The sequence below is a fragment of the Letharia columbiana genome (assembly GCF_014066305.1).
Source record: "Letharia columbiana isolate WasteWater2 chromosome Unknown Sc0000042_s0, whole genome shotgun sequence".
Classification (NCBI taxonomy): Eukaryota; Fungi; Ascomycota; class Lecanoromycetes; order Lecanorales; family Parmeliaceae; genus Letharia; species Letharia columbiana.
Genome location: NW_023501086.1, coordinates 114,189 through 258,367, shown reverse-complemented (window position 1 = coordinate 258,367; position 144,179 = coordinate 114,189). Strand labels below are relative to the sequence as shown.

General features: G+C 26.6%; 18 protein-coding genes across 18 annotated transcripts; 5 read left to right on the top strand and 13 right to left on the bottom strand.

Moving 5' to 3' along the window:
• Positions 1–27,886: 27,886 nt before the first annotated feature.
• Positions 27,887–28,390, bottom strand: HO173_009697 (uncharacterized protein; the record flags this gene model as incomplete). The annotated part of the gene is made up of 1 exon (XM_037311586.1): positions 27,887–28,390. The coding sequence occupies one exon, from the start codon at positions 28,388–28,390 to the stop codon at positions 27,887–27,889; it is 504 nt and encodes a 167-aa protein (XP_037161533.1).
• A 28,788-nt stretch (positions 28,391–57,178) lies between these two features.
• HO173_009696 (uncharacterized protein) lies at positions 57,179–57,405 on the top strand (the record flags this gene model as incomplete). The annotated part of the gene is made up of 2 exons (XM_037311585.1): positions 57,179–57,197; positions 57,239–57,405. 2 exons carry the CDS (start codon positions 57,179–57,181, stop codon positions 57,403–57,405), a joined length of 186 nt encoding a protein of 61 aa, XP_037161532.1.
• A 17,970-nt stretch (positions 57,406–75,375) lies between these two features.
• Positions 75,376–76,683, bottom strand: HO173_009695 (uncharacterized protein; the record flags this gene model as incomplete). Its single annotated transcript, XM_037311584.1, has 1 exon — positions 75,376–76,683. One exon carries the CDS (start codon positions 76,681–76,683, stop codon positions 75,376–75,378), a length of 1,308 nt encoding a protein of 435 aa, XP_037161531.1.
• A 2,644-nt stretch (positions 76,684–79,327) lies between these two features.
• HO173_009694 (uncharacterized protein) lies at positions 79,328–81,626 on the bottom strand (the record flags this gene model as incomplete). The annotated part of the gene is made up of 4 exons (XM_037311583.1): positions 79,328–80,161; positions 80,210–80,374; positions 80,876–81,490; positions 81,567–81,626. 4 exons carry the CDS (start codon positions 81,624–81,626, stop codon positions 79,328–79,330), a joined length of 1,674 nt encoding a protein of 557 aa, XP_037161530.1.
• Positions 81,627–83,398: 1,772 nt separating this feature from the next.
• On the bottom strand, positions 83,399–83,803 carry HO173_009693 (uncharacterized protein; the record flags this gene model as incomplete). Its single annotated transcript, XM_037311582.1, has 1 exon — positions 83,399–83,803. One exon carries the CDS (start codon positions 83,801–83,803, stop codon positions 83,399–83,401), a length of 405 nt encoding a protein of 134 aa, XP_037161529.1.
• A 50-nt stretch (positions 83,804–83,853) lies between these two features.
• HO173_009692 (uncharacterized protein) lies at positions 83,854–84,442 on the bottom strand (the record flags this gene model as incomplete). Its single annotated transcript, XM_037311581.1, has 2 exons — positions 83,854–84,143; positions 84,196–84,442. 2 exons carry the CDS (start codon positions 84,440–84,442, stop codon positions 83,854–83,856), a joined length of 537 nt encoding a protein of 178 aa, XP_037161528.1.
• A 3,490-nt stretch (positions 84,443–87,932) lies between these two features.
• Positions 87,933–88,826, bottom strand: HO173_009691 (uncharacterized protein; the record flags this gene model as incomplete). The annotated part of the gene is made up of 3 exons (XM_037311580.1): positions 87,933–88,089; positions 88,381–88,646; positions 88,728–88,826. The coding sequence occupies 3 exons, from the start codon at positions 88,824–88,826 to the stop codon at positions 87,933–87,935; spliced, it is 522 nt and encodes a 173-aa protein (XP_037161527.1).
• A 261-nt stretch (positions 88,827–89,087) lies between these two features.
• HO173_009690 (uncharacterized protein) lies at positions 89,088–91,064 on the top strand (the record flags this gene model as incomplete). The annotated part of the gene is made up of 6 exons (XM_037311579.1): positions 89,088–89,230; positions 89,283–89,499; positions 89,551–89,587; positions 89,635–89,730; positions 89,785–90,961; positions 91,034–91,064. The coding sequence occupies 6 exons, from the start codon at positions 89,088–89,090 to the stop codon at positions 91,062–91,064; spliced, it is 1,701 nt and encodes a 566-aa protein (XP_037161526.1).
• A 1,184-nt stretch (positions 91,065–92,248) lies between these two features.
• HO173_009689 (uncharacterized protein) lies at positions 92,249–93,255 on the top strand (the record flags this gene model as incomplete). Its single annotated transcript, XM_037311578.1, has 2 exons — positions 92,249–93,176; positions 93,227–93,255. 2 exons carry the CDS (start codon positions 92,249–92,251, stop codon positions 93,253–93,255), a joined length of 957 nt encoding a protein of 318 aa, XP_037161525.1.
• Positions 93,256–93,353: 98 nt separating this feature from the next.
• Positions 93,354–94,477, bottom strand: HO173_009688 (uncharacterized protein; the record flags this gene model as incomplete). Its single annotated transcript, XM_037311577.1, has 2 exons — positions 93,354–94,397; positions 94,463–94,477. 2 exons carry the CDS (start codon positions 94,475–94,477, stop codon positions 93,354–93,356), a joined length of 1,059 nt encoding a protein of 352 aa, XP_037161524.1.
• Positions 94,478–95,134: 657 nt separating this feature from the next.
• HO173_009687 (uncharacterized protein) lies at positions 95,135–95,932 on the bottom strand (the record flags this gene model as incomplete). Its single annotated transcript, XM_037311576.1, has 2 exons — positions 95,135–95,660; positions 95,733–95,932. 2 exons carry the CDS (start codon positions 95,930–95,932, stop codon positions 95,135–95,137), a joined length of 726 nt encoding a protein of 241 aa, XP_037161523.1.
• Positions 95,933–95,953: 21 nt separating this feature from the next.
• HO173_009686 (uncharacterized protein) lies at positions 95,954–96,722 on the bottom strand (the record flags this gene model as incomplete). Its single annotated transcript, XM_037311575.1, has 2 exons — positions 95,954–96,223; positions 96,342–96,722. The coding sequence occupies 2 exons, from the start codon at positions 96,720–96,722 to the stop codon at positions 95,954–95,956; spliced, it is 651 nt and encodes a 216-aa protein (XP_037161522.1).
• A 15-nt stretch (positions 96,723–96,737) lies between these two features.
• On the bottom strand, positions 96,738–96,968 carry HO173_009685 (uncharacterized protein; the record flags this gene model as incomplete). The annotated part of the gene is made up of 1 exon (XM_037311574.1): positions 96,738–96,968. The coding sequence occupies one exon, from the start codon at positions 96,966–96,968 to the stop codon at positions 96,738–96,740; it is 231 nt and encodes a 76-aa protein (XP_037161521.1).
• An 858-nt stretch (positions 96,969–97,826) lies between these two features.
• On the bottom strand, positions 97,827–98,681 carry HO173_009684 (uncharacterized protein; the record flags this gene model as incomplete). The annotated part of the gene is made up of 1 exon (XM_037311573.1): positions 97,827–98,681. One exon carries the CDS (start codon positions 98,679–98,681, stop codon positions 97,827–97,829), a length of 855 nt encoding a protein of 284 aa, XP_037161520.1.
• Positions 98,682–99,475: 794 nt separating this feature from the next.
• Positions 99,476–100,871, top strand: HO173_009683 (uncharacterized protein; the record flags this gene model as incomplete). Its single annotated transcript, XM_037311572.1, has 2 exons — positions 99,476–99,718; positions 99,777–100,871. The coding sequence occupies 2 exons, from the start codon at positions 99,476–99,478 to the stop codon at positions 100,869–100,871; spliced, it is 1,338 nt and encodes a 445-aa protein (XP_037161519.1).
• Positions 100,872–101,995: 1,124 nt separating this feature from the next.
• On the top strand, positions 101,996–103,164 carry HO173_009682 (uncharacterized protein; the record flags this gene model as incomplete). The annotated part of the gene is given in 3 exon segments (XM_037311571.1): positions 101,996–102,291; positions 102,431–102,720; positions 102,737–103,164. The coding sequence occupies 3 exon segments, from the start codon at positions 101,996–101,998 to the stop codon at positions 103,162–103,164; spliced, it is 1,014 nt and encodes a 337-aa protein (XP_037161518.1).
• Positions 103,165–103,435: 271 nt separating this feature from the next.
• On the bottom strand, positions 103,436–104,197 carry HO173_009681 (uncharacterized protein; the record flags this gene model as incomplete). The annotated part of the gene is made up of 3 exons (XM_037311570.1): positions 103,436–103,660; positions 103,789–103,875; positions 104,093–104,197. 3 exons carry the CDS (start codon positions 104,195–104,197, stop codon positions 103,436–103,438), a joined length of 417 nt encoding a protein of 138 aa, XP_037161517.1.
• A 550-nt stretch (positions 104,198–104,747) lies between these two features.
• Positions 104,748–105,813, bottom strand: HO173_009680 (uncharacterized protein; the record flags this gene model as incomplete). Its single annotated transcript, XM_037311569.1, has 3 exons — positions 104,748–105,364; positions 105,411–105,654; positions 105,706–105,813. The coding sequence occupies 3 exons, from the start codon at positions 105,811–105,813 to the stop codon at positions 104,748–104,750; spliced, it is 969 nt and encodes a 322-aa protein (XP_037161516.1).
• Between the last annotated feature and the right edge of the window lie 38,366 nt (positions 105,814–144,179).

Below are 144,179 nucleotides of genomic sequence, written 5' to 3'. Positions count from 1 at the left end.
TCTATTATATATTTTCGATATCGCTATTTAATATAAAATTATATATATTATAATTATAATCTTTCTATTAAATCGTCGATTTAGAAAAGTTAATATATTTTTTAATATTCTCTTAAAAGTATCGTAGCTTAATATAATAAGCTATATTTCTTTAAACTATCTTCTCGCGATATAAAAAAAAGATTAAATATAAAAAGTATATAAAAGTATATTTAATAATTCTAAAATATATTAATAATATTTATAATAATAATTAAAATTAAAAATTAGATATATTTAAATAAGAGATAGCTTTACGCTACTTATATAATAGCGATAATAAGAATTAAGATTAAAATATTAACTTAAATAGCGTAGTTTTTATAATAAACTTTTTATTATTATATATTAAATTAATTATATATAAATAAAGATTTATAATTATATTTAATATTCTAAGAATTTTATAATAATTTAATATTTATTAGCTAGCGCGTTAATATTATTATATCTAAATTACGATAGCGCTTATTATTAATTTTATATTATAATTTTAAATAGCTTAAAAGATAAGATTTATTTAATTATTAACGCGTATAATAAAATTATTTTTAATACTTATATCTTATTTAATTTTAATATTATTTATATTCTCTTAATTTAAGCTTTTATCTTTATTTATATATATAATAATTTACGCGATAAATAAAACTTTAAACTTCTTTATAATTACGCTCGCGTATTTTTTATATATAATATTATTAGAATAATAATTTATTAGAATAACAATTAGAATTAGAAGCTATTTATTACTTATCTATTATATCTTATTTAATCTATTTAAAAATTTACTTCTATTATAATAATAATATATTAATATATTTAATTTTATACTTTTTAATAATTATAACGTAATTAATAATTAAGATATCGACTTTCTTTATTTTTTTAACTAGTTTCTTCTTAAATATAAATATATTTATCTACTATCGCGATCTCTTAATATTTTTATTATAATTAAATTTATTTTTTATTTTTTATTTTAATTAAAAATCTAATTATTAATTAATTAATTTATATTAAAACTCTTTAATATCGCTATTATTATTAATATTTAATATTTATTATAATAAATTATTAAACTTAATCTCTTCTATTTTAATTATTATAAAAAAATAAATTAATAAATATATATAAAGAAATTAAAGAGTTTATATAAATATTTATAAATATTAAGCTATTCTTAATTTTAATTTTAATTTATTTTATTAAAAAATATATTAATTCTAGTAAATATCGATATTAGAAATAAAAAAAATATATATTATATATTATTTTAAATATATTATTATAAAGTTTAATTTAAATAATTATTATTTTTATAAAGATAATAAGACTTAAAGATAAGAAAGTAAAAATAAAATATATGAAAATTTTAATAAGTTATAATAATTTAGCGTTATTTCAATTAGATAAAAATAATTACTTACTAATTTACTCTCTTAAATCTTTTATTTTTTAATCTATATAAATTATAATTATAATTATAATTATTATAGAAATAGCTAAAATTATATTAGATAATAATACTTAATAAATATAATTTATTTAAATTTAAATTCTTAAAATTAAAGAGAAAGTATTTTATTAATATTTAATTTAAGTTAGATAATATAAAGTAATTTAAAAATTAAATATATATAATAGATATCTAAGCTTTTCTTTCTTTCTAAGACTTTTTTTTTATATTTATTATATATAATTAATCTAAGTTATAGCTTAAACTTTATATAAAATATATCGCTATTAAAAATTAATTAATTTTATAATTTTTTTTTTTAATATTTAATTTATTAAATTATATTTAATTTATTAGAATTAATATAGATATAATACTAGTATAAGTAAAATAGAATTAGAATAATAAGACTATTAAACTATATAGATAGAAAGAAGATATAATATAATAAGAAATATCTTCGTTAAGGCTCGCTAGCTATAGAATTAAAAAGTATATTAAGAATACGCTTATAATACTATCTCTCTCTCTTAAATAATTATAGCTCTTATAATTAATAAATCGAAGATATAGATTTATTACTTATCTTATATCTTTAAATATTTATAATCGATATAAATCTTAGTTAAAGATAATTAAGATCTCGAAGATATAGTTATATCTTATCTACGTATCGATAAGATTCTCTAAATTCTTCTCTCATTTAGTCTATCTACTATAGACCTTCGAAAGAAGTAAATAATTTCATCGTATATATATATTTTATACTCGCTAAAAATTTATAAAAATAAAGAACTTTTTAATATTAATATACTAGATTAAATTAATATCTTTCTTCGATAGCGATAATAATAGTAATATCGCGTCCCGGAGATTTCGCTAGCGCGTTATCTTATACTTTATTATAGCGTTAAAAGACTTTTAATTTAATAAGAATCTATAAAGAATTAAATAGATAATAATTAAAAAATAATTTACTATATGATAATTATATAAGAGTAAAAGTACTCGAAGCGAATTAATAAACTCGCTTACGTCGCTTATTAGATTATAAGCTACGTAGCTAGAGCGAGTATTTAATATACTTAATAAAATCTTAAATACTTACGAGTTCTCTTTCTTCTTTTTTTTTTTTAGTTATTAATTTATCTAATAATTAATCTATTTATTCTATTAACTATATATCTAGATCTTATAATTATATAACTATTACGTAGTTCTATATCTATAAATCTAAAAAGTTTCTATAAAATTTAAAATTACTAATCGCGCGTTTATCGCGGAAATTATAAAATCTATCGAATTAGTAAATCTAATTAGATCTCGTCTAAATTCTATCGATTTAGTAAATCTAATTAGAATTCATCTAAATTCCGCCGATTCAATAACTATTTTAATCTTTTTCGCTAGTTCTATTAATTTAATAGTAATATATACGAAAAAAAAAGTTCTAATAATTAACGTTACGATAGTAAGATTTTATAATAACGAGTATTAACGTTAACTTGAATTTAACTATGAAATTAAACGATTTAATAAAATTAATCGCGTAAATAATACTTTAATATAGCGTATAATAATGCGTATATTAATAATAATATATATTAATACTATATATATATAGAATAGTACTTAGAGTATATTAGAGTATATTATATAAAATTTTTAAAATTACTAAAAATTTTTAAAGTTATTAAACTAATAGAACTAGCGGAAAGAATTAAAATAGTTATTAAATTGACGAAAAGAGTTAAATATAGATAAAGTCTACTAAATAAACTAAATCGTACTTATAATGCGAACCCGGCGGAAATCGTACGAAAAGAAACTTTTCAAATTTATAGAAGTATTAAAAGAAATCTTATTATCTTATAATTTTAATAACTTTATTTATACGAAGTTATTTAATTTAATTATAATAAGTAACTTATAAGTTAATTCTATTAACTTATAAAGTAAAAACGTTTTATTATAATTAATTAATAACGTTTTTAATTTAATAAGCGACTCTTATTAGAATATACTTATTATATAATTAAGCGATTATAATATTAATTTTAATATCGATAAAAATTCTAATAATATTATTAATGAAAATAATAATCGTCGAAGCGTTATATTTAATAACTCTTTACTTATAGATAAAGATTCTTATTTTATAAATTTAATTTATATTTAACGCTATCGATTTTTAGAGCTTAATATTAAAAAATAATTAGTTATCGAAAAATTTAAGCTAATTAAAATATAGAATATATAAGAATATTATCGCGAGTATAGCGATAATTATTATCGTAATTTAAGTTATAAGAAGATAAGTATTATTAAAATATCTAATACGTAATATCTTAATAACTATAACTCGATAATTATATTTCTTTAAAACTATAACGATTTTATTATTTTAGTATTTTATATTAATTTTCGTATAAACGAAGAAAAGATTTATTAATTTTCTATTTTATTAGTAAATATTAAGAAGTAAATTTAAAGAAATATAAAAAATATAATATTACGCGATATTAAGAAATTTATCTAAAAGAAATATAAAGAGTAATACTTAAATTAAGTTTATAATTTAGTTATTAAGTCTTATAATATAAGACGCTAATTAATTAAAGTAGTTATAAGAAATATATAATTAATAACTAGCTTTAATAATTATTTTATTATATTCTAATTATAGCGAGATTATTATATAATTAATCTAGAATATATAAAAGTCTTATAAGATAGAGTAATAGAGAAAATTTCTCTAAAAGCTATAAAGAAGATTATCTAATCTATTATCTATATTATATTATTATAATAATATTAAGATATAGAATAAAGATTATAAAAAATAAAAAAGCTTTCTACTCTAAATAAGATTCGCTTTAGCGATAAAATAAGTAATTAAAAAAGTAATAGTTAATAATATACTAAGTCTAAAAGATAATATATAAAAAATTAATAAGATTAAAAGAAGAGTTTATTCTTATTAACGCTATAAGATTAAAAGTTTAAACGAATTAAATTCAAAAATAATAATTTTTATATTAAGTTTAAGATATTTTTTATTAAAATATAATATTATAATTACGAGTAGCTAAAATATTATAAGAATTCTTTTAAATATTTAAATTATATTATAAATAACGAAGTATATAATTATAGATTAAATAAGAGAAAAGATAAAGTCTAATACTTATTATTATAGTATTAAATACGCTATTAATTAAGTAATAATCTCGCTCTTTATTATTAAAAGATAAAATTATTATATTAAATAAAAAATATAAGATAATTATCTTAGTAGATATCGATAATAAGAAAATCTTTATATTATAATCTTTTATTAAAGAAATATAAATTCTTAAATCTAAATACGCGTTAATAATAATATATACTATCGATGATTATTAAATATTTTTATATAAAAAGTATAATCTAGTTTTTAATTTTATAGATAGTTAAGAAAGAAAGTAAGAGTAAATCTTAAAGACGTATATTGTAAATATATAAGAATATAATTTTATTTTTAATTTTTCTTAAATCTATAATATTAATTCGAATATTTATTAACGCGAGTAGTTTTAGATTTATCGCGATTTTTTTATAAGTAATAAAAAGTAAGTAGATATCGTAATAATAAATATAAAGTAGTTTACGTTATTAATTAATATAGTAATTATATATAATTTAAGATAAGCGTTTATTATATTCTTATATTAGATTTTATTTAAAAGTAATAAGAATAATTATAATAAAGCTATATAATATAATATTATATAGCTAGATAATTTTAACGTATTTAAATAATTTAAGAATCTATTAGAAGTCTTTTTAGAAGAGTTATTTAATAATTTTAATATATATAATTAAGTTAAATACTTAATTAATCTACTATCTAATAAATTATTTAGAAATAATTTAATTTATAATATATCGTATAATAAGCTTATAGTAATTAGAAATTATTTAAATATTATACTTAAGAGAAAGTAGATTTAATCTTTAATTAATTAGATTAACTCGCTAATACTATTTATTAAGAAATTAAATAACTCGCTATAATTATATATTAATTATCGAAAACTTAACGAGATAATAATTAAAAATAATTACTTATTATTACTACTCTTAGAGATTTTAAAGAGATTCGTATATACGAAGTACTTTATTAAAATTAATATTTATAATATATATTATAGAATATAAGTACGAAAGAAAGATAAGTAAAAAATTACTTTTCGAACTCGCTACGATTATATTAGAGACTTAATAATATATATAATAACTCTATATTATAGTATAAAGAGAATACTATCTATATAGAATTATTATAAATATAGATTTTATAGTAAGATAGAAAGATCGAAAGGCCTTAATACGCTAAGCTTAATTGAGTTATAATATAAGTAAGATTATTAAAATCGTAATATTATCTTCTTCTTTAATTTAAAGCTTCGGCGATAACTACTATATAGTAGATATCGCTCTTATAAAAAGTATATCTAGACGTATACGAAGTAATATTCTTAGATATATTAATTTAATATTTTATAACGAGTTTAGAGTCTTTTTATAAATTAATATAATTATTATAAATTAGTAGCGCTAATAATAAAGATTATTTCGAAGGTTTTTTAAATAATAAATAAAGGCTAACGGTCTTAAAGTAGTAATAATAAAAGTTTACTATTAGATCTAGATATCTTATTATATTTATAAATAGTTATTAGAATAATTTTTTCTTAATCTTAGAGTCTCTATATCTAATTTTATATATTAGATATCTCCTCTTATTAATTAAAAGATTATTTTTTTATTTTTTTAGTTTAAATTAAATTATTTCTTTAATATCGTAAATTTTTTTTATTATTAATATCGATAGAGGATAGTAGAGATTTAATCTATTTTAATAATAGATTATTATTATTAAGATATAGTAGCTATAAATAGAAGATAAAGTAAGTATTATTTATAAAAATAGAAAGTTCTAACTCGTAAGCGAAATTATTTAAGACTTTAATAATTTTAAATAATTTAAAATTTTTATAATTTAGTAATTTATTAGAATATATAATTTTAGTATTTCTTTTATTAAATATAATTATATTTTTAACTTTAAATTTTAATATTAAAAGTTAATAATAATTAGTATACTTCTTTTATAAAGCTTATAATTATTTAAATTAACTTTTTAAATAATTTTTTATAATATTTATCTTTTTAATAAATTTATTAATTAATTTAATATCTCTCTTCGCTCTTTAATTAGTAAATTAATCTTAAAGAGTAAAGAATTCTATTTTTAAATAGAGAATATATTTTTTAATAAAAAGAAATAATAATATATTTAATAAGATATTCTTATCGAAGTTAGCTTCGAATTTTATTATTAATAATAGATTTACTTAGTTATTTTAATTATAATTAATATAAACTTTAAGATATTACTTTAAAATAGCGTTAGCGTTCTTTATTTATTTATTAATTTTAAAATAAAACGTAATAAAGAGTTTAAGTTTAATCTTAATTCTTTTATATAGTTTTTTTTAAAAATATATTATAAATTAGATATCTCGATTTAAGATAATAATAAATAAATATTCTTTCTCTCGCTATATAAATTCGATAAAAACTTAAATTACTATCTTTACTTCTAAGAAGTTTAAAAAAATAAATTTCTTCTTTTTATTAAGTTTATTTATAATTATTATAATATATTAATAAAAGTATTTATATCTAAGATAAATAGATAATAATATAATAAAGTTAATAGAAATATCTTATTAATATTATTCGAAAATAAGAAGAAGTTTAAAAAGATTTTATTTATCTTTTTTATAAGTTTTAAATCTCTTATAAATATAATAACTCTTAATATAGTAGATAATAAAATTTATTATTCTAAATTAATAATAGTATTTATTTAATTTATTATAGATTAATAATTTATTAATATAGTCTTTAAATAAAGAGTTATAAATATCTCTAATAATCTTAATTTATAATTCGAGAATATTTAATATATATAATCTATTATTAATATATAATAATTTATCGTAAAGATAATAATTATCTAATTCTAATTTAAGATTATTCTTAATTATTTTAAATAATAACTTTCTTTATCTAAATATCTTTAATTAAATAATTTCTTAAACGATATTATTATAATTATAAATATTTTTTATTTAATATAATAATTTAGAAATATTAGTAATAGAGATTTCTCTTAATTCTTCTAAAGATTTCTCTTAAAAAGTCTCTATTAAAACTCTTAATAGTAATTCTTTATTAGACTTCTTATTATTAATATTATCTTATTTACTAAATTTATATAATATTATAATTAAAGAAATAATTTTTTTTTTATATTATCTAGAAGTATAGTAATAAGATATATAATATTCTTAATATCTTTATTAAGATTATTATTTTTAAAAATTATACGATATTAATAGCGAGTATAATTATTATTTTTATTTTTAAATAAATCTCTTACTTATTAGATAAGATTATTAAATTTAATATTTTATTTTTTTAAATAATAAATAATATAAAAGTTAAATTTAAAGAAAAACTTCGTTTATCTCGCTTAATAAGAGTTAAATTATTTAAAAAATATAAAATATTATAAGTTCTTATAATTTAAAATAATTTTAATAAAATTCTTAATAAGAGTATTATCTAATTTAGAATATTATTTCTCGAAGACTTATATTATAATTATACTCTATAGAAGATATCTTCTTAAAGAAAAATCTTATAAATTTAAATATTTTATCTTTATCTTTTTATAATAGAATAATAATAATTATAAAATTAAACGCGTTCGTTTTTAGTTAAGTCTTTTTATTTAAATTAAAATAAATAAATATAGAAATAATAATAAAAGCTTTTTTAAGTATTTTAAAAGCGAGTTATTTAGAGTATTCTTAAATTTATAAATAAATAAAATCTTTTTTCTATTAAGTATAAGTAAGATTCGTTAAAAATATAGCGATTTTAGAGTATTTAATAATAAACTTTCGATAGAAATTAGTAAATTTTAGAAATATTTATATATCTTTAATATATCTAAATTTCTTTTATTAAGTAATAATCTTAATTTTCTTTATATCTATTTTTACTTCTTTCGTTATAATAATTAATTTTAAATAATTAATTTTAATAATATAAAAATTATATTTATTAATATTAAGATAGAGATTAGCTTATCGAATTTTTTTAATATCTTTTCTATATATTAAATATATTTATTTTTAATATTATTATAAATAAGAATATTATTTAAATAGATAATATAGAATATATCTAGATATTCGCGTAAGATATTATTAATAAATATTTAAAAAGTAATAAGAATATTATATAATTTAAAAGATATTATTATATATTTAAATAGATTATATCGAATAAAGAATATAATTTTTTTTATAACTCTTTTTTACTCTAATTTCGTTAAAAGTAATTATAATATTAAATTTATTATATATTCTTACCGCGTATAATTTAGCGAGAATCTTTTTAATTAATAAAGAAGTATTTTAGTTAAAAATAATAAGTATATTAAAAACTCTATAATTTATATATAATTTAAATTCTCTATCGAATTTCTTTATAATTAGAATAGATATTATATAGAGAAAAGTACTTAATCTAATATAATCTTTCTCTAATATCTTATTAATATATTTCTTTATAATTAATATCTAGTCTCTAAAGAGTCTATAAATTCTTTTCGATAATAATTTTTTTTTTAAGATATATTTTATAATTAATAAAGCGATAAGAGAAAAGTTTATTAGTTTTAATAGAATTCTAAATATCTAATTATTCGTAATATATTATAAAAATTTATTCTTATAGCTATTTTATAATTAAAGATTTCTTTTTTAGTTTATAAAAGAATTTCTTATAATTTTTTATTATAATAGCGACGACGTTAATAGTAAACTTTATTTTCTTATTAACAAAATTAAAAATTTATTTAAAATCTTAAAATTATATAATAATAACTTAATTCTCTAATTTTTTAATTATCTTAATAAAGATATAAATAAAGATTTCTACTATATTCTTTTTTTAAATATAATCTTTACTATATAATTTAAATTCTTTTTTAAAGATTTATTATTATTTTAAATAATAATAGATTTATTATATAATAAATAGTTAAATATATAATAATCTAAATTAAATATAATAATTTTAAATTTAAAAAATATATAAAAGTTATATTATTCTAGCTATAATATTTCTAAAATAATATTAAATTATTTTAATAAGATAATTAAGTATTAAAATTCTTCTATATAATCTTTTAAAATAAGTTTTATTAAGATTATATATATAATATTAGAAATAAAAATAAATTATTATTAATTAATCGTAATTTATAAAATTATATTAATATTATTTTAAGTAACTTATTTATTTTAATAAGAAATATATTTATAAAGCTTAATATTAAAGCTTCGATATTTAAGAGATAATTAATCTTAATCTATTTTATTAATATAATAATTTTTCTATAAAAATCTAATTAATATTTATTTTATAAAGAGACTTTAATAATAATAATATACGCGAATAGAGGGATAAAAGCGAGTATTCTTTCTATTTCTAACTCTTTAATTCTTATATATAAAACTTTTAGATCTTTAGCGATAACTTAATTAAAGATATTTAATTTTTTAATTCTTATAATAATTCGATAAGAATATTCTTCTCTATATTAACGACTTTTAGAACTATATCGATCTATTCTTTTATTAATAAATCTATATTTTTATATAGAGTATTATTATCGCTAGAATAATATCTAGTTTTTAAATACTTAAAATATCTATCTTTTTTTGGAATTCTATTTATTAATAGTTTAAGATACTTATATTTTTATATACTAAAATTTTCGATAATAATATTATTATTTCTTTTAGTAAAGGAAGAATTACGCTAATTATTTAAGGGGTAAAGTTTTTATAATTATTATTAATTTTATTTATCTTTTTCTTACTTTTTAGATTTAATATATTATTAATAGTCTAAAGATCTATATTTAATACTTATAGAAAAATAATTAATTCTCGAAAAGTATTAAATAGCTATTTTAAAATTTGATATCTTAGATATATAGAGATTAATTATTTTAAGTTAAATATCTTATAAATATTAATAAATCTTAAAAAAGTAATAGTTATAGAGAATCGTATATAGAAATTCTTAAACGATTTCTTCTTATCTATTACTCTTATATTAAATTTAGAATTAAATATCTTAATATTCGATTTAATAATTTTATTATATATTTCGAATATATTATCTAATTTATTAATTATTTCTTAGACGATCTAATATAAGTCTAAGATATTTTTATTTACTTTTATTTTAATAATATTATATATAGTAAACTTATAATAGTCTTATATATAATCGATTTTCTTAAATTTAATAAAAAAGATTATAATACTTTATTTAAATTTCGCTTTAAGATATTAACGCTAATTATCTTATTTTTCTCGATTATTAATATCGTAAAAGTTCGAGACGTCGAGATATCGTTTATTTAATTCTATACTCTCTACGCGATTTATAATAGAAGTATAATATAAATTTCGATAAATGCTATTAATGAGAATACTCGGCCAATAAGATATAATATCTATATCTTTTTTATTAAAGTTTTTTAAATTAGCTAAAGTATAAGATTATTACTTCTTCTAATTCTTTAACTATTACTCTCTATATTTTAAGTCTTATTTAAGTTTCTTATTTTCTTTAATAAGTTCTATAATATTAATACGATATCTATTATATAAACCTCGAAGTCTATTATTAATTTCTCGCTTATAAGATAATTAACTATTACTATTACTTAGCTAAGTAATAATTATTAATATCTCTATCTTAATTTAAGCGATATCGTAATTAAGTTCTTTATTTTATTATTAAAATATCTTAATATTACGATTAGCAGTTCGAAAGCTTTCTATTAAAATCTTTAATTTATTATATTAAGTATTAAGAGTTTTAATAGCGCTTTTTATAAAGTTTTATAAGTTAATAATAGAGATAAAGATTATAATTAACTCTTCTTTAATAATATTTATAAGTTATACTTCGATATAACTTAAATTAGATTTAATAATATATCTTCTAGAGATAGAATACTTTTCTTTATATCGTGCGAATAATCCAGCTCTAGAGGTATTTAAGACTTTTTTATCGAAGTTCTTAAGTTCTTCTAAATAATAACGTATCTATAACTTATCTATAATAATTTAACTTTAAATATTATTTAGATTTAAAGTTAAGGAATTTATAGTTAATATTAAATTAATAAGAGTTTAAAGAAGATTTAGTTTAAGATCTATTTCTTTTAATATATTAAAGATATCTATTTTTTTTAGATTCTTATTTAATCTAGTTAGATTAACTTTTATATAAATAAAAGACTTTCTTTTAAATAATCTTTTAAGTAATAAGCTTCTTTAGCTATAACTATTAACTTCTTAATAATATACTCTCTTCTTAATTATATATTTAGTATAACTAGTAAATAGATTACTATCGCTTTAGAAGAAGAATAAATAGTATTATATTAGAAATTAAATAATATATATAATAACTCTATATTATAGTATAAAGAGAATACTATCTATATAGAATTATTATAAATATAGATTTTATAGTAAGATAGAAAGGCTAAAAGATCTTAGTACGCTAAGCTTAATTAAGTTATAATATAAGTAAGATTATTAAAATCGTAATAGATTAATTCGAGTATTAAGTAATATTTTTTAATCTCGTAAATATCTCTATAATCTTTTAAGCTTATATAAATAAAGTATTTAAGCTATATATCGATATCTTCTATATAATATACTTAAATAATATATTAATCTATTTAAAAATAAAAGAGTTATATTAAAAGTATATATATAAAATACTACGCGTATTATTAAAATATCGCCTTTATATAAAGCTATCGAAATATATTTTTAATTGTAATAAAGTTATTTTTCTAGAATTTTTAATAAACTAGCGTGATATTTAAATAAAGTTATTATATATTAAGATTATTATTAAATAACTAGAATTAAAGTCTATTAAGAATATCTTAATCTTTCTAAAATTTATAAACTTTTATTAATAATTCGTGCGAGGCTTTTTATAAATAATTACGTTTTTAATAAACTTAATTTAAGAAATAAAGAAAGACGAGATTAAATTACTTTTTATATTTAATAAGAAAGTATATAAGACTTTTAAGATATTTAAGCGAGTATTTATTATTATATCTATACTAAAATACTATAATTAAGAAATATCGCTTATTATAAAAATTAATACTTCTAATATAAATATAAATAATATATTTAATTAATTAAGCGAAAATAAATAATAATATTCTATAACTTTTTTTTAGCTATAAATTTAAAGATATTAAGTCTTACTAGAATATATATAATAAGAAACTCTATATAATTATATTAGATTTTAAAAATTAAAGATATTACTTATAAGATAATAAGTACTCTATTTATATAATCTTAGATTATAATAATTTACGTTATTTTATAATAATAAAAGAGTTTAATATTAAGTAGATTCGCTAAGCTAAAAAATTAGCTATATTTAACTTTATAATTAAATATTATAAAAAAAACTTAACTCTATAAATATATTATTAAGAAGATTTAATATTATTAAATTAAATAGTAGCGAGAATAATAATAATAATTTTCTCTCTATCTTATAAAATAAGCTTTATAATTAGAAATATTAATCTAATTTATAAAAATATAATAGTATATCTACTATAGTTAAATTTATAACGTTAATAAAGTAATTAAATAATACTATTATTATAAATATTTAAGTTATTAATTTAGATAAGAGAGTACTTAATAAATAAATATATATTCTAAATATTACGATATTATTTTAACTTCTAATTTATTAAATTTTAAAATTAAAGAGATTTTATTTAAAATTATAAGAATTAATAATAATATAGCTATTTAAATTATAACGTAAAAATACTTTCGTTATAAATAAAAAGTAATATTAGAAATACGCTATTAAATAGAATAAGCTTTCGAAATAAAGAGTTAATAAGAATAAACTACTACGTTATAGTCTCGTAGTTTATATTTTTAACGATTCTATTATAAAGAAAAAGATTTTTTATATAAATTATAATAATTTTAATATTAGATACTTTATCTATAAGTATATTAAAAAGAATATTAGATTTAAATACTATTAAATAGATATAATAAGCGATATAATAGAGTATATTCGTATTTATCTCGATTATTAAAGAATATAAATTTATTATTATAAGTTATATAGCGAGCTAGCGTCGATCTCTTTAGATAATATAAATTTATTTTATACTATAATACTAGATTTTATTATAAATCTATTATCTATAAGAAATTTATATATTAATAAAATTTATAATATTATTTTAATCTTAATAGATAAGTTAATTAAATATATAATATATATAATAATAATAAAAAATCTAAAGACTAATAGCTTTATTAATATCTTATAATAAAAATTTATATTATTACGCGATATAATATATAACTTAATTTTAAATCGAGATTTTCTATTTATAAATAAGTTTTAAATAACGCTATATTAGTATTTAGATATAAAATATAAATTAAGTATTATATTTTATTCTTAAATTAATAATTAGATTAAGAGATAAAATTAGATATTAAAATATTATCTATAAATATATTATAATTATAAATAAAATAATTAATCTAAAATCTTATTAATAATTATATTTATATATAATAATAGCGTATATATAAATATTAATAAAATCTTATAAGATCTATTAATAAAATATATAGTAGACTTAGAAAATACTTTTAAAAGTAAGATCTTAAGAGAGAAAGTATTACTTACTATAAAGCGAGTAGAATAATTATAAGAAATAAGATTATATTTAAAAGAATTATAAGAGCGAGTATTAAAGTAGTAAGTAAAGTATTATAATAGTAATTATAAAGTTATAATCTTTAAAAAAAAGATAAAGTACTACTATAAAGCTTAAATATATATATTTTATAATTAAAAAAAAAACTTAATTATAGATAGCTTAGATCTTTTAAAGTATTAGAGAAAATAGATATATAGACTTATAAGCTAGATCTCTCTATTAAATATAAAAAAAATATTCTATATTTTATATATCGCTATTAGAATTATAATATTTATATAATAATAATTTAAAGTTATAAGTAATCTTAATTAATAAAAAAAAGAGTAAAAAGTCGATAAGATATTAGATAAAAGAATTTATAAGAATAAGATTAAGTATCTTATTAACTAAAAAAACTTCTTATCTTATAAAACTTTATAAAAATTAATAAAATATCTCGAAAATATTAAAAATATAATTAAGAACTTCGAGTAAGTAAAGAAATTATATAAATTAATATTTAAGATAAAGTTAAAGATATAATTATTAAGAGAAATTAAAAAGTAAGATAAATTAAGAAAGTAATAGTAGTAGAGAAATCTTATAAAGTAAATAAGTTATAATTAAAAGGTCTAGCGAAAATAGCTAAGATATCTATAAATTAATCTTAAAGCGTTAAAACGCTACGTATAGTAAGAAAAATAACTACTAAAATTATATATAAGACTATTACTATTTAATATTAATTTATCTATTATTTTATATTAAAAAGTAATTATTTATTTAGAAGATTTATTAGATAATAAGAAGATTTAATATAAAGAATAATAAGAGAAGTAGTCGAAGAAGAGACGAAGATAATAGCGTTACGCTAAAGTTTTTTAGCGTAATAAGTTATTATATATATTAGCTACGTATCTTAATATATATTAATAAAATTTATATTAATTTAGTAGCGAAGAATAATATAAATATTCTTATTAATACGAGCTATAGCGAGAATATTTATTTAATAAATAAAGATCGAATCTACGATATATATATAACTCTCGGAGTATTATTAATATTTATACTAGCGCGAACTAGTAGAAAGCGCGATATAAATTATATAAAAAGTTATATATAAGAGTATATATATAATAATAGTAAAAGAGAACTAGTATACGTTAACGTAATCTTCTAATTATTTAATATCTCTTTTATTTATAAATAGTATTTAAAGTAGTAATAGAGAAAATAGTAATAAGAGAAATAGCGATAGAGGGGGCTAATAGTCTTCTTAGCTAAGTATATCTTTAAGATAGATATAAATATTTATTAATAATAGCGCGAGACGTAGAAATTACGATAACTATAAGTATTTAATAATTCGTAAGACTATAAGAGTAGAGATTTAATATTACTATTAATATATTAATATACTTCTTATACTATTTATAAAGTATTATAAAATATTCTTCGAGATACTTATTATATATAAAGTTAATTTAAATAACTATAATCTTATTTAACTATTATCTTAATTAATATATATATTATATTATTACGATAATATATAACTCGCTATCGCGATATTATAATAAAAATAAATAAAGATAAAATAGTAGATATAAAGAAGAATTAGATATTTACTTAAATAATATTAACGTTAATATTATTACTAAAAAGAATAAAAGTTAAATTAAAAATAAGGCTTTTATATATCTTAGCGCGATTTTCATAATTATAATAATAGAATTACTACGATTATTAAAGTAATAATAATAATAATAACGTATAATAATAGTAATAATAGTACGTCGTAATAAGATAGTAGTATATTTATATTTTATTAATTAAGGTAATAATATATATAGCGATTCTATCGCGATTTAGTATATAAATATATTAATATATCTAAAGAGATCTTAGAGTAAAAAGTTTAAATACGCTATTATAGTATATATTAATTTAAGTTATATTTAAGCTAATAATAAATAATATATAAGAGACTAATAAGTTTATAAGTATTTAATTATAAAATGTAATAATAATAAGATTTAAGAGTTAAACTTTCTAAGGGAAAATATAGTTATAAAGATAAAAGTACTTAAAGCGAATTAATAGACTTACTTATATCGCTTATTAGACTATAAGCTATATAGCTAAAGCGAGTATCTAATATACTTAATAAAGTCTTAAATACTTACGAGTTCTCTTTTTCTTCTTCTTTCTTTAGTTATTAGTTTATCTAGTAATTAATCTATCTATTCTATTAATTACGTATCTAGATCTCGTAATTATATAGCTACTACGTAGTTTTATTAAAAGAGATCTTACTATCTTATAGATTATCTAATTTCATATTTATAATAGAGAAGAAATCGATAAAATAATATAATTTAATTAATTAAAAGGCCTCTTAAATCGAACCAAGTTATAGACGTTAAAACTCTAAATTAATATTATATATAAGTAAGATTTTCTTTATAGAATATTATATAATTAATATCGATAAAGACTATTAACGACGATAGTAAGATTTATAGATAACGTATTATAGCTTCAAAAGATCTTTAGATATATAATAATAAGAGGAGTCTACTTAATAGACTTAATATAAGACTAGTTAATAAGCAATATAGGCCTAGAGAAATCAATTTCTTAATATAAAAAATAAGGCTATTCTAAAATATCGAATGATTTTAATTTATTTAAAAATACGATATTCGAAGTATTATCGAGTCGCTTACTAGACTAAGCTCTAGTAATTCTATAGTTTCTTAATTATACATTCTATCAAAATTCTATATTAAATTTAAACGAAGTATTTATTATACTTTTATATATAAGTCTAATTCTTATTTGTAAGATTCTCTATCTTAATAAAATCTTAAACTCTTCTATATTAAAAGTAAGACGAGTTATAATTAAGTATTTATTCTTCTTTATATTAGTCTCGGTCTTTACTTTTATATATTACTTCGTGAATCTTTTAATCTTCTTTTTAATAAATTTCTTAATAGATTATTAATATTAAAGCTATATTTTTATAATATATTTCTTTAACTTAAGACGTAGTCTAATCTTTTATTATTAAATAAATTAAGTTATAGAAATAGAGTTTCGATTTCTTTTATATATCGTTTATTAGACTATTATTTCTAAGATCGTTAAGATTATTATTTCTAAAATTATATTTAATATACTTAATAAGATTATTATAGAATTTAAGAAATAATTAATTTTCTTAACTTATTTTATTATAAGTATATTAATAGGTTTCTCTTAAGAACAAATAAAGATAATTCTTATATACGTTATTTAAATAATTTAAAAGATTATCGACTATAAAATATAAGCGATATTATCGTCTAATAGATATATACTAACTAGCTTTCTCTTTAAGTCTCACTATAACGTAAATAATTTTAAAAGTATCGATAAGAAAATAATTATTATTATAAATAAGCTTATCTTAAATTCTTATTTTCTAATTATCGAATAATATTAAATTAATATCTATAAAAATAGATAGATCTAATAGTCTTAGACTAAGTAACTATCTAATTTGCATCGAATTAATTAGCGATATTAATCGATATAGTTAGCTCTAAATATCTTATAAAGAGTAAGATAATAATAGAGACAAGAGCGGAAATAGAGATTCTAGGCGAGTTTTAGTTCTACGTCTCCTATTATTATGTCTAATATCTTCTCTAGCTAATTAATATTTACAAATCGATAATAAAGATTCTTAATAGATAGAGAGCGCTATATATATAGTATATAAAATCGTAACGAATTTAGAGATAAGTATCTTCTATATAAATTATTATATATAAAATAAAGACTAATTATAATATATAGATAATCGACGATATAAAGAGATGTATTTTAATATTAATATAGATAAATTTAAGTAAGAATTTAAGAAATTTATAATATATTAAATATAGATAAGAATAAAGCGGAGAAGATAGACGTAAAAATAATAATTTTAACTGAGTTTTCTTATCGAGTATTATTATAAATATCGAATATTATCTCTATCGAGTAAAATAGAGAGATCTCTAGTAGCTTTAATACTATAAAGATATATAAAAGTTAAGAAAGATAATAGATCTTCGTATTAAGTGTTAGAGTTTAATTATAATTTTTATATTTCTTTATAAGAGTTTATAACACTTATTCTTTAATTAATTAGAATCGTTATAAAGATTATAAATACTTCGAGTATAACTCTTTCTAGTAATATTATTTCGCTTAAGAGATAAATTAAGATCTTTATAGTAAGATTATTTTATAAAAGCGAGAGCGAAGAAAAATATCTTATTTTTAATATAGAGTACTCGTTTTTTAAGTAAATTAGATTATTATTAATAATATAGATTATCTAATATAGATTCTTTCGAATAGTATATATAAGAATTTCTATATAATAGAAATATCTAGCGTTTTCTTTATTAAGCTTAATCGCTTACTTCGAAGTAGAAAATAAAAACTCTATTAATTCTCTTCGTTAAGGAATATATAAAGAAGTCTTATTATAATATTAGAACTAGTATAGATATAATACTAGTATAGATAAGATAGAATTAGAATAATAAAGCTATCGAATTATATAAATAGAAAGAAGATATAATATAATAGAGAATATCTCCGTTAAGGCTCGCTAGTCTATAGAGCTAAGAAATAAATTAAAAATACGCTCGTAATATAATTAGAATCTATTAAAATATTATTATATTTAAAAATTTATTTTTAAAGTATTATATAAGATAATAGAAGTCTTTCTAATTCGTTAATTTAGAAATAAATCTTTTATTATTACGTTTTATAATTAGCTTTAATAATCTCTACTTAAATAAATATTTATTTTTATATAATATATGAAAAGCGAGTTATATTATAAAAAAAGAATTTAAATCTTATAATTATTTTAATTAAGTCGTTTAAATTAAAGATAAAAATATATTTATCTTTATATAATTTAATTATTAAATTAATTAACTATTATATATATAATTATAAAATATAATTATATATTATTAATTATTTTAATAATTATAAAAAGTATAGAAGAAATAAAATTATATAATTAAATATTTATAAACTTTTCTCGTCTAAGTATTTATTTTAATTTAAAATTTAATCGCTATTTAATTAGAAAAAAGATAAAGTATAGAAAGTATATAAAAGTATATTTAATAATTCTAAAATAAATTAATAATATCTATAATAATAATTAGAATTAAGAATTAGATATACTTAAATAAGATATAATTTTATATTATTTATATAAAAATAAAAATAATAATTAAGATTAAAATATTAATTTAGATAGCGTAGTTTTTATAATAGACTTTTTATTATTATATATTAAATTAATTATATATTAATAAAGATTTATAATTTTATCTTTTAGATATAATTATATTTAATATTTTAAGATCTTTATAATAGCTTAATACTTATTAGCTAGCGTGTTAATATTATTATATTTAAATTATAATAAAATTTATTATTAAATTTTATATCGCGCTTTTAAATAATTTAAAAAATAAAGTTTATTTAGCTATTAGCGCGTATAATAAAATTATTTTTAATATTTATATTTTATTTAACTTTAATATTATCTATATTCTTATAATCTAAACTCTTATCTTTATTTATATATATAATAATTTATATAAAAAACGAAACTCTAAACTTTCTCTAAATTATATTTATATATATTTTTTTATATAATATTATTAAAATATAAGTTTATTAGAATAATAATTAGAATTAGAAATTATTTATTACTTATTTATTATATTTTATCTAATCTATTTAAAAGTTTATTTTTATTTTAATTATAATATATTAATATAAGTTTAAGTTTATAAATTAAATTCATAATCTATTTTTTTAATTAGAATTATTATTAAAGAAATAATTCTTAATATTATATAATATTAATATAGTATAAAGTTATTTTATTAATCTATATAATCTATAGATATATATATACGAAGAGACGCGCTAAGATTTAATTAGAAAGATATATCGAGTATAGAGAATTAATTTATAATAATTATCTATAAAAAATAGAGAAAGGTTATATTCTTATAGTAAGAAGTATCGAACTATCGAAAAGAAATAGAGATAATATATTAGTTAATAGTATAAACTTTATAATATCTTCTATCGTAGTAAAATCTTTTAAATAATGAAATAGCTATAAATATCGAACGATTTTAATTTATCTAAATATATATCGTTCGATATTTCTTCTATAGAGATCGTAGTAATATATTATATTAATATAATAAGAATAATAAATTAAGTTATAGTAGTATTCTTCGCTTACTAAGTAATAATTTAATATAAAATCGTAGAGAGTATATAACGTAGAATCTTAAAGAGCTAAGCCGTATTCTTAATACTAGAAGTCTTATTATCGCTTAGTTTCTTCGTAATATTCTTCGTATTTATCTATTATAATAACTTCTCTTATACTAATTAAGTAAATTAATATAAGATTATAAAGAGTAGATCTATTATATTATTACTGCTAATAACTATCTTCGTAATATTCTCCGTAGTATTCTTCGTATTCGCCTATTATAGATTCTTCTCTTATTTAATTAAGTACGAGAATATCGAGGGTAAATATATTTATATTAATAGAATTAATAGAATTAATAGAATAGTAAAAGAAGAATAATTATATAAATAGATAAAAGAATTATTATTCGATCTCGGACGCGTCTAATATAATTATTATATTTGAATATTAATTTAATTTATTAATAGTAGATTAAACTTTATAATTTTTATATCGTTAGAAAGCGTATATTAAACTCTATAATTTACGAAATTATAAAATAATAGTATTCTTAGAAAGCTAGTTATTTTAGAGTATAAGATTTCTATATATAGATTTTTATAGATTTTTAATAATTATAAACGCTAATTTATTTACTCGCGATATCTAATTAAAAAGCGTAGATCTAATAAATTTATAATTAACTATATATATAAATTTAAGATTTTCTAATTTAGCTCTATCTTATTCTTTTATATATATTAATATCTAGCTTTATATTTATTATAAATTATAATATAATTAATAATTAAAAAATCGATTTTTTTTATTTTTTTTATTAATTTCTTTTTAAATATAAATATATTTATTCGCTATCGCGATCTCTTAATATTTTTATTTTTATTAAATTTATTCTTTATTTTTTATTTTAATTAAAAACTTAATTATTATCTAATTAATTTATATTAATATTTTTTAATATCGTTATTATTATTAATATTTATTATTTATTATAATAAATTATTAAACTTAATATTTTCTACTTTAATCGCTATAAAAAGATAAATTAATAGATATATATAAAGAAATTAAAGAGTTTATATAAATATTTATAAATATTAAACTATATTTAATTTTAATTAATATTTATTTTATTAAAAAGTATATTAATTCTAGTAAGTATCGAAGTTAGAAATAAAGAGAATATATATTATATACTATTTTAATTATAAAGTTTAAATTAAAAAATAATTATTTATATAAAAAAAAAAAAATAAAAATAAAATATATAAAAAATTTAATAAGTTATAATAATTTCATTTTAATTAAATTAGATAAAGATAATTATTTACTAACTCGCTCTTTTAAATATTTTATCTTTTAATCTATATAAATTATAATAATTAGTATATATAAAAGAATAAGATAAGACTAAACTAGAAAATCTTAAATTTATATATATAGTTAATTATAAATTTATTAAATCTACGCTTTTTAGTTAGATATCGCGGGTAAATAAATTAGCGTTTATAATTATTAAAAATCTATAAAAATCTATATATAGAAGTCTTACCCTCTAAAATAATTAGCTCTCTAAGATTACTATTACTTTATAATTTCGTTAATTATAGAGCTTAGTTTACGCTTTCTAACGATATAAAAATTATGAAATTTGATCTACTATTGGTGAGTTAAACTGACATTCAAATATTGTAATCACATTAAACGCGTCCGGGATCGGATAATAATCCTTCCACCTATTTGTGTAACTATTCTTCTTCCACCATTCTACCAATTCTACCAATTCTACCAATTCTACCAATTCCACCAATATGAACACATTTACCCTCGGTACCCTCGCACTCAGTTAAACAAGAGGAGGATCTACAACAGGCGAATGCGGAGAACATTGCGGAGACAGTCATCAGCAGCAGTAACACAACAGGCCTACTCTCCACGATCTCACACCAATCCACTCAGCCAGTGCAAGAGAAGTCAATACAACAGGCGAATACGGAGAACACTGCGGAGAACATTGCGGAGACAGTCATCAGCAGCAGTGACACAACAGGCCTACTCTCCACGATCTCACACCAATCCACTCAGCCAGTGCAAGAGAAGTCAATACAGCAGGCGAATGCGGAGAACACTGCGGAGAAACCAAGCGGCAATAAAGCCACCATCGTCAAGAACACGGCTCAGCTCTCCAAGATCCCAAGTTATATCAGTCATCCACTCAGTCAGCCACTCAGCTAGCTACTCAGTCTGATACTCTACAAGACGAGGAGTAAGAGGAGGAACTACAATAGGCAAATGCGGAGAACACTGCGGAGAAACCAAGCGGCAACAAGGCCACCATCGTTAAGAACACGGCTCAGCTCTCCAAGATCCCACGTCATATCATTCATCCACTCAGTCAGCCACTCAGCTAGCCACTCAGTCTGATACTCTACAAGACGAGGAGCAAGAGGAGGAACTACAACAGGCAAATGCGGAGAACACTGCGGAGAACACTACGGAGAACACTGCGGAGAAACCAAGCGGCAACAAGGCTACCATCGTCAAGAACACGGCTCAGCTCTCCAAGATCCCACGTCATATACTCTCCACGGTTCCATATCAAATCATCACTCAGCAAGCGGAGAACACCACTACAACTTGGCCTGTTATCCCCACTGCATTAAGGAGTAAGAGGAGGAACTACAACAGGCAAATGCGGAGAACACTGCGGAGAAACCAAGCGGCAATAAGGCCACCATCGTCAAGAACACGGCTCAGCTCTCCAAGATCCCACGTCATATGCTCTCCACGGTTCCACATCAAATCATCACTCAGTAAGCGGAGAACACCACTGCAATTTGGCCTGTCATCCCCACTGCATTAATATGGTACATTACTGCGGCCTCTGCAGGAGAAACATCGGACGATGCATATTTGGACGAATTGAAACCGTTCGATGTCTTGCTCTGACAGCTATTTCATTATTCGAAAGATTTCACTGCGGCAGGAGATAATGTGGGATTCACACCACTAATTGGCATATTGTCTCCATTTCTTTCCGGTATTTCGATACTTCTTACCATAAGGACATGGCCTTTCTCTGTTTTTTATGGGCAATTATTACGGATCAATCCTACATACTCGATACAGCTTCCTAATTAGGCCTTAGCGCGCCTCTCTCCGCACATATATATCTGTATGTAGGTCAAAAACGCACAGCAAGCGATCAGAGTTCGATTTGACTTAGGGCTAGGGCTAAAATTCGATTTAACTTAGAAAAATCCAACTCCATAAATTTAATTCATAGGCCTTTACTTATAATTATAAATATAATAAAAATAGATAAGATTATATTAAATAATAACGCTTAATAAATATAATTTATTTAAATTTATATCTTTAAAATTAAAAAGAAAACGCGTTATTTATTAATATTTAAATTAAATTAAATAATATAAAATAATTTAAATATTTAATATACGCGATAGATATCTAAGCTTTTTCTTCTTTTTAAGACTTTTTTTTTATATTAACTTTTCTTATTATAAAACTATCTTCTTTATATATTAGACTTTTATTTAAATAATCTAATATTATTATAATAATATTTAAAATATAATATAAATATTAAGTTATATATTTATTTTTTATTTATTAATAATTTTAAATTAATATATAGATAGATCGCGCGAAGAGCTTAATTTATATATATTTAATCTATTATTAATAGCTCTTCGAAAAAATTAATATTATTTTAAATTATACGCGATAATAATCTATTTAAAAGCGTTATAATAAAGCGTTTATTAGATATTATTATTATTTTAATAAATATTATTATTACTTTAATAGATATTACTTTTATTTTAATAATATTAAAATATTAATAAAAACTAAATAATATATTTTTTTAATTATTATTATATTTATTATATATAATTAATACGAGCTATAGCTTAAACTTTACGCGAGATTTATCGCTATTAAATTTTAATTAATTTTATAATTTTAAAATTTCTCTTTTAGCGTATAGTTTATAAAATCTTATATTATATATATATATTATATTATTTAATTATTATCTTTAAAAATTCGCTTTTAAAAAATAACTCTATATTTTTATTATAAATAAGATATTAAATAGAATAATTAATAATATTTAAATCTCTTATTTACTAGCTAGTAATAAGTCTTATAATTTAAATATCTAATTATAATTAAAATTATAATTATAATTATCTTTATAATTATAATTAATATAAATTAAGACTTTTTATTAATATATAACTTTTTTTAAAAGATTTATATAAGTATAATTAAAGATTAATATTTTTTTAAATATTAAATATTTAGCGAGAAATATTAGAAGATTTATATCTAAATATTTAATAATTATATATTAAAATTTATTTATTTTAAATTCTAGATCTAAATATCTTTATTTTTAAATAAGATAAAGAAACTATAGATTTAAAATTAAATATTATTAAGAGTTATCTATTATTTTCTATCGTATTTTAACTATTTATAATTATTAATATATTCGCTAATTAGAAAGACGTATTATTATTATATAAATTTAATCGCGATATAAATAATAATAATAATAATTAAAGTTATTAAATATAGAGATATTTATTAATAAGAAAGATATATTATTATTATATAGATTTAATCGTAATATTAATAATAGTTATAAGAATTAAAACTATCGAATATAGAGATATCTATTAATAAGAAAGATATATTATTATTATATAAATTTAATCGTAATATTAATAATAGTTATAAGAATTAAAACTATCGAATATAGAGATATCTATTAATAAGAAAGATATATTATTACTATACGAATTTAATTAAAATATTAATAATAATTATAAGAACTAAAGCTATCGAATATAAAAATACTTATTAATAAGAAAGACGTACTAGTACTTTACGAATTTAATGGCGATATTAATAATAATTTTAAAAATTAAAGCTATCGAATATAGAAATATAATCTTTAATTTAATATAGATTTTAAAATAAAAAATCTCTTTTATTAAAGTAGAAGTATCTTTATAAATATATATCTATATTTAAATCGATTTAAAAAGTTTTATTCTATAAATATAAAATATATAAAGTTATTAAATTAAGTATAATAGCTAAATATTATTAATTAAGCGTAATAAATAGAATAATAATTAGAATATCTTATTCTTAACTTAGAATAATTCTTCTTTTATTTATTATATATTTTTTTTTATAAAAACTACGTCTAGACTTTAATAATATTATATTATTATTTATAAATTTATATCTTATTATAATTATTTAAAAAGCTATATATCTTTTAATTATAAAGTAATTCTTTTTATATAAAATATATATAATTAAGCCGCTAGATATTAATTAATAATTTTCTTTATTTCTAATTATTAGAGAGTAAGTTATATTATTAAAATTACTCGCTAATTTTATCTTTATAACTTTTTAAAGTATAATTAATATAAAAATTTAAATTCGAAGCGAATTAATCGAATTTAATATTATATAAATTAAGATCTTCTTTATTATTTAAATAAATATAATTTAAAAAATAATTAAATTTATTAATTTTTATAATTCGCGGATTTTTTTTTAATATATAAGTTTTAAAATCTAATTAATAATAATATAATTAGCGCGTATAATTAACTTACTACTTAACTTAGATATATATAATTAATATAATTATATACTTTTCTTATTTATAATTATACTTCTTAAACTTTATATATAATTTTCTAATTTTTATCTTTATAAAGTCTTATCTTTATTTCGCTTTAATAATTTAGATAAGTCTAGATTAGTAATTAATAATTAAGAATTTTATAAAATTTTATAATTATTAAATTAATAGCTTTAATAGATAATAATATTATATATTAACGAATTATAATTAATATTATAATTAATTATTATATTAAAAAATATATCGCTATTAAATATATACTTACTTTATAAAAATAATATTATTAATCTAATTTAACTATAGAATATAGAGAAAATAATTTTATTTTCTCTAAATATAGATAATATTATAATAAATAAATATATTATAATATAAATACTATAATAATAAAAAGAATTTTTAAAAAAGAAGAGAATAAATTAGAAAAGAATAATATTAAATATCTATTATCGAGTTAACTAATATTATATAATTAAAATCTTATTAAAATAAAATATTATTTAAAGATAGATTAGGTTTAAATATTAATTAGAAAGCTAATTAGAAAAAGAGATTAACTTTTTTTTATTAATATATATCGTAAAGCTATATATAAACGCTTCTTTTTATAATTTAAAATATATTTTAAATATTTATAATTATATATATACGCTCTCTCTTATATTATATATATTTCGATATTCTTTATATACGCGATATATTTATTAAAGATAATCTTATTAATTTAACTAATTTCTATTTAATCTTATATTTACTAATTATAAAAAAACTCTTTATTTTAATATTATAACTTTATTAATTCGTTATTTTTAGATATTAGATTATTTATAGCTTATAATTAATTTATTTACTCTCTTCTCTTTTTCTATTATAAAGATAAAAGAAGATATTATTTCTTTTTCGCCTTCGTTTATAATAAATCTATTATTATTTTTATAAGATTAAAAATATTAATTTAAAGATAAGATCTCTTAATTAAAAGTAAAGAATATAATACTTTAATAGTTTAATATCTAAGTAAAAAATATTATAATATTATTTAAATAAGAGAGAGATATATTAATAAGAAAGATCTCGAGATTTAAAAATAATCTTAATATAATAAAAGATTTAATTTTTATATATAGAAGATTTAGATAGTAATTAATCTAGCTAATTAAATTATTAAAGCGTCTAAATTAAATTTTAATTCTATATTAATATTAAGAAAATGTTCTAAGTGAAATTATATGCATGAATAATATATGTGTGTAGTGTGATAATAATGAACTATGTAGGCCTGCAGTGGAAGAAGTCTCTGCAGTGCCAAGGCACTAAGCTCAATCGGGACGCCTAGTGGAGGAATCCGTAACAAATGCCACCGAAGAAGAAAAATGATAGCGTCCTCGCTGCAGACATGAAGATACCAGAGATACATCATATACCGTGGGCCTACTTCTCCTGGATCTTCTCTGAAACACCTATCCTTGGCCTATAGCCTCCATACCTCCCGCGTAGTGAATGTAGCCGGGTAGAGAGGCGAGAAGAGAGACGAGGAAGAGAGGCGAGAAGAGAGGCGAGAAGAGAGGCGAGAAGTGGAGCGTTACTGAGGCGAATGGGAGACTCTCCGCAATAATGCATAGTAGCCTGGTGTGGAATAGTGGAGAGTGTGCCGGCTTGAATAGGACTGCTGGCGATGCTTTTCTCCTCCGTAGTCTTCTCCGTAGATTTCTCCGTAGATTTCTCCGCAGTTTTCTCCGCAGTTTTCTCCGCAGTTTTCTTCACAATTGACTGTTCCTGAGTAACAATCTGTCTGGTCTCGAAGGCTGTTATAGCCTGACTGATAGCCTGTTTAATTGCTGCTTTGACGGATGCATTGATTATGGCCTGTAAGGATGTGGTCTGCTTGACTGTGAAACCCGGCATAGGGCTAGAAATGTGGCTATTGTATGCCATGGTGGTAGAACGAATGGCCTAGTGAAAGGATCGCTGTAGACGAGTGTTTGTAGGATTTGATTAGGTGCTGGATAAAGGCGAGGTAGGCGTCTAAGAGATATTGGAGATACTACACTCGGTGGGAGTGGTATTCTCTATAGATTTCTCCGGTTGATGAGTGTTATAGGGGCCTCTTGATATTATAGACACTGAATAGGTGAGGATGTAACGAGGACAGTTAGTGCTAGGCCTGAATTGATCGAGGTATTACTATTATTATTAAGGAAATATTCTAAGTGAAATCATATATATGAATAATATATGTGTGTAATATAATAATAATAAAGTATATAGATCTATAGTAGAAGAAGTCTTTATAGTATCAAGGTACTAAGCTTAATCGAGACGTCTAGTAAAGAAATTCGTAATAATTAATATCTAATAAAATTAATTTAATAATTTTAAAATATTAATATATACTCTTATTAATATAACTAATAATTAAAATACTAATTAAAAAATATAATTTTTAATTTTAATATTTAAAATAGTATAGCGATAAATAAGTAATATTAAAGTAAATTAAATATATATTATATTAAGTAGAGAAGCGTTAATAGCTAGACTAATTAGAGTTTTAAATTAATTAAATTAAATATTAATTCTATATTAGCGTTATTATATACTTTTAAATATATAATTATTAATTATAATATTAATTAGAAAGAATTAATCTTTAATTTAAAATATTAAAAATAATATAGCGATATATTATTAAAGCGATATAAAATTCTATTATAATAAGAAGATAGAATTTATATATTAAATATTAATTTCATTTTATTTTTAATATTTTATTTATTTATATATTTCTTTTAATTTCTCTTTAAATATCTTAATTTTAAGATATTATTTAATCTTTATTTAGTATAAATCTAGCTTTTTAATTAATAATACTTAATATAAGATATTAATAAATATATTTCAATATAAAAATAATAATAAATCTTACTTTCTTTTTAATATTAATAAAAAATAAATATAAATATAATAGTAAATAAAGATAGTATAAGTTATATAAAATTAGTTTAAACTTAATAATAATTATTAATTTATTTATTAAGACTTAGATATTAGAAAATTCTAGAAGTAAATATAATTTAATAAATATATATTTACTAATTTTAAAGAGTTATATATTATTTATTATTACTATAATAAGATTTTAATTTATTTATTTATAGATTATAAAATAAGTAATATAATAATATATATTAAGTTTAAAAGATATATTAAGAAATCTAATTTAAGTAATTTATAATTAACGAATTTAATCGATAATTATAGAAATTAGATATATTTTTAAATTAGACGATATAGATTATTAATAAATAAAATAAAAAATAAAAAATCTAGCTTACTATTTACTTTAGAAAAAATTATATTAAAAAAAAATTATAATACTAGAAAATTAAAAGCTTATATATAAAAATTTCTTTAAATAATTTTATCGCTAGATTATAAATATTAATATTTATTTATAATCGCTAATAATTTTAAAATATTACGATTTTTACGCTATCTTAATCTTAATATATAATTAAAATTAATATTTATTATAAAGAATTAATTAATAAAAAAAACTATAAAGTTAGAGTTAGAATTATTAAAGAATTTACTAATCGATAATACTAAAGTCTTTTTAATTTTAAATTATTAATTACTTTATAATCGTTAATTATTTATAATAATTCTAATTTTTTTTATTAATATTAATTAGTAATAATATAAGATTCTTATAGATTTTAAATATATCGAAGATAAATATATTAGCTAAAAACTTATAAGTATTATTAATCTAATTCTTAAGAAATATAAGATTAAAATTTATATATTTAAACTTATAATTAATAACGCTAATAATAATAATATACTCTTTAAAGATTTAATTATTTATCTTTTTATTTTTATAATAAATAACTCGCTTAATATTAAAGAATTTAAGTTCTTAAATTATTTATAATATATTTTCTATATAATATATATTATTTAATTAATCTTAAAAGAACTTCTAGATAATATTAAAGTTATTTTAATAAATAAATTTTTTTAAAAAAGTTAAAATAATAAAGAAAATAAAAATTAAGTTTAGATAAATATAATTAATCTATTAATAACTCTAATAAAAATATAATATTTCTTATTATTATTTTAATTATTATATTATTAATTATATTTAAATTTAAAAAATTATTATATATATTAATATTAGCGATTAATATAAAGAGATTTTTTTATATTATAAATTAAACGATTTTAAAATAAAGATATTTTAATATTAAATAAACGTTAATCTTTTAAAGAGAAATAATATTATTAAAAATATTCTTTTAAACTCTTTTAGAATATTAAGACTCGTAGATTTAACTTATTAGATATTAATTCGCGTTTTACTTCTTTATATCAATACTATACACTTTTTAAAAAATAGATTAACTATTTATTTAAGATTAAAAATTAAAAATTAATTATAAATAGAAACTATAGTCTAGACGTTTAAATAATTTTTAATTAATTCTTAATAGATTTAATGTTTAATTTAGCTTATTTAATTTTTTTATAAATTTATAAAATTAATAAGTAGAGAAAAGAAGACTATAATTTATTATATATTTAATATTTATAATTATTTATTTAATTATATAAATAAAGAACTCGAAAAATTAAGAAGAAAGAGAATTTTTTTAGAAAAAAGAACTTTTTAAAGCTTTTAAAGCGATTTATAAAAAATTAATTATTTATTATAATCGAGTTTAATTAGATTTAGATTATCTATATAAATAAGCTCTACTTTTATATCTAAATTATAATAATATAAAATTAAAAAAATTAAATTAAAAGATTAATATTAAGAAGAAATTATAGATAAAAATCTATTAAAAAGCGTTTAAAAGAATATTTTAAAGTTATTAAGATATTAATATAAGTAGTTAATTATAAAGAGCTAAGCGAATAAATTAATTAAATAAAAATATATTTAATTAAGTAATAAAATTTAAGATTAAGAATTTAGATAATAAGAATAAATATAAATAGTTTTAGTAATATAGAAAAAATAATAAATCTTCTAATTATTATTCGAATTATAATCTTATTTTAATTTTTATAAAGCTTCTTTTAATAATTTAGCGAATCTTTTAATTTTAGAGTAATAGAAGAAATTAAAATTTAAATATACTATAATTATTACGAGCGTATTTTATATTCTTAATATATTACTTAGCTCTCTAATCTATTCGAGCCTAGCGTATCTTAATAAAGATATTTATCTATTATTTAATATCTCTCTTCTATCTATATAATTCGATATCTTAGTTATTTTATTTAAAATATCTATATTAATATTATATTTATATTAGTTCTAATATTATAATTAAGATTAACTTATTTATTTTATTTATATTAGTAAATAAATTTAAAGAAACGCGCTAATAGAGACTTTAATAAAATATTAAGTTAAGTTATTATATTTTTAAATAAGCTTATTAAATAAATAATTTAATTTTAAAGCGAATCGAATTCGATAAATAGTAGTTAAGAGATAAATAAGATATTAGATTATTTATATAGCTAGCGAATTAAAAGAAATAGCTAATATTATTAAAATATTATCTATAAGCTTCTCTATATATAACTTCTTTATAAGATAAAAGACTCTCTAAGCGAAGTAAGTATATTCGAAAGAGTACTATTTAAAGTATTTATAGTCTTTTTAATACTTTAAATAATTAAGAAATAAGTATATTAAGTCTACTAATCGAAAAGATATAATATATTCTATAGAATATTTTATATTAAGTAATATTATATCGTATTCGAGTATAATATAAATAGAGTCGAATATTATTTTATTTTTCTAATATAAATTCGAAATCTTAATAAAATATCTTACGATATAATATATCTATAATATTATATTATAAAATAGTATATATATAAGATATCTCGTTAAGATTTCTATATTTAAAAGTATAAAGTAGCTATTTTAATTATTATTCTAGTTAACGATTAATTATATCTACTCTTATTCGATATACTTACTAGTCGAAAAGATATAAAATATTTTATAGAATATTCTATATTAAGTAATACTATATCGTACTCGAGTATAGTATAAATAAAATCGAATATTATATTATTTTTCTAATATAGATTCGAGATCTTAACGAAATATTTTATAATATAATATATCTATAATATTATACTATGAAATAATATATATATAAAAGATTTCTATTAAGATTTCTATATTTAGAAGTATAAGTAGCTATTTTAATTATTATTCTAGTTAATTATAACTATTATTATTATCTATTATAACTATTACTATTATAACTATTACTATTATAGCTACTATTATTATAGCTATTACTATTATAACTATTACTATTATAACTATCTCTATTATAATTATCTCTATTATAACTACTTTTATTATAATTACTTCTATTATAGCTATTACTATTATAGCTATTACTATTATAACTATTATTATTATAGCTATTATATAATAGTAAACTATTTTAATAATAAATAGTAGTAGCTATAATAGTAGTAGATATTAATAATAGTAGCTATAATAAAAGTAGTTATAATAGATAGTTATAATAGTAATAACTATAATAGTAATAGCTATTATATCGAATTTATCGAATAAATATATCTAAATATAGAAATTTTAGTCGAGATATCTTATATATATATTATTTTATAGTATAATATTATAGATATACTATATCGTAAAATATTCTATTAAGATTTTATATTATATTATATATAAAATTATATAAATCTTAATAACTTATATTATATTAGAGTATAATATAATAGATTAATATCTTATTTTATATTATATCTTTTCGACTAGTAGATATACTATTATAATTATTATTATTATAACTATTATTATTATAACTATTATTATTATAATTATTATTATTATAACTATTATTATTATAACTACTATTATTATAATTATTACTTACTATTTATTATAAAATATCTTAGAAATACTTATAAAGCTACTAGCGTAAACTTAACGTCGTATATATATATATTTATAAACTATATAGATTAATAAATATCTTTTATATTATATATATATAAGTTAAATTATAATAATTTCTTAATAATTATATAAACGTCTAATATATTATTATAAGATATTTTAAAGATACTTATAAAGTTACTAGCGTAGACTTAGCGTCGTATATATATATATTTATAAATTATATAAATTAATAAATATTTTTTATATTATATATATATATAAGTTAAATTATAATAATTTCTTAATATTATTATAACTATTATTATTATAACTATTATTATTATAGCTATTACTATTATAACTATTATTATTATAATTATTACTTACTATTATAACTATTACTATTATAACTATTATCGAAATATAGTCTTTACGTATTTTAGTTATCGTATTCTTTAATTATTTAATTTTATACTATATTTAAAATCTAATCTCGAAGAGATTTTAAAGAATTAATTTATTCGTTCTATATATTATATATCTAATATTTTAATTACTATTACTATTATAATTATTATTATTTATTATTTAAATAATTTACTATTATATAATAGCTATAATAGAAATAGTTATAATAGTAATAGTTATAATAATAATAGTTATAATAATAATAGCTATAATAGTAATAGTTATAATAGTAATAGCTATAATAGTAATAGTTATAATTAACTAGAATAATAATTAGAATAGCTACTTATACTTTTAAATATAGAAATTCTAATAGAATATCTTATATATATATTATTCTATAATATAATATTATAGATATATTATATCGTAGAATATTTCGCTAAGATCTTATATTATATTAGATATGAAATTATATAAATATTAATATTTTATACTATATTAGAGTATAATATAATAGATTAATATTCTATATTATATTTTATCTTTTCGATTAATAATTAAGTCTTTATAAAGAAATAATCTTATTTTAAACTTTATAGTAAAAAAATTTATTCTTAATATCGAATAATTACGAAATATTTTAGAGAGATTTTATTATTTTTTAATCGATCTAATATCTCTAATATCTATTTTTTTAGAGTATTTAAACTCTTCTTAATTCTCTTTTTTTCTTTTCTATAATAAAGTTTAATATTAAAAAAATAGATTAAATTAAGACTTTATTAGAATAAATTAAATTTCGATAAATATTAATTTTATTAGATAATATCTCTAACGAGATAGACTTAGTAGATATATTTTAAAATATTATTAATAGTTTATAATTATAATATTAGATTAAGAATTAATTTAATAAATTTATATCTATATTAAATAAAATTTATTAGAAGCGAGATAATTTCTAAGAGATTATTATTTAATATTACGTCGTTATAATAGAAAAGAATTAGATTATAAACGATTTATATTAAATTTATAAATTAATTAAAGAGATAAATTAGTTAGCTTAAGACTTTTAGAAAAATATAATTTTTTTATAGTAAAAAGTTAATAACCTTAATCTATAATTAATAAAGAATTTACGATTATTCTTAATTAAGAAAAAATGTATATCTAGATATTTAAAAGAGAAATTAATTAAGATTTTAAATTTACCTCTATTTATTAATAATAGTAATTTTATTTAAGATAATTAATTCTTTAGAATAGAATAGAAATTTAGAGTTAATAGCGATTATTATCTTATTAAAGACTTTAAAATAATCTATATAGTCTTATAACTTAATAATAAGACTATATAGTATATTATATATAGAAGATTTCGAAATTCTATTAACTTATATTAGTTTATTAGTAAAATTATAAATAAGTTAATTAATATCTATAAGAACTTAAATTAATATAATAATATATAACGTAATATATATATTTTATAGTAAGAAATTTAACTCTTTATTAACTTCTATTTAGACTTTATTTAATTAGATATTATTTTTAATATTAATAAAACTTTTATATTAAAGTATTATCTTCTAAAGAAATTAAAAAAGAAATTAAGAAATTTATAAAATATTATAAAAGAATTTATTATCTTAAAGTTTATAAAGAAATATCTTCGAAAATTAGATAATTTATATTATATTAAATATAAAGATATAAAGTTTATAAAGGTTACTATTAAGTTAATTATTATATAAACTATAATTAATATACGTCTTATATCTATTATTAAGACTTTAATCGCTACGTCTTTAAATATTAAGATTAATTTAAAATTAAGAAAATTAATATACTATAATTATAATAAGAAAGATTATTATTAAAATAACTATATAATAACTATTTAAATTGAGACTAATAAAAAGATATTTAAAAAAGTATAACTTTACGTAATAAATATAAATAAAGAATTTAAAATTAATAACGTCGATATTATAGATAGTAATAATTCTTTATCGAATTTAGAAAATAAATAGTCTCTTTTAAAGTTATAATAAGAGATATTTATAAAGTATATTTAATAGATACTTCTAATAACGTCTTAATACGTTATTCTTTTTATATATAAGTTACGCTATTTTTATAAAAGAGAATTTATTTACTTAATAACTTTCTTATAGATAGTAAATATATTAATATTTATATAGTTATAAATAAGTTTTTAATTTTAGCGATATATAAAGTCTTATATTTAAAATTACTTTTATTATTATAATTTAAATTATTAAGAGATTATAATAATTAGATTATAAAATAATTAATTATATATTATTTATTTCTAATAATAATAATAAAAGATTATTAAGAAGAAATATATTTAATATTAATTATATTATTAAAAAATAATATAATAATTAAGAAATCTTAGATAAATAAATATAAGATAGTTTTTAATATATTATAAAATAAGATACTTTTTTTATCTAGTCGATATAATTATAATAGTAATTAGATATTAATAATAAATAAACTTCTCTTTCTATTAACTTCGAAGCTTCGATTATCTATATTATCTATTTTTTTATTAATATATATAAAAGAATAAGATAGAGCTAAGCTTAAAAATCTTAAATTTATATATATAGTTAATTATAAATTTAGAATTACTACGCTCTTTAATTAGATTAGCTAAGTTATCGTAGATAAATAAATTAGCGTTCGTAATTATCAAAATCTCGCCCTCCCGCGTCTATCTTATTAAAAAATAGGTATATATTATTTATAATAGTAATAACTTTTTTATTTTCTATTAAAATTTTGAAATTTTTTCTTTTAAATTTTGAAACGCTATTTGCGCTTTTCGAATTTTTAAGAATTTTGAAAATTTGTCTGATAATTATTAAAGCGCAAGGAATTTAAATATCGCTTACCAAAGTTCGCTCGATAGCCGGACAGCCCGCTCACCAAAGTTCGCTTATTAAAGATCGCTTATCTATTTACTCGATAGCCCTAATCAAAAAAAAAATTATAAATTTAATTTATAGGCCTTTACTCGTCTATTATATTAAAATAATAAAATTCTTCTTTACTTATTTACGATAATAAAATTAATTTAAATATTTTTTTATTAAATAAGGATAAGAATAGTAAGAAGTTTAAGTTTATTAATATCGCTAAGATTAATATAGCGATTTATTATTAATTAACTTATAAAAAAGATAATAAACTATTTATATTAATAATAAATAAGATTTATAATAACTCGTTAATATTATATATATCTTCTATTATTTATATATCTCGTAATTCTTATATATTAATTAATAAATTTTATTCGTATAACTTAAAAAAGAAATATAAAAGATATTATAATTTTAATTACTTTATTTAGATTAATAGTATTAATAAGATTAATTTAAAGAAGATAAAATATAAATATAAGAGCGTAGTTTACTAACGATTAGCTAGCGAATATACGCTATAAAAGACGTAGAGTTATTATAGAGTTTAGTAATATATTTAATAGTAGAATTAATCTCTAAGAAATATTAAAACTTCGAGATATACGAAGTAAATCTATATTCGTTAAGTTTCTAGATATATAAGATATATTATTAAAACTAAACTCTAAAAGAGACTCTAATATAATATATACGATATCGCGCTTTAATATAGATAGCGCTAAGATCTATAATAATATTAGATCTAATAATTATTTTCTCTTCTAAACTCTAATTCCTAAACGTCTAAATAAAAATAAAATATTTATTAAAAAATCTTTAAACTCTAATAGAGAAATAAAGAAAAAGAGTTAATCTATTATAATATCGTTTTAATAAGATAATAGAATTAATTATTACGCGCTATAGACGCGTTACTAATATATTATATAATAATATTAATATTATCTTCGAGAATAATATTACTTTCGCGATATTAATTAATAATAATCTATAATAAATTAACGCGCTTAGCGTTAGCGTTTTTATAGCGCTAATTAATAATCTCTATAACGAATAATATTAGATTTAAAAATTTGTAATAAAATTTTAAAAACTTAATAGATAAAAGAAGAGAGAAGAGTTTCTCTATAGATAATATTATTCTTATAGCGTATTATATTTATAGCGAAATAATATAATAATAATCTTTATTATAAGAATTTAAAAATAATAATTAATAGAGCGACGCGTTTATAATAATACTCTCGATTATTAATTAATAATAATAATAAAAATAATAAAAATAATTAGACGACGCGGCTCTATAGATAATAGCGAAATATTATTATATCGCTATTATTTATATTATTTAATACTATTTACTAATAATAGCGCTATAATAAAGAGTATAAAAACTTCTTCTAGATTATTTATTTTTATTCTTTATAACTTCTAATATCTCTCTTATAAGTAATTATTCTAACGCTATAACGTTAATATTAATATTAATATAAATATAATATATCTTATTATATTAATAATCTACTTCTCTTTATTATAAGTATCTTATTATTATTAATTATATTAATATATAAACTAATAATTTTATAATATTCTTTTTTAATAATAATAATAACTTTAATAGTAAATATATAATCGTCTTATAGACGCGACTACTAACTCTTAATTATTTCTACTATTATCGCTTTATATATATATTTATTAATAAGTTCTAATATCTAATTTATTATATAAAACTTATTTTTATCGAGATAACGATTTATATATTCGAGATAAGTCTCTTTTTTATAATAACTATAAGATTAAAAGACGCGATATTAATTACTATATTAGAATTTCTCTATATCTTTAAACGTAAATAAGAAAATTAATATAATATTATCGTTATATTAGATAATCTTAAAAGCTATCTTATCTACGAGCTAAGCTTAATAAGAAGATTATTTAATAATATAAATTATAGAGATATATAGTAACGACGATTTTAGTTATCTTTATTATAATTATAAATTTTTAAAATTAGCTTATAATAATAAATAAGCGTATAGCGAAATTAAAAGAAAATAAGTTATTAAAGAAAAAGCTTAAAAGCCTTTATCGATATATAGCGAATATCGATAAATATTAATTTAATAATTATATTTTAACTATCTTTTTATTAAAGTAATAGATTAATAAACTCGACTTAGAATTTAATAATAAGATAATAAAGAATATTTAAATAATAATCTTTTTTTAATAATTACGCTAATATAGAGTCTCTAGATAATTCTTTAATAACTATTTTAAGTAAAAATATATCTATATTAATAATATATACTCTAATACGATATACTCTTTTTATAATAGAGTTTAATAGATAGCTAAATAATATAATTATTTAATTAATCTATATTTTAATAATAGTAAATATAAAGAAATACGCGCGTAGTATAAATATTATCTAGATATATATTTAATCTAATCGATATTTATATCTTATTTTATTATATTTACTTACTTATTATTAATTTATATAATTAAATAAACTCTTTAATAATAAGAGACTTATTATTATCTATTACTTAATATTTATATTTATTATTTATCTATTTATAGACTTAACTTAGCTTATTAATATTAATAAATTTATTATTTAATAATTATTAATTATACTCTTTATCTTAATTAATCTATTTAACTTTATATTAAATATCTTTCTTATATTTAATTTTATTAATAATTTCTTTAATCTCTTAAAGTTTATTATTATTAATAAACTTAAGAATCTATATAAAGATATTCGCTATATTATTATAATCGCGATTATAATAAGATTTAAATAATAATATATAAAAGATATTATAGATTTTATATATTTTATATATTAAAAATAAAAGTAGACGATATATTTATACTTCTATCTTATCTATAATCTAAAATAATCTTATAAATTTATAAAATAACTTCTTATTTAAACGTTTCTACTTTAAATTCTTAATTATTAATATTATTAAATTACTTATCTTATAACTTTAAAGTTAATATATTTTATTATAATATTTAAATTAAATTATAATAGCGCTATAAAGGCGCTTTATTATCTTATCTCTTAATATTTATAACTTCTTTACTCTATTATTTATAGCGAATATCTCTTCCTTAACGAAGTTATTCTTAATCTCTTAATAAATTTTAGAATAATATCTATATATTAGAAAAAACGATATTATTTTAAAAAAGAAATATTAATTATTTATATAAGCGAATTCTATTATTAGTAGTTATTTTTCTAAACATTTTACTTATTATTAGTAAATACGCGTAAGAAATATTTTAATATCTAATTTTAACGCTTAGTTTATTTATTAATTTATAAATAAAAGACGATATTTAAATATTATTTAATTTTAAAATAAAAGTAAATAGCGAATTAGAAGCTATTAATAAATATAGAGTCTCTATCGCTAATAATATTATTTAATATACTATAATAATATACTATTTTAGAATAAAATACATCTATTAGCTAAGTAATATCGATTATAATAAATATAAAAATATATTTTATTATTTTTATAAATTAATTTTTTATAACTAGAATAGTATTATAAATAATATTCTTATATTTACTTATTAATAAGCTAATAATAAAGTTTATAAAAAAAATCTATAGCTTAATAACGATAAAAAGCGAACTTAATTTATCGTAAAGACGATATCGCGAAGCTTTAATCTATTAATAAATATTATATATCTTAATATAATTAATAACTTACTTTAAGCTCTTATTCTAATAATATTTATAAATAAATAGTTTATATATCTTTATAGCGTTAAAGTATTTAAATAATAAATTATTATAATATTTATTAATAAGCTCTTCTTTTAAGATCTTATCTTTAGAGATATAAAGACGATTATTATATTTTAATAATTTCTCGAAATTTAAAATCTATATTTAGCTATAAACGCGATACTTAATTATTAATTTATTAATATTAATTTAAAAAGAGCTTACTTAATTATTATAAATTTATAAATCTTAAATTAATCTTTTTATTAATCTTTAAAATATATTATAAGTAATCTCTTATATAGTCTTAAACTCTCTTTTAGAAATAATTATTTAGATATCGATAATATAAAATATAAACGCTATCGCCGCTATAATTTCTTTATCTCTTTATAATTACTCGCTATTAATTTAAAATATAAATTTATTTTATAATATTAATAATAATTTAATATTTAATAGCGAAGTTCTTTTATAATTAAGACGCTATAATAATAAATTAATAGAGTTTAGTTTATTTATTTAATAAAAAAATTTAAAGTTATAAATAGCTAATTTTAGCGCTTAATAAGTTTATTTAGAATTTAATCTCTTCTATTTTATAAAGTCTTTAAAATTATTATAATTTATTAAAATCTTAATATAAAATATATTATCTTCTAGATAATAATACTATTATTTTATAAACGCTATAATAATAAATAGCTCTTAATTATAAGTCTTATAATTTTACTTTATAAAAATTATTTTTTTAAATTAGAATATTATTAATTACTAATAACTATTCTTATTTAATTATAAAAATATAATCTCTATATCGAAGTTAAAAGCGTTAATCTTAAAATATAATTTTAAATTTAAATTATAATAGCGTAGAAATAGCGCGATTATAAAAATATTTTAAAGCTATTAAAATATTAATTTAGCGCTATTTATTTATTCTAACGATTTAAATTTCTTATTATTCTTATTATTAGAACTAGTATAGATATAATATTAATATAGATAAGATAGAACTAGAATAATAAGGCTATCGAACTATATATATGAGAAGAAGATATAATATAATAGAGGATACCTTCGTTAAGGCCCGCTAGTTATAGAACTAAGAAATATATTAAGAATACGCTCGTAATAACTCTCTTTAAATAAATTAATAAGTAATACTACTATATTAAAATACTTATAAATAAATTACTAATAAAAATTAATAAAGTCTAAAAAGATTTATATATTTTAATAACTTTTTAATTTTAATTACTTTTTAATAATAGTAATATATTTCTAATTTATCGCGATATTTTAAATTAATATAATAAACTCTAGAAACTTAATTTATTTAATATAGAATTAATATTTTTTAAGATTAATATATACTTAAAACTAATATAAACGCTTAAATACTTATTTAATATATTATTAATACTTTATTAAATTAATACTATAAATTAAAATATTATTTAAATATACTACGTATATTATATCTATTAGATTTATAAGAGCTTTATTAATATATACTTAAAAAGTTATTAATATATTAATAAGTTTAAAAGATATAATTAGATATTTAAAGTAATTATAATAATTATAAAACGCTATTTTTTACTTATTATCTTCTTTAATTTAAATTTAATAAAAAATATTTTTAAGATCTAACTTTATAAAGATTTTAAATTTATATAAGCGATTTAAAATCTTAATAATTAGAGATAGCGAGTATTGATTTTTAATAGTTATCGCGTTTAGATCTCGATAATTAATATAAAAATAAAGCTTCTTATTCTTTTTAGAAATAAAAAGAATTAATATTTTAATTAAAGAAGTTAAATAGTAAATCTAATTTTTCTAAAGAGAGTTTTTTAGATAGCGTTATAGCTTTATTAATTTTATTTAAAATAAATTATATAAAAGACTATATAGCGACTTCTTATCGCTCTTAATCTTAATAATATAATCTCTTTATTTAAATATAAATAAGATTTTTATTTTTTTATTAGAAAAAATATTATTAAACTCTAATAACTTTTAAAAAAGTATTAAATTATATTTATTTTTTAATTTACTTCGCGCTATTATAACGTATATAATCGCGAATATATTTAGCTTTTATTCGATAATTTAAATAAATTTAATTAATTTTTTAATTTATAATTTACTAGCGTTAACTTTAAATCGCTATTACTCTATCGCTAAATTTAATAATACTTATAATTAGCTTAGCTTAGATATACTTAATACGATATTAAGATCTTTTTAATTAATAATATAAAAGAGTATATTATACTCTCTATTTTAATTTTAATTATTTATTAATTAATAGTTTAATTAATACGCGCTATAGTAATATATACTTTAATCGCTTAATACTTTTAATTATAATAAAATAATATTATAAGATTTTAAATTTTATTAAATTATAAACTTTTATAAAATTAAATTAATATATATTTTAATATTAAATAGAGTAACGAGTTATCTCTATTTACTTTAAAGCTTTATTTATCTCTTTATAAAAATAAAAGAAATTATCTCTATTAATTATTATTCTTATCTTACTTCTAAGACGATTATAAAATCTAATCTTTTTTTATTAATATTATATCGATATTAATAATAGATAATTTATTAAAGTTTAAATATTTAGATATCTAATAACTCTATTTATTATAATAAAAATAATTATTCTTTTTATAATTAGAGTTAAAAAATTTAGCTTTATATTTTATATTACTCTCTTAAATATATATTACTTTAACGCCGCTATTTAAAGCTAATTTAAATTTCGAAATTCGCTTCTTTAAGAGCTTATTTTTAGTAAACTCTTTTAAAAACTTCGAATAGAAATTATCGCTAAAGCGTATATATTTTAAAATCTTTTTCTATATAATAATCTAGATAAGAATTTCTTTTTATTATCTCGATATATTATTAATATTTAAAATCTTATTTTTAAACTTTAATCTAAATTTAGCTAAAAAGAAATTAATTTAATACTTTTTAAAAAATAGAGATAAATAGATCTTTAACTCTTTTAAATAGATTTTAAAAATAAATATTTTCTAATTAAAGTGATATTTAATCTTCTTTTATTTTTTATAAATAAGAAAATAGCGATTTATTAAATTTGCAATTAAATTAAATAGAAATTATTTAAAAAATTTAAAGATTATATTTTCTAGATTATAAATTTAATAATATCTATATTATTAGATATTAAAGTTATCTTTTAAAAACTATATATAATAAATAATTCTAGCTTAATCGATAGTAAAATATTTAGAATTTATAAAAAACTTAATTTCGATTTCGCGAAATTAGCGTAAATGCTTTCTCTTATTAATATTTTTATAAAAATATATTCTTTTAAAGCGAAATATTTTTATCTTAATTAATATATTTATTAAAAGCGCGATAATAATTAATATAGATAGATTCTCGCTAATTATAAACGATAAGCTAATATTATAAAGCTCGCGATTATAAATCTTTAATATAGTTAACTCTTATTTTTATTCTAGATAATAGTTTTTAGTCTTAATAATTATAATATATTATTTTATAATAAGATTTTTTATTAATAAGAAATTTTCGAATTAATTATCGACGCTATAATAGCTATTAATATTATCTTCGTTATTTATTATATAATCTAAGAATAAACTTAATATTATAATAATAATAAATCTTTTCCTTTAAAAGATAAAGAGATTAAAATTATAAGAGCGTAGTCTATTAATAATTAACTAGCGAATATAAATTATAAAAGATATAAAGTCGTTATAGAGTTTAATAATATATTTAATAATAGAATTAATCTCTAAAAAATATTAAAACTTTAAGATATATAAAGTAGATCTATATTCGTTAAGTCTCTAGATATATAAGATATATTATTAAAATTAAACTCTAAAAGAAACTCTAACGTAATATATATAATATTAACGTCTTAGCGTAAGTAGCGTTAAGATCTATAATAGTATTAGACTTAATAGTAAACTATCTACGAAGTATTATAATTATCTTAATATTTTTAATAGAATTAAGATAAATATACTTTTCTTATACTATTTTTATAATTATAAGTTAAAATTTAACGATAATTTTAATAAAATAAAATTTTTAAAAAGTAGAATTTATTTAATATTAAAATATAAGTTTAGATAAATAAAGAAGTATCTAAATAAATATTTAAAGAAAGAATTTATAATATTAAATTATATATTATTCATCTTACTTATTTTATTCGCGAAAAAGTTAAATAGAGAATTACGCTTTTATATAAATTATTAAAAGTTAAACGCTATTATTAAAAGAAAATAATACTTAATTCTATTAATAGATAAGATTTTAATAAGAATCTAGAGATATAAATATCTTATATAATTAGATATTATAGTCGCGTTTAATAAACTATATATATATCTCGATAGCGAGAATTTTATTATTTTTATTATCTTTTTTAAAGTATATAAATATTAGATTCTTCTCTTCGATCTAATTAACGGTCTAGTTATATATTAATAATATATAAATAATATTCTTTTTAAGTATTTAGATAACTTCTATTAAATTTATCTCGATAATATATTTATTTATAATAAGATAAAAAAGAAATACGTTTAATATATTAGATATATTCTCTTAAAATTAAGAAATATTAATCTTTAGATAAATATTCTTAAATGCGAATTCTACGTCTAGAAAATTAAATTTTTAGATTTATTAGTATTTATAGATAAGTTATAAATAAATCTTATTAAAATCTAGATTATTATCGAGTAAACTATATCTATTAATCTTAAAGAGATATAGATCTTTATTAGATTTTATAATTTTTATTAATAATTTATTAGAGATTTCTCTAAAATAGTAAAATCTATAATAAAGTTTATTATAAAAGAAATTATATTTAATTAATCTCTAGTATATTAAGAGATTTTTTATTTTTTAAAAGTCGTTATTATTAAAGTCTTAGTTCTATATTATTTTAATAAAAAAAAACCCTATCTTAAAAATTAACTTTTTAATTACGTTAATAAAGATATTATTTTTTAATATAATAATAAGAAAGTATTTTATTTAATAGTCTTTTATAGTAAGAATCTTACTTTAGCTAAGTATAATTATTAAATCTATAATAAGAAGTTATTAACTATTATTCGTTATTTTAAATATTAATATTTTAAATATTAATATATTAATATCTCTATTAAGATCTTTACGAATTATAAAAATTTAATATATTTTATTAAAGAAAGAGATCTTAGTTATCGCTAAACTCGCTATTTAAATATATTATTTAAATTTAATATAAAGATTATTTATCGATTTAAATTTTAGAATATTAAAATTAATATATTTATATAAATAATTAAATATAAATTAATTAATTTTAATAATAAATAATTACGCTAATAGTATTAAATAATCTTTATTTTTAATTAATTAAAGTTAGATAATAAAAATATTAATATATATATAATTAATAATCTTATTTATTATAAGATAGTAAGAGCTAATAAAGAGAATAACTATTATATAAAAATCTATAACGCTATTATTAAAGATAAAGATAAATTTTAAGAGATTACTTTAAATAAGTATTTCGTATAAAATAAGATACTTTATTATAAATATCGTTTATAGATATTTAATAATATATATATCGATGTTATTTAAGAGATATATAATTAATTATCTTACGACTATCTCGAGATAATATATATCTATAGATTATTTAAGAGAGAATATTATTAATAAGAAATAAGAATAATAATAACTATTTATATTTAAAATTACTATATTTATTAGAGAGCTAAAATATCTCGCGATTAAAAATATAATTTATTTTAATTTTTATTAATCTTATAAAAATAATAATAAGATATATTAATTAACTTTATTATAGACTTATTTATATTTAATAACTATAACGCTATTTAAGTAGCAATTAATTAATTTATTAAAGAACGCTATTATATAGTTTATTTCGATATTAATAATAGTATTATCGCTAAAAAGATTATTAACTTATTATTAAAAAAAGTATTTCGTTTATATAACTTATTAATCTTAATAATATTAAATTAAAACTCTTAATTTATAATTATTATATAGAAATCTTTTATAAGCGATTAAATATTATAGTTAAGTTATTAATAATCTTTTACTTTAAAATTAATAGATAGATCGAGCGAGTAAATTAAAATATAAAGTATTATCTTTAAATATATTATAATTATATATAAGACGATTAGATAAGATAATTATTTATTATCGAGTTTATCGATAATAATACTATCTTAATAATTATTAATATTTTATCTTTTTTTATAAATAAGAGATTTTATTTTTAAATAAGTTTTAATTTAAATATTATTAATTATAAGATTATTTATAAATATCTTAATATTATTTAAATAGAAAATATTATAAATTATATAAAATGAATTTTTAAATATATTAGAAGTAATATAAATTATATTTAAAAGATTATAATTATATAAATTAACGAGTAAAGATCTATAAATTAAATTTATAATTATTTTTTTAATTAGAGCTATCGAGTAAATAGATAAGCGTATTAGAAAATAATATAATTATATTATAATTTGATATATAATATATCTATAGAATAGATATATATAGTGTTAAGTTTACGCTAGGTAGCCCTAGCCCTAAGTCGAGATAAGGCCTTAACGTATTATGATAGAGCGATCTTTGGTAAGCGAACTTTGGTAAGCGATATTTGAATCCCTTGCGCTTTAATAATTATAAGATTAAATTTAGAAATTCTTTTTTTATCTGAAAGCCCAGATTTCGTTCTATAATTTAAAAAAAAATCTCAAAAAGTTAATAATAAATAAAAAAGTTATTCTATATGTTAATAATATATATCTATTTTTTTAATAATTACGAACGCTAATTTATTTACCCGCGATATCTAATTAAAAAGCGTAGACCTAACGAGTTTATAATTAACTATATATATAAATTCAAGATTTTCTAATTTAGCTCTATCTTATTCTTTTATATATATTAATAAGTATTAATAAAAGATTATCTTTTAAATAGATAATAAGATTCTTTTAAATAGTAAGAATATTATCTTTAATTATCTTTTTCGCAAATTAAATTATAAGAGATTTAATTTATTTAAGATTATAGATTTTATAAAAAATTTATATCGTCTAGAATTTCTATTAAGTATAAAAATCTATAATATCTTTTATCTTAATTTATTAAGTTTTATAATAAATAATCTCTTATTAAAATAGATAAATTTATTATTAAAGTATATAATTATTAATAATCGAATTAAATGAGTTATTAAAGAAATATTTATTTCTAAATTAATTAATAGTTATTTTAAGTATAAAGTTAAGTAAAAAAGTCTTAATAATAATTTTCTCTAGTATAATATAAATAGTAATAAATTTAAAAATTACTAAGATTTAGTAAATAATTTCTATAAATAATATTTCGAAGAGTTTTATCTATAAGATTTAATTTATAAAATATTAAAATTATCTTAAATATATAAACTTTAAAACGTGTTAGTCTTAATCTAGTTATACTTAAGATGCGATATGAAAATCATAGAATCGTAACGTTATAGAAACCGTGATAATATCGTATATTTAAAAAATTAGATCTTATACTTCTATCGTAATAGTATCTATTAAATCCTAAAATCGTAATATTATTAACGCTATATTAGAATTATACTTTAAAGAGATTAAATCTTATACTTCTATCGTAGTAGTATCTATTAGATTTAGCTATCGTAGTACTATTAATACTATATTAGAACTATAGCTTTATAAAGTCGTATTTTATAGATTACTATATTAAAATTATAAGACTATTAGATACGTATAAGAAACTTGAAATCTACTAAAAGTCTCTAAGAAATTATAAATTCTCGCGAGTTACGGACTTACGATAGCGTATTTTATTTAAGCTAACTTTACTCTAACTTTACCTCGCTAATTTATCTCCACCTATATTACTCTATAAATATTATATATTCTATAAAATCATTAATAACTCTTACCCGCTTCGTCTCTAATCTTCTCTTATTATTATTTTATCATAATCGTAGTTCGTAGCCTAGATCTAATTTAATAATAGAGATTAAGTATAGTCGAGAAAAGTCGATATCTAAAAGATCGACGATGTAATTATATAAAGATATCTTATATATAGAAATCTCTAGAATAGAGTCGAAGGTACTTCTCTCTTAGATTATCGCAAGCTTAAGAAATAGTTATATATCCGCGATTTCTAAAAGTCGTATAGTAAATAGATCGTTAATGCGTTTAATATAATTAATATAAAATCTAATAAAGTCGCCTAGAGTAAAAGAGAAGCGTTATTTTATAAGTCTAGAAATTATTAGTAATATTATATCTTTAGCTATCGTAACTACAATTTTCATTATAAAGTAAAGCTAATTTTCTTATATTACTAAAAGTTAAAAGTCTCTAAAATATATAATATTCGAGATTTTGTAATTCTTTATAAAAGTAGATCTTAGCTTATGACTTAAAATACGTACTTATTAAGAGGTTAAAAGCGCGGATTAATATTTAAAGAGTTTCTTTATAATATCTTAAGCTTAGGCGTTTAGTTACGATAATATACTTATATATATTATTCGACTATAAGATAATCTTATTATTCTCTTCGTTATACTTTATTAATAATAAGCGAAGCGATTCTTAATCTAATTTTAAGAGTAGTATATTAAAGAGAGTAGGGTACTTACGATAGAGGGCTTTAATAACGACTATAATTTAAGACTTATTAACTTTTCATATATTTATAAGAATTAGTTATATACTTTATCGAAGACGTTTATACTTTAATAATAGTCTTTCGAATGTTAATATAATTAATTTAATAGATAATCTTCTTAAATTATCTAAGTATTACGATAATATTAGCTAAGAGAGAGAGAGAGAGAGAGAGAGAGAGAGAGAGAGATAGAGAGCTATGAGAATAGCGTTACTAAATATCTATCTATACTTATCCTCGCCGATAAGAATATTAATATTACTAGATATATTATACTTCGTTATTATAGCCTTATAATAAAGCGTAGTATATATATTTAATCGCTTTTAGTCGTTTAGATACTTCTAGACTCTTTATAAGATCTATAGATTTACTAAAACTAGTTATAAGTAACTCTTAAAGTTATCTTCTACTAATTAAAGTACTAAGCCTACTCGCCATATTAGCGTTATTACTAAATAAGATCTTAGATTCGTATTTACAATAATAGTCGCTATACTTTAAAAGTACTTAAAACTCGCTTTTAGCTTTTCTAATAATCTCGAGTAGATAAGCTCTTTTCTTAAGCTTATTCGTTATAAAAAGAGAAGTACTTCTTATAACGAAGCTAAATGTTTAAATAATAGTCTTCATTACGATAAATCTATCTCTTTTAACTTCTAAATAAGCTTATATAGCGGTAAGATAGAATAGCTATAGGTATTAGCTCTATAATTAATATCGTAGTAGCGCTAATATTATAATAATTTATTTTATATATTCTAATAGACTATAGCTCTTTAGATAGTAGATTAGAAATTAAATTCGCGTAAAGCTCGATATAAACGATTATTATCTAATTGCGATAGCGTATAACTAAGTTATTATAGACGTTAGAATAATATCTAGAAGTAGATAATAAAGCTACTTATATAGATTAGCGTATTTAAAATATATAAGAATCGCTAGACCTCGTAAGTATAATATTAAGAGCTAAAAATAATCTTAAGAGGGCTAGCTTCTCTAAAGAAAGACTCTTATCGAGTAGCGAAGGTCTCCCTCTTTGCGATAATATGTATTTTATTTATTTCGCGTCGTTATTATATAGTCTAATAGTAAAATCTATTATTCTTAATAATATTATACTTAAGATTATTATAACTCTTACTTCGAGATAAGATAAAATCGATAATTAAGATTTACGCGCTACGACTTAAATTTTATATTAGCTTATTATTAAGATATATTCTTAATTATATATAACGTAAAGATATAAACTCTAATAAGATTACGATAAGTCGAGAATAACTTCTTTATTAATATCGCGTAAGGAGAGTAAAGTATCTAGAATATTATTAAGGTTACTATTATACGATTTAAATATTAAAGAAAAAACGTTAACGCGCCGTATTTGCTCGTTAAAGTAGAAAGATATAAGTATAAGATATACTTTTATAAGACTTCTATAGAAGTTATAATAAAGATTAAATCTATTAAGAAAGAGAAGATATAATAATAAAAGATATTTACTTTTTTAGGCGTTAAAATATTTATTAAAGTATTTATAACTATATATTTTAAGTTTTAATTCGCCTCTATATAGCGCTAAGTATATTAGAGACTATAGCTATTCTTTATCATTTATTAGAGAATAATAAAGAAGTATTCTTCTTTATCGAGGTTAATTACGATAAAGATTTATTCTTATAATATATTAGAATATTAGATTATTAACGAAGAATAGCGCGCTTCTTAAAAAGAAATATTAAGCTTATAATATTACTTTATAATAGCCGAAGCTCTATACGATAAAGAAAGACTTCGAAATCTTATAATTTTATTAAGTATACTATATCTTAAGCTTTAATACTTCGCGCTCTAACTTCGATATTTTATCTCGATAATCTAGATCTTATTTTAATTACTTAATTAAGATACTAAGTATAATAAATAGCGAAGATATAGCTATAAATAATCTAATCTAATAAAAATATAAGCTCGTTATTATAATAGCGTATAAACTTTCTTAATGTAGTTCTTACTAATATAGTCTATATTGAGAGATTATTAAAGCTTTATAAGATAAGTCTTTAAATTCGCTAAAGTTAAAGTATATCTTCTCGATAAGCTTAGATTAAAGAATTCGCTTAAAGAGATTAACGGGGTTAAAGAAGTAAAGATACTCTTTCGCGATAGCTTCTATTATACGCTTTTTCTACTACTCTACTAAAGATAATATCTTACTAATATTTAGTAATAGTAAAGCTCTTTATAGTTATAATTACGATAATTAGCTCTTAATTCTATATTATAAAGAAGTATAGTTAAATAATAGATAATTAAGAATTAAATAAGACTTTAATATTTATAGAATCTCTCTTAGACTTAAATATTATATATAAAATATTCTAGCTTCTTTGTATTATAAGCTAAGCGTTAATATAAAAAAGTCTAAATCTTTATCTTTAATTTAAGAATACGATAACGCCTCTAATAGATCTTAAGATAAATAATATACTTAAGAGAAGTAATATAAGATTAGAGACTTTGATAGTCGAACTCGTCTTCTAGCTAGCGTTATTAAATTTAATTATAAAGAGAATAATATCGTTATCTTACGATAGTAGTCTTAAGTCTTAATACTAGTCTACTAGCTATATATTCTTAAGATCGATATTTAGAGATAGCTTCGTTTTAATATCTTCTTCTTACTCGAGATTGACGAGTTTATTAACTTTACGAATTTAAGCTTTAAGGTTATTTATATTCTTTATAATAGCGATTAATTAGATACTTCTTATCTATAAAAAGAATAAACTTATTATAATACTATCTCTATTATCTAGCTTAATTAAGATTTAGCGATAATTCTAATTTATAATCTCTATCGCTATCTAAGAGCTTTAAATATCTAAAGCGTTTATTCTAGAGATTAACTTTTTATAGTAGCTAATAAGAGCTATATAGTACGCTTAAATATATAACTACTATAATATAATCGTAGCTTTAATATAATATCTATCTCTTACGATAACTAAGAAGCGAGAGAGATTAATTATATGTATCTTTAAATTTTCTTAATATTATGAGAGAGCTTATTTCTAATCTACGCGATTCTTATAAATTCTATTAATTATTACCCTCTTTAATATCGCTATTTTATTTATAACGACTACGATAATATAATAGCGCGTAATAATATTACGGTCTACGATAACGTAACGATATACGCGATATAGTATTAAAGAATTCATCTTAATCTATAGCTATCGTATAAGCTAATTTCTTTAATATTATCTTATCTAATATAACTACCTCTAAATAGTTAACGACTCTCTTCTATCAAAATCGCTAATATAATAAATACTAAATCTATAACTTCTTTCTCTTCCTCTTTAATAATTAATACTATATCTTTAGTTAATTCTATATATTTACTTGATACTATTAATAACGCTTTAGTATTCTTAGTCGCCTAGATATTATAATAAAGGCTTATAGATACTATATATAGTTTAAAGCTTAGAAAGTATAAAAGGCTGTTACTCGATAATAGCGAAGATCGAGAAGATAATAGAAATAAGAAGAGTTTTCTATAAAGGAAGCTAGATCGTCTTATACGATAAAATTACTTTCTTTATTTTATAAATACTTTATAAGAGAGAGCGTAGCTAGAGAATATTACGATAACGCGTTTAATATTAATTCTAAGACTAATTAAGAGACTCGTTTAAAAATCTTTAATTACGTTAAGAGGTTTAAGAGTAAGACGCTAAATTATATAAGAGTATATACTTTACTTCGAGAGTCTCGCTCTCTATAGCTTACGATAATAGGATTATATTAATAATATTCTAGATACTTCTAAGTATACTCTCGCTAGAATACTATATACTATATATTCGCTTCTTATAAACTTCTTTATAAAGATCTTTACTTCTAATAACTTCTTCGCTATATAAAGATATATAAAAGGCTATATATAATATAAGAGTAGTATTAATTTAGATTAATACTATATAAGATATTAATAATTCTTTATTGTAATAGCTTTTACTTACTATATTCTAACTATCTAGTAATCTATATAAATCTTACTATTAAGATAAAGCTCTATTTTAATATCTACGATACTACTATAAATACGCTAAATACTAGAGATTATCTACTAAAATTCTATAATTAAATTTCTATATACTCGAATTTCGAAGAGATAAATAAAAGCGATTTTAAGGAAATTAAGAAGCGCTATTGTAATTAGCATTATATATTAACTAAGAGAAGCGATCGAATTCTTAAGAAGTGCTTTACTTCTCTTAAAGTATCGTCTTTAAAGAAGTAGATGTTATAGATAAATAAGTCTTTAATCGAAGATACTTATAGAGTAGATATATAATATAAAGTTCTATAATAATTATCGTAGCTATAAATAATAGACTTAATCGATATTATTTAATATTCTCGAAGTCTCTATAATTATACTATTCTAGCTAATATCTCTTAAAATAATATCTTTATATAATTCTAGCTAATACCCTTAAGGCGACTTTCTTTATATTATCATATCTTACTTATATTACTATCTATCTTTATTATATAAGCTTATTAAGCTTCTAAGTATATAGTAGTAATTCGATAAACTCTTTACTTCGTTATTCGCTTATTTACTCTTATTAAGACTTTATTAAGTTTTCTTAATTATCTTACTTTTAACTTCTTTCTTTCTTTTTAATATGATTTTTATATATTAGATTTAACCTATAGCCTCTTAACTTACTTATCTCTTATTACTATATTCTCGCTACTTAAGATAATTAAATATTCTTTACTTTTAGATAGCGCTATCGTAATTACTTCGAAGAAGAAGATAAAGTAGAATACTACTAATAATAGCGAGAGTAACTCTACTCATCGCGAGGGTCGTAGTAAGAATTTTAATATCCCTAATTCTATCGTATTACTTCGAGAAATATAGTCTATAAAAGCGTAAGAGAAGAAGATCTCGACGTAGAAGATTATTATAGAATACTTGATTTTAATAAAGAATTAGCGCGACTTATAGTATAAACGAGTAATATTTATAAATAACGATATCGAAGAGTCTAAGTTCGCTCTTTATTATAAGACTAAGAAAGTAGAGTCTATATCGTATCTATAGATAGAGTTTCTTTAAGAATCTTAATCTATTAGAGATTATATTAATATAGCTACTCTAGATAATATACTCTTAAAAAAAGAGTCCGCTACTATTAGTCTTAAAAATAATATTTATATCTTTTCTATCCTTATTATTAATAAGAGAGGGCTTCGATTAAAAGATAATTTAAAGATTTTAATTAATAATATATAACGTAATATAGAAGAGATATTTATCTCGAGCTAACGCTATCGTAATTAATAGTAATATTCTTTAAAGCCATATATTTAATCTAAGAAAGAAAGCTATTATACTTTAGAAGTAGGCGAAGATATATAAGAAGACGACTAATAAGATAAAGTTATAGAGTCTAAGCGTATCTAATAAAATATTACTTACTTAATATAGTATAGTATATATTAAAGATATTCTTACGCTAAGTAGAAAAGAATTTAATAAGTATATTATCGATTATAAGAAGTATCTTATTATAATAGTTAAGAAGTTAAGAAGTAAGATAATAGATCTTATAGCCTATATATATCGGGTAGAGAAGCGTCTTCGCGATTTAATTTAGTTAAAGATTATCGTAGATCTAAAGCTTTATCGCGATATTAAGAACTTTAAGAGTTTCGAAATATAAGTATAATAGATGAAAGCACTATCTATTAAGGCGTATATTTGCTAATATAATATATATACTAGTATTACTAATAAAGATGGAGAAGTTAATATAAATACGTCTACTCGAGATTGTCTTAAGTATTTAAGAACCTCTTAGCTACCGCAACTTCGCCGCGAGGATATACTTTCTACTATTAAGATAAAGAAGAATAAGAGAGAGAAAGAAGAGGGGTTATAGGCACGTCGATACCTACGAATCCCGCCGTCGAAATTAGTAATACTATCGAGATAATATAGAACGATAATAGTAATATTTAGACTATCGCAACTATCTTAGCGATAGTCAAGGGTACTCTCTCTCGTAGATGAACGCGATCCTTATATAAGGCTATAAACACGCCGATATCTACGAATCTCGTCCGTTAAAATTAGTATTACTATCCGAGACGATATAGAACGATAATAGTAATATTTAGACTATCGTAACTACCTTAGTGATAGTCGAAGAGTACTTTAATTATAAACGACGCGGGCTTAAATAAGACTATAAAGGCCTTCTAGAACGCTATTTAAGACGACGATAACGACGACGATAATAATTTTTACTTAAGAGAGGGTAATTTCATTAACTCGAGATAAATATATTAATGGGATATTACTATCGTAACTACTTTACACTATAGCGATTTAGATTAAGATTAAGAATAACCTATCTCTCCTTATACTACTTTGCTTTTAAAATAAATATAAGAATATAGGCTTTAAATAAACGATTAATAATTTATATCTTTAATTCGCCTTTAAGATAATAGCGATAATAGATACTATCGCAACTACGATATCTATCTTATCTTATTTTATCTTAAGATATATTATATAATAGCACTTTCTTCTTTTAGCGAGCGCTATATATTACTAGATTACTTTAAATCAAGAGGGCGGTAGTAATAAATGAGATTGCGAACTTTAAGGGATAGCGCTATCGTAATTAGTCTAATTATTTTATAACGACGTACTTTAGATATTTATCTACCTTATCTTATTAAGATATCTTATCTTTAGATAGCTACTAGTATAGAATTCTATCTTATCTTAGATTCTCTATAATATTATACTTTAGTCGCTTATATACTATCGTAATTAGCGGATATATTATTACTAACGTATAATTATAACTACGTATTTATAGTAATACTATTATATTTCTATTTATTTTCTAGCTATTATAATATACTAAATCTATTACTATAAGCGTAAAGCTATAATTATATATTCGTAGTAATACTATTATATTATTGATTTTTTTTATACTATCGTAGTATACTAGATTCTTAGATTTAACGTATAAGCGTAAATACGTTTCTACATTAATGCTGTTATGCTACTATTCTTTTAATACTATCGTAATAAACTAGATCCCCTAATTTAACGTATTAAAATTTGATACGATTATTAAGAGAAATCAATTTGCTATCGTTTCAAAAAAAGCACCACTAAAAATATATGACGTATTTGATCCTTTTCGAAATCATGGTTGCATTATAAAGCTACCGCCTTTTGGCGGTAAATCTTACTAATTTAGTTAAGGTACGGTTAGCGCAACTCATAGCCCCCTTTTTTTTTTTTTTTTTTTTTTTTTTTTTTTTATATAATATTGGGTTTTGTTAAAATATTTTTTTTTTTTTTTTTTTTTTCTCCTTTTTTTTTTTTTTTTTTTTTTTTTTTTTTTTTTACCCCCCGGGTAAAAATTTTTTTTCCCCCCAACCAAAAAATTTTAAAAAATTTTTTTTTATATTTTTTCCCCTTTTTAAAAACCCCCTCTCTTTGGGTTTTTTTTTTTTTTTTTTTTTTAAATTATAGGGCTTTGTGTGCGCTTTCTAACGCTGTAAAAATAATGAAGTTTGGCCTACTATTGGTGGATTAAATGGACATTCAAATATGGTAGTCATGGTAGTCACACCAGACGCGTCCGGGATCGGATAATAATCCTTCCACCTGTTTGTTATTCTTCCACCATTCTACCAATTCTATCAATTCTACCAATTCTACCAATTCTACCAATTCCACCAATATGAACACAATCGTCTTCGGTACCCCTCGCCCAATTAGAGCCCCTTACTGACGCCCCCAGGCCACCCCTCGGCGAATCCGCTACTGCTGGCAATCGAGGCCGCAAGCGAGCCCAACAGCTACCTACTACTGCTCATAAACGCGTTGAAAGACCCTCAAAAAGAGCCCGAACGGATACGTCCTCCCCTACATACTCCTCTCAAGCCAGCGGTAGGTGGGTTAAACTGACATTCAAATATTGTAATCACACCAAACGCGTCCGGTTCAGTCACTCAGTTGAACAAGAGGAGGATCTACAACAGGCGAATGCGGAGAACACTACGGAGAACATTACGGAGACAGTCATCAGCAGCAGTAACACAACAGGCTTACTCTCCACGGTCTCACACCAATCCAATCAGCCAGTGCAAGAGAAGTCACTACAGCAGGCGAATACGGAGAACACTGCGGAGAAACCAAGCGACAACAAGGCCCCCAGCACCAAGAACAGGCTCAGCTCTCCAAGATCCCACGTCATATGCTCTCCACGGTTCCACATCAAATTATCACTCAGCAAGCGGAGAACACCACTATAACTTGGCCTGTCATCCCCACTGCATTGAGGAGTAAGAGGAGGAACTACAACAGGCAAATGCGGAGAACACTGCGGAGAAACCAAGCGGCAACAAGGCCACCATCGTCAAGAACACGGCTCAGCTCTCCAAGATCCCACGTCATATGTTCTCCACGGTTCCACATCAAATTATCACTCAGCAAGCGGAGAACACCACTGTAACTTGGCCTGTCATCCCCACTGCATTGAGGAGTAAGAGGAGGAACTACAACAGGCAAATGCGGAGAACACTGCGGAGAAACCAAGCGGCAACAAGGCCACCATCGTCAAGAACACGGCTCAGCTCTCCAAGATCCCACGTCATATGTTCTCCACGGTTCCACATCAAATTATCACTCAGCAAGCGGAGAACACCACTGTAACTTGGCCTGTCATCCCCACTGCATTGAGGAGTAAGAGGAGGAACTACAACAGGCAAATGCGGAGAACACTGCGGAGAAACCAAGCGGCAACAAGGCCACCATCGTCAAGAACACGGCTCAGCTCTCCAAGATCCCACGTCATATCAGTCATCCACTCAGTCAGCCACTCAGCTAGCCACTCAGTCTAATACTCTACAAGAGGAGGAGCAAGAGAAGGAACTACAACAGGCAAATGCGGAGAACACTGCGGAGAAACCAAGCGGTAACAAGGCCACCATCGTCAAGAACACGGCTCAGCTCTCCAAGATCCCACGTCATATGCTCTCCACGGTTCCATATCAAATCATCACTCAGCAAGCGGAGAACACCACTGCAACTTGGCCTATCATCCCCACTGTATTAATATAGTACATCACTGCGGCCTCTGCAGGAGAAACATCGGACGATGCATATTTGGACAAATTGAAACCGTCCGATGTCTACAGCTATTTCATTATTCGAAAAATTTCACTGCGGCAGAAGATATTGTGGGATTCACACCACTAATTGGCACGTTGTCTCCATTTCTTTCCGGTATTTCGATACTTCTTGCCATAAGGATATGGCCTTTCTCTGTTTTTTATAGGCAATTATTACGGATTAATCCTCTACACTTAATATACCTTCCTAATTAGGCCTTAGCGCGCCTCTCTCCGTACATATATATCTATATATTATATAGATTAAATTAATTTTATAGTAGTGAAAGTAGGTCAAAAACGCACAGTAAGCGATTACAGTTCGATTTGACTTAGAAAAATTTAACTTCATGAATTTAATTCATGGGCCTTTACTTGTTAATTATATCGTATTATTCTATTAATATTTTATTCGCTTAGATATAGATTTAATAATTATTACTATTTATTTCTATATTAATAAATATTATTTTCGCTATATTATATTAATTTTCTCTCGACTAGATTTTTTATATATATTTATATCTTAGTTAGCGATATTACTATAGCGTAAATATAATAAGCTATTATTATTCTTAATATCTCTTATTAAAAAAAGTATAATACTAGAATTCCCGAGTATAATTATTTCTTTATTATTTTTATTATCTTTTTAGACGTTAAGCGTATATATATATCTATTTTTCTATTTTTTTACTTACTAATTATAAGATATAATTTTATAAAGAAGAGAAATAATATTATAAGCGTATTTTATATTCTTAATATATTACTTAGCTCTTTAACTTATTCGAGTCTAGCGTATCTTAATAGAGATATTTATCTATTATTTAATATCTTTCTTTTATCTATATAGTTCGATATCTTAGTTATCTTATTTAATATATCTATATTAATATTATATCTATATTTAATTCTAATAATAATTACTTAAATAGCTTATAATATTCTTTATCTTCTCGCGAAGACTATTATATATAAATAATATTTCTTAATAGTTAAAAGATATTATAATACTTAGAAGTATTATTTACTAGCGATATTTTATACTCTAATAATAATCTTTTATATTAGTATATATAATAGAATAAGATAGAGCTAAGCTTAAAAATCTTAAATTTATATATATAGTTAATTATTAATTCGAGTTCTATACGCTTTTTAATTAGATCGACTAAGTTAGCCCGATAGCTCTCTCGCGTCTCTCTTATTAAAAATTTATATATAGAAGTTTTATACTTTAAAGTACTTAGCTTACGATATATATAGTTATTTTATAATTCCTTAAATTATAGAGCTCGCTTTACGTTTTCTAACGCTATAAAAATTATAAAGTTTAGTTAAATAAATATTTAAATATAATAGTTATAATAGTTATATTAAACGCGTTCGAAATCGAATAATAATTATTTATATAATTATTCTTCTTTTATTATTCTATTAATTTTATTAATTCTATTAATTCTATTAATTCTATTAATTCTATTAATATAAATATATTTATTCTCGATATTCTCGTACTTAGTTAAATAAGAGAAGAATCTATAATAAACGAATATAAAGAATATTACGAAGAATATTACGAAGATAGTTATTAGTAGTAGTAATATAATAAACTTACTCTCTACGATTTTATATTAATTTATTTAATTAATATAAGAGAAGTTAATATAATAGATAAATATAAAGAATATTACGAAGAAACTAAGTAATAATAAAACTTCTAGTACTAAGAATACGACTTAGCTCTTTAAAATTCTACGTTATATACTCTTTATAATTCTATATTAAATAATTACTTAATAAGCGAAGAATATTATTATAACTTAATTTATTATTTCTACTATATTAAGAAATAAGAGAAGAAACTATAATAGATAAATGCGAAGAATATTACGGAGAAATTAAGCGATAATAATTTTTTTTTTTTAAAAAAATAAATTTTTTTTTTAAAATCCCATGTTTTATTCTTTTTAAGATTCTATATTAAATTATTATTTAGTAAGCGAAGAATACTATTATAACTTAGTTTATTATCTCTATTATTAATATATATAAAAGAATAAGATAGAGCTAAGCTTAAAAATCTTAAATTTATATATATAGTTAATTATAAATTTTAAGAGTTCGACTACGCTTTTTAATTAGATCGACTAAGTTAGCTCGATAGTTCTTTAGCGTCTTTCTTATTAAAAATTTATATATAGAAGTTTTATACTTTAAAGTACTTAGCTTATGATATATATAGATTACTTTATAATTTCTTAAATTATAAAGCTCGCTTTACGCTTTCTAACGCTATAAAAATTATAAAGTTTAATTTACTATTAATAAAGCGAAGTAGTATTTAAATATAATATATATAAAACGCGTTTAAGATTAAATAATAATCTTTTATCTATTTATATAATTATTATTCTTCTATCTCTCTATTAATTCTATTAATTTTATTAATATAAATATAATTATTCTTAGATATCTCTCGTCTAAAGATTACTAAATATCTAAGATATATATATTTCTTTTTTTTACCTCTTAGAGCCTCTATTAATACTTTTAAATTATCTTTTAATAAATTTATTATTATTAATAATTGAGGTTATAAGCGAGTTTAATAGCTATCTATTACTACTTATAAACGCGTTAAAAAACTCTTAAAAAGAGCTTAAACGAATATATTCTCTTCTATATAGATTTCTTTTAAGTTAGCGATAATATCTTTTAATTTAGCGATACTATCTTTTAAAACGCGTTTTTCTTCTCTATTTATTCTTTATTATTCTATTTTAAAGTCTCTTAACGCGTATTAGATTCTAAATATTATTAAGAAGAAGCTTTTAAATAAGAGAAAGACGCTATTAAAGACTCTCTATTATAAGATCTTATTAATAGATTTCTTTAATAATAACTCTTTTGATAGTTTATATTCTTTTAACTTATCTTTTAACTCTTATTTAAATTTTATTTAGTCTTTAATAAGACTTATTAGCTATATCGCGCGTTATTTATATATTATAAAGTCTATATAATATAATTTAAATTTTATAAATTAGATTTATAATAGCTATAATATAATATTATAAAAAGATAAGATAGTTAAATAATATTATAATAGCGAAAAGATTAAAGTTAATATATCTAAAATAGATATTAATTAAGAAGTAAATAATATAGAATAAGAATTATAAAGAGCGTTAAAATAAGTATAAATAATTTGATTAATTTTAGCGAGTATATTATTAATTAAATTCTTTATTCTTTAATATTAGAGATCTTAAATTTTATTAATAATTATAAAGAATTTTATCGCTATAGCGTTTAGTATAATAATATAATCTCTATAATCTTATAATAGATTATTATTAATTATTTAATTATTTTATATATATATAAAATTTAGAAAGTAATTACTATTTATATATCTATTCTAACGTCTTTAAAGAGCGAAAAATCGATCTTTAATTAAATCTATATTATAAATAATATTTAAGATTAATTTATAATATAATATAACTTTCTTTTAATCGCGTTTTTTATATTAACTTTACTAGATATAACTATTATAATTATATTAATTAGATACTTTATTATAAAATAGCTATAATTCTTAAAAGTATTAATTTCTATATTAATATTTTTAAATTAATATTTAAAAGATTAAAGATTAATTTAAATATATAGAGATTATAAGCTACTTTATAAGAATTTATAATATTATAATTTATATATTTATAATTATTCTATTTTAGATAAAATCGCTATCGTTTAAAAGAGTAATATTAATAATTTATTAGATATATCTAAGATTAAGAATATATTAATAAAGATTTAAAGTAATAAGAGATTTAGTATTTTATATTAATATTTAATCTATATATCTTATACTATTCTCTTATCTTTTTATTTAATAAATAGTTATAATATAATAATATATTTTATATAGATAATATATTAAATAAAAGTTTTCTTATTTAGTAAAGTAGAAATAATAAAATTATTTTATATAAATTAAGAAATTATTAATTAAGATAACTCTATATAAATAACGCTTATCTTATATTATAGATCTATATTATTTATTTCTTCTATTCTATTAATTACTAACTTTTTATAAATATATAATATAAAGTTATTCTAATAAGTTTAATCGTTTTCTTTACTATAATAGATTATTATAATATTTTATTTATAATATCTATATAATTATTAAAAATAATAAACTTTATTAATTAAAGATAAATTAGAAGATTATTTAAGTTAATATCTATTAAGTAATTATTAATATTTATATTAATAAAGCTATTATAAATAATTAGACTAATAAATAATATATTATTCTCTCTTTCTTCTATTAAGAAAGATCTATAATTTATAAAATAACTCTATTAGAATATTATTATTCTATTTATTAAGTTTAATTAATTAAATCTCTTTATAACTTTTATCTATAATTTAAAATAAATTAAGATTATTAAAAATCTTTTATTTAATAAATAAGCTATTAATTGATTTAATCTAATTATTAGAATATTTAGATTAAAGCTAAAGACTCTTATAAATAATATTCTAAAGAGAAAGATATTAGATATATTTTTATTCTTTTTATCTCTCTATTATAATATAATAATTCTCTCTTATTTTATTTAATAAAATAATCTTTTAGATAATATATTAATTAGATAATTAATATAGATTATAATCTTTAAAAGTACTTCTAATATAATTTAGTTTATTATATATTGTAATTTCTATTAATTAACTCTATAATATTATTTAAATTTTTTTTTTATTCTTATAAAAAGCGAAGTATAATTAATTAAAATATTAATTAGTTTTAATTCTAACTAACTTTATAAGTAATAGATCGAGTTTCGATCTATATCTATATTATTAAATTTTAAAAATAAGATCTATTATATATTTATATTCTTATTATTTTATATTCTAAAGATTAATTCTTTAATATTATTAAGATAGATATCGCTATTAATATTAAGATTTCTAATTAAAATCTATTTCTTAATCTCTATATAATTATTATTAGATATATACTTTATAAAAATTATAGCTAATATACTATTAATAGAATAAATATTATTTTATCTTATTAAAACTTAGATAAAAATATATATAATAAGTAATTTTCGAAGAACTTTAGCGATTATATCGTCTTTAAATTAGATTTTAAATATTTTATATATTATTAATATAGATTTATTAAGATATTAGATAATAAATTTAAATAGAATTATTAGATAATATTTTATAGTCTCTATTTATTAATTAAATATAACGCTTATATTAATATAAAGATTTATATTAATATTAAAGTCTATAAATATATTTTTAAATATATTTATAAGAATAGCGATTAAATTAGTTTTTAAATAGAGTATAAAAATAATATAGATTAGAATAATATAGATCTAGATTAGATAAATAAGATTTAAAAGTATTAAGATATATAATAAATAGAGCTCTATAAAAGTCTATTAAAGAATTTTTAGCTTTAAATTATATAATTATAATTCTTCTATTAAATAATTATTTATTTATCTTTTAAATTAATATAATATAATATTTAATAATAATAATAATTTATTTTATATAATTAATATAGAATATAAACGCTAGATTAAGCTAATAGTCTTTTTTTAACTAAATTAATAATATTAATAGCGAAGATAAATAAAAGATTTCTTTTATATCGATCTATCGATATAATATATCTAAAAAAAAATAAGTAAGATATATTTAAATAAAGTTTATATTAGAGGCGTAGAGATATTATTATAAAAATATATTATATTAATTTAAACGCTAAAAAGCTCTTCTATCTATGAATATCTTCTTCTAAATATATTAAATTCTATATTCTTTAAAGACTTATATATAATAAATAATAATATTCTTTTTTTATTATAATATTTATATAGTAAGAGACTTTACTTTATAATAATATTAAATAAAATTAAATATTAAATAAAGTAGCGATTTAAAAGAGAGAATATTATTTATAAGAATCTCTTTATAATAATTCTATTATAATATAAGCCTAGATAATTCTCTAAATCTATAAAATAATTATAAATTAAGATATATAAATAATTTCTTTTTTATTAAATAGAAATACTTTAAGTATAATATAAATAGCTTATCGCGCTAATAATAATATTAAAATATTATAACTTTTTTTAATATAATATTTCTTTTTTTATATATTAAAACTTTTTATGTTAGATATATTTTTTTTTAATAATTTCTTTAATAAATTAAAGTATTTTAAGTTATAGAATAAGAAGATTATCGCGCTAATAATAATTTTAAAATATCGTAACTTTTTTTAATATAATATTCTTTTTTTAGCTATTAAAACTTTTCGCGCTAGATATATTTTTTCTTTTTTTTCTTATAAATAATTTAATTCTTTATTTATACTTTATATATATTTCTTAATTAATACTTATTATTCTTTATTTAAATTATTTAATAATCTTATTTATATTCTTTAAACTTAATATTATATTTTTTTTCTATTAAATAATATATAATATAAATAAATTATTATCGAAAGACTTCTATCTTTATTTAATTTAAATTCGCTTAAAAAAAAATAATATTAGCTCTATAAAGAATATTAATCTTATTATTAATTTTAATCTATTTATAATTTAGTGAGATTATAAATAATATTATATTAATAATTAAAATCGACTTCTACGCGAAAGTATATAGCTATTAAATTAATATCTAAAATTAAATATAAATAAGTTTTAATAATAATTAAATTATTATAACTTAACGCTATTTAAAATATGATCTCTTATTTTAATAATTAACTCTTCTTTCTTAATAGCTATAAAGATATTAATAAGATTATATTTTAGAATATTATATTATAAAGAGTATAAAATAACTCTAAAATAGCTATTACTATAACTTTATCTAATATTATCTTTATTCTTCTTTAAAATAATATTATTACTTATTCTTACTTTTAAGATTTCTCTTAATATTATTATTTAATTTAATTATAATATATTAATAGAGTTTAATTTAACTTAATTATTAAAGGCGATTAAGCTTATTTTCTAAAATAAGATCTTTATATAAAATCGCTATAATATTAAGACTATTAATTATATATTTTAAGATATTTAAAAAAATCTTACTTCTTTTAATAATATAGTTATATACTTCTATAATAACTTTTATTAAATTTTTTTAATTATTAAGAGTATTAAGTTAGATTATATCGCTTAAATTATATTAAAAACGTTTTATCTTTAAAATTATATTTAAATTCTTAAATTAATAAAAAATATAAAGCTTTAAAATCTTAATTTTAATTAATTAAGATTAAATTAATATAAAGAAATTCGTTTAAAGACTATTAGATATAGAATAATAATATCTTAATAAGCTTTAAAGAATAAGAAGTTATTAATTAATCTATTAAATAATTATTAGATAACTTTATTACTTAACTAATTAATACTATTTATAATAATCTTAATCTATATTAAATAGCTAATTTCTATATATTTAAAGTAATTCTTTATATTCTTAATAAGAATATTACTCGCTTAATTTAATAGTTAAGTTCTTAATAAGTTTTTTAAAATTAAGATTATTTATAATAATAGAAATTAAGTTATTAATAAGAAAGATAGCTTTCTTCTATTTACTAAAATAATAAATATCTTTAAATTAATCTCGCTTTTACTTTATTATTTAAAGTTAAAATAAAATTATATAATAATATTATTAAGAAATTTAAAGTAGCGTATAAATTTATATAATAAAATATATCTATAAATTAAATATATTAAGTCTAAAATACTTAATTATTATATTCTTAAAAATAAATATAATAATAAATAATATTATATATTATATATTCCTCTAACTTCGCCTAATTTAAACGATTTATATACTCTCTTTTAATATATTTAATTTTTAATTTAATTAGCCTTTAATATAATAATTAATAAGTTTTAAAATTAATTATTATAGTAGATTAATCTATATTTATATTTCGAGATTTTTATTTATAATTAATTATATATAATCTCTAAGTTAAATTATTAATAAGATTAATTTATTAATTATAATTTTAGAATAATCTATTAAAAAGATAATTTACTCGATTAATAAGATATATTAAAAATAAGATTATTAAGTAAATACTTCTTTTTTAAATAAGAATATAATTAATTAGCGATTTATAGTAATAGAAGTAAATTAAATTAATATTATATAGAAAGTAAGTAGAGTTCGATTTAACTTAGAGTTAAAGACTTTTATCTTCTTTATTAATTTTGTAATAATAAAAGTAAATTAAAAACGTATAGTAAGCGATTAGAGTTCGATTTAACTTAGAGCTAAATCTAAAATTTTATTTAACTTAGAAAAAAAATTAACTTTATAAATTTAATTTATAGGCCTTTACTTAATTATATTATATTTTTTTATTATTATTTTAAAAAAATTTATTATACTTATATTAATTAAGTCTCTATAGAAGAAATATCGAATAATATATATTTAGACGAATTAAATACTACTTTATTATTCGAAAGATTTTACTATAATAGAAGATATTATAGAATTCACACCACTAATTAATACGTTATCTCTATTTCTTTTCGATATTTTAATACTTCTTATTATAAGAATATAATTTTTCTCTATTTTTTATAGAAATAATTATTACGAATTAATTCTTTATACTTGATATATCTTTCTAATTAGATCTTAGCGCGTCTCATTTTATATATATATATTTATATATAGGTTAAAAACGTATAGTAAGCGATTAGAGTTCGATTTAACTTAGAGCTAAGACTAAAATTCGAATTTAACTTAAAAAAATTCAACTTTATAAATTTAATTCATAGGCCTTTACTTATAAAGTATTAAGAAAATAAATTTAAATAAATTTAATTTAATTTTAAAGAAGATTTTAATATATTAGATTAAATTAAAAGAGTTAATAATACTTTATATAAAAACTTAACTAATAATTATAATAATTATATTAATAAAAATAATAAGCTTATAAAAAGTATTTTAATAAATCTAATATTTATAAATTTATTAAGATATATTACTAATATTTTATAATATATAAAGAGATAATTAATAGATTTATAGTTAGAGAGAATTAGTAATAATAAATTTAATCTTAATAAAGAGATTTAGAATAACTTAAAAAGCGAATTTATTTATAAATAGTTAATAAGTTTAATTAGATAAAAATAAATTTAAGATATTTAAAAGAATTATAATAAAGTAAAATAGAAGAGTAATAAAGAATTCGAGAGAAGAATAAATATAAAGTCTATTAAGCTTATTTAACGCGTTAAAATAAATATATAAATAGAGATAATTATAGAATTTTATTCTTATAATATTTAAAGATTTAAAATTTAAAATATTCTTTTATATTAATATTTTAAAAAAAAAAATAAAAGACGTTTATAATTCTAATTATTATTATTAATAAAAAGATAAATAACTATATTAGATTACTCTTTATATTTTCTCTCTCTTAATAAAGAAGAATAAATATATTCTATATATTTTAATCGAATTATTCTATAAATATAGAAATTCTAATTAAAATATTTTATATATATATTATATTATAATATAATATTATAGATATATTATATCGTAAAATATTTCGCTAAGATTTCGAATCTATATTAGAAAAATGAAATAATATTTAATTCTATTTATATTATACTCGAGTACGATATAATATTACTTAATATAAAATATTCTATAAAATATATTTTATCTTTTCGATTAGTAGAGCTATTCGATTATATTTTTTTAATAATTACGAATATTAATTTATTTACTCGCGATAACTTAGTTAGTTTAATTAAAGAGCGTAGATCTAACGAATTAATAATTAATTATATATATAAATTTAAGATTTTTAAGCTTAGCTCTATCTTATTCTTTTATATATATTAATAAAATTTATTAATAAAATTACTTAATAGATAGATATTTTAAAATTTAAAATTTAGCTATAAATAACTCTAATTAATTATTATTAAACAAGTAAAGGCCCATGAATTAAATTCATGGAGTTGGATTTTTCTAAGTTAAATCGAATTTTAGCCCTAGCCCTAAGTCAAATCGAACTCTAATCGCTTGCTATGCGTTTTTGACCTATAAACAGGCATATATGTGCGGAGAGAGGCGCGCTAAGGCCTAATTAGGAAGGTGTATCGAGTGTGGAGGATTGATCCGTAATAATTGCCCATAAAAAACAGAGAAAGGCCATGTCCTTATGGCAAGAAGTATCGAAATACCGGAAAGAAATGGAGACAACATGCCAATTAGTGGTATAAATCCCACATTATCTCCTGCCGCAGTGAAATCTTTCGAATAATGAAATAGCTGTCAGAGTAAGACATCGGATGGTTTCAATTCGTCCAAATATGCATCGTCCGATGTTTCTCCTGCAGAGGCCGCAGTGATGTATCATATTAATGCAGTGGGGATGACAGGCCAAGTTGCAGTGGTGTTCTCCGCTTACTGAGTGATGATTTGATGTGGAACCGTGGAGAGCATATGACGTGGGATCTTGGAGAGCTGAGCCGTGTTCTTGACGATGGTGGCCTTATTGCCACTTGGTTTCTCCGCAGTGTTCTCCATAGTGTTCTCCGCAGTGTTCTCCGCATTTGCCTATTATAGTTCCTCCTCTTACTCCTTAATGTAGTGGGGATGACAGGCTAAGTTGCAGTGGTGTTCTCCGCTTGCTGAGTGATGATTTGATGTGGAACCGTGGAGAGCATATGACGTGGGATCTTGGAGAGCTGAGCCGTGTTCTTGGTGCTGGGGGCCTTGTTGCCGCTTGGTTTCTCCGCAGTGTTCTCCGCATTTGCCTGTTATAGTTCCTCCTCTTACTTCTTAATGTAGTGGGGATGATAGGCTAAGTTGCAGTGGTGTTCTCCGCTTATTGAGTGATGATTTGATGTGGAACCGTGGAGAGTATATGACGTGGGATTTTGGAGAGCTGAGCCGTGTTCTTGGTGCTGGGGGCCTTGTTGCCGCTTGGTTTCTCCGTAGTGTTCTCCGCATTTGTCTGTTGTAGATTCTCCTCTTGTTTAACTGAGTGCGAGGGTATCGAGGGTAAATGTGTTTATAGGGTGATGAAGAACGGATAGGGGAGGAAGACGCGTCTTGGGAGGTAGCATCGCTGGGTTGGAAGGCACTATCGCTGGCTTGGGAGGAGTATGTAGGGGAGGACGATGGCTGTGAATCCGTTCAAGCTCTTTTTGAGGGCCTTCCAACGCGTTTATGAGTAGTAGTAGGTAGCTGTTGGGCTGCGGCCTCGATTGCCAGTAGTAGCGGATTCGTGGAGGGGTGGCCTGGGGGCGTCAGTAGGGGCTCTAAGAGGCGGGCAAAAGGGGTGTACATGCCTGAAACGTTGAGTAACCTTTGGGCGAGGGGTACCGAAGACGATTGTGTTCATATTGATGGAATTGGTAGAATTGGTAGAATTGGTAGAATTGGTAGAATGGTGGAAGAATAACAAACACACCAACAGGTGGAAGGATTATTATTATCCGATCCCGGACGCGTCTGGTATGACTACCATGACTACCATATTTGAATATCCATTTAATCCACCAATAGTAGGCCAAACTTCATTATTTTTACAGCGTTAGAAAGCGCACACCGAGTTCTATAATTTACGAAATTATGAAGAAACAGCATCCGTAGGGAGCTGGTTATTTCAGAGTGTAAAACTTCTACACACAAATTTTTAATGAGGGAGCTCGGGAGGGCTAGCGGGCTGACTCAGTCAGTCTAGCCAAAAGGCGTAATAACCCCGAATTGATGATTGGCTGCACATACAAATTCAAGGTTTCCAAGCTCAGCCCTATCTTATTCTTTTATATATACTAATAATTATATTTTTAAAATAAAATAACTTTTAAGATATTAATAGATATCTTAATCGCTATAATATATATTTAAAAGATTTTTATATACGCTATACGATCTATTAAACTCGAATTTATTCTATTAAGAATCGTTAATAATTAATAACTAATTTAAATTATTAAATAATTATTCGAATCTAATATTTATTAAAATTATTTTAATTATTCTTTAGAAGAGCGTTAAGATAGATTTTTAAGATTATATCTTAATTTATTATAATTAAAATTATCTATTAATACGTTAAGTACTTTAAATATTATTAATAAATCTTTAAAAATAGTTTTAATAGTATCGCTTAATCGAGATTAACTCTTAAAACGAGCTTTAATATATCTATTCGCTACTTAATTTAATATTAAAATATAATAAAGATAAAAGATAAATTTATAATCTCTTATTTCTATATAACTACTTAATTAATAATAATATTTAAACGAAGTAAAGTATATTAGAATATATTATATATAATAATATAGTAAAAGTATTACTATAGAAAGATCTAATAATTTAATTTACTAAAAGAGATCTTAAAGATATCTTTAGATATATATTTATCGCTATATCTAATTAATAGCTATTTAATTTTAATTATAATAAATACTATTAAAAAGAATAATATCTATTATTTAAATTATATATATTATTATTTCTATTTAATCTCTTTATAAAGATCTTTACTTAAATCTTAATCGCGATTTTTTTATAAGAAGTAATATTTTATTACTTAGACGATTTTTTTATAATTCTTTTATTAAATAATAACGTAATTATATATATCTAGTAATTCGACTAATTATATAGCGAATTAAGTTTTTAAATTAATTATATAAAGATTTTTATAAATTTTATAATTAAATTTTTGAGAATTAAATTCGATAATATTTATATAGAGATAAGACTCTCTTCGAATAAGCTAATTAAGATAAAAATTATAATTAAAAACTTTTTAAAAAGAATAACTATCTTATATTAGAAGCTCGAATTAATAATTAACTTTCTCTTCTTCGCTATTAAAGTTATAATTTTAAAAAGAATATTCTTAAAATAACTTTTTAACGCTCTTCGAAGATTTATAATAATTATATAAATTATAAATAATATAAAAGTAGATTTATTATAGTAGAATATCTTTTTAAAATATTAGAATAGTATTATCTTAATATATTATATTAATAATTACGTTATATAATATATATAAATTAATATATTTAAAAAATTCGATATAAAAGACTATATTCTAGATTATTTCGATTATATTTAATTAATTTAATTTAAAAATATTTTTAATATTAAAATAACTATATATTATTATTTTAAAGATATATAATTTAAAGAAATAAAGATTATTTATTATACGATAAAGCTATAATTATTTTAATTATAAGAATCTTACTTAATTCTCTACTACGATAATAATATATATATTAATAAATTATATAAATTCTTTATATATAGATTAATTATAGCTATATTACGCGATATAATTATATTATTAATTACTTATAATATTATAATAATATTTATTTAAATATCTATAAAGATTAATTAACTAGTTAATAATTTATTATATTTTTAATATTAAAAAATCGCTAATATATATTTATAGCTAAGAAATCTTATATTTCTATTAAAATAGAATGAGATTTATTAGAATATTAATATAATTAAACTATATTATCTCGAGAGACTATACGACTTCTCTAATCATCTATAAATCTAAAAAGTAAATTTCCGTACGATTTCCGCCGAGTTCGTATTATAAGTACGACTTAGTCTATTAAGTAGACTTTATCTATATCTAACTCTTTTTACTAGTTCTATTAATTTAATAACTTTAAAAATTTTTAGTAACTTTAAAATTTTTACGTAATATACTCTACTTAATATACTCTAAGTACTATTCTATACTATATATATAATATTAATATATATTATTATTAATATACGTATTATTATACGCTATATTAGAGTATTATCTACGCGACTAATTTTATTAAATCGTCTAATTTCGTAGTTAAATTTAAATTAACGTTAATACTTATTGTCGTAGAATCTTATCGTCGTAACGTTAATTATTAGAACTTTTCTTTTTTCGTATATATTACTATTAAACTAATAGAACTAGTAGAAAAAATTAGAATAGTTATTAAATCGGCGGAATTTTAGCTAATTTTTAAGATAGTTGCTAAATCGGCGGAATTCTTAATTTTAGCCCTATTTGTAAGATTAGTAATTTAAAATTTAATAGAAACTTTTTAAATTTATAGATAATAGAAACTTATTATTAAAATTAGAAAAATATAAATAATATTAAGAAATTATTATAATTTAACTTATATATATATATAATATAAAAGATATTAATTATCTATATATCTATAGAGTAGATATATACGATATTAAGTCTACGCTAGTAACTCTATAAGTATTTCTAAAATATCTTATAATAATTATCTATAAAAAATAGAAAAATATTATATTCTTATAGTAAGAAGTATATATATATATATATATATATACTTTTCGAAAACTTAAAAAGAAGTAAAGATATCGAGCTAATTAGTAATATATATCTTATAAAATCTTCTACTAGAATAAAACTTTTAAATAATAAAATAACTATCGAAGAAAGATATTAGATAGTTTTAATTTATTTAAATATATATTATTTAATATTCTTTTATAGAGATCTAATTAGCTATAATCGTTATAGTAAATTCTTTTCTTATAATATTATTATAATAATATATTATATTAATATAATAAGAATAATAAACTAAGTTATAATAATATTCTTCGCTTATTAAATAATAATTTAATATAAAATCGTAAAAAGTATATAATATAAGATTTTAAAGAGTATATAATATAAGATTATAGAGAGCTAAGTCGTATTCTTACTATTAATAATTTTATTATTACTTAATTTCTTTATTATATTCTTCGTAATATTCTTTATATTTATCTATTATAATTTCTTCTTTTATAGAATATTAGATTAAATAATTTATTAAATAATTAATTAAGTAATTAGCTAAGTAACTAGCTAAATAATTAATTAAATAATTAATTAAATAATTAGCTAAGTAACTAGTTAAATAACTAGCTAAATAACTTATAAGGCCTTAAATTTAGCCTATTCTTAACGTATATAGACCGCTCGATCTTAAAGGATTTTAGCTTGCTGCAGGAAGAATTTACAGTCTTCTTCGGTGACGAAATAGAATGGTTTGCTGCCTCTTTGAATATACTCCTGGGCCTGGACGTCGTACTCCCATGGGTAGCATTCTCTTAGGATACCGTTGTCGTATGCTTGTAGGGTCTGTAGGAATGCTTGCATTGTGATATCGACAGGCCTAGTGAAAGGATCGATGGGACGGTGTCAAAAGGTACTCGATGACAGCGAGTGTATTGGAGGTCCGGCTTGGAGCGTCACACTATTAGGTGTTGATGTGGGCTTTGCGTAAACGTCTGATATGACGCCTGGATGTCCTATGAAGTAGGGCCAGGTGTTGCTACCAATTGTTAAGGAATCATTATGGTTTAACTCATATATGTATGTGGTGTAAAAGATGTTGATTATCTATGTGCCTGCAGGGCAGATATGTGCGATGCCAAGCCTACGCTAGTGGCCCTATGAGTATCCCTAAGGCATCTCATAACAATTACCTATAAAAAACAGGGAAATATCATATCCTCATAGCAAGAAGTATACATACATACATACATGTGTGCTTTTCGAAAACTCGAAAAGAAGTAGAGACACCGAGCTAATTAGTAATATACATTCTATAAAATCTTCTACTAGAATAAAACTTTTAAATAATAAAATAACTATCGAAGAAAGATATTAGACGATTTTAATTCGTTTAAATATATATTATTTAATATTCTTCTATAGAGGTCTAATTAGCTATAATTATCGTAGTAGATTCTTCTCTTATAACGTTATTATAGTAATATATTATATTAATATAATAGAGATAATAAATTAAATTATAATAATATTCTTCGCTTACTAAGTAATAATTTAATATAAAATCGTAGAGAGTATATAATATAAGATTTTAGAGAGTATATAACGTAGAATTATAAAGAGCTAAGTCGTATTCTTATTATTAATAATCTTATTATCGCTTTTTTTTTTTTTTTTTTTTTTTTTTTTTTTTTTTTTTTTTTTTTTTTTTTTTTTTTTTTTTTTTTTTTTTTATTTTTTTTTTTTTTTTTTTTTTTAATTTAATTATTAATTTTTTTTTTTTTTATTTTTTTAATTAATTTTTTAATTTTTTTTTTAATTTTTTTTTTAATTAATTTTTTATTTTTTTTTTTTATATTTTTTTTTTTATTTTATTTTTTTTTTTTTTTTTTTATATATCCCTTTTTTTTTTATTTTTTTTTTTTTTTTCAGAAAAAATTTACAGTCTTCTTCGTCGGACCTCTCATCCTCACTGTTTGCGAACACTAACAGCTCATCGTCGGACCTCTCATACTCATAGCTTGGACTGCCAACGCCGCTAATACTATTCGCAGCGAACATGGGAAACCTTCTTTCGAGCTCGTAGAAAACGTCTGTCGCCAGGTCCTGATATCTTGGTGGAGGCAAAGTAGCAAGTCTTCGACGGGCCTGATTTCGTTTTGGATCGAAGTTGTCCTTCGGCAGCAAGTGAGGGGGGGGTGTGGACTGATCCACTGGTTTGCCGTTTTGCAGAGCTTTGCCTTCGTAGTAGCTCGTCGTAAACGTCCGTGCTTAGCTCTTGAAATACGATTAGTGGTAATCGTGACAGCTTTTCCCTCACTGTAGGTGGTCTTGGGTGGCCCTTCTCATCTCGCAGAGACTGAGCGAGGAACATCTTAAGGCTCGCGTAGTTTTGCAATAATCTTTTCTCCAGAGTAATGTCCTGCTCTGACCCTCGGAGGTGGGCATTGTAGTCTCATAGTTGGAGCGTGCTATTGGATATGGTGGATATCTTGGTTCTCTCCCTGGGTGATTCCGTCTGTCGTTGTCTCTACTTGTAGTTGCGGTTTTAGGTTCATTCTCAGTTTTGGACGCTGTGGTCTCTTCAGCAGGGGGTTGTTCGCTTTTTTCGTTGCTCTCATTACTCAACCAAATCCAGCGCAACTCTACGTTGGGCTCTGGTTGGGAAGCGACTCTCGAAGCAAGGTCACCAGATGGTCCTTCTCTGTCTCCTAACTCGGTGTGCAGGTGCAATGCTGCGTTGGGCTTGGTATCAAAGTCCTGGGGCGGCTTTGACGCCACCGGCAACTCGACCCCTGCCTTTGGTCTCAGCGAAGCTCCGGAACTACTCTTTGTCTCCGTCTCGTGGGTTACAGCTCCTTCGACGGCGGAGCCAACACCACAGTATTGCCCTTCTGCGTCATCGTCTGGATCCTCCTCGTCGAGCAAACCTCTGCTGCCAAGCTCCTCGATATAAGCCTTTATGAGACCCTTATGCTTTCGTATGACAGAGCTCGAAAAGCCATCCTGAAGCAATTCCCTTCGAAACTCCTTCCAGACGGCTCTATCGTCGTCCGTGTACGCTGTAAGTATCGATCCATCATTACGATTGATTTTCGACATCAAATGTGCGGTAATGCCGTTGACAGCGACCCTAATCTCCTTGAGGTCCCCTCCCGCATCATTCATCTGTCTTTCCACCCTTCCCATCGTGCCCGTCGACACCATGTTCAAGAACAGAGACATAGCCGACGTGTAATACGTCAACTTGCCCCTCAGTCCTCCCAGACCCTCCATCTTGCCATTCCCGAACTCTATCTTTTGCCATAGCTTCCTGCCGCTCCTTCCTTGTTCGCTAAGCGCGTTGTACTTTGTTAAACCCTGATCAAGCGCATTCAGAACCTTCTTACATCCATCGACGATGACCGTCAACTCTTCCTTAAACGTGCCGCCTGATTCTTCATCATTTATTGGGCTCCCGGGCTTCTCAGCCTCCTGCTCAAGCCGTCGTAGCACGACATGCAGACACAAGACCTCCCGCGTTAGCTCATCGTGCTCCCCACATGCTTTACGAGCCTGTTGAACGGTCTTCCAAGCTAGCTGTGTGAGTAAGATGGCATCGCCAATGCCGTACCCGAAGGACATGGCCGGCTAATGCAACGGAAGGGGGGGGGGGGGGGAGACGTTGCTTCTTGGCCGAGACGCTGCTCGCTTTGAGATTCGGCAGTAATGGCCAATCGTAATATATGACCGGTCTTGTGAAAGACACCGTTCGCAGTGATACTCATCAACGCAGAGTGAGCTTGTTCAATGGCGAGGCTGATGTTGGGGCTGCGCAACGTCGAGGCTGACGCTGCAGGGTGGTGGGAGGTGCATATCCTACGGGTATGACCAATGATACGGTCTTGCTTTTGAGCACGGCATACACCTTGAAGCACCAATGCCATCCCAAAGATCCCAAAGCGACATCACAGAGTTCCAGATGATGCTGCAGTCTGGTTGAATGACGAGGGCACTGGAATTCCCGTGGACCATCCGCTTTTATGGGAGGTTCTGACGGGAACGCTCAGCAAAGACAGTACTCGCACCACCCCCAGGAACGAATCACGCAGTTGGTGGCGTGTATCCATCGTCTCACTCGAACGCAGCAGTACTCAACGCCGGCGTTCACTTCATCTCGACCCCGGGTGAACGGAACACCCTAAGTGTGTATGCGGAATAACAACGACCCAAAGGTTGGCGCTGATGCTCTTTCCTTTGTTAATCTTACAATATTCCTTTGTTACAATACCAGCCCTTTCCTAATCATATCGTACATATCGTTTATAATTACCAGGGCTGGTAATTAACAGCCACTAGCCACCAGCCATCTGTTTTACGTACATAGATATCCGTACATCCCATTAATCAACAAAGTCTTTCAGTCTTACAATTATTCTTTTTTAAACATGTCTGGTATCCTACTTTCAACATCCTTCAGAAAAAGAGCCGAGTGAAATGTACCCGGACTCAAAAAAACAGGCGTCCGATAATTGGTATCGGACGGGAACCAGAAAATGGTACACGAACACAGCACTCCAAGCGGGTGAAGGAAGGCGTAGATGATTCTCTACGGAAGCCTGCAGCACAATACCTTTCTACCCCTCCAAGCCGAGCACGCTACTGTATGCCGCTCGTGCTGTCCCAAAAGAGGATTACCTGACAGAGCGAGGACACCAATCGGTCATTCATTCCACTTGGCCATCCGGATGTCGCTTGATCTATTGGCGTCTCGCTCTAGATCAAGTACTTCACTTCCTCGGTCAGCTGCACCATCAATATCATCCCCTTCACGAACCACCTTCTGCAAAGCACTCCGTCCCCAGTGACCACATCAATCAATCCGATCGTAACCGACCCCAACCTTCCCACCCAGATCCTCGGATCCTCAGACAAATCATTCCATCACCCGCTAGTAGACAAAGTAACGCGTACTATACAGCGAGCACCTACTACCTAATCCGTAAGGCGCCGGCCGAAAAAGAAAAGCCACCTACCGTTGCCCGGGTCAGTCGCAGCGTGAGACTCCATCACCGATCTGGACCCAGTCCCAGTCCCAGTCGTTTCCGTTTCCCTTTCCGTTTCCGATGCGTTCCCCCATTCACGCGACCGAAGCAACTCAAACACCGACCCGCAACCTTACCTCCAAGAGGGTTTTTCCGAGGCACCACGCAAGCAACAAGCAACCAACAGACAGCTCGTGCGCCTGAAAACCACTCCACCTGTAAAAAGACGCCCCGCCCCGGATTCCAAGTGATACGTACGGTAGACGATCCAACAGATGACGCCGGAGCGTGCGCGTGTAAGGGCTGCAAATGCGGTGCCCTCGCGTGCAGTAGACGCCGCAGCCATGCAGGACGACACGTGTGAAAGTGGGGAGGTGAGGGAAGGAAGCAAAGCCACCTCCGGGCCGCGTTTGAGGTTAGCATACATACGGCGTGGGAGGTTGTGCTGCCCTCGAATGACTTTTTCAAAGGTGAGATGACTAAGGACGGAGGGCTTCATATGCACGGGGGCGTTTGTATGTGGCATTATACTTGGATGGAACGTGTGTGTGGTAGATGATGAGCGCTGAATGACTTGATGGCATGAGCGCTGAATGACTTGATGGAACCGTTCATTACATAAGCTATCTTTGTAGGACGGGCTCATTGATCATCAGGAAGCTGGGAGATTCCCGCGGAAAGAGTGGTTTTGCGGTCCTTGCCAACGGTGAGATGTTGGTTGGGTGCAGATCTGGCACCGGAAACCCTCGAGAAATGGGTTGAGTCTGCTCCCGAGAGATTTTGCGCAGAGCTTGCCGTTCGGAATGCGATGTTCCGAGCTCTCAGCCTGTGGAAGTCGGGCGGACTCGAAACCCATTGATGTTCCTGCTTGTTCAGGCTCATATCCTCGCAATTGCTCAATGCCTTGTCCCCTCTTGTCCTTCAACAGCAATATCTTCGTGGCTTTCGCGCTGCTTACATATATTCCCGAGGTCGAGAAATGTAGTCTGGTAATAGCATCTCTACCCCGGCCGGCGGCAATCCCTACACTCTTCTCTCCTCGACGCGAAATCCTCGAGTTCCTTCACCCCCTTCAGATGGCCGGAACCCAGACAGTAGCACAGCTGCTGCGGCCACAGCTCCTTATCGGTCGTAGGCGAGACCAGCTTGACGCCTTTGATCTTGGTGCTGATCTTGGTTGGTGAACTATGTCGAACGCAGGCACTGCTCAGTGTGTATTCTTCACGTCTTCTATCCAATCAACCCTAGAGGGGGGAATCGAAAGAGTAGCGCTCATACATCGGGTTTGCATTCCCCTCCGCTGTCTGGAGTGAATAGATGCGCCAGATTCGCGCCATTTGCGACTTTACCCACTCTCTCTGCCCTTCGCGCAAACATTCCGTCCTGGTCTTGAGCGACGTCTTCATGGGTTCGAGAAGATGCCAGCCACCAAGGGCGGCGGCGGCACGGCGGTGGTCCTCACATGCCTTTTGCGTGCCGTTGTAGGGGTACTCGATTCCTTCTCTGTCGCCTGGGCTGCCGAATGTCTTTGTGCCGAGAGCGTAGGGCACCGAAGCGCACATGTCGTCAATCATTTCTTGCGTCATCATCCTAGCGTATACAGCGCGCCAGTACCATTGGTGCTCGAAAGGCTTGTCGAACCAGGCGATGCAGTCGAGAATGATCGTCTGCACTTTCACGCGAGCGGAGCGGTAGGCGTTCCAAATGGATTCGACCCAGAGGTCGAGGTAGATGTCCTTACGGTCTTTGTAGATGTAGGCATCGCGGGAGACGGAGGCTGGTGGGAGGTCGAAGTGATCGGCTGAGGTCCACTTCCATCCTTCGGGCAGGCTTTCGGGCCAAGCCGCCACGAGGAGGTCCACGGATATGGCGTATTCGAGTAGATCGTTGACTTCTTTGTCGGAGTCGGAGCTCCTTGGGAGGAGGAGGGCGGATCTGGCGCACGAGCGGAGATCGGCGATGTTGATTGTGGCGGAGGTAAGGCGGGCGGCGGCATTTTGAGGGAGTGACTTGAACATTGCACTTAAGGCATCAGGGCATCTCTTGAAGGAGGTGCCTTCTTCGATGGCATGCTCAACCTTCTTCCTCTCAGCCCAAGGTCAGCCTCGTGAGGGATCGGTACTTACAAGCTGAGAGCGGACAGAGAAAAGCAAGCCTACAGACAGCGACGACTTGCAATTCTCCTGACCTCGATGCATCACCAGAGCTGCTGCTCCGGCATTGTGCGTTGAAACCATACTGGACTTCTCGGCGTCTGAAGGAGTTTTAGCCGTAGCAGTAGCAGCGATTTTCTAGAGGGGGCAGTGATCAGCGAAGGTCGAGACTGGAAAACAGTTTGGTAGAGGCTATTAGAACCGCATAAGTCGTGTTGCTGCAGTCCAGATGCAATGTGAAATGCCCAACTACTAGTCGAAAGCAAGAGGGCAAGTGCCACTATCGCGCATGGAAATGGGATCTACCCGGTGCAATTGCCATTGCATGAGTTTGCAGGCCGCGTAGTTAATTGAGTGCAATAGAATACGAGCAGGAGGTTGGCTTGCTTGTATTGGGTTGAGTATGAGTATACACCAGTTGCAAGGGCGGGATCCCAAGTCCTGCCCAATGCTGATGGGATTGACCCCAACCACGGCACATCTTTTAGACAAAACTCTTGGCTTCCTGTCTGGCAATTATTTTCCCTATGAAACATGCCTTGAAAGGGTACAAGCAAAAGAGAAGAGCATTGCGAGAGTGCGAGAAGATCGCCATGACACAAGGTTGTGGACAAGAGGCAGGAAAGTGAAGCAACGTACCTCGAACAAGCCCAGGAGAAGAACCGCCATCAACGTCTCATCCTTCCTCGACTCTTCCGGATTTCGAATGGCCGCACTCGTCTTCCGCAACGCTTTCCCAAAGATGGTTCGACCAAGTTGCTGGTCATTGCGTCTGGTCGGCGAACCTCCGGAGATCATCAAAGCCACTGATGAAGTAGCTAAGGATAAAGGCGAGTCAGCACTAGTGGTAGTGTACAGAGGTAGTAAGTGCTCGAGATGGCCTTCTATACTGTCCGGATGGCGAGGCAGAAGGACGAAATCGAGGAAGAAGGCACAGATGGCTTGTTGCTCCGGGAAATCGTTGAACATCCTTGGGACCGGTTCATTTGGTGAGTAACGTTTGGCAACAGCGCGGGACGGGTCCCCCCCGGGATTGACAATGGCCCACGTCGTTGACGCGGGATCCTCTGAAGATGCAGACTGAGGTGGTGAGGGAGGCTTTGGCCCTTCATCTTGTTGCTGCTTCTTGCGTTGGGCCTTCCGCCGGACTGCTTTGGTCTGGTCACGTAACACGAGGTCGAAACGGGCAAGGTAGCCAGGGCATTGCCTTTTGGTGTTGATGCACTGAGAGCAGGCCGGGACCGCTTCATCGCACTGCCGAAGGGTGAGACGGGGATTTGTGGTAGGGAGCGGGTCGCTTCAATGAGCCGCCCCGTAACTTTACACGTACCTTGATCTTCCGCTTTCTGCAATTCTGGCAGCCGGCACTAGGCTTTCCTTGATAGACCATGGCGGTGAGACACTTGACAGAGGATGATGAGATGTGAGGCTATTGAATTGGGGGTTCGGGATTAGGACAAAAGCAGTATGTCTTACGAGCGGTGAGGGAGGGAAGATTGGGTTGGAATGTATCTACGTATCATATATATAAAAGTTAGAGGAGAAAAAGAAGAAGGAAAGATCTTTATGAAGATGCTCAGCTTGTGCTCTTGTTCGGGGTTCTTGGCAACAGCAGAGCATTTTTAGGGTCATTGGGTCATGCACCTCGCACGCTAGCGGTGGATGGCGTTGTGCGGGAGGCTTTCACGCGGTCCTCGTACCAAACTCGAAGTGGTCCGAGTTGCGAACTGACTAACCGGGCTAACCGCTCCAAGTGTAGAGCGACGGTGGCACCCGTCTTCTGGGAACCTTAAGGCTTGGTGCAAAGTCTCCACCGCCAAACCCCCCCCATCTTGCCAACCGTTCCCAAGTGTTATTACGTTCCCAACTGTTACTAGGGGCTTTAGAGCAGTATCGGATTGAAGCTTCTTTCAACATCAGAGACTATGCAGGCACCCATCTCGAAATAAGGGGTTGCACGACGCCTGAGACCATCATGAAACATGGCGTCGTGGAGGTCATGGCATCATTTTGTTTTGCGTCAGCTACAGGACTCATGGCTTCAGCGTGTTGGGTTTCACCTCTGCTTCATGATTCTGAGACGAATTGAAGTCACGGAGATTGTCGTGGGGATGGTCTACTTTCTTGCTTGCTGCGTAGAGTCAGCTGTATGTTGAGTTCTGGCGTTCTGTAATTAGCTGTTGGCAACAATCCAGCAAAGACGAGAGGGAGATCCCTGTGGCACGGGAGATAAAGTACCTGCGCTGAGTTAGAAGATCCCTTCCGGTATCTCCACCGCCAAAGTACTTCCACAAATTGGACATTGATAAACAGCGCCTTCTCCAATCGCCATCGAATGCTTTGCCACAAGATCAGCCTTCGAAACGGTTCATATTCCCAAAGACGGAGAAAATCAACATGACAAGGTAGACGTAACGTCCGTCCCATGCTCCACGTGGACTCACACCACGTGGAAAAATTCCAGTCCTTTCGGCTTCACACCACGAGGTTTTGCAAAGAACACAATCATGACGTCTATGACTGCCACTTTGCTGACACTTCTCACCCTTCCCACCCTCCATTCATTCATTTTCCACCGCACCTTTGTTCGGATATTTCTCGGCTTTTGGTAGAGAGGTGTGGGTTGGTACGAGTACCACCGGGGCTGGCTGCATCAAGGCTGCGTCAGGGCTGCATGAGATGCCGCAGTCCGATAACGTGGGAAAGTGCAAGCCACGATGCGGCTGCGTCTCTTGGCAGTGGTGGTTAATGCAGGACGGCAAGCTTCTTGTTTGAGGGTTTTGGGCTGAGGGTCCTTGAGCATTTATAACTTTGCGTGAAAGATGGGGCATGCTGGGGGCCTTGGCAGTGAGAGAGTGTCCGTTGGAACTTGGCTGACGTGAGGAAGGATGCCTTGCACGAGGGTCATCTTCCTTTGGTGGGAGCGGGGGTAGGGAGGAAGCCTTTCAAGCCGAGTTGGTGCACGAACGGAAAGGTTTTGATCCAGCAGAAAGGTGCCATTGGAGATGAGGTCATGTTCGTGTAAAATTATCTAAAGAAGTATCTAAAGGGTCCTTGGTATCATCACAATTCTATCAACGCAGAAAGCAATCCCACTGCATGGACCTTCGCTCAAGAGTAAGGGCCTGCAGGTCAAGGACCAAAACAACAATGCATCACGCTCTATGATGCCCCAAAGTACCCTTTCCTGTCACCGTTAGGTGGAGACTCCGCATCATGAACCTTCTCCGCATCCGCCGTGGTGAATTCTCCCATCGGGCTGGTTGTCCCATGCATCTGCATCTCCGGGAACACCAATGCAGGATGGAAAGCAGTCAGGCAGAAGGTAGCAATGGTAATCATGACACTGTCCAAACCGATGAAGTCGCCCTGGTCCTGCATGATCGGGTTACCCCATCCATTGGCCATCTCACCAATACGGAAGACACAACGAGTGATAATGGTTAGGTATGCGAGGACGAGGCCGCCGATGAATAGCTTGAAGCGTGTCGCGTTCATGAGCTTCACAGCTGAGTGTTCGAGCTCGGACCGGCGGGCGTACACCCTGGAGGCGTAGTCCCCAACCATACCTCCGAATATGAGGAGCGTGAATACTTGCCACACGATACCGGCCATCATCATATCGTTGCCAACATTCTGCAGCGAAGAGCCGTTATTGGCTGTAGCTGCAATCCCCCGCCGGCTCCCTGTATGATGAGAGAGAAGAGGTCGGCGAGGCAGAAGATCCAGGTGTAGAACTTAGGTCGGATGCGGGAGAAATTGGCGCCGAGCTCGAGAGCGATGTGTTTGAGGGTGAGGTATACACCGGCGGTGATGAAGGCAGGGGAGATGATGAGACAACAGATCTGGATTTCGAATCCGTTGCTCGACCAGGGGTTGCTGTGGAGCATTATTCTTCCGACATAGCCTGGTGTGGATGTCAGCGGGCAAAGTAATGGAGTGAATGTGAATGGGCATACCGATTGCTTCTCCGAGACAACCAAAGCCCAATGCGACCAGGTATGTCCATGTCTTGTATCTTATGCCGAGGACCAATTGGATGCCCAGGCAGAGTGCGAAGAAGGCACAAAAGAAGGCATTTGCGCCAAGATTGGGGTAGTAGCCGTAGATGGTGAGGTCGACCGGGCAGTATTCACTGACACTGGTGCAGTTCTGTACTGAAGATTTGGTTGCGGGGAGAATGGTGGGTTGAGGTGGGTTCGACATAGCTGTAGTAAGGGGTGAGGGAGAGAGGAGATGAGATGGGGTGGGAGTTGGGAGTTGGGAAGGTGTTTGAGAGTTGAAGAGAGGTGTGGAGATTCTGTAGATAAAACAGGAGAGTTGTCCGAAGGATATATTGCTGCCTGCTCCCACTTACAAGTATTCATACACGGCAGAGAAGAAGGTTTATATACCAAGCTCGCTTATACATTGCAAGCGAATATAGGATTCATTGCTCAGCCATGTCCACTCCTTATTCGCTGCCGGGTGAAGCGTCGACGTACTCGTCAGCCAATATTGACATAGCCCTCGAGTCGTGCGTGATCCTGCCGGCGCGGTGGACGCACAAAGGTCCGATTCCGCCTCGGTTATTTTCAATCCTCATACGATTACGCGGAACTGTTAACGAGCTGCTAACCTTTTCAGACTTAAGCCTTGCAGATAGTATTAAGTTCGATACTTCTGATTGGCGGAGACGTAAAGAGTGGAGTCAGCGGGTTCCGTCAGAAAATCGGTCTGCGAAACTCGGAGTCGGGCACGGGCGCACGGCTCGTCTGATTAGGAGTTAGAACAGCCCGCGCCATTAGGGGTATTCGGAGCAATGTTACGCCTGCCACTGCCAAGCCTGGGCCTATTTACCCGAGTTACGACCTTGAAAATTCACTAGGATCTCAGGAGTTTGACGACCCAATTATGAGAAAGCTACCTAATGCTCCCAGCCCTGATGCAATATATCAATAAGTCCAAGAATTCCTTGTTAATATATTTATAGCCAAAATGATCCATACGGTCTAGTTTATACTCAACAGTACTTCGAATCTCACCAAATTGAAGCGAAACGGTCCAATCAATTACCACCCCCCAAAGAGGAAGATCTTCATCATCTTCTTACATGCACTGTTTCTACCAACAGTGTCACCAAGTCAAGACGATTCTAGCCTGAGAGAATCAAGATACAAAAGGCAGGACGAGTATCGAGTTGGACGCCTTGGTGATTCAGAAACGAACCAAATTAGGCATGATATTAAGGAATCGAGATCAGTTTCACCAAGACGTAGATTAAGAGAATGAAATTTGGTTGCAAGTTAATTATGCAGTCTTGATCGCAAGGCCTTGACACGCTAGCAGTGGGCCCTTGGTATGCTAGGATTCCTGGAACTGTGACAGGTGCGAGCTGTTTTATCACCGCTGGAGAGAAAGATCACATATGGACATGGTGGCTAGATTTGCATCTTTGAGATTTCGTGTCAGTGGTTCCAAGTTCGGCGGTAGGATCTTCGCCGTCAAGAATATGGCTACGGGCTTTGAAGAGTCGCAGGTAAATAAAATCATTCAATCGAATTGCTTAGCCTTACCAAGGAAACACTGCGTGTCTCCTGTGATATCCCGTGTGGTAAAACGTTTAAACGGCGAACATCAAAGCAAACCAGCCTGGACCCAAACAGCGCCGACAAACCTCAGAGGTCGAAACGGCATCCGGCAGATCAAGCGGTAGCAGCCCATCACTCGCAACACCACCATCCAACTCGTCGACAAACCCAAACCCCAGACCAACGCACGCCGGACATAGATCCCAAGAAACACCTCCCGAAAGCCACTGTCGAGCATCCAGTCCGGGATCCCCCCTAGGCGATGCGACATGCGAGAAATATGCCCGACAGGGTTCTGACGGCAAAACACCCGGTTCCTGGGCTTGAAAGGGTCGCATGGAGGGAAGAGACGCAAAACGTGCACACGCGTAGGGTCTGCGAAGGACCGTTGCCCGTGGGGTCCTGGCCATGAGTGTAGAGTACGTCCAAGCCCGGTCGACGGCGCGGTGAACGAGGTAGCGCAGAGAAGATATGTTCTTCTCACATCAAGCCTGTGTTGTAGATAGTTGCGGAGTCGACAGACAACTGGCGATGTCGCCGGTGGAAAAAGAAAAGCTCGATGGCCGCAAGCATCATCGTGTTCGGACAGCAGTTCAAGCCCGGTGGCAAGTGAAATATCGATGTCGCAACATGGGTACTATCTCCCTGCCCCAGACGGACCTCATCGAGACATACGGGGCACATTGATTACGGTGTTGTTGCTGCAAACCCATGGATGGGCGTCTTCAATGGCTGCTGATTTGAATAGAAGTACGGGCAAGACTGGAAATTTAACGAACAAAACAGCCTTGCATCGTGATTTGAAGTCGCATGCCTCGTCACCACCACAAACATCGATCCTCTAGACCTGAATATCGTACTCCCCTCCGCACCAACATCAGCCCCTATCACTCCTCTCCCAGCCATCACCCACATCTCCACAGAACGCTCACGTGCCCCCAAGACAATCGTCACAAGTACTCGGGTTCAACAGCTCGCATGTAAGGTCGACAGGCAAGCAGGGAGCATCGGGGCAATTGGCCGGGCCTAGTTGTTCCGCGATGTACTTTTGGACGAGACAATCCTCATTGAGCTACTCGATGGCGCAGAGACCGTCTGCGCCATTGCATCTTTGTAGGGCGGTTTGGAGCCTATGACGCGGGTCAAATTCATCAGTGGATGCCTGGAAATTAGTGGAGGTTTTGCTTGTGTATTCGTAGACCGCGTTTGCGGATGACTGCTCTTCGTGCCTGACGAGGAAAGAGTTAAAAAGGGCCTGCTGTTACCCATTATAGATATCCACTGGAGTGATCTGAGCCTTGTTATAGGCATCCACATCATCGGTCCCAAGAAATCCATTGTGTTTGGTCTTAGCCATGCAGGTGAAGTTGGTCGTGCAGTGGCCGCAGGTGTTGGTGGAGCTTTGGGCAAAACCCTGATTCGGATCGTGCCGCTAGACTCAGACATTGGCTGCCCAGTAGCAATGTTTTCGTTGGTCAGCAACACCCAAGAAACCTGTCAGCGGACCACAAGAGCCGGTAATGGCAATTGTTCTCTCGCCTTCCTTGGCCGTCTACATGGCAGAAAGGGTCGCCAACGGTGTTTCCATCGAGGGCAATGTCGGCAATGGCTGATGGTATTAGGAGAAGGTATGCGCTTGCCACATATTCAAAGATTGACAGCTTCATGATGATATGCGCCTGGAATGCTGCAGCTATTCGTGCTTGGGGGTTGGGAGAAGGGGCACAAAGTGCGAGTGAGTGTGATGAAGAGGGAAGAAAAGGGAAGGAAGCCTGTGAAGTCAGGACTTTTGGGTAGGAGACGACGAGGTGACACATTGTAGTGAGAGTAGACATTCTCCGTCAAATTCAAAGACACAAATTTGACGTCGGTGTTTCTTCCGCTACCCTCCAGGCAATGCAAGCAAGGCATTTTCTTGGGGCCCCAAACACCTAAGTGTATCCTGGGGGCAATCCGAGCTCACGCCGTGGGCAACCATCCTGGCATGCAGACTGGCAAAAAGGTCGGAAACTTGTAGTTGGATCACTGTACTGTTGTAGATTTCGGCAGATGGAAGAGCAGTTGGAGAAACCGAAGACGAGGATCGGATCTCATAATGCGGATGACAATTGCCATACTTTCCATCATCAAAGCTTCGCGTTGCCCTTGATGACATCCCTCAACAGCTTCAATCCCTCGACCGCAAATGCAACCATGTTTCCTTCTCTGTCACCTCCCAATCCTGTTTCAACTTCTTTCATAGATGTTGCTTTCTCCGTCGCTACCGCAAGCGCAACGTAGCCCCTACAATATAGACTCAAGTCAGCCACTAACCCTCGATTCGCAAGCGCGCTGCCAGGAAATTTGGCAATAACGATGGTAGAGAAGGCCTTGAATATTGGCAATATGAGCACGAAGTTTGAGGTTCATTGTTTATAAGGACTCTGTCCGGATTGTTTCTTCATATGGTTTGCCATATCTTCTTCTCGTATGACCTAGGAGCGCACAAAATCCGAAAGATGCCAGTGCATAAGGCTGCCGGATTTTCTGGCAGCTTGCCTGATCGGTCATCCAAGATAGGAATTTAAGACTCACGGGGTCCGGTTCCTCGTATTCCCTCCTGTCGGTCCTGCGGTCCCACTTTCACAGACGCAGTACGTAGCGCTCAGCGTCCCCCTCACATTCTCCGCCAAACCCTTCACCACATCCTCCGTAGGGCCTTTATATGACTTCAAATGGTCTTGAGTCCACCCCGCAAACGCAATGCGTGACTCAAGCGTGTACAGCGTCAAGCCGCCTTTGTAGATTTTCGAAGCGCCTGGAGTAGAGAGCAGGGAGGCGGAGATGAGACCGCCGGCGGCCTATGACAGGATTTCAGGCATTGGTGCAATTTTTCGGCTGCGAACTAAAGGCAAGAAGGATGCTGGAGAGGCTGAGCGTACTGTTTCGGCCACGCAAACGGTTTCGGAGCGTTCTTTGAGGAGAGCGGAGACTTCAAAGGCCATTTCGCGGACTGCTGGTGGAGGGAAACCCGAGGCCATTGTCGAGAAGGAAGCGAAGTAACGGAGCTTGACCGCGTGGAATGTTGTTTTTCTAACCAACGTAGTAGTCGAGATGCAGTCGCGGAGGAAAATAGGAATGTACGGTACTGCAATTCAATTGGGATAAAGGCCCTGACGTGGAGCCATCCAAGCAGTCCTAGCTCAGCCTTACGAGCTCTCCCATTCCACCTTCCTCTTTAGTCCGAGGCGTCTCTTCTTTTTCTTTCCCCACCTGGATATCGGAATCCCACGCTCTTTATCATGCGAGTCAATCAGTATCTGGCACAGTGTCACCCGAGCTTCCTGCGGTTCGACGTCATGGTGGTGGTCGGCAGCGCTCAATTGCAGCTAAATGCGAGCAAGATTGCGATGGAAGGAGAATCCAAGCAGAATTCTACAGCACTGTCTTTCCTATTGAACCTCTCCAATCCATCGACCTTAACTAGATATACGCAGCAGCAGAATGGCAGACGAGAAAGTACCATCATACCCTGACGTGGAGCAGACCCTCTTCGATGATAAAGATGGGGCACCGCCGGCCCAAGTCCTCAAGCATGCAAATGATGCCGATGAAGCGATGAAAGCTTTTGAGGGCCATGACGGGGAACTGTTGGTCCTAGATGAAGCGACGAACAGAAGACTGCTGCGGAAGATTGACCTCAATATTCTGCCGGTACGTGTAGCATACAGCGACGGCAAAGGTCCACTGCTGACATGGCTATAGCTGCTATGCGTTGTTTACGGTCTCAACTATCTCGATAGTATGGCTTCCACCTCGTTGCCGGTGAACTGGTTTGACATGAGACAGAAACGACGCTATCATATGCCAGTGTGATGGGCATTAAGGAGGACATCGGCCTGGTAAATGATGACTACCAATGGTTGGGCAGCATGTTCTACTTCGGTACGCTCACCATACTATACTGTCTCCCTAAGCCTCATTACTGATGCATTGCAGGCTACCTCGCCTGGGAATATCCAACAAATCGACTCCTCCAGCGCCTCCCTCTCGCCAAATACTCCTCCTTCTGCATCATCCTGTGGGGCCTGGTCCTCTGCTGCATGGCAGCTGTGAAGAACTTTTCCGGCGCCATCGCCGTTCGCTTCTTCCTTGGTATCTTCGAAGCTGCCGTGACACCCGGCTTTGCACTCTTCTCGTCCCAATGGTACACCAAGAAAGAGCAAGGAACACGAATAGGAATCTGGTTCAGCTTCAACGGCTTTGCACAGATCTTTGGCGGGTTAGTAGCTTACGGCATTGCTAAAGGCGCGGCGCTGCACGGCTCATCCATTGCGCCTTGGAAGATTGTGTTCCTCGTCACGGGTCTCCTGACGGCGACGATCGGCTGCCTCTTCCTCTTTTTCGTCCCAGACAACCAGCTCAACGCACGCTGGCTCAGCAAAAACGACCGGCGCCTAGCCGTCGAAAGAGTCCGCGTCAATCAACAAGGGATCGGGAACAAGCATTTCAAAGCCTACCAACTGAAAGAAGCCCTCCTCGACCCCTTAACCTGGGCCATGGTCTTCTTCGCCCTCACAGGTGACATCCCCAATGGCGGCATCAGCAATTTTTTCAGCCAACTCATCGTCTCATTCGGCTACACAGCAGACCAAAGCCTTCTCTACGGCACACCCGGCGGCGCTGTTGAGGTTGTCTCTCTGATTGTTTGTGGCTACCTAGGTGACCGCTTGGGCAACAGAATTTTGGTTAGCACCTCTGGCTTGATGATTTCGATACTTGGCATGATCCTCATCGTTGCTTTGCCCTTATCCAATGACGGCGGCCGTCTGGCAGGCTACTATCTCACCCAAGCAAGCCCTACGGGCTTCGTTGCCCTTCTGTCGCTCATTTCCAGCAACGTAGCCGGCTACACTAAGAAAACAACCGTCGCTGCTTTGTACCTCATTGGCTACTGCGTAGGCAACATCATCGGGCCGCAGACATTCAGACCCAAAGACGCCCCACGCTACGTACCCGCCGAGATAACAATCATCTGCTGCTGGGCCGCATGCCTAGTAGATCTGTTGTTCATTTGGTGGTATTGCCAGAATCAGAATAAGAAGAAAGCGGCCTTTAGGGCGCAGCCGCAGTATCGGAAATTGGAGAATCAGGAGTGGCTAGATTTAACTGACAAGTGAGTCTGAACCCATCGCGGCGATGGGGACGACAGGCAGCACTGGGAATGAGTATGCTGACTTGCTTCTAGAGAGAATCCGGAGTTTGTATATACCCTCTGAATGACCTTGGTTGAGATATGTAACCAGTAGTGGGTTAGGCTTGGGCAAAAGATACGCTAGGCTTTGGGAATGGCATGGGATGAAGGGATAGACTGTTTGAGTATGGTACATATAGGGGCGAGTGCACGACTTGTTGAATAACGCCGTCTCTGGCAAAGGAGATGCCGAATCCATCTCTGCATTATATCAGACCGCTCCCGAATACCTTGCTGCTGTTTACCAGGAACAATCTATTCAATGGCCCCTCTTCACACTCCATCGAAACAATCATCAATGTATGAAACAATCTCGTAAGAATCTGCTACCGTTCTCAACGATAGGTACGTATTGGAGACAACCCACCCTAGCCTAAAATATCCCAAGGGTGCCCACCCTCCGAACGTGGAGTACGCAGCGTCTTCTGAATCAAGAATGTGGCTATGCTCAATCAAGAAGCCAAAATCTAAGCAGTGGAAAAGGCCTAGCTGGACATATACGAATAATATGGCTCGGACTGTATACAGCCTACTCAGAAAGGTGTCAACGACCGCAACGCCGTCACCTAGAGGATCGATTTTCCAACGCAGATATCCGCATGCAAGATGCTGTACTCCGCTTGCACCTATCTTCAACAAGCGGCTCGGTATTTGTCTCGGGAGACCATCAGGTCACATGCCCCGCACGATGACTCCGCTCAAAGTCTCACTTCGCCAAGCCATGATTCAAGGCGGCTTGTTGCAGGATGTCGATGTATGTATGGACCGGTCCTCAGGGTGCAAGGGAGCTGCAAAGGTTGCTCTCCTCTCAACGCCCTTGCATGCATGATGAGGTATAGGTACTTCATCATCTATCTGACGCTCGAGCGATGACCAAGTCAACGTTGATCGCTTGCCTAGTCCCTCTGGATTCTCGCATGACAGCTCGCCGCCGTAGTAGGACAGAGTATAGAGTGCACATGCTGCAGCCAAACAAACAGGGGCACGTCATGCTCTTCATATTCTCCGTCCATTCATCGCAGTGCACGAAAACGTCGTGGGCAATCACGAGAACAGCAAACCTTATCGATGATTTCCCCACAGAAATACAGCTTTCCCCGGGGAATTTTGTGGATCTTGTTAAATCTTTTCCTTCACAGTCCCAAGTGCACTCCGCCTTGGACGTGCTCGTTGAAACGCCTGGTTTTTGAGAAATAGTATTTTGCAGCCATGAGAGACAAAAAAGAGCTTCCCAGTCGAGAACCTAACCGCAGAGGTCCAAGAGCTGTTCAGGATCAAGACGAGAGGATACCCCGGCGTAAATCAAAGGTCGCGGATCCTCAAGATGACAGAGACCGAGACAGTCCATTGACAAGACATCGATCAGTAGCCATCCGCACTCACGAGAGAGAAAGAGGCCGAGACAGCATCTCCTATTACCAAGGTCGCTCTAGCCATGCCAGCAAATACATGTCGTCGGAGGAAGCCCAAAAGGCCATACGTACTCTCTTTAAGCAGGTGAAAGAGGTTATGTCATTCTTTGCCAATTTCAGAGAGGAGTATCAACGGGAAGTTCGTGGTATTGAGGTATACGCCGGCCACACCATCTTGGAGAAGCTGTGGGAGCGCAAAATCGAGGGTAATGACAGCAAAGATCTTCCGAGTAAGGGTCAGTCCAAAAGCGATGTTGTTGGTGTGCATTCTGGGTTCAATGACGCTTCATGTCGGCTTTGGGGGAGCCTCAAGGACGCGTATGAGGGTGCTAGGACTCATCCTTCCGAACAAAACAACGGCATAGCTAGGAAGCTGGACATTGCTATAAAGGATTTCCGCAAATTGCTCGAGGAAGTTCGGACCAGATCTCAGGGAATGGACGGTCTGATCAAGGAATTAACAGTGCTCAAAGTGGTGCTGGAACTCGGTGGTGCTGGGACGGCATCTCATGACGACAGACCGAACCAACGGCCCAGGACCCATGCCGCTGGCCGTGGGCACCCGAGGGACTCCTGCCCGGAAGGTGAAGATGCACGGTACGAAGGGATGGGAGAGGATAGTGGTAGTGAGGATAAAGGCCAGCATGACGAACAGTATGGTGAAGACTCTGAGCGATCCGGTGGAAGGGAGGAAAGCGAAGTCGGTCGTGATGGAGAAGGCCAAGGTGCGTTCCCCACAGATCAATCTGTCTAGTCGACAACTAACGTGTAATAGGGGATGGTGGTGGTGAGGGCTGGGATTAGTAGGCTGCACTTGGGGGTGTTCTTGTTGTTGCCGCTCGGTCTGTTAGTTCAGCTTCCAATTCCTGGCCATTCTAGCTTCCTTTTAGCTGTGCTCTTAATTAATCACGAACTGATGACCTACGAAATGTAGTCCGTTCCTTGTTGGTCTTCGAAACCGTGACTTCATCCCCAACATCAATCACCTGCCCAGCTGCTGCTCCCTTTAAGAACCCATAACGCCCAAAGATCGGGCTGTACTTGTTGCCCTTATCTACCCTCCGATCTTTCATCAGCTTCTTAAGGATATTTGCTTCGCCGGTTCCAGATTTGCCTGTCGAGTAGTCGACGTTGATGCTGACGCATCTTCCACAGTTCTGTGTCAGTACGATCTCTGTGACGTTATTCTTCTCCTGTTTTTTGTTTGGGTTTATGGTAATGCTACCCCAATAGTCCTCCTCGTATGCTGCTGCGGCACCTGAAAGGACAATGTTGGGTCGGAACTTCGTGACGTCCATTCGTGTACCGTCTTGTAATCGCGAATCGACATCTCGCAATGACTCTTCTGTGATAACGAGGTAGGCGGCAACATCCGCGAAGCTGATACCCTCTCCTTCCATATCCTTACTGGCTAAGAGGCTTGGTATACTTGTAGTGATGCTCGAAAGCCACGACTTGCTGGCAGCGCCGCCATCCTGAGCCGCATTGGGAGACAAATTCCCGAGCACCGGCCGTCGATTCGGCCCAAGGTATGACAGCATCACATCATAGCCAAAGCACTCTGAGAACCAAGCATTGACCCTCTCAGGCATCTTGTACCCCTTGGCAGGACTCTGGTGTAGCCGCACATCCATCTCTTCCAAGTGTGCCACCTCAGGCTCCAACTGTATCTCCAAGCTCCTTCTCGCTCTGTCTGGAGGATCGTAGGTGACTGTGAACGTCCCGTTCGAGTTGATGCTCTGGAGGAATAGTGCTAGCTCTGGGTAGTACGTGATGGTCATGTTCTCCAAGTTGCCATTGGCGTGGCTTTTAGAGCGGGGCGAGAATGTTTTGCCATCGTGAACTTTGACGAGCATAAAACGCCGGTCGTAGGGAAATCCATGTGGAGAGGCGATGGCTGTTGTGAGAGGGACGCTGCGGAGGGACTTGATAGGGTAAGTGTAGAGCTGTTGGAGGGTGCACGGTCAATCTAGCGCTACTGAGGAGAGACGGCCGAAAATGTAAGACATACCTGGGTGATTCTCATGTCTGCGTTTGCGGATAGCTGTCTGCTGTGGTTATGAAGGGAGAGTTGAGCGGCAGGAACAGAGAGGGCGGGGTCGATCGCGCTGTTTTGCCAAGTGCCAGGCAAGCTGCTAGAAGACTGCTGACATTACTTATGATCATAGAAAGAGCAACTTTGTGGGCTCTTAGAAACTCTACGAGTCAGCAAATAGCCCAGTCGAAGATGGAGTCTAAGCCCTTGATTGTGCATACAGTGAATAATTCGAGGCCCCATAAAAGCCCTGGCCAGCTTGGCTGCTGTGAGTCAAGAGACAAAGCATCAAAGGCTGGAGGCATCCCATCTCCACGAGTCGAAATAAACAAGACTCCGAAATCTAGAAGATATCATCTCAACGCTTTTTGTTCGCCAATGTTGGTGAAGAGCCCATGCCTCGATGCTTCTGCAGACCTTCCCCTCTCGAAGTAGAACTCGTAGCACTGAAAGCCTTCGCTTCTCATTCTTACCCTATGTCCTATCCCATCATCCGGCAGGGTGCATCATTCAAGGATTCGGCCCTACAGCCAAGACATTGTGCAGCCCAGGCGCCAGATGACGGGATAGCCTCGTGATGGGGGGTGAATTTGTTCCTCTCTAGCGCCTTCTGATTGGCACATTCCAATCACCACAGTGCGAAGACCGTCAGTCCGTCTTCTGTGGTCCTTTCGTTCTGTGCATTTCTAAAGTCTCAACAGAGTAACGAGGGTATGAACGTATTTTGTTGTGTGCCCGGGAAGAAGCTGGTCCCAAGCGAGGTGATAGCCTTATCAAGCCTTTCCTTCTCCGAGTGACAAAGAATAGCAATAGCACAACCATGACACATGGAAATAGTAATGCCCAGGGCGAAGCAGTGACGGGCGGTAAATCAAGGTCAGCTGCCAATGTAGAGATTCTTGGGGTCTTAGGCGCCAGGGGTTTGACAATGGTTTCCGGTGGGAGGGCACCGGCGTACATGGTAAAGCGGTTAAGTGATCCTCGAAAGCCTGTGTCAAGATCGTCCCAGTCCAGAGCGTTGAACCAGAGTTCTTGCCCGATCTTCGGAGAAGCGACGAGAGAGATAGACTCGTTGGTAAGCAGCTTGCCGTCAAGGAAGAGCTTGATCATGCCTGATTCTTTGCGATCAAAAATGATGGCCATCTCGTGTGGTCCGCTTTTGAGAGGTGCCACACTGTACCAAGACGTCAGTCCCCTATTCTAGTGCGCCTCAAGTGCAAATGCAAAGTCAGTATCCTCGACCTACCCGCCAGCAGAAACCCAGTCCATGTCATCAAATCTCAGGTACTCCTCTTTCGCCAACTTATTTCCATGCCATTGCACGTTCAGTGTAACGCCTGGAAAGGGGTCATCGTTCCTGATACGTATGAGTATCTCTCCACCTGTCTCCATCCTGATCTTGAATAATCCACATACTTCCCCGTCAGAGAGCGATTCTTTGCCCATGTGGAACTCTGTTCGGACAGTCTAGACTCTTGTGTCCCAATCGGCAGGCACTGGCAACACAGCATAAGAGCCAGTCGTAAGGTTTCGAAAAGTAAATGCTGAGGTCTCGTCCTGCTGTAGCAAAGTCCCATTTGGCGCCCATCCATGATGGCTAAAGCCCGAGGAATCGATCCATTTCGCGTCGAGATCGTCCGTTGCAATTCTGTAATCCGAGAATATCCTCTGGTCCTTCTCCTTTAAGTCTGAAGTCCAGGTAATGGTGCAGTTGACGTTCTTGTCTGAAGGAGTGGACTAATAGCCATCACTAATAAGGTTATCGAAGAGCTTCCTCAGCTTACAGAAGAGGGGGGTCTCTATCACCCGCACAACGTTGGGTGTGAACAGCTTTGCAAAGTCCTCTGTTGGATACCAAAGACGGGTACCATAACTTTTTCTCGATGTCCTGCCAGCTCTTCCCAAACGCCAGGCTTTTAAGGGCCGATTCACTGTCATCTTCATATGAGAGAGGGTAGAACCATGAATGTCCGTCTAGCACAGTCAAATCAGGGTCCTTGTCCTGGTACATTTCATATGGCGTCCTCGCCGATAAGTCTTCCCAATTCTGCTTCTCTCTTACATCACCGTAACGCTGCATCCATCTTTTCAGAAACGGCGACCCGGCTTTTGACATTATCATGCCGTTAGGTATACCATCGCTTCCCTTTTGCATGGCCATTACTGTTGATCGACTGGTGGGATCGTTGATGACACCGTCGGAAGACTTCAAGGCTACCAGGTCGTTGTCCATCATAATCCCTAAGATACGTCAGTGTATGTTGCCCGTAGCCCCAAGGGCTTGTAACGAACCTCCTTCCTCGTACAAGATCTTGAGCCTAACGACATCCACTTGGTGTTCCGAGCCCTCAATTCTAGCACCGGAGACTACCGTAGGCAGAGCAATCCTCCGGAGCCACACCTCTGGCATTCCCAGGATCCAATTCCGTATCTGTGCCTCCAGCTTGAGCTCCTCTGGCAGCCATACATTGACGGTTTCCATCCCAAGATTGACAATGGCAGCGCGGATAACAGCGTATTCTAGTCACGATAGCTGTCTCACATTATTGTAGACGAAATGGGCAACCTTGGGTATGTGTTTAGTTTGGGGGATGGGTTCTGCATGTTTGCCGAGAATGTGCTGGAAGTCGGGATCTAAGCATTGCGGATTGGAGTACTGGTGGTCCATTGGTGAGAAAGACAAGTGACTCTACACGTGAACCAGCGAAAGAGGTCGAACTTCCAAGGCTTTCTGTAGAGTTAAAGATTCGACTCTTGGAAAACAGTATGAGAATTGTAGATGCTGGACGCTCTTTGAACTAAGTTTCGGAAAGGACAGTTCAAAAAGCGCTTGGTCGAAGCTGTTGGCATTCGGGATGGGGCATAGAGGCAGGATAAGTTTATTTTGTTTCGAGCGCACCTACCGCCATGGCTTGAATAAGGCAAGCAATGATGAAACTTCTTTCATGATTGTTTGAGCCCGAAACATCGTCTATCGCAAGATCGCTTCAGACGAAGCGTACTCATACGCGGGCCGATTTTTCTCCGGTGTTACTTCCGAAGACAGATCCCGTAGAACCTGGTGCTGCATCAAAAGCTTGCTGGTGTCATGCAAGTTGTCAGTAAAAGTGAAACCCAAGGTGCTGGAAATCTCAGATTTTGACAGCGTTTGGAAAATCAACCCGGAAAATCTGTTATCCATGAATAGAATCATTTGGTGCGGAGCATTGCATAACAGACAGCCTCATGGTTGACGCTGCTCTGATCGATCTTTTAGGGATACGTGTCCTCTCGACTGCCATTTTGTCTGGCACCAGCTGGCACCTTGCCCAGTGTTTCGTGCCATTTCACAATTTCTTTTTCACAATTTCTTTCTCTGTGCTTTGACAAAGTAGCCAAGCTTGGTCAAATTAAACACTCTAGTAAAATAGTAGTCCCAGAACATTCTCGGCATCAACGTGAGGAGCAGCCAGACGCTCCATGCCTGGTGTCCTCTCCACAGTGATCGTGCAGGCTTGGAGCCCAGCGCTGCCCTCACCACACCCTCCGCATATACTGTACTTTCAGTAGCCCCCTCCTGCGAATGTTTTTGTCTTCTCTCATATTCAATCTTGAGCGGGTGGTATAGGGAACCTTCTGGCAGCTCTCGACGAATGCTGGCAATGTTGCTTTTGACACCACCCGTCACCACCACCATCACATTGACATCGAAAGGCGCGAGCTCAACGCGGAGAGTGTCGCTGTAGGCGTGAAGAGCTGCTTTGGATGCGTTGTATGCAGAGCCGAAGACGTAGGGAATTACTGCGGCGACGCTACCAATCTGGACTATGGTGCCCTTTGCTTGGATGAGGAGAGGAGCGAAAGCCTGGCACATCCGCATCACGGAGAAAACATTGGTCTCGAACGTGGCTTGGACCTCAGAGAGATCGACGTCCAGAGCTGGAATAGTATAATTGCGTCCAGCATTATTGACCAGATAGTCCAAGGAACCATTGGTCCGTTCGGAGATATGCCGCTTGACTTCTGCAACGCTTTCGGGAGAAGTGACTTCTAACTGCAAGGCTTCGACGCCTAAAGCCTTGAGGTCTGTAACTGCTTTTTCGTTGCGAGCTGTAGCAAAGACATGGAGGCCTTTGGACTGGAATTGCGTAGCCAAGGCGTAACCTATACCACCTGGGCTGCAGCCCGTGATCAATACTGTCTTTCTTCCCTCCATTGTCAAGGTATACGTTTTCCGGGCACTTCTTAAGACAGGTAGTAATAGCGGGACGGGTTTTTGCTAATCGTTACGACTAGACCAAAAGGTGATCACTAAAGTAGTAGCCGTCACTAAACAGTAACTTAATACTAGTTGTAGGCTTGAAAGCGTATGACCGCTTTCCTACACATCTACTGCCCCAGGAAAAGAAGACGCCGCGCCCCCGCGGACAAGAGTGGAGACTGATACACCTAAAAGAACGGCGCAATCTCTACCTTCTACCAAAGCCACAAGCGCGCAATCGCACCGTTCGCCAGAAGTGGGACGGTAATCCCAAAAGAAGTCAGCTTCCGAGTCTGACAACAAATGCTGGATTAACGGGCACCCAGCTTACTACTTACTACGGACACGACCGTCAATTTGGTATACTCACATCTCCCCGAAGAGGTCAGAGGTATTTAATTCGTAACAAGTTCGATTCCTATTGGCGCTGGTACAATGGTAATGCGGTGTTTCTTATTTTTTCAATGTATGGGAAAGCGGTCGTACGCTTTCAAGCCTACAACTAGTACAAGTTACGTTGGTCTAGTCATAACGATTAGCAAAACCCGTCCCGCTTCTCCCAATTCTCCACTCAAGAATCAGGACATTGAAGCTGCCACATAAAATCTCCTTTCCGCGCTGAGTTCTCGTTGCCTTCCCACAATGGAGTGCAAAAGTCTCTTGAGTGCTGAGCCCATTCAATCCTACGGAGGATCCAGACACGGGTTCGAGCTTCAAGGTGGACGGCAGCGTCCCTGCTCAACGTCGACATGGCCACCAGTACCACCGTGATGGAAATGGCAACTCTACCCTCTTCCAAAGACCAACCAATTCCCTTGCAAACGCCAATGTGGGGAAATTCGGAACTCCCTGGGCCCATTGCTAGCCATGTCGTGGAGACTAAGCAGAGATGGAACAGCCCACGGATCAATACATACCGTCTGGCTGCCATCTTTTTCGCATTCCTCAATTTTGGAATGAATGATGGCTCGTACGGTGCATTGGTACCATATGTAGGCAATCACATAAGCAGCGAGTCTTACAGGAAATGCTGAATACTGATTCTTCAAGATCGAAGCAGACTACGGCCTATCCTACACTGTCACCTCCCTCGTCTTCCTCTCTCCCTTTGCCGGCTACACCTTCGCTGCCCTCTTCAGCGATCGTCTGCATCGCCTCGGTGGCCGGCGTGGGATTACAGTTCTCGCGCCTTCATGCAAAGTCATCGCTTACATCGTCATTGCTACGCACCCTCCATATCCTGCCGTGGTGACTATCCTTGCTCTTGCGGGGGTCGGCAACGGACTTCTCGACGCAGCATGGAATGCTTGGATTGGCACATTGGACCATACGAACCAGCTTCTGGGATTGTTGCATGGCTGCTATGGGCTTGGAGCGACGATCAGTCCCTTGATAGCTACCACTATGGTCACGAAGGGGCACCTAGGCTGGTGGACATTCGAGTACATTATGATTGGTGTTGTGACCCTGGAGATATGTGGAGGCACTTGGGCATTCTGGAAAGAGACGGGTGCGAAATACCGTGATGACAACAGTAGCGCCGACAGCGATGAAAAGGGCAAGACAAGTCTGGCCTTGAAACAGAAGGTCACTTGGATTTGTGCGGTATTCTTGCTTGCGTATGCGGGGACGGAGGTTTCTTTAGGTGGATGGATCGTCACCTTCATGATACGTGTCCGCCACGGTCAACCCTTCGCTTCTGGTATGACAGCCACGGGCTTCTGGCTCGGTATCACCATTGGACGAGTGACTCTCGGGTTCATCACTCCCAAGATTGGCGAAAGACTTGCTGTTGCCCTCTACATTATTTGCTCTCTTGGGCTTGAGCTACTGTTTTGGCTCGTGCCTCAATTCATTGTCTCTGCCGTTGCCATTTCTCTCGTGGGCTTTTTCATAGGTCCTTTATTCCCATCTGCTGTCATCATGGCGACGAAGCTCCTGCCACAAGAACTTCACGTGGCTGCTATAGGGTTTGCTGCTGCTGTAGGCGGAGGAGGGGCCGCTGTCCTCCCCTTTGCTGTTGGAGCAATAGCAAATGCCAGAGGCGTGCAGACTCTACAGCCTATTATTCTGGCATTACTGGCTGTACTGTTGGGTATCTGGCTGTTGCTGCCACGGATTCCCAAACATCTCCACGAAAGCTGAAATCCAGATTTCTTTTGGATATAGGCCAGCTGGGTTACAGCGCGATGTAGATAGAAAAGACCATAAAGTATGTAGATACAATTTAAGGGTGACTGTCATCCGATACTCCACAACGATCTCACGAGGAGGCTTGAATACCCTATAAACTTTAGCATCTCCACGACATCAATGTGATAGTCCAAATTTCTTGGGGCATAATACCCTAAGTCCTACCCAACTCGATAGGCCCACGCCGAATAAAGAAGACCTGGCCGCTTGATGCGGCAGATCCTTCCCGCCTCTTCTCGCACTCCTTCCCTTTCCACTCCTTCCTTGTTCCCAGTAAAAGCATCCTTTCCTTTGATTGTAAGGACTGCCACTTGTCTTGTTTTCACATATAGTATTTAAAGATCTCATTTGATACCTTCTATTCCAATGTCTTGTGAGAGTGTGCCCCACCAAGGCGGAGAGAAAGGGATTTATTGAGCGGTGTGACAGTCCCAGATCACCTGCTAACGTTAGAGCCTCCAATAGCGTCTCAATGTGCGGTACCGAATGCAGTATAAAGTATTGATTGAATAACCTTTACCAATACTACTCCAATGGTTTTGAGAGGCCTGAAATGCCCCATGTGTTTGAAGTACTCACGGAGCATGCCTCACACTCCATATCCCATTCCTGCCACTAAAACAACCACCTTTCCAAGCTTCTTCGCTGGGCTCTTCCAACTTTGCTAGATTCTTTGAAAGTCGTGAAGTTATGTTTTCCAGTCTGTCTCTGTGCGTTTTGCCATGCATACTGCCATTGTTTGATCAAGCACGAGTTCCCTATATTGTTAATGGATTTCTGTCTTCCGACTTACTGGTTGGCTTGTAGGTCCTAGGAAAGGCTTCTGATACGATCCTGTAATGGATGTCTTATTCATGCAGTAACCCATACTTGCTAGGAAATTTCACAGTGAAGACATAAATATTTAGGCGGATTGGACCCGTGCTGGAGCTGACAGTACGGTCATTGCTCGGCACTGCATGGTCATTGTTCGGCGCTGCACACTTCGATCCTACACACTTTCAACTATCAGAAACATTCCCGACTTATGATGATCAGTCCTTGTCTTGCTGCAGATGGAAAAAGCCACACATGCGATGGAGATGAGCTTAGACATATTACCCAATGCGGACGACAATCGAGCTAGAGATCTGGAAGTCATACACCTCAACAGGATGAGCTCAAATATATCATCCAGTGCAGACCAGAACAAAGCTCGTGGTGTGCAGCAAACGCCTCGAGATGCCCTTAACAACAAAATAGATGAGCTGGAGCAAAGGCTAGCTGCCCTGACCGCCGACATTTCTCCTTCAAAGGTCATCCAATGCCAGCTTCAGAACCGCAGAAGAGCAGACGTCACCCACACCACTCTCCCAAAATGCTCTGGGAAAGCGTAAGGAACAAGACTCGCCGAAGAGGCCAAATCCAGTCTCGTTTCCACCTCGGAGCAGTAGACGTCAGAGTTACACCAACACACAAACGTCTTCCCGCCCTACAACATCGCATCGAGCCTCTACCAGACCATCCACCAGACGCAATTCCACAGCGCCGACTTCGCAGGTCCCTTCAGCCTCTTCCTCCAGACGCGAAGGTCGAGCGCCGACAACGACTCGTCCGTCGGCCTCTTCTTCCAGGCGCTCTTCGTTCAGGGTCAATCAGCCAGCTAGCACTCAGACTAGTCGACCTGCTCGACTTAACCGAAGGAACAACACTACTTGGCCTCCTCCTACAGTCCTTCGTGACGGGAAACAGGCTCTCCAGTCTCTCCGAGCATTCTCAGACCTCCGCGATGACGTTTACTCTGCCATGCAAGCCGAAGAGCGTCTGAAATCAAGCAGCCTACCTACCCTTCCGCGTCCCACAACAGCAGACACAACGGCCGCCCTCATCGGTCTCGACAGCAAATGATGTGGGCACGGGAAGCTCGCAGGACCGTCACGAATACTCAAATCACGTCCCAGCCGCCAACATCGACTGGACTTCGGCATCCACCCGCCGCCGCGAGTACGAGAAGATCGACCAAGCACGCAGCGGCTTGCGCGGCTTCATACGACGCGTCACCCCGCGTATCTTGCGGCGGAAGACTGGTCGAGTCGGCTTTCATGATGATGGCAAAGGTAGCGATGCGGGGACGGTGAGGCGGTTCAGGATGGATGTGGCGGATGGGGATAGTGCTGTTGACGAAAGTGCAAAGAGCCACTGGTGGAAGTTCGGCAAGAAGAAGAAGGCGAAAGGGAAGGGCACGTCGTCATCCACAGAGCTATGAATGGAGTCGAACGTATAGGATACTGCCGAGGGGGCAAAGGGGCGTTGATTCGGCGCGCGTACGAGGGTAGAAGAGGTCTCAGGAGGGTCAATCGGAGTTGTATAGTCACAGTACCCGAGAAGAAGCCACAGATCTACTCTTGATGCTTCGAGTAGTTCAATGCTTCAGCTTCCAGTGTGTAACTATTTCACATCGAGCCATAGCCAAGTAATCACAACCAGCAGCACATTCCCCCCCCCTCCCCCGCCACCTCCCCCCTCCCAGCACACATCTAAAACACCAGCGCGGCCCCCTTCGTCTTCTTGTCCCCCCCCAGCTCAAAGTGCTTGCACCGCTTCAACGACAACTGCGCCTTGGTCTTACAGTTCGTGCACTCGAGCCTCAGCACGACCTTCTTCGTCGTCTTCGCCTTCTTGTGGAACACGGGCTTCGTCTGGCCCCCGTAGCCGGACTGCTTGCGGTCGTAGCGGCGCTTGCCCTGGGCGACCGAGGATGCCTGCACGGAACGCACGGGGGGGCGTCAGTCGGGCGGGGTGTACCGGACGGTACGGTACGGCGGAGATGGGGGTCTGGGGGAGTGGGGGGGGTGGTGGTGGAAGAGGGGGGGGGGGGGGTGTGACGTACCTTTCCGGCTTTGTATTGGGTGACTTTGTGCTGGGTGTGCTTTCGACACTCTTTGCCCTTGCAGTAGGTGCGGCGGGTTTTGGGAACCTGGGGTGCGAAAGTTTCGGCGTCAGTATTGCCCGTTTGAGGGGGGACTGTAGCCAGAGGGCTTGAAGGATGATTCGAGGGCGAGAACAACTCTCAACGCTGACGATAGGGCGGAAAAGAGGGGGTATGGGTTCCGAAGATACGTACGTTGACCTAAAGGGGTAGATACGTTAGCAATGGTACGGCTGCAAAAAAAAAAAATTGGCTCCCGGTCCACAGTGCAGGTGGAGAGGGTGCCTTGGTGCTGATGTTCCTCCTCTTCAAAGCTGCTTTGGCGGAGGATATCGAACCCCACGGAGCTCCTGTTCTTGCCTTTTGGCATTTTTTGTCTTTCTTCGGGTCTTGCTCTTGAAGCCATCCCTCCTCCAGCTCGATTCCAATGTAGCCTCCTCTCCTACCGCCCCTCGCCCTTCAAGCTCGCATTCCACCTGTTCCCATTTCCCGCAGAGCCAGCAGGCTCTTCTCCCGAAGCAACTGGCGGGAATGTAGAGAGAGTGGAGAGCTTACCATCTTGACTGTATTCAGGTGGTTTGGTTTCGTACGATAGAGCGGTCAATGTTGGTGTGGTCGCGGACGCCGATGAGGTTCGGATTTCAACTTCTGGGGTGCGGCTCGCTTGGAAATGTGTGCCAAGGCACTAGTTTTCGGTGGCAAATATCTCCGATCCTCCAGGCTCAGACTCAGCCAGCAGAACAGCTTGCTTCAGGACGAGAGACTGGGATCATAATGATCTGGTCGACCTGATACGGAGAAGAAGTTCTGAGATCTTGGTCCAAGTCTTTCTACAGTGTGCTTCCACGTCGGGTTTAGAGTGCGGTAATTGCCTGATACATTGCGTAAAGGAAATCCAAAGGAGTACAATGCCCAAGACCTCAATCTTGGTCAAAGTTGAAACCTTTGCCCTCATGATGACTATGCCCACCGCCATACCACAAAGTCCCCTTCCGATAATCCAGTCCTTTCTCTTCGCCCACAGTCCAGCTCCCTTCGCTGGTCAAGCTGTCTTCAGACCAGTACTTAGCCCGTAGCTCTCCATTGATCTCTTCCAGCGTTCTCACAAGCCCTTCGATCTTCCCACGATCAACGGCGTTGCCGTCTTTGTTCGAGATATCCTTCTGAGTGACGAAGCGTGCGATTGTAAGATGAGAAGATGGGACAACGTAACGAGAAGCCACTTCGACGCCCGCAGATCTGCAAAGACCGTACATGTCTCTGCGTAGATGGTGATAGGTGTAAGCATCAGCGTTGGCGGCTTTCTCTTCTGGTAAACCTTCCCCAGCGGCCGGTAGAAAGCTCAAGGCAATGGCTGCAGCGTCGTAGCTTAGCATTGGCTTAACGAGTCGGGCTCGATGATCGTATGTAAAGTCTGTAAGCTCCGGCACTTTGCTCTCCATAGTATTCACGAGATGCTCGATCTCCGCCTCTGTTTTGGAATGCGTGATTTCGAGAACGGTCATGTGAAGACATCCGACAGGCATGAGCCAGAGACCTGCAGCAATGAGCATGTAATAAACAGGCAGCATTCAATTGCTGACTAGGTGCATATCCAAGTAGCCGCTTCTGTAAAGTTTCCACGAGCTGCCGGATACGTTTTGGTGGTCTTGCCCAAAAGACCAGGCAATTTCTCGGATCGACGTATCCTGGATTTATCTCTGGGTTGACGAGCTTGTGCAGCACTTCGTCTATGATGAATCCTGAGAAATCTGGAGAGGTCAACTTGCTTTTTTGTTGGTCATTCCGAGTCTCGCGGTGCGTCTGATAGCGAAGCTGAATTTGTTTCTCGGACAATCAGCTCTCCAGTCACACATACGCTTGGTTTTCGTGGTGTACCGGTTCTTGTTTGCATGCTTCGAGCAATGCATCGTATGGATTTCCAGTCGTGGAATTTGAGGTACCGGAGAGGTCTGCGAAGACATTGCCATCGGCTATGCGAGACATTATTTCAACGGATATCTGATAGCAAATTTCCTCGGTCTACCTTGCTCCGGCTGCTCTCCGTAAGGACTAGCCCTTTGAGTAGGAGTGGGACCGGAGCAATACAAACAATGGCTATAGCGCAGTAAATTAGAAGTAGGCTCATATTCCAAAGTAAAACGCAGAGTTGTACCCACCGAGTCAATCTAGATTGACATTGCTCCGATGATGATGATGATGATGGCTTAGTGAGAGTGATAGTGAGGCGTCCAGTGCACAAATCAAAGAAGCAGCGGATCACAAGATTGGAGCTCAATAGAAGTGACAATGGGTTGCCGTTTGTTTGAGACGCTGTAAGGATTCCAGTACGACGATTGTATTCTAGAGCACTAACTCAGAGCTCTGATGAGCATTGCCTACCGCTCCAGATTTGAAGAAGAGGAGTTCTGGTGGGTAGGAGGTGTTGATTATCTATGAAGCAGGAAGGCTGCAGCAGGATATATCCCCCCCCCCCCCCCCCCCTTTTTTTTTTTTTTTTTTTCTCCCCTCCCCTCCCCCCCCCCCCCCCCTCTTTCCCTCCCCCCCCCCCCACCCCCCCCCCCCCCCCCCCATAAAAAACCACCCCTACCTTTTAAAAAAACAAACCACCAACCCAAACCCCAACAACCCACTTTTTTTTTTTCCCTCCCTTTAAAAATTTTTATTATAATAAAAACCTTCTTTTAAAACCTTTGCTTTCTCTTTTTTTTTCCTTTTTTTTTTTTTTTTTTTTTTAACCCCCCCCTCCCCCCCCCCTTTCTAACCCAAAATTTTTTTTTTTTTTTTTTATTTTTTTTTTTTTTTTTTTTTTTTTTATTTTTTTTTTTTTTTTTTTTTTTTTTTTTTTATATTTTTTTTAAAATAATTTTTTATAATATTTTTATAATTTTATTTAATTTTATTATTTTTTTTTTTTTTTTTTAAATAATTTAATTATTTTAATTTTTTTATTTTTTAATTTAAATTTTTTTTTTTATTTTATTTATTTTTTTTTTTATTTTTTTTTTTATTTTTTTTATTTTTTTTTATTTTTTTTTTTTTTTTTTTTAAATTTTTTTTTTTAATAAATAATAAATAAAATTTTTTAATATTTATTAAATTAATTTTTTTTTTATTAAAAAATTTATTTTAAATTTAACCAATTTTTTTTTTAATTTAAAAAAAAATTTTAAAAGTTAAAAGGTAAATTTTTTTAAAAAAATAGACTTCTTCGGGCGAATTACTAATTCATATCCTAAAAGTATAAATCCTTATCGAATCATACCCCTAATTACTGAATCATACCCCCACATCAAATTTCACCCAAATATGGGGTATGATTTGATAATTTGCCATTGCTTGGGGTATGATTTGATACTTTGCCATTGCTTGGGGTATGATTTGATGAGGATCTTGAATAATAGCTTTCTGATATACGGTAAGAGGGTTTAATGAAGTTAATGGTAGCGGTAGGCTTACTGAACGTCTGGTAGTAGTCGTCGACTTGATTATTGATGACGGTGGTGTTTGCGCTGCGCAACGGGGCGGGGTTCGGGGCGGGGTTTGACCCCTAAGCTTACCCCGCCCCGTTGCGCAGCGTAGTAGGAATTATTCCTTCGGGGGCCCTACGGAGCCTACGGGACCCGAATAGGGGTGTCTGCAGCGTGAAATGCGGACACCCCCGGGCTCGAAATTTCGCTCACTCGACTTTCGTCTGATGTTTTTAGGCTGATGGAATTCTCATCAAATGCGGTCGGAGAAACTCCCTTATTTCTATGATCGAATAAGCCAGATCGCGGATTATCTCCTTCGTACTTTGAGGCCACTTTAATAACTTATCAAATCATACCCCAAGCAATGGCAAATTACCGAATCATATCTCATATTTGAGTGTGATTTGATATAGGGGTATGATTCGGTAATTAGAAGTATGATTCGGTAAGGATTCGTACTTTCGAGGTATAATTCGATAATTTACTCGACTACTTCGATAGCTATAATAACTAGTCTTATACTTCGCTATAAAACTCGATAAGAAACTTAAATCGTATATAGAATAAGCTTATAAAGCTAATAATAGTTTACTAAGACGAAGCTAACTCGTTAAGAAGACGAATAGCGTTAGAAGTTATATCGACTTAGTTATTAGCGTTATTTATAAGAAGTAGATTAAGTTATTCGAGATACTACTTTAACGTATACTCGTAATCGAATATTATAATATAAAAGTATTTTAGTTATTAAGTAGCGAATACTTTATTATCGAAGAAGTAATTACTACGAGTAAATTAAGAATTAATCGACTTATAAGCTATACTTATTATAGACTTTAGAAATAAAACGAATTATTAAAAAAAGAAATAGGCTTAAAAATAGATATAAAAATAGATACGATAGATCTAATAAATTAAAGAATAAGAATACTCTTTAAGACTACTATAACTTCTTAACTCGATTATTAGATTTAAAGAAGAGAAGTTCTAGTAAATAGAAGATATTAATTATCTATAAAGTAGAAAGACTATAGTAGAATATATTTTATTAGACTAAGTCGCTATTATATATATAGCTAGCTATAAATATCTATAAGAAAGTTACGCTCTATAACTACTTTATTAGAGAGTATAAAAAGTTATTAAGTAAATTAGATCGAATTTGAACGTAGTATTATAGTAACCTCGCTAAAATTATTTATTTACATCTATATCTACTATTCTTCTCTCTTTTATTACATAATAACGATAATATTATATACTTCTTATAAGAAAAAAATATTAAAAATAAATCGTCGTAAGGTCGATATCGTTAAAAGATCTTAATTCTATAAGGTCGTCGATATTCGAGATATAAAATTATTAAAACTAATCTATTAGAAGAAAAATATTAAAAAATCTATAAGAGATTATTAACTTACGTAATAATATTATATTACTTTAAAGATAGTCTATCGTATCTATAAATCTAAAAAGTTTCTATAAAATTTAAAATTGCTAATCGCGCGTATATCGCGGAAATTATAAAATTCGTCGAATTAGTAAATCTAATTAGAATCTATCTAAATTTCGTCGATTTAGTAACTATTTTAATCTTTTCTATTAATTCTATTAGTTTAATAGTAATACGTATAAAAAAAGAAAAGTTCTAATAATTAATATTATAACGATAAAGTTTTATAATAACGAGTATTAATATTAACTTAAATTTAACTATAGAATTAAACGATTTAATAAAATTAGTCGTATAAGTAATACTTTAATATAGTATATAATAATACGTATATTAATAATAATATATATTAATATTATATATATATAGAATAATACTTAGAGTATATTAAAGTATATTACGTAAAAATTTTAAAGTTATTAAAAATTTTTAAAGTTACTAAATTAATAGAACTAGCGAAAAGAGTTAAATATAGATAAAGTTTATTTTATAAACTAAATCGTACTTATAATACGAACTCGGCGAAAATCGTATAAAAATTCACTTTTTAGATTTGTAGATACGAAGAATAGATATATTTTAAATAAGACGATTACTTAAAATATTAGATAAAAAGCTTACGATAATATTAAATTCGAAGAATAAGATTTATAACGAAGACTATAAACGATAAATCGAGATTTTCTCTTTAGAATATACTATTAAATATCTATAAATTTTATTTTAAATAAGAAAAGCTAATATTAAGTTATATAAAAAGGTTAAATATAAGTAAGTATCTTAGTTAAATAAGAAAATTAGATAGAATTATAAGTATAATTATAAAGATAAGATTATTAGAAGTAGTTCTTACGAGAACTCTACGATAATTCTATAGAGCTCTATAGAGACTCTATAAGTAGATATTTAGATTTAAATAGAGATATCTAACTATTAAGCGTAGATACTCTCGAAACTAGCTTTTTAGCTAAGTTACTAATAATAGTATTTACGCTTTATTTTCGAGTCGATAATTTAAAGAATTTAACTAGCTATCTCGAAGTAATACTAGCTATTATCGAGGGTAATACGCTTAGTTATTAAAAATTTAAGGGTCGAAGATTCGAGAATACTTAGATCCCCTATCTCGGGGTAGCTAAAAGTTAGAGTCTATCGAGATTTCGTCGACTACTATTAAAATATCTTTATAAATCTTTCTAAATAGTTAATTATAGAGTATAATATATCTTCTTATATCTCTATATATAAATCTCGTCGTTAAAAGACTACTACGCGTAAGAAAGCTAAATTCTATAAAGTCGCTAATACTCGAGAACGTAGTATAATACTTAAAGATCTTTATATCGCAAGAAATATTCCATACGATACGATTAAGAAATAATTATAACTTAGAAAACTTAAGAGCTTTCTTAATACTAGAAGATATAGAAAATATCGTTTTAAACGTTCTTTTAAAGTTAATTAAGCTATATATAATATCTTACGAAATATAAATAATCTCGTATAAAACTAAATAATGGAATATTAAGTTAAATATTATTAAATTCTAATATATTCTTAAACTATTCGACGTAATAGTTATAAATATATTAAAAATACTTATATATATAAGTAACGTCTAACTAAAGAGATATTCGAGTTAAACGCGAAAAAGAGATTAAAATACGAGTATATATATTAATATAATACTATTAAGAATTATTAGTAATTCGTTATCTAAACGAATAAAAAGTATTAGAATATTGAATTTATATAATAGAGTCGTATATTTTAAGACGCTAATACTACTTAGAATTCTAAAAATATATAGAAAATATCTTAGAAATAAGATATCTTAATTCATATTTTCGTCGATATCTCTTGAAATTATAAAGGTAAATTGCGCTTCTATTATAATAAACTCGATCGGCCTCGAGTTATAATTAATAAGCCTCCGAAGCCTTATCGACGTTCTCGAAATAGAAATAAGAAGAAGTATTAAGAGTATATACGTTAATAAAAAGCTATAATATCTTATAACTCGACTATAGAATTATCTGAAAATAATATAATAATAAATTACTATATTAGTTACTAGCTTTCGATTTATTATAACTTAATTAATTAACTTCGAGTAATATACGAGTATAATATTCTATAGAAAGACGGTAATTTAAGTTACGAGAAAAAATAAAGTAAGAAGAATAAAGAGACTAATATCGAAAATATAGTTACGTAGCTAAAAATCGATAACTGAATTAAAACTCTTAAGTATCTCGCTTAGTCACCTAATCTTAACTTAATTAAAGCTATTTAAAACATTCTAAAAGAACGCGTATATCGAAGAAAATAAGATAATCAATATAAGCTCCGTATCGTGATCTCGGAGAAATGGAAACAAGTTACACTTAACGAGATTCGGGCTAGAATAGCTGAAATATCTTAGCGATATCGAATGCTACGTGAGGGTAATTACGTTAAGCTTATTAAGTTATAGCTATAATAGAATTATAGATATATAGCTTCATATTTAATGAAATATTAATAGTAGTCGAGAAAACCTCGATGAACCTTAACTTTTAACCACCCCGAGCATCAAAAATCAGAAATTAGATTTTTTTAGAGGGTCGCTCAGGTAATAATTACGCCGAAGGCGGGCCCCGAAGCCGAAACTTTCGGGTAGGACGCCCTATACAAATAAGATTTTCGGGCAGAACGCCCTGTTCCAACGAGGACATTTTCGGGCAGAACAGCCCTGTTCCAACGAGGATATTTCGGGCATTACGCCCCAGGGCAAAGCCCAAGCAGACGCCCGGGAAAGAAACCCCGAGGCCGGCCAAAACAGGCCTGAATTTGTGTGCGCTAAGGCGGGGCCACAGGCCCGGAATACAGCCCCATTCCCACATTGTACCGGTGCGAAGGCGGGCCAAAGGCCTTTCACTTGGTAGCCCCGTGGGCAGAAACCTCAGTGGCAATTTCAAGTCCCGCAATGGCGGGCATTTAGAAGTCTTCGGGGGTGTAAACCCCGGAGCACAGGGCATGTTGTCCTTAGAATCGTGGATCTTTCGGGGAAGAGTCCCCGGGACGTCGCGATTTTTGCACTGTCTTCGGAGCTCGAGAACGAGCCCCCCTAGAGGGGGAGGCATTGTTAGAAGCAGCCCCTACGGGGGCCCTGCGACAGCCCTATAGGGCCCTACAGACCTACGGGCAGATATTTAGGTTCAAATAAGGGTGTCTAACTATCAAGCGCAGACACCCCCGGAACCAGCTTTTTTAGCTGAGTTGCTAACAGAGATAGTAAAGTAATTTTAGACTTTTATAAGATAAATAAATAAGACTTACGTAGATTCTATTGCTATAAAAATAGATTATATACTTAGAGAGAAGAGTTTAAATTAGCGCTATACTCTCGAGAATATAGCTAAAATATCGCTATTAAAAGAAATAATTCTATATATATTAGCCTTTATCTTCTATTATTATAAAGAGAATTTATATTTCTATAATAATTTCGATAATATTTCGAAGTTAAGTATTAATATATAAATAAATACTTTTAAGAGATAACGTCGTTCTAAATAATAAAAAAACGAATTCGAAAAGTAATTCTATTAGAGCGAGCGCTATTTATAATAGACTATAGTCGAGTCTTATAACGTCGAAGTATAATTAAAAGAAAATTCTATAACTTAGTTATTCTATATTAAGAAAATTTTATTATTATATCTTAAAGAGAAATAAGAAGTTAAGTAAAAAACTAATAGAAAGTATATTCTTTAAAAGAATAATAACTTAAGTTACGATATTCGATTAGCTATAAATTATATATAAGAGTATAAATAAAAGTATAATATCGAGACTCTAGAATATTTAATTTAATTATCGAATCTTAATCTTATAGAAGTCGTATAAAATATTCTAAAGTAGAGAGTTCGTTATAGAAAGTAGAAGAATAAGAATAACTTAAAAAGAGTTCTTCTTCAACTTGACTACGAATAGTTCTTCTTCGATAGTTTCTCGTTTATATTAATATAGTCTATCGACTATACTCGTACTTACTCGACTTAATATAGATCTTAATATAGTAAATATCTAACTAGTAAGTATATTATCGATACTAAAAGTCAATTTAAGAGCATATATACTCGATACGATATATACTCGATACGAAGTAATTATACGGTGAAGATATTAGTATAAGTTAGATTATAAGATATCTATTCTATTAATAACGACGAGAATCTTAGTTGAGTTAATATATTCTCTAATTATAATATATTCTTTATTCGAGACTTTATAGTCTTTATCCTCTTTCTCGCTATAGTAGTCTTCTTCTTAACTTACTTTTCAACTTTAATCTTAGCTTTATAGTCTTATTAAGACTTTAATCTAGTTTACTTAAATAACTTCGAGACTATATCTTAATTAACTCTAATAATTACTAACGAAGTAGATTCTAGATCGTTCGATATAATAAGTTTTTATTATTAATTACGTCGATCGAGCTATAATATAAGAGATAAAGCTCTTATTATAGAAGGTGATAATAAGAGAGAGAAAAAGTTATCGAAATCGTCGATATTAGTAAACTGCTTTAAAGATAATTTATTTAATAATAATAGACTTAGAGTATTAATATAATCTTTAAAAGATAACTAATTAGAGTTCTAGATAGACTATATACTTAGAAACTTAACGTTATTATCGTCGTCTATTAGATCTAATACGTTATAAGCCTTAACTCTACTTACGCTAAGGCGCCGATATCGTATATTCTATATTAGAGTTTCTTTTAGAGTCTAGTTTTAATAACGTACTCTATATACTTAGAGACTTAGCGAATATAAATCTACTTTATATACTTCGAAGTTTTAATATTTTTTAGAGATTAATTCTACTATTAAATATATTATTAAATTCTATAATAATATTACGTCTTTTATAGTCTATATTTACTAGCTAATCGTTAATAGACTATACTCTTATAATTCTAATCTCTTTATCTTTTAAAGAAAAAGATCTATTATTATTATAATATCGAGTTTATCTCTAGATTATATAGTAGAAAATAAAGATAATATCGAAAGCTACTATAGCGTCGATAATAAGTTCGAGAATTTTTTATTAATAGAAGATCTTATTATAGAAGAACGTCTTATAGTTATTAGAATTAAAAATCGTTATTTAAAATAAGAATAAGAATTAATTATATTAGAGGTTTATAATCGCGAGCTTTATAACGCTAGCTTATCGTTTACGACTAGTAAAAGCTTATCTATATTAATTATTATCGTATCTTTAGCGAATATATTAATTAAGACAAAAATACTTCGCTTTAAAAGAATATATTCTTATAAGAGTATTAGTAAGAGAGAGTATCTACGCTAGTTTCGCGAAGTCGAAATTAAGTTTCTTATAAATTCTAAATATTTTACTATTAATTAATTAAGAATTATCTATTATATATAATTCTTAAAAGATAATTCTAATATCTAATAATATGAATATTATTAAATCTATAGTCTAGAAGATATAACTTTCGAATTTTTTAAGTAGTTTTTATTTAATTTAATAGCGGATCTAGTAAATCGCTATTTTCTTATCTATAAAAAGTAAGAGAAGACTAAATAACGCTTCGATTAGAAGATATTTATTTTTAAGACCTATCTAAAAAAGCTAGAGGCTTATTTATTTCTATTTTCTAAGAAGTATTAAGTTAATTTCTTTTTAACTAAATTTAAATTAGAGCTTAAAAATAAGATTCTAAATATTAATAGTATATCGAAATAATAAAAAGAAATTCTTATCTAGATTATTATATAGAAAAAGATTTTAGAATATATACGCTTCGATAGCGATTTTTATTCGAGGTCTTTAAGAGAATTCGCTAAGAATAAATCTCTAGAGAATTAAATTTTGAAGTCTAAATCGATTTTAAACGACGACGCTTATATAATATATATTTAAGACGATAATATAAAGCGTAAAGTTAAATTCTTTAATTCTAATTATAAAAAGAATAGTTATTTCTATTATAGTAAATAGAGTTATTAAATATCTAAGTATCTAAATTTTAATAAATTATCTATAATCTATATTAACGTAATATTAATAAAAAAAGATTTAATCTTATAATCGTCTTAAAAGTAAGATAAAAATAACGATTAATAGAGATAATTTTTTTTATTTTTATAAAGGAATAAATAAAGCTTTAGAGTAAATAGAGGTAATTTATTACTCTACTCGATACTAAAGTATATATTAATTTAATTTTATAAAAGTTCGTAATTTAATAGAACTTAGAATCTTACGATATTATCTTATTATAATTAAAAGCGTTAAGCGATTAAAGTATATATTATTATAGCGCGTATTAACTAAACTATTAATTAGTAAATAGCTAAAATTAAGATAAGAAGTATAGTATACTCTTTTATATTATTAACTAAAAAGGCTTTAATATCGTATTAAATATACTCGAACTAAGTTAATTATAAGTATTATTAAATCTAGCGATAAAGTAATAGCGATTTAAAGTTAATATTAATAAATTATAGATTAAAGAATTAATTAAATTTATTTAAATTATTAAATAGAAGCTAAATATATTTATAATTATATATATCGCGATAATATAAAGTAAATCGAAAAACGAGTATAGTCTAAAGCTTTCTTAGAAGTTATTAGAGTTTAATAATATTTTTTTAATAAAAAAGTAGAGATCTTACTTATACTTAAATAGAGAGATTATATTATTAAGATTAAAAGCGATAAAAAGTCGCTATATAATCTCTTATATAATTTATCTTAAACGAAGTTAGCGAAGCTATAATATTATTTAAAGAACTTCTTTTAGAAAAGCTAGATTTATTATTTAACTTTCTTAATCGAAATATTAATTCTTTTTATTTTTAAAAAGAATAGAAGACTTTATTTTTATATTAATTATCGAAGTCTAAATATAATAACTATTAAAAATCGATATTCGCTATTTCTAATTATTAAGACTCTAAATTATTTATATAAATTTAAAATCTTTATAAAGCTAGATCTTAAGAATACTTATTATTAAATTTAAATTAAAAAAGGCGATAAATGGAAAATAGCGTTTTATAATTATTACGACTATTTCGAATATTTAGTTATATCTTTTAAACTCGCTAATATATTAATAACTTTTTAAATATATATTAATAGAGCTTTTATAAGTCTAATAAATATAATATATATAATATATTTAAATAATATTCTAATTTATAGTGCTAATTTAGTAAAGTATTAATAATATATTAAATAAGTACTTAAGTATTTATATTAGTTTTAACTATACGCTAATTTAAAGAAGTATTAATTCTATATTAAACGAGTTAAGTTTTTAAAGTTTATTATATCTATTAAAGATATTATAATAGATTAAAAATATATCGCTATTATTAAGAAGTAGTTAAAATTAAAAAGTTATTAAGATATATAAGTCTTTTTAAACTTTATTAATTTCTATTAATAATTTATCTATAGCTATTCTAGTATAATAACACTATTTATTAACTTACTTAAAGAAAATAAAAATAATAAAAAATCTAAATTACTAGAGTAAATAGATAGCGCTAAGCTAGCGTTTTAATAGCTTTAAAGCACTTTTATAATCGCGCTATTTCTACGCTATTACGATTTAAATTTAAAGCTATATCTTAAAATTAACGCTTTTAACTTTAATATAAAAACTATACTTTTATAATTAAATAAAAATAATTATTAACGACTAATAATATTTTAATTTAAGAAAATAATTTTTATAAAGTAAAACTATAAGATTTATAATTAAGAGCTATTCGCTATTATAGTATCTATAAAATAATAATATTATTATCTAGAAGATAATATATTTTATATTAAGATTCTAATAAATTATAATAATCTTAAAGACTTTATAAAATAGAAGAAATTAAACTCTAGATAAATTCGTTAGACGCTAAAGTTAGCTATTTATAACTTTAAAATTTTTTATTAAATAAATAAATTAAACTCTATTAATTTACTATCGCGACGCTCTAATTATAAGAGAACTTCGTTATTAAATATTAAACTACTATCGATATTATAGAAAAAACTTATACTTTAAATTAGCGATAAGTAGTTATAAAGAAATAAAAAGATTATAATAATAATAGCGTCTATATTTCGTATTATTAGCGTTTAAATAATTATTTTTAAAAGAGAGTTTAAGATTATATAAGAGATTACTTATAACGTATTTTAAAGATTAATAAAAATATTAATTTAAGATCTATAAGTCTATAATAATTAAGTAAACTCTTTTTAAATTAATATTAATAAGTTTATAATTAAGCGTTATATATATAGCTAAATATAGATCTTAGACTTTAAGAAATTATTAAGATATAATAATTATCTTTATATTCTTAGAAATAAGATCTTAAGAAAAGAGCTTATTAATAAATGCTATAATAATTTATTATTAGAATACTTTAGCGCTATAAAGATATATAAGCTATTTATTTATAAATATTATTAAAATAAAAATTTAAAGTAAATTATCGACTATATTAAGATATATAATATTTATTAGCGAATTAAAGCTTCGCGATATCGTCTATATAGCGAATTAAGCTCGCTTTTTATCGCTATTAAGCTATAAATAAAAATTTCTATAGACTTTATTATCGACTTATTAGCGAATAAGTATAAGAATATTATTTATAATATTATTCTAGTTATAATAGATCGATTTATAAAAATAATAAGATATATTTTTATATCTATTATAATCGATATCGCTTAGCTAGCGAAAGTATTTTATTTTAAAATAATATATCGCTATAGTATATTAAATAATATTATTAATAATAAAGACTCTATATTTATTAATAGCTTCTAGTTTATTATTTACTTTTATTTTAAAATTAAGCGATATCTAAGTATTATCTTTTATCTATAAATTAATAAATAAACTAAATAATAAAATTAGATATTAAAATATTTCTTATATATATTCGCTAATAATAAGTAAAATATTTAAGCGAAATAATTATTAATAATAGAGTTTACTTATATAAATAATTAATATTTCTTTATTAAAATAATATCGTTCTTTCTAATATATAAATATTATTCTAAAATCTATTAAAAGATTAAGAATAATTTTATCGAGAAGGAGATATTTATTATAAATAATAGGGTAAAGAAGTTATAAGTATTAAGAAATAAGATAGTAAAGCGTTTTTATAACGTAATTACGACTTAGTTTAAATATTATAATAAAATATATTAATTTTAAAGTTATAAGATAGATAATTTAGTAATATTAATAATTAAGAATCTAAAATAAAAATATCTAAATAAGAAGTTATTTTATAAATTTATAAAATTATTTTAAATTATAGATAAGATAGAGGCGTAGATATATTATCTACTTCTACTCTTAATATATAAAATTTATAATATCTTTTATATATTATTATTTAAATTTTATTATCTTCGCGATTATAATAACGTAGCGAAAGTCTTTATATAGACTCTTAATCTTATTAATAATAATAAGCTTTAGAAGATCGAAGTAATTATTAATAAGATTAAGTATAAGAAAGATATTTAATATAAAGTTAAATAAACTAATTAAGGCGAAGAGTATAATTAATAATTATTAGATAATAAATTTATTAATATTAGCGAGCTAATCTAAGTTTATAAATAGATAAATAATAAATAAATATATTAAGTAATAAATAATAAGTCTCTTATTATTAAAAAGCTTAATTAATTATATAAATTAATAGCGAGTAAGTAAAAGCGATAAAATAAGATATAATTATTAATTAGATTAGATATATTTCTAGATAATACTTATACTACGCTCGCACTTCTCTATATTTACTACTATTAAAATATAGATTAAAAAAATAATTATATTATTTAATTATCTATTAAACTCTACTATAGAGGAGATTTATTATATTAAAATATATACTATTAATATAAACGTATTTTTATTTAAAATAGCTATTAAAGAACTATCTAGAGACTCTATATTAGCGCTATTATTAAAAAAGATTATTATTTAAGTATTCTCCGCTATCTTAGCGTTAGATCTTAAGTTAAATTTATTAATCTAGTTTTTTAATAAAAAGATAATTAAAGTATAGTCTTCGCGTTAATACTTATCGACGTTTATTATATATCGATAAAGGCTCTTAAGCTTTTTTTCTAATAACTTATTTATTTTCTTTAATTTCTCTATATACTTATATATCGCTATAAGCTAATCTTAGAAATCTATAATTATAATAAAGATAATCGAAGTTATTATTATCGTATATTTTTATAACTTATATTATTAGATAATCTCTTTATCGAGCTTAGCTCGTCGATAAAATAGCTTTTAAGATTATTTAATACGACGATAACGTTATATTAATTTTCTTATTTACGTTTAAAGATATAGAGGAATTTTAATATAGCGGCTAATATTATATCTTTTAGTCTTATAATTATTATAGAAGAAAGACTTATTTTAAATATATAAATCGTTATCTCGATAAAAGTAAGTTCTATATAATAAATTAAATACTAGAACTTATTAGCGAATATATATATAAAGCGATTATAGTAGAAATAATTAAGAGTTAATAATCGCGTCTATAAAGCGATTATATACTTATTATTAAAGTTATTATTATTATTAAAAAAGAGTACTATAAAATTATTAGTCTACGTATCGACGTAATTAATAATAATAAGATACTTATAATAAAGAGAAGTAGATTACTAATATAATAAGATATACTATATTTATATTAGTATTAATATCAACGTTATAGCGCTAAAGTAAGCACTTATAAGAGAGACGTTAAAAGTTATAAAGAATAAAAATAAATAATTTAAAAGGGATTTTTATATTCTCTATTATAGCGTTATTATTAATAAGTAATATTTAGTAACGTAGATAGTAGTAATGTAATAATATTTCGCTGTTATCTATAGAGCCGCGTCGTCTAGCTATTATTATTATTTCTACTATTATTATTAATTAATAATCGAAAGCGTTATCGCGAACATATCGCTTTATTAATTACTCCCTTCGAATTTCTATAATAAAGATTATTATTATATTACTTTGCTATAAACGTAATACGTTATAGAAATAACGTTATCTATAGAGAAACTCTTCTCTCTTCTTTTATTTATTAAGTTTTTAAGATTTTATTATAAGTTCTTAAATCTAATATTATTTATTATAGAGGCTATTAATTAGCGCTATAGAAACGCTAATACTAAGCGCGTTAGCTTACTATAAGTTACTATTCATTAATATTATAAAAGTAATATTATTCTCGAAGATAGTATTAATATTATTATATAATATATTAATAATACGCCTATAGCGCGTAATAGTTAATTCTATCGCGTTATTAAAACGCTATCGTAATCGATTAACTCTTTTCTCTTATTTCTCTATTAGAATTTAAAGATTTTTTAATAAGTATTCTATTTTTACTTAGGCGTCTAAGGATTAAGATCTAGAAGAGGAGATAATTATTAGATCTAATACGTTATAGACCTTAACTCTACTTACGCTAAGACGTCGATATCGTATACTCTACGTTAGAGTCTCTTTTAGAGTTTAGTTTTAATAATATATCTTATATACTTAGAAGCTTAACGAATATAGATCTACTTTATATATTTTAAAGTTTTAATATTTCTTAGAGATTAGTTCTACTATTAAATATACTATTAAACTTTATAATAATACTACGTCTTTTATAGTCTATATTCGCTAGCTAATCGTTAGTAAACTATACTCTTATATCGTCCGCGTTAGAGAAAATGTTATTAAAATTAAAAATATCGTTTCTCCACTAATAAGTTAAAGAAAAAGCTCTCTGATTTCCTTAGATTAGATTAGCTATAAAAAAGCGAAGATAATTTATTAATCTCTATTCTTCTATATTTAATTCTTCCGCACCTACTCCGCAAATTTCTTATTATCTCTCTTCTTATTTATATTCTTTCTTACTTAACGACGTAAGATTTAATCTTCTATATTAATAGCCTTACGTCTAATTAATATATATCGTCTACTTCTATTCTTCTTATATTATAAACTCTTATTATTCTTTTTAATTATTAAAAACGATTATAGTAAAGTAGCTTTCTTATTATACTTTTATCTATAAACTCTATTTATCCTTTAAATAGCTTTTATTATCTTTTTTATATACTCTTTAACGCGATAACCTTCTAGAATCTTCTTATAAAACTTATATATCGAAAAGAGCACTCGCCTTTAATAAGTCTAATTCTTATTAATTATATCTCGACTATATAAATATCGAAGTAGATTATTAATTATCGTTATTACTAGAATAATTATTAGACTAACTTCGAGTATTATTAATATTAGTTAGAGCTATATAGATAGCTATTATAATAATTAAATCGAAAGTTATTTTTTAATCTACTATAACTTTTAACGCTTTACTAAGCTATCTTAAGTATAAAAGAGAAAGAAAAATAAAAATCTCCTCGATAATATAGTAAAATAGCTAATATTTATAAGATAAACTATATCGTTTAGAAAGATAACATACTTACTAATACTTATTCTCCTTAAATTTTTAAGATATTTTATTCTTAACGTTAAAAATCTATCTTTTCTATTAGAATTAATATAGGTGCGATACTAGTATAGATGAAATAGAACGAGAATAATAAGACTATCGAATTATATATATGAGTAGAAGATATAATATAATAGAGAATATCTTCGTTAAGGCTCGCTAGTTATAGGGCTAAGAGTTAAATAGAATATACTTATAATAATACTTCTCTCTCTTAAAGAGTTATAGTCTTTATAGCTAATAGATCGAAGATATAGACTTATTACTCGTCTTATATCTTCAAATATTTATAGTTCTTCGAAAGAATCATCGCTCGCTGAAATTTATAAAAATAAAGACTTTTAGTATATACTATATTAGATTAAATTAGTATCTTTCTTTAACGACGACGACGATAGCGATATCGCGTCTCGGAGATTCCGCTAGCGCGTTATCGATAGCACTTTATTATAGCGTTAAGAAGCTCTTAATTACTAGTCGAAAAGATATAATATAATATAAGATATTAATCTACTATATTATACTCTAATATAGTATAGATTATTAAGATTTATAGAATTTCATATCTAATATAATATGAAATCTTAGCGATATATATTATAATATAATATATCTATGAAATTATACTATAATATAATATATATATAAGATATTTTAATTAGAATTTCTATATTTAAAAATAGCTATTTTAATTATTATTCTAATTAATAACTACGTTAAATTAATAAGATATAGAATTAAATATAATTATATTTTATTACTCTATATATATAAAAGAAAGCGAGCTATATCTACTAGTAATAAGAAAAGCTTATCTTCTTCTAATATTAGTTACGCGAAATCCGCCAATACTTTATAATTAAAGTCGTCGACGATAATTTTATATATCTATTATATATTTTCGATATTATTATTTAATATAAAATTATATATATTATAATTATAGCTCTTTTATTAAATCGCTAATTTAAGAAAAGTTAATATATTTCTTAATATTCTCTCGAAAGTATTATAGCTTAATATAATAAGCTATATTTCTCTAAGCTATTTTCTCGCGATATATAAAAAAAGATTAAATATAAAAAGTATATAAAAGTATATTTAATAATTCTAGAACGAATTAACGATATCTATAAAAATAATTAGAATTAAAAATTAAATATACTCGAATAAGAGATAGCTTTATATTACTCGTATAATAGCGATAATAATAATTAAGATTAAAATATTAATTTAGATAGCGTAGCTTTTGTAATAGACTTTTTATTATTATATATTAGATTAATTATATATAAATAAAGATCTATAATTTTATCTTTTAGATATAATTGTATTTAATATTTTAAGATTTCTATAATAGCTCGATATTTATTAATTAGCGTATTAATATTATTATATCTAAGCTATAATAACGCTTATTATTAAATTCTATATTACGCTCTTAAGTAGCTTAAAAAATAAGATCTATTTAATTATTAACGCGTATAGTAGAGATTATTTTTAATACTTATATCTTATTTAATTTCGATATTATTTATTTTCTCTCTAATTTAAGCTTCTATCTTTATCTATATATATAATAATTCGCGCGATAAATGAAATTTTAAATTTCTTCGTAATTACGCTTACGTGCTTTTTTTATATAATACTATTAAAATATAAGTTTACTAAAATAATAACTAGAACTAGAAATTACTTATTACTTATTTATTATATCTTATCTAATTTACTTAAGAGTTTACTTCTATTATAATAACGATATATTAATATATTTAATTTTACGCTTTTTAATAATTATAGTATAATTAATAATTAAAATATTAACTTTTCTTTACTTTTTTAATTAGTTTCTTCTTAAATATAAATATATTTATTCGCTATCGCGATTTCTTAATATTTTTATTTTAATTAAACTTATTCTTCCTTTTTATTTTAATTAAGAGTCTAATTGTCGATTTAATTAATCTATATTAAGACTTTTTAATATTATTATTATTATTAATATTTAATATTTATTATAATAAATTATTAGACTTAATCTCTTTTACTTTAATTACTATAAAAAGATAAATTAGTAAATATATATAAAAGAATTAAAGGGCTTATACGAATATTTATAAATATTAAGCTATTCTTAATTTTAATTAAAGCTCGTTTTATTAAAAAGTACGTTAATTCTAATAAGTATCGATATTAGAAATAAAGAGAATATATATTACACGCTATTATAAGTATATTATTATAGAGTTTGACTTAAAGAAAAATTATTTCTATAAAAGATAATAAGACTTAAAAATAAGAAAGTAAGAATAAAATATATGAAAATTTTAATAAATTATAATAGTTTAATATTAGTTAAATTAGATAAAGATAATTACTTATTAACTCGCTCTCTTAAATCTTTTATTTTTTAATCTATATAGATTATAATAATAATTATAATTATTATAAAAGTAGCTAAGATTATATTAGATAATAGCACTTAATAAATGTAATTCGCTTAAACTTAAATCTTTAAAATTAAAGAGAAAGTATTTTATTAATATTTAATTTAAGCTAGATAATATAAAGTAATCTAAAAATTTAGTATACGCGATAGATATCTAAGTTTTCCTTCCCTCTTCTTCTTTCTCTTAAAACTTTCTTTTTATATTAACTCTTTTTATTATTATTTTAGAGTTTAGTTTTAATAATATATCTCTATATATCTAGAGGCTTAACGAATATAGATCTACTTTATATATCTCGAAGTTTTAATATTTCTTAGAGATTAGTTCTACTATTAAATATACTATTAAATTTTATAATGATATTATATCTTTTATAGTCTATATTCGCTAGCTAATCGCTAATAAACTACGCTCTTATAATTCTAATCTCTCTATCTTTTAAAGAAAAAGATCTATTATTATTATAATATCGAGTTTATCTCTAAATTATATAATAAAAAATAAAGATAATATCGAGAGCCGCTATAGCGTCGATAATAAGTTCGAGAATTTCTTATTAATAAAAGATCTTACTATAAAAGAACGTCTTATAATCGCTAAGAGTCGAAAATTGTTATCTAAAATAAGAATAAGAATTAACTATATTAAAGGCTTATAATCGCGAGCTTTATAATGTTAGCTTATCGTCTATAATTAGCGAAGAGTCTATCTATATTAATTATTATCGCGTCTTTAGCGAATATATTAATTAAAATAAAAATACTTCGCTTTAAAAGAATATATTCTTATAAGAATATTAGTAAGAGAGAGTATCTACGCTAATTTCGCGAAGTCGAAATTAAGTTTCTTATAAGTTCTAAATATTTTATTATTAATTAATTAAGAATTATTTATTATATATAATTCTTAAAAGATAATCTTAATATTTAATAATATAAATACTATTAAATCTATAATCTAAGAAATATAACTTTTAAATTCTTTAAGTAGTTTCTATTTAATTTAGTAGCGAATTTAATAAATCGTTATCTTCTTATCTATAAAAAGTAAAAGAAGATTAAATAACGCTTTAATTAGAAGATATCTATTTTTAAGATTTATTTAAAGAAGCTAGAGGTCTATATAATCTCTATTTTCTAAGAAATATTAAGTTAATTTCTTCTTAACTAAGCTTAGATTAGAGCTTAAGAATAAGATTCTAAATATTAATAGTATATCGAAATAATAAAAAAAAATTCTTATCTAGACTATTATATAGAAAAAGATTTTAAAATATATACGCTTCGACGACGATTTTTATTTGAAGTCTTTAAGAGGGTTCGCTAAGAATAAGTCTTTAAAGAATTAAATTTCGAAGTCTAAATTAATTTTAAACGACGGCGCTTATATAGCGCGTATTTAAGATAATAATATAAAGTATAAAGTTAAATTCTTTAACTCTAATTATAAGAAGAATAGTTATTTTTATTATAATAAATAGAGTTATTAAATATCTAAGTATTTAGATCTCGATAAATTATCTATAGTCTATATCGACATAGTATTAATAAAAAAAGATTTAATCTTATAATCGTCTTAGAAGCGAGATAAGAATAATAATTAATAGAGATAATTTCTTCTATTCTTATAAAGGGGTAAATAAAGCTTTAGAGTAAATAGAGGTAACTCGTTACTCTACTCGATACTAAAGCGTATATTAATTTAATTTTATAAAAGTTCGTAATTTAATAAAATTTAAAATCTTATAATGTTATTTTATTATAATTAAAAGCGCTAAGCGAATTAAAGTATATATTACTATAGCGCGTATTAGCTAAATTACTAATTAGTAAATAGCTAAAATTAAAATAAAAAGTATAATATACTCTTCTATATTATTAATTAAAAAGGCTTTAATATTATATTAAATATATTTAAGCTAAATTAATTATAAGTATTATTAAATCTAGCGATAAAGTAATAGTAATTTAAAGTTAACGCTAATAAATTATAAATTAAAAAATTAATTAAATTTATTTAAATTATTAAATAGAAGCTAAATATATTTATAATTATATATATCGCGATAATATAAAAAGCGAATCGAAAAATAGATGTAGTCTAAAGCTTTCTTAGAAGTTATTAGAGTTTAATAATATTTTTTTAATAAAAAAAGTAGAGATCTTATCTACGCTTAAGTAGAGAGATTATATTATTAAGATTAAAAGCGATAAAAAGTCGCTATATAGTCTCTTATATAATCTATCTTAAACGAAGTTAGCGAAGCTATAACGCTATCTAAAGAACTTTCTTTAGAAAAATTAAATTTATTATTCGACTTTCTTAGTCGAAATATTAATTCTTTTTATTTCTAAAAAGAATAAAGAGCTTTATTTTTATGTTAATTATCGAGGTCTAAACGCGATAACTATTAAAAATCGATATTCGCTATCTCTAATTATTAAGACTCTAAATCGCTTATATAAGATTAAAGTCTTTATAAAGCTAAATCTTAAGAATATCTATTATTAAATTTAAATTAAAGAAGATAATAAGTAAAAAATAGCGTTTCGTAGTCGCTACGACTACTTCGAATATTTAATTATATCTTTTAAACTCGCTAATATATTAATAACTTTTTAAGTATATATTAATAGAGCTCTTATAAGTCTAATAAATATAATATATATAATATATTTAAATAATATTCTAATTTATAGTATTAATTTAGCGAAGTATTAATGATATATTAAGTAAGTACTTAAGCGTTTACGCTAGTTTTAACTATACGCTAATCTAAAGAAGTATTAATTCTATATTAAACAAGTTAAGTTTCTAGAGTTTATTATATTTATCGAAGATATTATAATAAATTAAAAATATATCGCTATTATTAAGAAGTAGCTAAAATTAAAAAATTATTAAGATATATAAGTCTTTTTAGACTTTATTAATTTCTATTAATAATTTATCTATAGCTATTTTAGTATAATAACGTTATTTACTAACTTACTTAAAGAAAGTAAAAATAATAAAAAATCTAAATCGCTAGAGTAAATAGATAACGCTAAGCTAGCGTTTTAATAGCTTTAAAGTACTTTTATAATCGCGCTATTTCTATATTACTATAATTTAAATTTAAAGCTATATCTTAAAATTAACGCTTTTAACTTCGATATAAAAGATTATACTTTTATAATTAAATAAGAATAATTATTAATAATTAATAATATTCTAATCTAGAAAAATAATTTCTATAAAGTAAAATTATAAGATTTATAATTAAGAGCTACTCGCTATTATAGCGTCTATAAAATAATAATATTACTATCTAGAAGATAATACGTTTTATATTAAGATTCTAATAAATTATAATAATCTTAAAGACTTTATAAAGTAGAAGAAATTAAACTTTAGATAAACTCGTTAAACGCTAAAGTTAGCTATTTATAACTTTAAGATTTTTTATTAAATAGATAAATTAAACTCTATTAACTCGCTATCGCGACGCTTTAATTATAAAAGAACTTCGCTATTAAATATTAAACTTTTATTAATATTATAAAATAAATTTATACTTTAAATTAGCGATAAGTAGTTATAAAGAAATAAGAAGATTATAGCGATAATAGCGCTTATATTTTGATATTATTAACGTTTAGATAATTATTTCTAAAAGAGAGTCTAAGATTATATAAGAGATTACTTATAACGTATTTTAAAGATTAATAAAAATATTAATTTAAGATTTATAAGTCTATAATAATTAAATAAACTCTTTTTAAATTAATATTAATAAGTTAGCGATTAAGCGTCGCGTATATAGTTAAATATAGATCTTAGACTTTTAAGAGAATTATTAAGATATAATAATCGCCTTTATATCTCTAGAGATAAGATCTTTAAGAAAAGAGCTTATTAGTAAATATTATAATAATTTATTATTAAAATACTTTAACGCTACAAAGATATATAAGCTACTTATTTATAAATATTATTAAAATAAAAGTCTAAAGTAAGTTATCGACTATATTAAGATATATAATATTTATTAGCGAATTAAAGCTTCGCGATATCGCCTATATAGCGAGTTAAGCTCGCTTTCTATCGCTATTAAGCTTATAAAAGAAAATTTCTATAAACTTTATTATCGACTTATTAGCGAGTAAGTATAAGAATATTATCTATAATACTATTCTAGTTATAATAAATCGATTTATAAAAATAATAAGATATATTTCTATATCTATTATAATCGATATCGCTTAGCTAATAAAAGTATTTTATTTTAAAATAGTATATCGCTATAATATATTAAATGATATTATTAATAATAGAGACTCTATATTTATTAATAGCTTCTAATTCGCTATTTACTTTTATTTTAAAATTAAGCGATATCTAAGTATCGCCTTTTACTTATAAATCGATAAATAGATTAAGCGATAAAATTAGATACTAAAATACTTTTTTACGCGTATTCGCTAATAATAAATAAAATATTTAAATAAAATAACTATTAATAATAGAGTTCGCTTATATAAATAATTAATATTCCTTTATTAAAATGATATTATTCTTTCTAATATATAAATATTATTCTAAAATTCGTTAAGAGATTAAGAATAACTTTATTAAGAGGAGAGATATTCGCTATAAATAATAGAATAAAGAAGTTATAAGTATTAAGAAATAAGATAGTAAAGCGTCTTTTATAGCGCGGTTACGACTTAATTTAAGTATTATAATAAAATATATTAATCTTAAAGCTATAAGATAGATAATTTAATAATATTAGCGATTAAGAATCTAAAGTAAAAATATCTAAATAAGAAGTTATCTTATAAATTTATAAGATTATTTTAAATTATAGATAAGATAGAGGCGTAGATATATTATCTTACTTCTATTCTCGATATATAAAATTTATAATATCTTTTATATATCGTTATTTAAGTCTTATTATCTTCGCGATTATAATAATATAGCGAAAGCCTTTTATATAAACTCTTAATCTTATTAATAATAATAAGCTTTAAAAGATTAAAGAAATTATTAATAAGATTAAGTATAAGAAAGATGTTTAATATAAAGTTAAATAAACTAATTAAGATAAAGAGTATAATTAATAACTATTAGATAATAAACTTATTAATATTAGCAAGCTAATTTAAGTCTATAAATAGATAAATAATAAGCGAAAGTATTAAGTAATAAATAATAAGTCTCTTATTATTAAAGAGCTTAATTAATTATATAAATTAATGGCGAGTAAGTAAAGATAATAAAATAAGATATAATTATCGATTAGATTAGATATATTTCTAGATAATACTTATACTACGCGCGTACTTCTCTATACTTACTACTATTATAAGATATAAATTAATAAAATAATTATATTATTTAACTATCTACTAAACTCTACTATAAAGAAAGTTTATTATATTAAAATATATACTATTAATATAGATATATTTTTATCTAAAGTAGCTATTAAAGAACTATCTAAAAATCTTACGCTAGCGCTATTACTAAAAAAGAATTATTATTTAAATATTCTTCGCTATCTTAGCGTTAGATCTTAAGTTAAGTTTATTAATCTAGTTCTTTAACTAAGAAGATAATTAAAGTATAGTCTTCGTATTAATATTTATCGACGTTCGTTATATATCGATAAAGGCTCTTAAGCTTCTTCTTTAATAACTTATTTATTTTCTTTAATTTCTCTATACGCTTATATATCGCTATAAGCTAGTCTTAAAGATCTATAATTATAATAAAGACGATCGAAAGTTATCGCTATTATATATTTCTATAATTTATATTATTAAATAATCTTCTTATTAAGCTTAGCTCGTTAATAAGATAGCTTTTAAGATTATTTAGCGCGGCGATAGCGTTATATTAATTTTCTTATCTACGTTTAAAGATATAGAGGGATTTTAATATAGCGACTAATATCGCGCTCTTTCGATCTTATAGTTATTATAGAAGAGAAGACTTATCTTAAATATATAAATCGTTATCTTAATAAAAGTAAGTTCTATATAATAAATTAGATATTAGAACTTATTAGTAGATATATATATAAAGCGATAATAATAGAAATAGTTAAGGGTTAGTAGTCGCGTCTATAAGACGACTATATACTTACTATTAAAGTTATTATTATTATTAAAAAAGAATATTATAAAATTATTAGTCTTACGTATTAACGCGATTAATAATAATAAGATACTTATAATAAAGAGAAGTAGACTACTAATATAATAAGATATATTATACTTATATTAGTATTAATATTAACGTTATAACGCTAGAGTAAGCACTTATAAGAGAGGCGTTAGAAGTTATAAAGAATAAAAATAAATAATTTAAAAGAGGTTTTTATATTCTTTATTATAGCGCTATTACTAGCGAATAGTACTCTAGTAATATAGATAGTAGCGACGCGATAATATTTTACTATTATCTATAAGACCGCGTCGCCTAGCTATTATTATTATTTCTACTATTATTAATTAATAATCGAGAATGTTATCGCGAACGCGTCGCTCTATTAATTACTTTCTTCGAATTTCTATAATAAAGATTATTATTACGTTACTTCGCTATAAACGTAATACGCTATAAAAATAACGTTATCTATAGAAAAACTCTTCTCTCTTCTTTTATCTATTAGATTTTTGAGATTTTATTATAAATTTTTAAATCTAATATTATTCGCTATAGAGGCTATTAACTAGCGCTATAAAAACGTTAATACTAAGCGCGTCGACTTACTATAGATTATTATTAATTAATATTATAAAAGCGATATTATTCTCGAAGATAGTATTAATATTATTATATAATATATTAATAACGCGCCTACGGCGCGTAAGAGTTAATTCTATCGCGTTATTAAAATAATATTATAATCTTAATAGATTAACTCTTTTCTCTTATTTCTCTATTAGAGTTTAAAGGTTTTTTAATAAGCGTTCTATCTTTACTTAGGCGTCTAAGAATTAAAGTCTAAAAGAAAAGATAATTATTAGATCTAATACGTTATAGACCTTAACGCTACTTATATTACGCTAAAACGTCGATATCGTATATATATTATATTAGAGTTTCTTTTAGAGTTTAGTTTTAATAATATATCTTATATATCTAGAGGCTTAACGAATATAGATCTACTTCGTATATCTCGAAGTTTTAATATTTCTTAGAGATTAGTTCTACTATTAAATATACTATTAAATTCTATAATAGAATTATTCTTAATACTTATATTTTATTTAGCTTCGATATTATCTATTTTCTTCTAATTTAAACTCTTATCTTTATTTATATATATAATAATTTACGCGATAAGTAAAACTCTAAATTTTCTCTAAATTACGCTCGCGTATTTTTTTTATATAATATTATTAAAATATAAGTCTATTAGAATAATAACTTAGAATTAAAAGCTACTATTATTTATCTATTATATTTTATCTAATTTTCTTAAAAGCTTACTTCTATTTTAATTACGATATATTAATATATCTAATTTTACGCTTATTATAAGCTATAGTATAATTAATAATTAATATATTAACTTTCTTTACTTTTTTAATTAGTTTCTTCTTAAACGTAAACGTATTTATTCGCTATCGCGATCTCTTAATATTTTTATTTTTATTAAGTTTATTCTTTATTTTTTATTTTAGCTAAAAATCTAATTATCGTCTAATTAATTAATATTAAAATTCTTTAATATCGTTATTATTATTAGTATTTAATATTTATTATAGTAAATTATTAGACTTAGTATTTTCTACTTTAATCGCTATAAAAAATAAATTAATAAATATATATAAAAAAATTAAAGAATTTATACGAATATTTATAAATATTAAGCTATACTTAATTTTAATTAATATTTATTTTATTAAAAAGTATATTAATTCTAGTAAGTATCGAAGTTAGAAATATAGAGAATATATATTATATACTATTTTAATTATAGTTTTTAAATTAAAAGAATAATTATTTATATAAAGAAAATAAAATAAAAATAAAATAAAATACGGAAAATTTTAATAAGTTATAATAGTTTTATTTTAATTAAGTTAGATAAAGATAATTATTTATTAATTCGCTCTTTTAGATATTTTATTTTTTAATCTATATAGACTATAATAATAATTATAAATATTATAAAAGTAGATAAAATTATATTAAATAATAATACTTAATAAATATAATTCGCTTAAACTTAAATCTTTAAAATCGAAGAGAAAGCGTATTATCTATTAATACTTAAAATAAGCTAAATAATTTAAAATAATCTAAATATTTAATATACGCGATAGATATCTAAGCTTTCTCTTTTTTCTAAGACTTTCTTTTTTATATTAACTCTTCTTCTTATAAAACTATCTTCTTTATATCTTAGACTTCTATTTAAGTAATTTAATATTATTATAATAATATCTAAAATATAATATAGACGTTAAGTTATATATTTATTCTTTATCTATTAATAACTTTAAATTAATATATAGATAAACCGTATAAAGAGTTTAACTTATATATATTTAATTTATTATTAATAGCTTCTTAAAAAAGTTAATATTATTTTAGATTATGCGAGGTAATAATCTATTTAAAAGCGTTATAATAAAGCGTTTATTAGATATCGCCGTTACTTTAATAAATACCGCTATTACTTTAATAGATATCGTTATTACTTTAATAAAATTATTAAATATCGCCTTTACTTTAATAATATTAAAATATTAATAAAAATTAGATAATATATTCTTCTAATTATTATTATTTTTATTATATATTACTAACGCGAGCTATAGCTTAAGTTTTACGCGAGATTTATCGTTATTAAATTTTAATTAATTTTATAATTTTAAAGCTTTTCTTTTAACGCGTAGTTCGTAAGATTTTATATTATATATATATTATATTATTCGATTATTATTTTTAAAGTTTCGCTTTTAAAAGATAACTCTATATTCTTATAATAAATAAAATACTAAATAGAATAATTAATAGAATTTAATCTTTTATTTATTAGCTAGTAATAAATCTTATAACTTATATATTTAATTATATTTAAGATTATAATTATAATTATTTTTATAATTAAAATTAATATAAATTAAGACTTTCTATTAATATATAGCTTTTTTTAAAAGATTTATATAAACGTAATTAAAGATTAATATTCTTCTTTTAAGCGTTAAACGCTTAGCGAGAAGTATTAGAAGATTTATATCTAGATATTTATTAACTATATATTAAAATTTACTTATTTTAAATTCTAGATATAAATATCTTTACTTTTAAATAAGATAAAAAAGCTATAGATTTAAGATCGAATATTACTAAGAGTCGTCTACTATTTTCTATTATATTTCAGCTATTTACGATTATTAATATACTTATTAATAAGAAAAATATACTATTACTATATAAATTTAATCGCGATATTAATAGTAACTATTAAAACTAAAGTTATCGAATATAGAGATACTCGCTAATAAGAAAGACGTATTATTACTATACGAATTTAATCGCGATATTAATAATAACTATAGAAACTAAAGCTATCGAACGTAGAGATACCCGCTAATAAGAAAGATATATTATTACTATATAAATTTAATTACAATATTAATAGTAATTATAGAAATTAAAGTTATCGAATATAAAGATACTCGCTAATAAGAAAGGCGTATTATTACTATACGAATTTAATCGCGATATTAGTAATAACTATAGAAATTAAAATTATTAAATATAGAGATACCCGCTAATAAGAAAGGCGTATTATTATTATATAAATTTAATCGCGATATTAATAATAACTATAGAAATTAAAGCTATTAAATGTAGAAATATAACTTTTAATTTAATATAGATTTTAGAATAAGAAGCCTCTTTTATTAGAGTAGTAGCATTTTTACGAGTATATATCTATATTTAAATCGATTTAAAAAGTTTTATTCTATAAATATAAAATATATAAAGTTATTAGATTAAGTATAATAATTAAATATTATTAATTAAGCGTAATAAATAGAATAATAATTAGAATATCTTATTCTTAACTTAGAATAGTTTTTTTTTTTTTTATTATATATTTTCTTTTCGTAAAAACTACGTTTAGACTTTAATAATATTATATTATTATTTATAAGCTTATATTTTATCGTAATTATCTAAAAAGCTATATATCTTTTAATTATAAAGTAATTCTTTTTATATAAAATATATATAATTAAGCCGCTAGATATTAGTTAGTAATTTTCTTTATTTATAATTATTAAAAAGTAAGTTATATTATTAAAATCGCTTATTAATTTTATCTTTATAGCTTCTTAAAGTATATATAATATAGAGAATTAAATTCGAAGTAAATTAATCGATTTTAAAGCTATATAAGTTAAGATTTTTTTTACTACTCGAGTAAATATAATTTAAAAAATAATTAAATTTATTAATCTCTACTATTTATAAATTTTTTTTAATATATAAACTTTAAAGTTTAATTAGTAATAATATAATTAATATATATAATTAATTTACTATTTAATTTAGATATATATAATTAATATAACTACGCACTTTTCTTATTTATAATTATACTTTTTAAACTTCATATATAATCTTCTAATCTTCATCTTCGCGAAGTTTTATTTTTACTTTACTTCGATAATTTAAATAAGTTTAAATTAATAGTTAATAAATTATTAAGAATTTTCTAAGTTTTTATAATTATCGAGTTAATAGCTTTAATAGATAATAATATTATATATTAATAAATTATAATTAATATTATAATTAGTTATCGTATTAAGAGATATAGCGCTATTAGATATATACTTACTTTATAGAAATAATATTATTAATTTAATTTAACTATAAAATATAGAGAAAATAATTTTATTTTCTTTAGATATAGATAGTATTATAATAAATAAGCGTATTATAATATAAATACTATAATAATAAAAAGAATTTTTAAGAAAAAAGAGAGTAAATTAGAAAAGAATAATATTAAGTATTTATTATCGAGCTAATTAATATTATATAACTAAAATCTTATTAGAATAAAATATTATTTAAAGATAAATTAAGTTTAAATATTAATTAAAAAGCTAATTAGAAAAAAAAATCGATTTCTTTTTTACTAATATATATCGTAGAGCTATATATAAACGCTTTTTTCTATATTTTAAATATACTTTAAATATTTATAGCTATATATATACGCTCTCTTCTATATTCTATATATATTTCATATATTTCGATATTCTTTATATACGCGATATATCTATTAAAGATAATCTTATTAATTTAACTAATTTCTATTTAATTTTATATTTATTAATTATAAAAAGAACTCTTTATTTTAATATTATAACTTTATTAATTCGTTATTCTTAAATATTAGACTATATATAGCTTATAATTAATCTACTTACTCTCTTCTCTTCTTCTATTATAAAAATAGAAGAAGATATTATTTCTTTTTCGCCTTCGCCTATAACGAATTAGTTATTATTTTTATAAGATTAAAGATATTAACTTAAAGACGATATTATTTAATTAAAAGCGAAGAACGCGATACTTTAATATTTTAACGCTCGAGTAAAAGATATTATAATATTATTCGAATAAGAGAGAGTTATATTAATAAGAAAGATATTAATATTTAAAAATAATCTTAGCGCGATAAAAGATTTAATTTTTATATATAGAAGATTTAAATAATAATTAATCTAGCTAATTAAATTATTAAAATATTTAAATTAAATTTTAATTCTATATTAATATCTAATAAAATAAATTTAATAATTTTAAGATATTAATATACGCTTTTATTAATATAGCTAACGATTAAAATATTAATTAAATAAATATAATCTTTAATTCTAATAATTAAAATAATATAATAATAAATAAGTATTAATATTAAAGTAAATAAAATATATATTATATTAAGTAGAAAAGCGTTAATAGCTAAGCTAATTAAAGTTTTAAATTAATAAAATTAAATACTAATTCTATATTAGCGTTATTATATACTTTTAAATATATAATTATTAACTATAATACTAATTAGAAAAGATTAATTTTTAATTTAAAATATCGAAAATAATATAGTAATATATTATTAAAGCGATATAAGTTATTAAAGCGATATAAGTTTCTATTATAGCGAGAAAATAGAATTTATATATTAAATATTAATTTTATTTTATTTCTAATATTTTATTCGTTTATATATCTCTTTTAATTTCTTTTTAAATATCTTAATCTTAAGATATTAATTAGATCTTTATTTAGCGTAGACTTAATTTTCTTAATTAATAATACTTAATATAAGATATTAATAAGTATATTTCGATATAAAGATAGTAATAAATCTTACTTTCTTTTTAATATTAATAATAAAAAATAATAGATATAGTAATAAATAAAGATAGTATAGATTATATAGAATTAGTTTAAATTTAATAATAATTATTAATCTATCTATTAGAGCTTAGAAATTAGAAAATTCTAGAAATAAATATAATTTAATAAATATACGCTTATCGATTTTAGAGAGTTATATATTATTTATTATTACTATAATAAGATTCTAATTTACTTATTTATAGATTATAAAATAAACGATATAATAGTATATATTAAGTCTAAGAGATATATTAAGAAATCTAATTTAAGTAATTTATAATAAATAAATCTAATTAATAATTATAAAAATTAGATATATTTTTAAACTAGACGATATAGATTATTAATAAATAAAACGATAAATAGAATATCTAGTTTACTATTTACTTTAGAAAAGATAATATTAAGATTCTCTTATAATACTAGAAGATCGAAAGCTTATACGCGAAGACTTTTCGAAATAATTTTATCGCTAAATTATAAATATCGATATTTTATTTATAATTACTAATAATTCTAAAATATTATAACTCTTATACTATTTTAACTCTAATATATAATTAAAGTTAATATCTACTATAAAGAATTAATTAATAAAAAAAGCTATAAAGCTAAAGATAAAATTATTAAAGAATTTATTAATTAATAGTATTAAAGTCTCTTTAACTTCTAAATTATTAATTATCTTATAATCATTAATTATTTATAATAATTCTAATTTTTTTTATTAATATTAATTAATAATAATATAAGATTCTTATAGACTTTAAGTATATCGAAGATAAATATACTTAATTAGAAACTTATAAGTATTATTAATTTAATTCTTATAGAATATAAGATTTAATCTTATATATTTAAATTTATAATTAATAACGCTAGTAATAATAATATACTCTTTAATAATTTAATTACTTATCTTTTTATTTTCGTAATAAATAACTTACTTAATATTAAAGAATTTAAATTCTTAAATTATTTATAATATATTTTTTATATAGCGTATATTATTTAATTAGTCTTAAAAGAACTTCTAGATAATATTAGAATTATTTTAATAAATAAAAAATTTTAAAAAAGCTAAGATAATAAAGAAGATAAGAATTAAGTTTAAGTAAATATAATTAATCTATTAATAATTCTAATAAAAATATAATATTTCTTATTATTATTCTAATTATTATATTATTAATTATATTAAAATTTGAAAAATTATTATATATATTAATATTAGCGAATTAGCGTAAAGAGATCTTTTTTATATTATAAGCTAAACGACTTTAAAATAAAAACATTTTAATATTAGATAAATATTAATCTTCTAAAAAAAAGTAATATTATTAAAAACGCTCTTTTAAGCTCTTTTAGAATATTAAGACTCGTTAAAATTTAATTTATTAGATATTAATTTATATTCTACTTCTTTATATTAATATTATATACTTTTTAAAAAATAGATTAATTATCTACTTAAGATTAAATAATAAAAAATAATTATAAATAAAAATTATAATCTAGATATCTAAATAATTTTTAATTAATTTCTAATAGATTTAATATTTAATTTAGTTTATTAGATTTTTTTATAAATTTATAAAATTAATAAGTAGAGAAAAGAAGATTATAATTTACTATATCTTTAATATTTATAATTATCTATTTAATTATATAGATAAAAAACTCGAAAAATTAAGAAGAAAGAGAATTTCTTAAAAAAAGAACTTCTTAAAGCTCTTAAAACGGCTTACGAGAAATTAGCTATTTATTATAATCGAACTTAATTAGATTTAAACTATTTATATAAATAAGTTATACTTTTATATTTAAATTATAATAATATAAAGTTAAAGAAATTAAATTAAAAGATTAATATTAAAAAGAAGTTATAGACGAAGATCTACTAAAAAACGCTTAAAAGAATATTTTAAAATTATTAAAATATTAATATAAGTAATTAATTATAAAGAGCTAAGCGAATAAATTAATTAAATAAAAATACGCTTAATTAAATAATAAAATTTGAGATTAAGAATTTAGATAATAAGAATAGATATAATTAGCTTTAGTAATATAGAAGAAATAATAAGTCTTCTAATTATTATTCTAATTATAATCTTACTTCTAATCTTTATAAAGCTTTCTTTTAATAATCTAGTAAATCTTTTAATTCTAAAGTAATAAAAGAAATTAAAGTTTAAATATATTATAGTTACTCGAATAACTTATAATATTCTTTATTCTCTCGCGAAGACTATTATATATAAGCGATATTTCTTAATAACTAAAAGATATTATAATACTTAAAAGTATTATTTATTAGCGATATTTTATACTCTAATAATAATTCTTTATATAAAGTATTAAGAAAATAAGCTTAAATAGATTAGACTTAATCTTAAAGAAGATCTTAATATATCGAATTAGATTAAAAGAGCTAATAATACTTTATATAAAAACTTAGTTAATATTTATAATAATTATATTAATAAAGATAATAAGCTTATAAAAAGTACTTTAATAAGTTTAATATTTATAAGTTTATTAAGATATATTATTAATACTTCTATAATATATAGAGAAATAATCGATAAGATTTATAATTAGAGAGAGTTAGTAATAATAGATTTAATTTTAAAAAAGAGATTTAAAATAATTTAAAAAGCGAATTTATTTATAAATAGTTAATAAGTTTAATTAGATAAAGATAGATTTAGAGAATTTAAAAGAATTATAATAGAGTAGAATAGAAGAGTAATAAAGAATTCGAGAGAAGAATAAATATAAAGTTTATTAAGCTTATCTAACGCGTTAAGATAAATATATAAATAAAGATAATTATAGAATTTTATTCTTATAATATTTAAAGATTTAAAATTTAGAATATTCTTTTATATTATAATTTTAAGAAGAAGAATAGAGACGTTTATAGTTTTAATTATTATTCTAATTATTACTATTAATAAGAAGATAAATAACTATATTAAATTACTCTTTATATTCTCTCTCTCTTAATAAAGAAGAATAAATATATTCTATATATCTTAGTCGAATTATTCTATAAATATAGAAATTCCCAATCGAAATATTTTATATATATATTATTTTATAATATAATATTATAAATATATTATATCGTAGAATATCTCGCTAAGATTTTAAATTCATATTAGAAAAATGAAATAATATTCGACTCTATTTATACTATATTCGGGTACGATATAATATTACTTAATATGAAATATTTTATAAAATATATTATACCTTTTCGATTTTCGAGTACTCTACTCTAATTTAATAAGAATTTATAAAGAATTAAAAAAAAAAAAAAATAAAAAAAATTTTTTTTAAAATGGTTTTTTAAAAAAGGAGAGAAGAAATCGATGAAATAATGTAATCTGATTAGTCGATATCTCTTAAATCGAATCGAGCCGTAGACGCTAAAACTCTAAATTAATATTAAATGATTTCGATATAAGTTTCTTTATAAGACGTTATATAGTCGATATCGATTAAGACTATTAGCGATAATAGTAAGATTTATAAATAACGTACTATAGCTTCGAAAGTCGTTTAGATATATAATAATACGAAGAGTCTAGTTAATAGATTTAATATAAGATAATTATTTAGTAATATAAGTCTAAGAAATTAATTTACGAATATAAAAAAATGAGATCTTTTTAAAGATATCGAATGATTTTAATTCGTTTAAAAATATAATATTCGAGAATTTATCGATGCTTATACTAATTTCAACTATATCTATAGAGCTATTACGTTCTTAACTATATCTACTATATTCTTATAATTATATTATTTATAGATTTAATACGTTTATATAATCTATTATTTACAGATCTAGTAGATTCGGCCTATCGTCTATATTTCTCTAGATTAAGACGAGAAATAATAGTATATTTACTACGCGATTTGCTTACATCTTCGAGTCTCGCCTTAATATACTATTTAATAAATACCTTTACTTTCTTATTTACTAGCCGTTCGGCATATATTAAATTACGATATTCTAATATAATAAGATATTTCTTTAAATCTAATAATATTTACTTTCTTTCATATATAGTATATTCGTCTAGAAGATAAAGGTTTACTCTATCTCTTAAGTCGATTATAAGATCTAACTAAATAATATTAATCTAATATTCTTTATCGTTATACTTCTATATATACGCGATATATTTTATAAACTTTATATAATACTCGAAAAATAACTAACTATTACGTCTTCTAAAGATTAAATAATTATAAATATTTCTTTATCGAATAATATTTATTAAAGTCTTATAAAGATTAGTTAGTTAATTTAGAAGATCGTCGATTAAGAGATAAGAATTTTTTATAATCATTCGATATCTAGATATTATATACTCGATAGCTTTTTCTTTAAAATATAATATAACGTAGTTTATTTAAAAAGCGTAAGTAGAATAGTAATCTCTATTAAAACTAATTTTATTTATAATTCTTATTTTCTAATTCTTAAATTTAGATCTATTATTATTAAATATAAATAGATTTAATAGTCTCGAGCTAAGTAGCTATCTAACTAGCTATAGCGAGATTAATTAATATCGATATCGATATACTCTTAGTACTTCGAAATCTCGTAATATAAATAAAGGTGAGAACGGGGGTAGAAAGATAGAGATGTTAGTCGAGTTTTAGTTCTATATCTTCTTCGAATAACTTAATATCTTACGATATCGCTAATAAAGATTCTTAGTAGATAAAGAGCGCTATACGCGTAACATACGAAGTCGTAGCGAATTTAGAGGCGAATATCTTATATATAGATCTTCGTATATAAGATAGTATATAGAATAAAGCTGGCTACGATATATAGGAGATCGTAGTCTAGAGAAAGAGAAAGCGTTCTTATGACGACGATGTGGAGAGCGATATTTTAATATTAATATAGATAAATTTAAAGAATTTATAATATGTTAAATATAGATAAAAACGGAGCGAAGAAGATAGACGTAAAAATAGCGATTTTGGCTAGACTTCCTCGTTAAGAAATTATAAATATCGAATAATATCTTTATCGAGTAAACTAAGAGATCTCTAGAACTTCGATATTATAAGAGCGTATACGAGTTAAGAAAGATAATAGATCTCTATATTAAGAGTCGAAATTTGACTATAACGCTCGAAATAGTATTATTCCTTTCGTTTCATCTGCAAATCTAAAAAGTTTTTACAAAATTTAAAATTGCTAATCGCGCGTTTATCGCGGAAATTATAAAATTCGTCGAATTAGTAAATCTAATTAGAATCTATCTAAATTCCGCCGATTTAGTAACTATTCTAATCTTTTCTATTAGTTCTATTAATTTAGTAGTAATACGTACGAAAAAAGAAAAGTTCTAATAATCGACGTTGCGATGATAAGATTTTACGATAACGAGTATTAACGTTAACTCAAATTTGGCTATAAAATTAAACGATTTAATAAAATTAATCGCGTAAATAATACTTTAATATAGCGTATAATAATATATATATTAATAATAATATATATTAATATTATATATATATAGAATAGTACTTAGAGTATATTAAAGTATATTACGCAAAATTTTTAAAGTTATTAAAATTTTTTTAAAGTTGCTAAATTAATAGAACTAGCGAAAAGAGTTAAATATAGATAAAGTCTACTTAATAGACTAAATCGTACTAAATCGTACTTATAGTACGAACTCGGCGGAAATCGTATAAAAATTTACTTTTCAGATTTATAGAAGTTCTTAATCGATTAAGTCGCTATAAAGACTATAAGTACTCTAAATAATATTCTTTCGAATAGTAGAAAGTTCGCCGAGGGTCTCTAAGCCGATAATAGACTTTTTACGAGAAACGGAGCGAAGAAGAATTTCTTATATTCGATATAGGGGACTCGTTTTTTAATAGATTAGACTATTATTAATAATGTAGACTATCTAATATAGATACTTTCGAATAATATAGATATCTTTATAATGAGGCTTCTATATAGTAGAAATACCTAGCGTTTTCTTTATTAGACTCGATCGCTTACTTCGAGTAGAAAGTGAAAAACTCGTTAATTTTCTTCGTCAAGGGGGGTATAAAGGAGTCTTATTATAATATTAGAACTAGTATAGATACGATACTAGTATAGATGAGATAGAACGAGAATAATAAGGCTATCGAACTATATATATAGGTAGAAGATATAATATAATAGAGAATATCTCCGCTAAGGCTCGCTAGTTATAGAGCTAAAAGCTAAGTAGAGTACGCTTATAATATTTTTATCGTAATTAACTCTATATAAATGAGTTTAATTATCTAATAGATAATATAATCGAATAAGCCTATAAAGAATAATCTACTAATATCGATACTACGAGAGTTATTCCTCTTCTAATACTTTAATTTATACTTATAAATATAAATAACCTTATTTACTTCGTTAGCAATCTTTTCTATCGACTAATTAATAGATATATAATAATTTATAACGACTTTAATAAGAGAATAACTACTCTCGCCTCGTTAAGTAAAACTATAGTCTAGATTCAATTACTTTTTAATATAAACTATTATAAATTAATACTTTTATTATTAATAGAAATTAATTAAATAGTTCTATTTTTTCTAATATAATTAATTAAGTAAAATACCACGATTTTGCTTTATATTCTCGAGGGTTTCTAATTAAATTTACTTTTATATTAGATTAACTAATAGCTTTCTTATATAAAGCGAATATCTCTTATAAGTTAATCTCTTCTTAATTACTTTAATAATATATCAATTATATAGCTAAAGAAAATAGTTACTATTTAGATTATTTAGATAATAACTAAGTTCTTAAGCGATCTCTATATCTACTTAGATAATTATATTTATCTAATTATTCGATAGTATAAGTAAATTCGTTATTTTTTTAATTATTATTACTATTAATTTCGTAGCAAAATCATCGAGTAATATCGCCGACCCTCTATAGTTATTATAAAAAAATAGATCTCTTATATAATCGTTTATAAATAAAAAGATCTTAATAAATTCGAACTCGATAAAATAGTAGCTAATCGAAATAGTCTTTAAGATATTAATTATATAAATAAGTACTAATAGAGATAGATTATTCTTATTTATATTAAATATAGTATTTATAATAACTATAAAATAGCTGGCAAATTTTCTCGCTAAGCAAATTTAATTAGAATTAATAAAGAAAAAGAACTCTACTTCTTACGATTATCGAATATTATCGTTTATAAAATACTTTTTCTTTATACGAATCTTAAACTTCTTAATTTTAAGTATACGTAAGGTATACTATAGTTCTTTCTATACGATTCTCTTACGACCTTTATTACGAAGGTTATAATATTTTTTAAAGCTAAGTCTTAATTCCTTAATCTAGAATAGAGCAGGTTCTAAGGAAGCAAGTCCGGCGTTTGCATGAGCCTACTCCCCTTGACAGAAAAGCTCTTGCATGGCCAGGGCCAGGTAGGAAGTTCATCGGAGTGCTCGCAGCCGTGCTCATTGCCATGACTTCCTTGCTCTTGGATACAGCGTATTCCAGGCCCTCGCTGCCTCTTTTGCAGAGGAGCTCCTCCAGCTGTCTCCTCCAATTCGATAGGGAAAGACCACAATTGGTCATTCAAGACGGGTGACGTGGAGGTCCATGCTCCCCTGGACGATCGCTGATGACCAGACACATTCTCACGGCTCTCTCTAGAGAGTCCTGAGGCCATCCTTGTATTCGTGATTGCTGGTCTGTGCGCCCGGAGTATTGTATAAAACCAGAGTTTTTCCTTAGACCGAGCCTAACACTTATAAGTCACATCCCGCTTTCGGTTGTTAAGGTAGGTACATGAAACCACTTCAGTTTCTGCCTTCACATTTTCCGTGAACACTCATC